This window comes from Telopea speciosissima, chromosome 7 (genome assembly GCF_018873765.1).
Source record: "Telopea speciosissima isolate NSW1024214 ecotype Mountain lineage chromosome 7, Tspe_v1, whole genome shotgun sequence".
Classification (NCBI taxonomy): domain Eukaryota; kingdom Viridiplantae; phylum Streptophyta; class Magnoliopsida; order Proteales; family Proteaceae; genus Telopea; species Telopea speciosissima.
In genome coordinates, this window is record NC_057922.1 from 49,380,242 (window position 1) to 49,486,122 (window position 105,881).

General features: G+C 40.4%; 1 protein-coding gene across 3 annotated transcripts; it reads left to right on the plus strand.

Moving 5' to 3' along the window:
* Positions 1 to 21,439: 21,439 nt before the first annotated feature.
* On the plus strand, positions 21,440 to 102,031 carry LOC122669302 (putative transferase At1g60990, chloroplastic). Of its 3 annotated transcripts, none has more exons than XM_043866045.1 (13): positions 21,440 to 21,691; positions 29,135 to 29,236; positions 34,217 to 34,250; positions 37,338 to 37,411; positions 37,526 to 37,591; positions 37,713 to 37,777; positions 54,590 to 54,677; positions 54,809 to 54,874; positions 74,727 to 74,892; positions 101,193 to 101,276; positions 101,353 to 101,480; positions 101,557 to 101,756; positions 101,791 to 102,031. In XM_043866045.1, exons 1-12 carry the CDS (start codon positions 21,461 to 21,463, stop codon positions 101,737 to 101,739), a joined length of 1,287 nt encoding a protein of 428 aa, XP_043721980.1. In that variant the 5' UTR covers positions 21,440 to 21,460; the 3' UTR covers positions 101,740 to 101,756; positions 101,791 to 102,031. The 3 variants fall into 3 exon arrangements, with proteins under 3 accessions (XP_043721980.1, XP_043721981.1, XP_043721983.1); XM_043866046.1 differs by having other exon boundaries at positions 101,557 to 101,753; positions 101,788 to 102,031; XM_043866048.1 differs by lacking the exons at positions 34,217 to 34,250; positions 37,526 to 37,591; positions 37,713 to 37,777.
* Positions 102,032 to 105,881: the final 3,850 nt, after the last annotated feature.

Consider the following 105,881-nt stretch of genomic DNA (forward strand, 5'->3'; position numbering starts at 1 on the left):
CAACATGAAAGATTGTTCATCCATGATAGGACACTTAGTGCCAACATTCATCACCCATGAAGATTCATGATTCAATTTATAAAACTCATCAACCAAACGCCCACTACCAACCATACTAGAGTTATGAGATAAAGTAAAACCATCTTTTTTTAAATTAAATAACCATCTCTAGTAAGAGTAGAAATTGAAATCAAATTCCTCCTCATGGAGGGAACATCAACTGTATTATTCAAATCAATGTAAATGTCTGAACTCAAATAAACTCTAAGTATTCCAATAACTTCAACTTCTACTTGTTCTTTATTACCAACGAACACGTACACCTCATTCTTTCTTGACACCCTCATGTTTATTAGCCCCAGAACTCTTCTTTTTCTGTAACCACCCCTTATAAATGTAGTAGTCCTTTTTGAAGTGTCCCTTCTTGTGACACCAGTAACATTCTATATTGCTTGTGTCCTTATTTGTGGTATCTTGAACATTTTAAGATGTCTTAGACTCTTGAGAGCCCCTTGTCTTGTCATAAGCCTTGAGTTTCCCTTTCTTGGAAAATTTCTTGTTCCTTCTGTTTGGTCCACCACTAGATCCCTTATAAAAAGTTACATTTGGATTTTCAATTTTGTTTTGTTTCAGTTTGACCTCTTCCTGTATGTAAATGGTAATAAGCTCATCCAAGTTCCACTTCGCCCATAGTGCATTGTAGGTAGTTTGAAGAATCTTGTATTGACTAGGGGAGAGTATTCAGTGTAATGTGCACAACAAACTCATCATCGATCTTAATGCCAAGTTCCTTCACCTGAGCAATATTAGTAGCTAAGCCTAAAATGAATTCCTTAACGTTGTCATTCCCATTATACTTTGTATTCATCAACGCACTCATCAAAGCACTTGCCTCAGCTTTTTTATGAAGTTCAAACCTAGCCTTAATAGCATCCAAGAACTCTTTAGCAGTGTCTTTAACTTCCACAACCATTATGTATTTTTCCATTTCTAAAACTAGGTCTTTTCCTCTGTGATGCTTTTGTCTGTGAGAGGACTAGGTTTAGGCTCCTTAAATGCCAAGTCTAAGTCTAGGAGGCCTAAATGCAGTTCCTTTTCTTCTACCCATTTCTAATAATTATCCTTAGTAAGAGTTGGGATGAAGACAAATAACTGGAAGGAATAATCATCCTTCAAGGGAAATAATAACAGTATAATGCATAATAATTCATAACACGAACCATAATATCAAAGCAAACAATAGTAACATTGTGTTCCAGATAAGAGTTATAACTTCAAATGTATCCATATGCTTTGGGATAGGAATTTGTTGAGGAAAAGACCTCACACTCCATCATATCATAGTTTTGATGATAACAAATAAATCAAAATTGTACTAACTCTTGTTCTAGATGCATAAGAAGCCCTCTACAAGAGCATGGCATCAAGTGAGGGGGAGCACCTAAATTCAAGAGTTTATATGATCCTTGCTTTCAAGAACTTCAATGATTCATGGAGGATATACTCAAGCAAAGCTATGGAGCTAAAGACTTGAAGTATTTTTGAAGAATTGGAAATTTATTAAGTTGTAAATTTGTATTACGGTATCAATTGATGTATTGCACACACACACATGCATGCATACGTATAGAATGACCTTAAGAGGTTAAAAATGACCCCATTCCATATGCCTAAGCCAAATGGAATCAACCCAAAACAGTCCATCCAAGGACTTGCAATGATTCAGCAAAATTGTTGATTCGGTATACCGGATCTAGAAACGGCATATCGAATCCATATAATCCCACAGATACAATTCAGATACAATTTTACTGAGAGCAAACGGCATGCTCAGAATCTGGATCCGGCATACCTGATCAAGTATCTTTCCAAATCATGATCCAGCGCGCATACCGAATCAGATCATGACCATTGGGATTTGACCATTAGATCAACGGCTATTTTTTAAGTGATTTTGGTGATTTGGTATATCGGATTAGGAAATGGCATACCGAATTATGTCTGTCTTTTGAATCCGAACTTAAAACAGTTCATAACTTAGTTTGAGCTCCCAAGTCTATAAATAGACACTTGTTTAAGCTCAAAATAAGACTAATCACTATATTAAGAGACAATACCACAAGCTCTAAGTGCCAGAGTCTCAAGTGAGCATACATTGATTATAAGCATCCATTGATCACAAGCTCACACATTCAAGCTCCTCCACCACATCAAGCTTCAAGCTTTAAAGTTGGAAAGTAGCACACACTCCTACTAAGGTTGAGGTAACACTTTACATAGTGGTTTAACTTTATGTTTGATTCAGTCCTTTTGTTCGGAATCAAGATTAGTTGAGTCTTTTTGTTCGGAATCAAGAGTTATGTTGAGTTCTTTTGCTCGGAATCAAGAGTTGTGTTAAGTCCTCTTACTTGGAATCAAGAGTTGTGTAAGAGTCCTCTTGCTCTTTCTCAAGATTATTTTTAGTGAAATTCTCTCTAAGTTGAGAGGGTGGATGTAGGCAAGTTTTGACCAAACCACTATAAAATTTTTGTGTTATTGGTGCAATTGTTTTAATTTATGTTAATAACCCATTATTCCGCAAAAGATTTTATTTTCTACTATCTTCACCTATTCACCTCCCTCCCTCTAGGTGATTTCACAAAATTCATTGGTTATCTTATTTCCTTGCATTAACTGTGAAAAGAACACCAACTTTCAAAAATTCAATTACCTTTGGGTGAAAGAACCCTTAAGTCAATGTCCTTTCTTATAAATGTGTATATACCACAAGCTTGATGACATCACCTTTGAGAAAAGATCATCCTTACTATTAGGGAAGACACAATCGAATTGAATGTACCACTTTAGTAGATTCTATTCAATCCTATCATGTTTTCCCAATTGGAGATATCTATATAGATGTACAGGAACAAACATTTCAAAGTGTTTCTCGAACATCAGAAACAAAATGGGGCATATAATTGCACATAAACAAGCCAGATAACAAAAATAGAAAATTAATAAATCATTCCAGAACATTCGAGAGTAAAACTAGAACAAAAAACGATGTAGAACTATCCCAGAGCAGTTTTGGAACACTTTCTATTTTGGAACAAAAATATGTTTCGAAATAAAAATGTAAACAATAATAAATAGAAATCAGGTTATAAATAAAACCAAATTGATTTTTAAAATTTTGTTTCAATCCTCTGTTTTTTAAGTTATTGTTCATACTGGAGGTTGACCGGTTAACGCTGGAAAATACCATCGATGGGTCATCGACTGACGGGTCAAAAAGGGTCACTAGATGTTATCAGCTCAATTGACCTGGTCCAGTTCAACCCGATTCGGTTTGGCTCGGATTGGGCACCTTGGTTGGTTCGATTCTGGTCTGGATTGAGTCAAAAACATGTAACCATTAAAAAAAAATAAAGATATAAGAATATTCGGTTAACCTTTTGGGATTGGTGTGTGGTTTGTGTGATTACACTTTCATCAAAAAAGATCTAAGGATATAAAATATTGGGTTAATTACATGTCACCCCTGATTTTTGAAAATACTTAAATCCCCCCCTGTATTAGACCCCAATATGACAAATTAGTCCTTACCATTAGTTTTATCCTGTTAAGTGATGATGTCGGTCAATTAAATAATTTTAAATCCCTAAACTAGCCTTGACTAGGGTTGATTTATGATTTTACCATTGAAACTAAAAACCACAAAATCAGTCATCTTCCAAATGACCTGCAATCCACCGCCACTGGTCCTTGCATCTCTTCCCCCTCTTCTTGCATCATCTTCCTATAGCCCACGCACCCTCCTTCTTCTTCTTCTTCTTCTTCTTCTTCCTCCTGTAACCCCATCACCGCACCCTTTCCCTTTCCCTTTCTTCTTCTTCTTCCTCCTCTTGCAAACCCACTTGCTCCCACCCCTCTGCAACCCCATTCCCTTGGCAGAGAAACAGAGAAACAGAGAAACAGAAAAATTATATGCAATTACTTTGATTCATGCATCTATACACTCGAGATTCATCATTCATGTACTAATAATTAGCACAAGACGAGCACCAAAAGATCAATAAGTGTAGCTACCTGTCAAAGAACAAATGAAGTTTTAGGTTTTCATTCTTTCCTTTTTTTCTCCCCACGATGAAGGTAAATCAGGAGAATGCACACAAAGGAAGATTGCTACCAGTTGGGCAACCACGGAAGCCACTGCAAGCAATAAGCCAGGGCGCTCCATCGACCCCGTTTTTTGTGAACTCTTGATTTCTGAAACAATTAGAAAAATATATCGAAAGAATAAGAGTTACAGATGGACATCTCCCAGAAATCCGAGATGGAACTCCAATCAAATCCCCAAGATTCTGAATTCTCCAAAAATCTGTCCACTTTTTCTTCTAAAAGAAATCCGAATCCCCATCTCTCATTCGATCTCTCTCTCTTTTTCTCTCCTTCCCCCTGTCTTATTCTCTTGCCATTTATCTCCCAAAACTCTTCAAACCAGAAAAGATCAGAAGCCCTTAAAATAGAAAATCGAGGAAGACGACCGGTACCCTCTCTTTTTTTTTTTTTTTTTTATATATATTCTTTTGGGTATCTTCCGTAGCTCACTAGCACAATTCTCTGACGGCGCAAGCCGATCCGTCTTGATGTATTCCAGTCCAAGGATCGACCTGGACCCGCGAGCTAGAGAGAGCAGGCTGGGAGCGTGGGAGGAGCAACAATTGCTGAGAAACAGAGACCTGCAAGCGATTGGGCTATATTCTTATGAGTGTCTGTGTTGGGTGTGTGGGTTGTGCTTAATAGTCTTGGGCATGCGTGTTGCACAGAGTTCTATAGCCATAGATCAGTTGCACTCACAGCACAGTAGCAGTATCTCCATCTCCAGCGGCTTCTTTGAGAGTGGGAGAGAGAGAGGTGGAAGAGATTATCATGAAAGAGGAGAGAGACGAAAGTGAAAATGGCAAGGCAAAATTTAAAAATTAAAATTTGAGGTTAAATTTGTCATTTCACTTTTAGATTTGATTTAAATCAATACAGTAACTGTAAAAGGGGAGGGATGAATATTTTAAAAAATCTGGGAGTGATTTGAGTTTCGTTTAAAAATCAGGAGGTGGTGTGTAATTTACCCTAAAATAGTCTGTATCCCTTTTCAATCAAATCATTCATTTCCTTTTTAAAAAAATTTATTTATTTTGTTTCCAAAACCAAAAGCTCAAATCAGGGAAAGTTCAAACTTAATGGACCAAAATGTCCAAAATAGAATTTGGAAATTACGCTTTTGCGCCCATCTTCTTATTTATCCCAACAAGAAGATTAGAATCCTAAAGGGGTTTGAAAATCCCGGTGAAGAGTTGTCTGGATCCGATAAACATCATATCGATAACCAGTTGCTAAAAATCGAACCAAAACCCCTTCTTCTATAAATTGATTTCAACTTTAAAAACAGATTTCAGATTAAAATATAATTCAAATTACCCACTGTAATAGCCGATTCTTATCAAATCGGACTATGCAGTGTCTCATAATTTCTTGTCTGACGATTCCGGCCACAACCATCTCCAAGATTACGGATGCCACCATCTCCTTCAATCCCATTAATTTTTTTGTTTATTAAAACACCGACCATTAAGCAATAAACAAAAACAAATATGTATTATCAAAATCACAATTGATTCTAGTCATGTATAAGCCGTTCTGACACCAATTGTAAGACTTACTTAGGGTTTCACATCAAATCCTAATTGAATCCTATATAGAGATTAAGAATACGATTCAAACAAATACGGAAGAAACGACATGTACCTTGCACTGAAGTATGTTATAGATAATTTCTATGCAGTTCTTCACGATTTTTTTCTCTTTGGTTCTAGATCTTCTATAGTACCTCAGATCTCATTTTTTGCTCTCTCTTTTTGTGGTAAAAGTGGAGAAGAATATAATGAGAGCTGTAGGGACCCAAAACATAATATGTATAATATTGTCTTGATCCTAAATCCAAAATCACAATCAGTTGGACCAACATATCCCTAAAATCAAAGAGTGAATCGAATCGATTTATGCAACTTAATTCTCACCAACTAATCAACCTAAATAATTAATTAAATTCATAATTCTTACAATTTCGTCCCCCTTTGTGTCCCCTGATCAGAGTTCTTTTCCCTATTTATGAAACATGACTACATGAAGTACTCTAAAATAATAAATTAAAACGTAAAATATCTTAAGTGTAATTTCTCAATGGTAGGTACCTATGTGTAATTTACCAAAAAAAGAAAAAACCCACAAACCCAATAACAAGAAGGGTTGGGGAACCTTTGGGTATATTGGTAAATTGAGCATTGATAATGTTGGACGATTGTTTCTAAAGAAGTTTATCTAATAAAGGCTCATTTGCAAACAAGCCCTCATCCATCTCTCCCCTTGGTAGTTGTAGATTTTGTTGGATACTAGAAATCTAGTCTGATTGTGAGAAGTTAGTGAAGTCTCTAACCAATGGAGGAAGAATGGCCATAGAACTTTTATTTACCTTTTAGTATGTTTGTATAATTCAAAAACCTTAATTGTTAATAACCTCAGCTCACCATCTTGCTATATATGCTAGATGTAAGGGTGTCAAAATTGGGATCGAACTATCCAAAAAAAAGAGAAAAGGGATCAAACTAGGTAAACCGAACTGATGTCTTATTGGTAAAGTTTCATATTGGGGTATTACGAACCCGAAACCAAAAGAAACTGATACCAAAAAATGGATCAAAACTTGGACCGAAACCGAAACCAAATTGATCTACCTGATAAAAAACCGATAACAACTCGAAAAACATTAAAAAAAAAAAAAGAAGAAGATTTTCCCATAGTTTTGTATAAATATGTACGTTAAATCAAACCCAAACCGGGTCGAAACTAAAGTCGTTTACGATAAACCGATACAACCCGAAACCCAACAAATCAAAACCGAACTTTCCTTACTAGTTTGGTTTCGGATTCACCATTCCTGCACCGTAACCGACTCAACCCGAGCCGAAATATGTAACAGGTGTAAGAAACTCTATCCACTTGCACATTCTTGCTCTTATTTTCTTGTTTTTAATAAAGTTTTTTTTAATTCATGAAAATAAAAAAGGAGAAATTTATGGATACCCCCTTGTGGTATGGACTTTTTACCGATGCATCCATCTGTACGCACTCTTTACTCGTACCTCCCCTACTTTTCATATTAATTGATAAGTTAGTCCAGACCTTTAGTTGTTCCCATTAGATGTTAAACTTTTAACTGAACTGACCAAATTGCCCTTTAAACTTTTAACTTAAACTTTGAACCATATTCCCAAATCGAAAAGGAGAAGAAGTAAGAGCGAAAGGCCTAACAACTCCACCTCCACACCTCCCAGGCGACCACCTCCAGCGGAAGCCCTAACAGCTCCACCATTGTCCATGCCGTTGCATTGAATCTGGCCACCAATGGCTTTCGACGACCTGGATATGCCCCGGCTGCTGCGTTGAATTTGCCCCTCCAACCTCTATTCCACCTTATTTCTTTGCACTCCATTATCTCTGAGGTTGAGTGAGCTGTTACCGAGGTCTTCTACTGAGGTCTGCTATAACTACGTACATCGATTCTTTGCTTTGAGTAATATGCCTTACTCATAGTGCATCGATTCTTTGCCGTAAGTAATATACTTTACTCATTATTTGAAACAATCAATGTGATATTGTATAATCACTAAGTATAATGTGAATATTATACTATAAATTAGAGTATGACAATAGACTAAAATGATATGATATGGAATTCTTTGCATAGGAGTCACCTCCCATATCAGACCATCTCACACCCAGACCCAAACTCACTAAACTGTGAGTTTCCTGTCAAACTTAGACCCAAACGCCATCCAATTGATCAGCCTAAAATGAGTTTCCCAGCTTTGATTCAAGATGGGACTCTGTATCCCAACTATGATTCCCATCTGTGATAATCATCTGTTGTGATTCAAGAAGGGAGAATGTGAATATGTGAACATTTGTTGTGATTCAAAAAGGGAAAATATGAATATGTGAATAGGTAATAAGAAGTTCATGTGAAAAATTTTTATAATTTTTTTAATGCTTCTTTGTGGTCTAGAGAGTTAATGTAAATGCAAATTTGTAGTTTTGCAGGTAAAATGTCTTCTGTTAGTGTGAATGCAAGCAATTCAAGGTACCTGAAGTTTGAGAACAAGCTATGTTTATGTAGGAAAAGAGCTGCTGTGAGGATTTTAAACTTGGTAGCAACTCAAATAGACTCTATTATAACTGTGCAGACAAAAACAATGGTGGTTGCAATTTCTTCCAATGGTGTATTGTCATGGGTAAACATAACAGAGTCCTTTAACCAATTGATGCCCTAAATACTATGGGTTAAATTATTCCTGAAGACCAACAGAGGAGGGAGGAGTTCTGTAGTTTGATGAAGGTTGTGGAGAAGTCAATTGATGCAATGAAGATTATGTGTCAACTTATTGTAGCTTTGTTTGTCTCGAACTTAATTGTAAGTTTTATGAAGATGTGATACATGTATGGGAAGGGGACCTTTGTTTCACATCTTTTTGGTGTCTTGAATACTACAATTCTATGGTTTTAATGAATTGATGTAATGGAGGCTTTCACATTTCACATTTAAAGTTCCATTGTTTTTTAAGGAATTGATGCAATGGCAATGACAATGACATATAAGCATGTTGATTTGGCAGTTATGCATCCAAGTTCATTGACCATTGGACCCCACCCCAGCCCAACAATCTTATATGAGGAGAATTTTTAAAGTAAAAATAGCAACCATCAAATTAAAACTTAATTTCAACCAAGATCCCTAAATTGAAAAGACCATGTAGGTCCACCAAAATAATACTTCTGTTCAACCAAAATACTTTTTTTTCAAACATCATCAACACAGAGTACCATGAACAACAAATTAGATCCACATCATATAGGACCATTACAAATTAAACCAAGATCCTTAAATTGTTTTCAAACAGATTATAAATTAAACCTATATAATTGTTTTCAAACAACAACTAATAAACTCATATTCAAGGACAACAACATAAGCAGCTTATTAACTCTTGTCCACCAACTTCATCAGCTCCTATCCACTAACTTCATCAGCTCTTAGTCACCAACTTTATCAGCTCTTGTCCACTAACTCAGCTCCACACAAACAACATCATATGCTTCCTTGACAACAACTCAAACCCAGTTCTACACTTGTAGTACAACTCTTAAAATCAACAACTCATCACCAGTGGCACCTGAAAATCAACAACTCAGCTCAATCAGGAATTGAACAACAGAATTGTAATAAATCTTCCCATAATTAAGTAGCCATTCTCATACCTTACTCATTAACCCGTTTGTTATTGGGTTATTTAACTAGCTCTCCTTGCCTTCTCTTTTGCAACCTTGGATGCCATTTTTTCTTGAAGCTTATCTTGTTCATTTGTTTGTGAAGTTGTACAAGATGCTTGAGAGGACCTGGTTACTCTCCGGGAGGAGGTGGTACTCATGTCTTGCCTCTTCTTCTAAAGTTGCATTAACAAAATCAAATGAAAAAAAGGGAAATAAACACACATTGTTCTAATGTTAAAAACTTTAAATTGTGAGTAGAGTATTACCTTAGTCCCAATGTTATGAGAAGAAGTTGGGTCCTTTCCTTTGACTGGACCTCCTTTGCATGTCCTTCTGTTATGATCAAATGCATTACATCTCCCACATCTAACACTGCTGGACTTCTTCTTAACATTTCCCTTAGGTGCCTCATCTCTTTCCCTCCTATTTTTATTGGTCTGCCAACTGATCTCCTCATTGGTGGAGGAAACAATTTACTGTCATCTAGTGTGCTGGGATCAGCTAATGGGTGAATTATTTCCTTATTAGCCAAAAGATATCTCTCTGTTGTGTAATATGAATGATAATAATCCAAGGTGGGATAGATAATTCACCAACCTTAGGAGGAACCTGCACTTCCCTTACCCATCCCTTGATACGCTCAATGATGGAGGCAGCACTACGTCGTTTCTCCTCATGCCTTCTGTTATTCTTCAGTGCTTTGGCCTTAAGGCCCCTCGGGCAAGGATGAAACAGCCCCTTCCGATCTATTGGTGTTCCCCTTTGCAGTCCGTGAAATTAAATGTTGATGGAGCTTGTAAAGGAAACCCGGGGATTGGTGCGGGAGGAGGGGTGATTAGGGACCATTCAGGTGTGGTGCTGGCAGCCTTTGCAAATTTCTATGGAGAGTGCACTAATGCCATAGCGGAGCTCAGAGCGTTAAGGGATGGCTTGAAATTATGCAAGGAGCTAGGACATGCAGACGTGGTGGTAAACTCTGACTCGGCTACTACTGTAAGTATGGTCAACCTCAAGAGATGTAACTTATGGAAAGGATGGTGCTGGTTCCAGGAGGTTTTGACACTGGTCATTCAGACATGGGCCACAGTGTCCTTTGCCTTTCGGGAAAGCAACAGAGCGGCAGATTGGCTGGTTAGAAAAGCTTGTGATACAAGCACTTCTCTCACCTACTTCCAGGACAGCCTGCCTGGGGGGAGCTTTGCAAGTATCATTAGGGAAGACAAGGCTAGGTTGCCGATCTTTAGGTTCTAGTAGGTTTTTTCTTTTCACGTGTATGGGTCAGTTCAATGAGGGTGTACCAGAGTGGTTAAGTGATCGAGAAAGGGGTAAGGCGGGATGTCCCCCCCTTGTATTCTTTGATTCTTTTGATTGATTAATAAAATTGTACGGGCTGCCCCGGGTCTCAGTTAAGTTCGAGTTTAAAAAAAAAAAAAAGAAGAAGGAATGGTAATAATCCAAGAGAGTTGCCCTTTTATATTGAATGCAAGATCCTACATGTCTACATGGTAGCCTAGTTGCTACCCAGATCCCACAGTCACAAGTTTGATTAGTTAGGTTCACCATATACCTAATAGTTCCATCTTCTCTTGAATATGTTGGCATACAATACCTAACATTGTTTTGCAACATATCAAGCCTCTCTTGTATCCTTGGAGTCAGAATATCTTGATAGCTACAACCCTTCTCATACTATTTTTGTAGCCTACCCATCAACTTTAGTCTAACTTGGTCTATCAAGGTAAGGATTGGCTTGCTCCTGAAGACTGCTACCCACTGGTTGAATGACTCAGTCATATTATTGGTAATGTGGTCATTCTTGGCGTTGTGATCAAATGCGTGTCTTGCCCACATCTTCACTGGATTTTTCATCAACCAATCATATGCTTCATTCTTTGTTATTTTCATTTCATTTATGGCCATATTAAACTTATGCACACTATATGCTTTGCTGGTAGCCCAGAATTGTCTCCTCAATCCATTCCCACCTTCAAACTATGATTTGAAATTGTTGTATAAATGTCTGCTACAGTGCCTGTGGTTTACTTCTGGGAAAATGATTAAAATTGCTTCAATGAGACCTTATACAATAGAATAAAAAATAAATATTAAAAGGAAAAAACCAAACATCATTTGTTAGAGCAAACTATGCTTACCAATTATATGCTTAAAACTAAACAAGGCAAAACAGGCAGATATACCTTCTGTTTATCTGTCATGAATGTGAATTGTCTACTAGTGGTTGTGTCTATTGTGATCTGGATGGACTCACGTAAGTGATGAAGGAAGAATAGCCAACTGTCCTTGCCTTCAGACTCAACCACACCATATGCAATTGAAAATATACCATTATTCCCATCAACTGACACATCAGAAACTAACACTCCACCATATACTCCTTTCAGATTGCATCCATCAAGGCCTATGAATGGTCTACATCCCTTCAAAAATCCTTGTTTACATGCATCAAAGCATACAAACATACGCTTGAACTATGGAATTACTGTCACCACTCCATTCACTTCTACTCTATATCTCTCTATATTCTGGTATTGGATCACAAATGAAGTTCCAGGGTTTCTTTGCTTTACCATTGTCCCATATGCCTCCAATTTAGCATAGGACTTTGAGTGGCTTCCTTCATTTTCTTGTTTTGCGATCTATCTTGCCCTGTACAGTTGCATTGTCTAAACCTCTATATTATACTTCTCCTTCAAAAGTGATTCCATGACATTGATGGTCATATCTGGGTCATACATCAAATTGGGACCAAGTTTTCTTGCTATCCAAGTTGCATTCACCTTCTTATTGGTACCGAATCTAGTACAATTGTGATGGGGGTTGATGAGCACATTTATGTGTGAAATATTAGGGCCATAAAGCATGCATTTTTATACTTGGAACGGAGCTACTTGAGGTTTTTATTTGTGTTTTCAGGTTTTAGGTTAATTCTTGTGAAAATGGAACAACTGATGCTAAGGAGCCGTTCTTAAGTTGTTTAGTGGTGTTTGGCAGTAGCCAAAAGCGCCTAGGAGTCGAGAAAATCAAGTTTGGATTGAGCACTAAAAAAATCACGCAATTAGTCAAATTTTAACGTGATTATAGTGGGCCCCTTAGCATAATTTTGAGGTGTTAATAGTATGGATGTGTAGCCCGTCGAGTCAGCTTTGTAACTATTCAAATGGCACTTGATCCCGAGTTGAAACGAAGAAGTTATGGCCGTTTTCGTAACGACGCGCGAAAATGGCATGCCAATGTTTTCAATTTTTATGACAAGAATTTGTTTGTAATTATCGAAAATCGGCTGGGGACAAAGTAAAGCGGAAGTTTGGATTCGAGGGGCCCTATTGTAACTATCAGAAGTTATCTTTTCTGCTAGCCGAAAGATTCTATTTGGAAGGCTCTGGAGCAATCCAACTTCAACTTGAGATATCTTGGGCTCCCGAACTCCAAATTGGACGAAATTTGGTTCTATTTTGGGTAATTTTTCGCAAGGAACGCAATAGTGAGACCTATATACGCATCCCATGCTTCACGTTTTTTGAAGGACAGAATGAGGATTTAATTAATTCTTGAAGGGAATCCCAGTCATCACACACTCTCTGTCCTTCAAATTTCCAAGGGCACTTTTGGGATTTGACTTTGGATAGATTTCTTTTGAAAAATATTCTCTCATCCATGGAAGGTTGAAAAGTCAAAGATGTCTTGATCTCTTTGCTTGGAGAAGACACCTACAAAGATAAGGAAGCACAAGATAGAAATAGAAAGTTACTTTTTGGAAAATAGAAAGTTTTTGTAGCTAAGATTTTAATCTCTCTCACTTTCTATTTTTTCCTTTTTTCTTGCAGTTCAAGCTTTATTGTAAAGGAAGGAGAAGGGAATATTTCTCCTACCTCTTCTCCCTTCTCCTCCCCTTCCCCCTATAAATACCCCTTGCCCTTTGGGTTGTAACTAGTTAGTTCTAGTTAGTTTTAGTTTAGTTTTAGTTCAATTTCTATACAATTTTAGTTCAATTTTTTTTATTAGTTTTATTCTTCTTCTCCTTCTAATTTGTGATTTCTCTAGTTCTAGTTTGATTTTATGAGCTTAGTTCATGATTGTAATAGTTTTATGCAAGTTTTAATTTCAATTAATGTCTTCAATATGGTTGTAATCTTTTAATTCTAGATTAGTTTTAAAGCTTTCTAGTCTAGGCTTCTAATTCTAGTGAAAAGAGTTAGAGACTTAGAAGGGAAGCCATGCAAGGATTATTAAAGTGTTCAAGCTTCATCAAATTACATTCATGCAAGGCCTAGTTAATTCATGCAAATTCAACTTTGGTAGAAGGGAGTATCTAGTTCTTATTTTTATTTTTATGTTCTTCTTCTTCTTAACCTCTTAATTCTTCTAGTTTCTAATTTCTTCTTCTTATTCTCTACTTCTTCTATTAGTTTTATTTTATTAGTATTCTCATCTCCATTAATCCTTCCATTCTATTAGGGATTTTCATTCTCCATTATTTTTTTTTTCATTCTCATTCTCTACCTCTCTAATTCAATCATGTTTTTAGGACTTTATTTTTTAGTTACTATTATCATTATGCATTATGGTAGGATTTTAATTTAATTATTTATGTTTTAATTTCAGATTTGGTAGTGTCATTTCAAGTGTGAGAAGCAAGCAATTTCTATCCGGTTCTAGCCCCTTTGGGTTTTACATCTCTAATCTCTTCTTTTGTTATTTTTTTTTATGTGGTTGTGGTGTGTGGCTACAATTTATTTCTTCCAGTCCTTGTTAGTATTGATAGGTTAGATTCTTATGAGTTAGGACGTCAAGTCAATTCAATTCGCTAGATGCTTGTGAGTTAGGATCTATAATTATCATTAATTTAATCCACCACTTTAATTAATTTGGTTCACTTTGCATTGCTTTTAAGTGAGTAAAATAGAGTAGAGTACATCTCCCTGAGTTCGACCTGTAGCTACGATTGATCTGTACGCTTGCGGTTATTATTTTGTGCAAACAAGTTTTTGACGCCGTTGCAGGGGAGATTATTGACTACTTTATTTTCTGATTTTTAAGTAATTCGAAGTGCTTTCTCCTCTTCTTTTTAAAAAAAAATAAAATTAGGGAGACCTCAATTTTGGATAGGTGGTTAGTTTATACATGTCTGGAATAATGGGAGGTACACCTCCACCTATGACTTTGGGGGAAAGGTTTAACCCGGCTAGGACGACCCAAAGTAGAGAGTTAGAGAACAACTTTGCACCACCCCAGTACAATTTTGTTCCCCAACCCAACTATGGGCTTTCAGGAAATTTTGATTGGTTACATCCCCAGACTATCCATGATATGGAAGGATGCCCTAATCTTTTTGGAGGTAGCTATGGTGATGAGAATGTGAGTACCCTATTTCAGTACAATTCTTTTGGCACTTACAATCAGGGGTGGAGTGATCATCCCAATTTCTTGTGGGATCAATGGCATAACCAAGCTGGACCACCCAATTTCCAATATCATGGTCAGTTTGGTCCTCCAATGCCCAACCCTCCATTGAATCTCAATGAGCCACCCCTCCTTGCATCGTGTCAACAACCCCTTGATAGACTGAGTGAGCTTGAGAAGACTGTTGACCTTTTCATAGAAAGTAGTCATAACATGGAGAAGTAACTCTCTCAACTGATCACTATGATACAGGAGGAGGAAACGGATACAATACCTAGTCAGCTTGAACCTAATCCATGTTACCAACTTCCAGTTCAGAACGAACTGCCCCATCCCTAGTTTAATGATGTTGAAATTCCACCAGGCCAATTTGAAGTTAATGAGAGTCACTCCCAATAAGATGATTTATTTGTTGAGATTGAGTTTCTTGAAGATGTTAGTGAAGCGAAGTTCGATGAGCCACCTTGGGAAGTCCAACTTTTGCCTGAATTTTTTTATCTTAGTGAGCCTAGTGTTTCTACTAATTTAGAATCAGATTCTCATGATAGCATAGTAACCCAGGAAATTCGATCTCCCTCTCTCTCTTTGGAAAACCCAAATGATTGTCATTTTGAGGATTCAGTTGTCCCGTATGTTGATTGGTCCAAACCTCCTAGGTTTGATGATTTTATTGAGGAGGACAATGTTAGTCATGATGCTCTTCAAGCATATTATCATGATCCTTATTTGGAAAACCAAGTTATGTAAATGGCGGATAGTTTTATTGCTAGGATTGATTTGAGTAAACCTCCCAATTTTTATGATTATCTTGATGAGGTTACTGATATTCATGATCCTTTTGATGCTTACTACGATCCACTCTTGGTTGGTTTTTGCGATAATGACATGCATTCTGTATTGACCATGGGAGGGAATAGAATGATCTATGGCCTGAGGTTTAACGCTTTCATTTTCCACTGTCCCATGTGGATAGATTTTCCTGTTGGGTATTTATCATTTGTACTTAACTTCCATATTATTTCTTGCTATATTAAAATTCATGGTTGACTATTTTCTGGTTCTGAAACTCTTTCTACATTTACCGGCCATGGATTGAGGTTTTTGTTGCTGTCCCTAGTACTTTTTGTAGAGCTCATGACTCTTCATGATCCTCTTTGTTGATTATATCTGGTAAGCCCCCTCATCTCCTCCCTTGTCCTTATTCTTTCTGTTCTGCATGCATTGAGGACATTGCATGGATTAAGTGTGGGGGGGGTGTGTGGACTTAATTGGTGAATTTTGATTGTGGCAATAGTTTTGGCTTTGTGCATATGTTTCTTTGATTACGAAGCGAGAGAAAGAGGGAATTAGGTGCCCTAGCATGCGAAATAATTAAAAAATCCCTTTTCAATGATGGTAATTGGTATGTATCTGGTGGTAGGGACTGAGTTAGAAAATATGAGCACTATTTTGTTTGATGGCTAGATTCCTCTATGTGTTTTATGGACCCATTGATCTTTTGGCTAGTAGTTGAAACCAATTTGTTTGTGGCAAGACAAGGCATGGAAGTGAAAGTGAATGAAAAAGAAAAGAGAAAAAAAAAAAAGGAAATTGGAATTCCTTGGAACTAGATAGGGCACTGTTTCCTCAGGAAGCAGGATGACTTGTTCGAAATTTCTTGGAAGAAAACTCAACAAAAACTCTTGCATCAATGTCTCAATGTCTTTATGGATATATGCAAAAAGCGAAGTTACCAAGTACTTGGGTGTCTAGTGTATGCTCCACCATGTCATTTAAGGAACAGTAGTGGAGTAGAAATAGAGTTTACTGTTGTGAAAGAAAAGCTATTGTCTTAATGCCTGAAAAGAAAGTATGGTAAAAAATACTCAACGCCTAAGTCTTTGGTTCCATCGATGCTATGAGTGGTTTACCTGAAGGTGAGTAGTGTTCAGAAGATATGAGGAGATCCCTTAATCTTGATGCATGCTTATTGCTTGAATTGATGTGGGGTGATAAAATTCAAGTGTGGGGGAATCTTTGGCTCCTTGATCTTTAGTTGAGCACTTTTAGAGCTTGTGTGTACTACCCTACTTATGCCATGATTAAAATTTGTAGCATTTTTTTGACTTATTGAATTTTGGGTGTACATTCACTGCAAACACTCACGAGACACAACTCGTCCACTAGGGATAACCTAGGGGTTCAAAGGCTTGTTGCACATGCTAAGTGCAACCGTGATTCCTACGAAAGTGAGTTAGGATTTCTGCATTTTAGATTAGTTTTTTTCTTTTTGTTTACTTGAGGACAAACAAAGTTCAAGTGTGGGGGAATCTGATGAGCACATTTATGTGTGAAATCTTAGGGCCATAAAACATGCATTTTTATACTTGGAATGGAGCTACTCGAGGTTTTTGTTTGTGTTTTCAGGTTTTAGGTGAATTCTTGTGAAAATGGAGCAAATGATGCTAATGAGCCATTCTTAAGCTGTTTAGTGGTGTTTGGCTGTAGCCGGAAGCGCCCAGGAGTCGAGAAAATCAAGTTTGGATTGAGCATTGAAAAAATCACCCAGTTAGTCAAATTTGAGTGTGATTACAGTGGGCCCCTTAGCATAATTTTGAGAGGTGCTAATAGCATGGATGCGTAGCCCGTTGAGTCAGCTTCGCGATGGTTCAAATGACACTTGATTCCGAGTTGAAACGAAGAACTTACGGTCGTTTCCGTAACGACGCGCGAAAATGGAATGCCAATGTTTTCAATTTTTATGACAGGAGTTTGTTTATAATTATCAAAAATTGGATGGGGGACAAAATAAATTGGAAGTTTGGATTCGAGGGGCCATATTGCAATTATCAAAAGTTATCTTTTCTTTTAACTGAAAGATTCCATTTGGAAGGCTCTGGAGCAGTCCAACTTCAACTTGAGATATCTTAGGCTCCCGAACTCCAAATTGGACGAAATTTGGGTCTATTTTGGGTAATTTTTTGCAAGAAACGTAATAGTGAGGAATATATAAGCATCCTATGCTCCACGTTTTTTGAAGGACAGAATGAGGATTTAATTAATTCTTGAAGGGAATCCCAGTCATCACACACACTCTCTCCTCCAAATTTCCAAGGGCACTTTTGGGATTTGACTTTGGCTAGATTTATTTTGAAAAATATTCTCTCATCCATTGAAGGTTGAAAAGTCAAAGATGCCTTGATCTCTTTGCTTGGAGAAAACACCTACAAAGATAATGAAGCACAAGATAGAAATAGAAAGTTACTTTTTGGAAAATAGAAGGTTTTTATAGCTAAGATTTTAATCTCTCTCACTTTCTATTTTTTCCTTTTTTCTTGGGGTTCAAGCTTTATTGTAAAGGAAGGAGAAGGGAATATTTCTCCTACCTCTTCTCTCTTCTCCCTTCTCTCTTCTCCTCCCCTTCCCCCTATAAATACCCCTTGCCCTTTGGGTTGTAACTAGTTAGTTCTTGTTAGTTTTAGTTTAGTTTTAGTTCAATTTCTATGCAATTTTAGTTTAGTTTTTTTTATGAATTTTATTCTTCTTCTCCTTCTAATTTGTGATTTCTCTAGTTCTAGTTTGATTTTATGAGCTTAGTTCATGGTTATAATAGTTTTATGCAAGCTTTAATTTCAATTAATGTCTTCAATATGGTTGTAATCTTTTAATTCTAGATTAGTTTTAAAGCTTTCTAGTCTAGGCTTCTAATTCTAGTGAAAAGAGTTAGAGACTTAGAAGGGAAGCCATGCAAGGATTATTAAAGTGTTCAAGCTTCATCAAATTACATTCATACAAATTCAACTTTGATAGAAGGGAGTATCTAGTTCTTATTTTTATTTTTATGTTCTTATTCTTCTTATCCTCTTAATTCTTCTAGTTTCTAATTTCTTCTTCTTATTCTCTACTTCTTCTATTAGTTTTATTTTATTAGTATTCTCATCTCCATTAATCCTTTCATTCTATTAGGAATTTTCATTCTCCATTATTTTTGTTTTCATTCTCATTCTCTATCTCGCTAATTCAATCATGTTTTTAGGACTTTATTTTTTAGTTACTATTATCATTATGCATTATTGTAAGATTTTAATTTAATTATTTATATTTTAATTTCAGATTTGGAAGTGCCATTTCAAGTGTGAGAAGCAAGCAATTTCAATCCGGTTCAAGCCCCTTCGGGTTTACATCTCTAATCTCTTCTTTTGTTTTTTTTTTTTATGTGGTTGTCGTGTGTGGCTGCAATTTATTTCTTCCAATCCGCGTTAGTATTGATAGGTTAGATGCTTATGAGTTAGGACGCCAATTCAATTCACTAGATGCTTGTGAGTTAGGATACGTTAATTATCATTAATTTAATCCACCACTTTAATTAATTTAGTTTACTTTGCATTATTTTTATGTGAGTCAAATAGAGTGGCGTACATCTCCCATGAGTTCGACCCGTAGCTACGATTGATCCGTACACTTGTTGCTATTATTTTGTGCAAATATGGGTTAAGTGACTTTATCATAAATGTGATCCCATCCTCAATGGGTGAGGCATGGATCCTCCATGAGCACCCCTTCTCCTCACAAATTGCAGTCACTCGAGATTTCTCATTCCTTTTCTTCAAGGTATGAAAACCCTCTTGAACTTCATAATCTTGTAAGACCTCTCTAAAATGTTTCACATTCTTAAACACTTTACCAACTCTCACTGTGATATGTTGGTCTACACCTCCTTCTACATCAGAAAACATTATCTCCTTCACTAGATTCCACCAACCCTGAATTGTCATCATTACTGTTCCCATCCCTCCCTTCCTCCTTTTCCATTTCGTCATCACTTGCCTCATCTTCACTGCTGCTTGAACTATCAGATATTTCATCCGATTCACGAGCCTGCCAATCTTCATCTGATGACTCACTATACTATTGATCTTCATTCAGTTCCTGGTCTGCTGCCAACATGCTAGTTGAGGCAACATTCTTAGCAATACTTCTAGTATTTGTGGTAGATGCCCTAACAAACCCACCATCCATCCCTACACGTCTCGTAGGCATCCTAACTTCTTTAAATGACCTACCAGTATCACTCAGCACCGCACTACTCTTGTTGTAAAATGAGATACCATCTTTTATTCCAGGTCTTCCACCAAGGACAACAGTTTGACTACATTCAGTTCTTACTGTAGTTCCATGTCTTTCACCACCCCTTCTCACAGTTGCTTTTGGTGGTCTAGTAATAGTGGTAGGTCTTTCCTCTTCACCAACACATGCTTCAACTGGATGAACTAATGGCTCTTCACTTCTTGGTCTATTAATGGATATATCACAACCAATCACTATGGCTGTGTGTCTATTGATAGTATTGTATTCCATTGGATCACTTACTTGCACATTGTAAACATAAAGCTGTGCCTCATCCAAATCCTTCAAGATGTTAAACATCTTCAGTACATCTCCATCAATCTCCACAAATATATCTGCTTGCTCCTTAGGTGGTTATGTATTTCACACAGAAGCTCACTGATCTTCCTTTGGGTATATAACTCAACACTGAGTTATATATGTCACTAACTAAGTCAAGATATCCATTTCTGTCCACATCTACCATTTTTCTACATTTAGCGTTCACATAATGGTACACTACCCTGCATCTCCTTCTTTCCATTGATGATTTGTTGGGCTGTTAATGTAAACATTATTCAAATGTTAAGAAGTAACACACATTAAAAGAAATAGGAAGGTCATTTAGCTCACACATAGAAATTTTCCACCTATTGCACTTACACAACGCATCAGACCAAACAGATTTAGCTCGCACATTGTCAAATTTACCAGCAATTTCATAAACCCAAAACCCAATCAAGGTAAAATTCGTAATTTCACTTTCTAATAACAATCACAGCAAAATCGTATCATACATTTCATCACAAATTGTTTACAGAAATCAAATAAAACCTTAATTTCACAATCAGTTACCACACACAGTCAAAATCAGATCAATTAGTTCATAAAACCTACTTTACTGAACTCAGATCAATCCTAAATTAACAAACACATCATACATTTCATTTTTTCATCAAAATATGTTAGGGGTTTTCACTTACAGACTGTATCAAGTCCTCTAGTAGTTTGCCGTTATTCCAATAGGGAAGACAAGGCTTTGAGTGAAGAGTTGAGGTTGGGATCAAATCACTTTACTTGCTCCAAGTTGCAATCGAGGGTAGTAAACCACTACACAGCCTTACCGTGACGACCCGCGACAAACTAGGTTAGCAAGTTGGATGATGTAGTCACCGTCGGAGGCGGTGAAGAAGAGTTACCGGAGAAAAAGAGTTGCAGGTGCAACGGATATGTTCGTGCCTAGAGTATTTTGGGTTGTGGCTCAACGTTAAATTGGCTCATACCCTATCAATGGTATTTTGGTCCTAAAGTTTCTATAAAACACATCCTGTTTGTGACTAACGGGAACAACTAACGGTTTGGACTAACTTATCAATTAATATGAAACCTAAGGGAGGTACGAGTAAAGAGTGCGTACAAAATTACAGATGGATGCATCGATAAAAAGTCCATACCACAGGGGGTATTCGTAAATTTCCCCAAAAAAAAAATGCTGAACGGTCAAACTCCCACTGGGAGAGCCAATGGATATAATATAATGAGGGAGACGAAAGAGTTAAGCATAGAAGCAGAGTAGCAGTGATTCCCAATGCCTTGCGTTGGCTCTGTAGTTTCCTGCTGCTCGTCAGCCTTTTCTCTCCACAATAAGCATCGCAGTTTTTTCTTCTCTCAATTTCAAAAGAGTGGTTCAATTCGGACCCAAAAGAGACTATCCTTCTCTAATGCCATCATACTCAACATATTCTCCTCTGCAACTACTACAGCTGTTGCTGCGTCTCCTTTCGACTTCGCTCCTCCACCCATCGATAATGACTTCCTTGTACGCTCTCTCTCTCATTGGAACTTTGAACATTTTTTCCTTTAAAATTCTGGGCATAGAGTGATAGATTTGGAACATTTGTAGCATTTTGTCTCTCATTGGAACTTTAAACGTTTTTTCCCCTTAAAATTCTCGGTACAGAGTGATGGGTTTGGACCATTTTAGCATTGTGTTTAGTTCTAACTGTCTGGAATTATGGTCTTGGGTAATATGAATTAAAATTTCAGTTTTTGACGTTCTGATCTAATTATCAGTTCAATATTTTTATGGGCTTTCAAATCATCAAGTTTTATGATTGAACTCTTCCACTCCCCCAACACCACCCCCGGTAATAGAACTACAAATTCGTGAGTTCTGAGATTGGAGAAAGTAATGATCGCTTTGGTGTAGAATGGAACTAACTGAATCCCACAGAACGGATAAACCCCCTTAGGATCCTATGATATTGTCAGCAGAAACATAATTATACTTACCCTTCTAAAACATAATTGATTATGAATAAATTTGTAGGTTTGTGTAATTTAAATTTTAGTGCTCACTGTGTGAAATCCTCTACTTGGAGGAATCAAAATAGATGTTATTTGTTCCAAGTTGGGATTGCCCTTTCCAGACACATTGCAGAATAGCAACCTTGGTAATTATAACTGCTTGATTTTGGTGCATGGTGCCAGCACCACCTTCCACGGATGGGTCTAAATGTTGACAAATTTCAGTTTGAAGCACTTTAAAATTTTCAGTTTTACCATGAACCAGATCAACATATTTTTGTTCCCTTGATCAGAATCTGCCGAAGTTGTAGAACTTACTGGAACATTGGTGATAAGATTGAAAATTCAACCAAATCATGGAAATATTTTGATATCAACCCTGGTTGGAATCAGTTATGAAATTTGAAATTTAACTCCTTGCCGTCATGATTCATGACTTCTATCACAGGCTTGTGTCCCTTCAGCAAAAAATTTTCTTGAGTAAGCTTTGTGATACAATACCAGAAATAAGAGAACCAGATTAGAGAAGGTAGGAGAGAAGAGAGAAGAGGGAGAAAGAGGAGAAGAGAAAGAGAGCAAGCCGTAAGAGAGAAGACCTGCGAGAGAACATTAAGTTCTCTCGCAGGTTAATATGATTTATTTATATAAAACTTAACTGGACAGAATTGCCCTTACATAGTCAAAATATAAAAGACAGAAATATAAAGGACAGAAACAAAGGAATAAAGCAACTACACAAAGACCTATTTGCCCCATATAACTCACGACTTCAACACTCCCCCTCAAGCTGGAACATATATGTCACCCATGCTCAGCTTGTTACAACAAGACTGGAAAGTAGGAGCAAATAAAGACTTTGTGAACACATCAGCAACTTGATCAGACGAGGAGACAAAAGGTGTCTCAACCAGCTTCTTCAACACGACACTGCGAACAAAGTGACAATCCACTTCTATATGCTTAGTCCTCTCATGAAAGACGGGATTACTAGCAATATTGATGGCCGCTTGGTTGTCACAAAACATCTTCATTGGGGTTGGAATAGAAAAACCCATCTCAAGAAGGAGAGACCTAACCCACATCAGCTCTGCGGTGGTATGGGCCATGGCTCTATACTCAGCTTCAGCATTGGACCTGGCAATCGTGGTCTGTTTCTTGCTCCGCCACGTAACCAAGTTTCCCCCGACAAAAGTGCAATATCCTGTAGTAGATCGACGGTCACTAGCAGAACCTGCCCAATCAGCATCAGAATAAGCAACCAGCTCCATATGTTTATTTTGGACGATAAATTAGTCCTTTCCCAGGGGCTCCCTTCAAATACCGAAGAACACGGATAGCGGCATCCCAATGATACTTGCAAGGGGACTGCATGAACTGACTGAGAACCCCAACAACATAGGAAATATCTGGCCTAGTGACTGTCAAATATAACAACTTCCTAATTAAGCTTCTGTAGGAATGAATATCTTTAAGACTCTCACCATCATCAGAACCAAGCTTGTGATTAGGGTCCATAGGAGTATCCACTGGTTTTGCAGCAAGCATACCAGTTTCAGTCAACAGATCTAGTACATATTTCCTTTGAGACAGGCTTATTCCTTTCTTGCTTTGGATAACCTCAATCCCAAGGAAGTAGTGAAGCTGGCCCAAATCTTTGGTCTGAAAGTGCTGCTGTAAGTAACTTTTCACCTCCTGGATCCCATTTTCATCATTTCCTGACACAATGATGTCATCAACATAAACCACTAGAACCACCAATTTCTCTCCTTGGCGGCGAACAAACACAGAATGGTTAGAGAAGCATTGAGTAAAACCAAATTGTGTGACAACAGAACTAAACTTCTTAAATCATGCACGTGGAGACTGTTTCAGCCCATAAATGACTTTGTACAGCCTACACACACGACCACTATTCTCCCCCAGAGCAACATAGCCCAGAGGTTGCTCCATATAGACCTCTTCAAGCAGGTCACCATAAAGAAAAGCATTCTTGATGTCTAACTGATACAACGGCCAAGCATAATTCACAGCCAAAGAGATAATGATGCGAACAGAATTTAGTCTAGCCACAGGAGAAAAAGTCTCAAAGTAGTCAACACCGTAAGTCTGGGTATACCCTTTAGCCACCAAGCGGGCTTCAAGCCGCTCAACAGACCCATCAGAATGGTACTTAATAGTGTACACCCAACGACACCTAACTAGGTCTTTACCAGGAGGTAAATCCACCAACTCCCATGTATGTCGAGTCAGTAAAGCATCCATTTCCACATCCATGGCCTGTTTCCAGGCAGGACTATGAAGAGCCTCAGTGTGAGTGCGGGGAATAGTATATGAAGACAAAGAGGTAGCAAGACCATGGGGACAAGGAGGAAGATGAGATAAAGAAACAAATTGTTCAATAGGATAGGCAACGAGAGACTTTTGAGTACATGAACGTTTACCTTTCCGAGTAGCAATAGGCAAGGCATCGGGATCCGGATCGGCAGTGCGACAGGAGGGACAGGTAGAGTAGGATCTCCACCGGAGGTTGAGACAGTGCAGGAAGCGTGCGGATGGGCTAGGTTGATTCGGATGGAGTTGCCCAAAGTGCCTCTTGCTTGCGGTACACCTGTAGTGGAGGAGTCATAGGGACAATGGCGGGAATAGAAGGAGCCTCGAACAGCTAATGGATCACTAGATATAGTAGGGTTGTCGGAAAAATAGGATGTACCCTCAAAGAAGGTGACAGCCGCACTCACAAATTGTCTGCGAGTGAGAGGGTCATAGCATCTATACCCCTTTTGGGTCCTAGAATAACCCAAGAAGATACACTTGGTGGACCGAGGGTCCAACTTATCACCATGAAGATGGAGATTGTGAACAAAGCAAACACACCCAGAAACTCTAGGAGGCAAGCTAAAAGTCGAAACACCGGGAAATAAAATAGAGAAAGGGAATTTGTCACCAAGGACAGAAGAGGGCATGCGATTAATAAAAAAACACGAAGTAAGTACAGCATCACACCAAAAATGTTTGGGCACCTGCATATGCAACATGAGGGCCCTGGCAACTTCAAGTAAGTGCCTATTTTTCCGTTCCGCAACTCCATTTTGTTGAGGAGTGTAGGTACAACTAGTCTGATGAATCATCCCAGTAGAAGCACAGTAAGAAGAGATCTCATTTTGAACAAACTCTAGAGCATTATTAGGCCGAAAATTTTTAATAACAACATTAAATTGAGTCTTTATTTCATTGCAAAAATTCTAAAAAACATTTAAAAAATCTGATCTATCCTTTAAAAGATACAGCCAAGTGGTCCGGGAATAATCATCCACAAAAGTGACAAAATAACGAAAACCATGTCTATTGCTAGCACGACAAGGACCCCACACATCTGAATGTACCAAGGAAAATAAAGATTCACTACGGGGCATAGAACGAGATGGACAGGTAGCACGATGATGCTTACCCAACTCGCAGCCCTCACACTCTAATTTATTCAAACTCTTAAACTGGGAAAAACAACTGTAATCTAGATAAAGATAAATGTCCTAGCCTACAATGCCATCGAAACAGAGACACTCCACCAATGTAAGTAGCTGCGGCCGGCGGCACGGGGCAGCTCCATACAAATAATATAGACCATCTTTCTCACACCCTCCACCAATCGTCTTCCTTTGTGAAGATCCTGAACACAGTAAGAGGGAAAGAAGGTTACCGAACAGTTTAGATTTTTAGTAAGTTGGCTAACAGACAAAAGACTTAAAGGAAATTGAGGAACATGTAGAACTGAAGAAAGAGAAATATTCGAATTGAGAGATACAGTACCATGCCCGGTAAGAGGAGTGGAGGAACCATTGGCCACAATAACAGGAGGTGTGTGAGAGTTAGAAAAGATAGAACTAAAAACCGATGACTTACCAGTCATATGAGCGGAAGCCCCCGAATCAATGATCCAGGGTGTGGAAGTAGTAGAAGGGAGAGCGGCAGGAGTACTTGCATGAGCTAGGGTAGCAGTGATGGTGGAGGCCCCAGAAGTGGAAGTGGATGATTCCAGACTCTTGATGCGACGCATGAGTTGTTGCATCTCATCACGAAGGTTGGTAGAAGAATCTCCCACGGTCGAACCAGCTTTAGAATCGCTAGGTGCAGCAAAATCAGAACCATCTTCAGAGACTGCATGATTGGCCAAGTTTTGAGCCCATTCGGGTTTCCCATGCTTGGACCAGCAAGTGTCAACAGTATGATTTGTCTTCCCACAATAAGAACATAAACGGGCTGCTTTGTCAATATGCTGTCCGCCAGAATTACGACCACCAAATCCGCGTCCTCCCCCTGAGCCACGGCCTCTACCGCGGCCTCTAGTAGTAGTGAAAGCAGAATTTTCCTTTGGATTGGTGTCGGGCTTGGAGCTAGAAGAAGCAATACGCTGCAATCGAGAAAAAGTGTCATTCAATGTAGGGACAGATTCCCCAGCAAGTATATGTCCTTTAACAGCCTTGAGACTAGGGTTCAAACCAGCCAAAAATTTAGATACAAAGAATTTGTTTCTTTGAGACTTCAACTTCTCAATATCAGTGGTGAGGGGCTGGAACATATTTAGTTCTTTGACCATTCCCTTAAAAGTACTGTAACAATCTTGGAGAGACTTGTCCGATTGCTGAAATTGAAATAGCTTCTCATAAAGGTCGAAGATACGTGTCATACTCTTCTCTTGAGAGTATGTCTCCTTGAGATCATCCCAAACTCCCTTTGCCGTGGTGTGAAACATAACATTCGCAGCAATGTCTGGCTCCATGGAGTTCCACAACCAAATCAAAATAATAGCATTCTCCCTTTTCCAAGTACTATAATCCTTAGAGTCAGCCGCTGGAGGAGGAGAACTAAGATAGTCAGCCTTGTCCTTGGCCATAGTGTAGACTCGAACAGCCTGTGCCCACAATAAGTAGTTGGAACCTCCCTTCAACTTTATGGATGTAATCTGAACATTCACATTGTTGTTGGAGGTCTTCGAATCAGCCATAGTGTATATACGTCAAAAACTGAGGCAGAAATAATGTAAATATGCAGCAGCCAATGTCACTCAATGAAGGCAGCCAAGAACAGCAGTAATAAGTAGCAGCAGAGGATAATTAAAGGATGAATAATCTCCAGCAACCCAGAGGTAATAGACAGCAGCAGCCCCACACTGATAGAAGCAGCCAGGCAGAATCGATCTCAGAATTTCTGAGAAGAAGAAGGGATCTTCACAGCAGCAGCAGCATCACCCCAAAACAGGGTAAGATAATTTCTAGAATCACTAAATACCATGTAGGAGAAGGCCAGAACAACCAGACATCAAGGAAGAGCTTCGAAAGAAACAAAACAATAATTGTCAGGGTTTTCTCCTGTACTCGATCTCAGCAGCCTTCAAGAAAAAGAATCGAGGGAGGATTCTAATCGATCATCAAATCATGTAGGTACCAATATGTATCACTCCATTCATTCTTCAAGGAGTGAACTTACATCGTAGAAGAGACAGCTATAGGTGGCTGTACACCACAAACCAGAAATCGATAAAGGGAAATCAAAAGAGAATCGTGGGGGTTTCTCCAATCTGATTATTCAGGCTCTGATACCATGATACGATACCAGAAATAAGAGAACCAGATTAGAGAAGGTGGGAGAGAAGAGAGAAGAGGGAGAAAGAAGAGAAGAGAAAGAGAGCAAGCCGTAAGAGAGAAGACCTGCGTGAGAACTTAATGTTCTCTCGCAGGTTAATATGATTTATTTATATAAAACTTAACTGGACAGAATTGCCCTTACATAGTCGAAATATAAAGGACAGAAACAAAGGAATAAAGTAACTACACAAAGACCTATTTGCCCCATATAACTCACGACTTCAACACTTTGTAACTTACACATCCCTAAAGGGCAGATGCTGTATCTCATCCCTCCTGATCCCATGGCTGAGTTGTTCAATTTCTTCTTAAGTTCCTTGTGTCGAAGTCAAGTGATGTCCTTCATGCAAGATACTAAAACTCGGAACTCGACCCCAACTCTACCCTGGGAAAAACCGAGATCTCGGTCGAGTTGGTGCATTTTTTTTTTCCCCAACTTGAAACCTCAACTCGGTGTATTTTAAACACAATGACATTATCAGATTTTGCAAAAAACAAAGTTCAAATGGGAGTTTTACTTCGGACCTTAAGTTGGTAGGCGATGACGTATTAAAATACCGTATTCTACACAGAATTTAGTAATAGAAAGCAAGCAAAACATTCAATTAATAGCTAAACAACTTAAATAAGCATTAGAAATGTTAAAGTGATACATCAAACTGTTTAACAATATTACAAATTACAACTGTCATCACATAAATTGAGTTTGAATCAAGTATTCAGTCTCCAGTAGTGCCACATAGTCTTCCCATGACATAGTGTTGCTGCACTGTTGCATATAGTGCTTCACAACAAGCATATAAAATTTGAGATAATCTTGAAGATGTGTAGCTGAATCAACTCTCCCGCAGGTTACAACTTGAAATCCAGAGGTAAAATGAGTCACAACCTTCAAATGGGGAAGAAAATAGCTTTTGGACAGAACTTGATCGAGAAATATCAAGTTTTGTCGAGTTAGATGACTTTTAAAGAAGTAGATGGGTCGAGATCTGGGTCGACTCGAGTTAACCGAGATCTCGACCCAAAAAATGTAATTTGAGAACTTGTATACCAACTCGACTCAACCTCCAAAAAAAACGAGATCTTGAACTATGCCTTCATGTAGCTTCCTGTGTGGAGAAGAATAGCACTGTTAGGAGTAAGATGCTCTTTCTGACGTTCTTCCTTTGGATATTCACTTGAAGTGATTATCCACACTTTAGTTGCTTGCTTTTGTGTGTGTATGTGCTCTGTAGATCTTTTAGTTTTCTTGTGTGTATGTGCTCTGTAGATCTTTTATGCCCATTTGACCTTAATTTTGTGTTTCTTTGCAGGAGATGATGGCAGAGTTGGGGGCAAATATTTCAGAAGATGGGACCATTGAAACATTTGGCAATGATGATATTGCTCTCAGGACGGTTGATGATGGAGTTGTGGTACATCTCTATTTTTTCCCTAAATAAATGTTATAGCATTGTGTTTTGTCATTTTGTTCCATGTACATCTGCTGTATTAAAAAATGGTTGGCCTTTGAAGTTTGAAGTGACATCTGTGTGATGCTTCTGAATATCTACAAGAGCTGTTGTTATTACAAAATATGTGCTTCTCTTGTTAGAGTTCAATCTGAATTAGTCAGGTGAAACTTGGTAAACCAACCTTACTTCATGTGAAAGTGTAAACATAAACACTGATGTGGATGAATTCTATTACATTTGGTGTTGACCTTCTGAACAAGGTTCAAAAACTCATCTTGAGGAGGTGTCTCAACCAGTTTGAGATTCTTGAGATCTCCTTGGTGAGACAGTGCATTTTTTTTTTGGGTTTTGGTTTGATCTTTCGGTGGGCAACTCCGAAACTTTAAGAGAAGCTTGTTTTAGGCTTAATAAACATATTTAATTCTTCAGATGGTAAAAAAAAGCAGCAAATTTTGTGCTTTGGATTTGCACCCTTGGTTGGCAGTAAACGTCGAATCCTTATGTTATATTTGCTTATACACATTGTTTGAGTGCTATGAGACATAATGTGCAAATAAAACAAGTAAATTATGCAATAATGGATGAAGACACATAATATTGAATAATTATTAAAGAAATAGTTAAGGACTTATAGTAAAAAGTACAAAGTACAGTGAACAATGCATATTAAATAGACACCCAAGTATAGTGAACAACACATATGTCATAGACACCATAGTCTTCCATGTCCCAACAATTCAATATTGTGAGTCTGTTGCTGTTTATTGATATGAACTATGACGTGCTGGATCAAATCCACTCATGGTCTGATGGGACCGATGTGCATTGTCTTCCGTCTGCATGACATATGAATGCCACATCATAGTGTTCGAGAAGAAACAAGAGTAGTTTCTTCTCAAGCAGGTCGAGATATCCGAGATTTTCGAGATTTTGCCTGAAATTTTCGAAACACTGCAGGTTTTAAGTTTCGTATGTAATCTCGTCTCGAGGAGCTCCAGATTCTCGAGATGGCGACATTTAGAACTATGCTTTTGAAGTCAAAATAAATTGACATCTCTTAGTTGCATTTATCTTTTATGAGAGAAAATCCTCTGATTCCACCTGTGTGGGCCACAGGTGATCAGAACCCTTAAGGCAGCACATATCTGGTGCAGCTTTTGCTGGCTTCTCTACAGGATGGGCAATTCTGGAAAGCTAGATCTGTTCTTCTTGTTATTTTGATTTGTGTTAATACAAGTACGAAATATATGTTTATACCTGTAAATGGTTAAGAGTAGGGGAAAGCGAAAGCTGCAATCCGGAACGGAATATAAGCACAAACAGAACTTGAAAAGTATGAAATGAATTGCTAGGTGGTGTTAGTTTGTACCTGGAGCATTTAATCAAGTGTAGATTTGTGTGTAATTAAAGGAAGGTTTAGACCCAAAAACCCCTTTATGCTATAAAATGGGACTTACTATTTTTGAATGTGTGCATACGTGTAAAATGTTTTCAATCATGGTGGTCTTGGTGGATTACACCAGGGCTAGTATTGATCACATACCTCTTTGTATTGGTCATGGATGAATTCGATAGCATAAAATAGATGAAGTCCCATGGTGTATGCTGTTTGTTTATGATGTATTTTTGGGTTGACAGGACTAAATACAGGTGAATAACAAATTAAAATAATGGAGAATTGCTTTATAATTAAAAGCAAGGTTTAACGTATCAGTATCGGGTACCGTATCAGAAGGGTGATTTTAAGAGATGTATCGTATCGGAGAGATGCAAGATACGCTGGATAGTTATGGAAATGGTCAAAGAAACATATGGAAATGCTAAGATATATTCAAAATACAGTTTTGAAACATAAAACAATATAAGTAAGTAATGAGAAAAAAAGAATGTCGGGGAGTGTAGCCTTTGCGCCTAGACACAAAATGGGGGCGAAATGACTGCTCCGCCCCCATGAAAGGCGGAAATCCTGTCCATGTTGATGCTTTTGCACGCGCTTCCATTGACCCCCGCGCTGGCGCAGGAGCCACGCTCTTGGACGGAGAACGCGCTCCCATAAGTAATATGTAAAATATATCATGTATAAAAAGGAGAACAAAGTATGACAGGACAAGTGCATTGAATTGATTATATATAAAGGATGAGATGTCTTACACATACTAATACCAACTTTTTTTTAGGTATCATATTGATACCTTAAAGATATGAAAAGTATCGGTTAGTATCGACGGATACAGAAGGATACTTAAAACCTTAATTAAAGGGAATAAATAAACTGTGTACAACAGAATATTTATAATGCAACTCAAATCATCAATGTGGAGGAGAGATAGAAGAGGATGTAATAGTAGGACTCGAGCTGGGTTAATGAACTTGAGAGGAGCTGTTGTCTATTTGATGCATTCCATCCCATTATGATTATGTTGAATGACCTTAATATTCCTCAAATGGCCTACCAAGCCAGGTTTCTTAGCTCCATACTGACCATATTAAAGTTTAAGATCTCAACAGAAGGTGTGTGGCATTCACTCCTCTCTCTCTCTCTCTCTCTCTATTACAAAGTAGGTCATCCTTTGGCATTGTTGAGTTTAACACATGCTTGTGAATCCTAAGACATTTACGAGGATTTACCTTAGGATGCTACCCACATGTTGTTGCTTGTATCTGTATTTGATTTATTTCATACTAGTTTTATGTATGGTTCTAAATCCCGGTCGACTGAGATATCTCGGTTTCACGAGTAACCGAGGGTAAACCTTGACTCGATATGACTCGTACCAAGTTTCTATCAATTTTGAACAGCCTGTTGTCGACCAGTTTCGGTAGTTTCAACAAGTTTCGAATAGTTTCGACCAGGTTTCGGCTAGGGTCAAAATCGGCCTCAAAACCGAAATTTAGAACCTTGGTTTTCTGTTATCTTCCTTAATTAGTAATTTGTTAAATCTATTGGATATGCGTTCATCAAACCCTATTTAAGCGTATTAATTTACATTATCATTTTATGTGCGATGTGTTGTCCTAAATTTATACCTTAAATTGTCCACAAGAAGGAAAAATATTGGTCATACTATTGATAGGTTGTCACATTGTATATTTCTCGGAATGTGATTCAAGAATATTGAAGTGAGCATTCATATTGTGTTGTGTATCCCCGATTGATGCAGCCTCAGATGCTTCAATTGTTGATTCTAGTATTGAGCGAAAGGTTATACCTATAGGTTCTGTATTACAGGTCAATCCTATTTCAATAGTACCAATAGGCGGCGTATTTTTGTTGGACATGATCTTAGTGAGAGTCTTGTATGGATAACTGTCAGTTGTTTATGCAACAAGGCTCTTTGATAGTTATTTTTGTTCCTATGCCTGAGAGGTCCCTACTGCTTTAGGGTATACTTTGTGCGTCTTGGTGTGCCAATAGTTAATCCCACATAGGCTATATTTCGGTAGGCCAGATTCATCATGTGTATTTGTGGGTGGAGGAGATGCTCAACAGGAAATCCACTTTTCAATTTGGGAGAATATCCTGAGAAAATTTACTAACAATAATTGGACGGAATTCCGAGCTCGGTGGCAATTTTGTAATTTTTTTTTTGCAAATGTATTTAAATATTATTATTAATTAAATTTTGGAATAGTTTTATGTCCAATCAATGGTCGAGATTCTTTGTACTGGTTGTTTCTGTTGCAATACCAGATAAAAACCGACGAAGAAGGAGAGAAGGGAGGCTGCTGAGAGAACTCACAGCCGATACCCATTCCACTCAGCCAGATCTTATTTATAATTTATAAGGAGAGAAGAATACAAGACTTTCCTAATTAGAATAGGAAAAACATAGAAAGACAATTATCTCCTAGGAAAATAGAAACTGAACTGCAGGAACTAAAAAGGAAACATATCCACGATAGAGGGACCCCCTCTATCGGGATTTACATAATAAAGGCCACGATAACTTTTAACAGTTTCGATGGATTAGAGTTTTCGACAGTTGTATTTTCCATACCCAAAAATCTGTTATGTGATGTTGGAATGGAGGGACTTAAATGTAATGTTTTCTATCACTCAGGAGTTTACATGTTATTTCCAACTGTTGCTGCACTTGTTGTTAATTAGTGTTATTTACTGGTTAAATAACACTAAATATTGGAGACGAGTTAGACTCTCCTTGTGCAACCTCAGTGGGAACACACTATAGGGTTACACCACTTGGCTAGCACACTCAGCATGGGAGACTGCTAGATGACATCCTACATATACGTAGCAGAGGAGGAGAGAGATACATGACATCACTAACAGCCAACGATTTTAGGGTTTCAGAATCCCCAAAAAAATTGTGGCAGCCTCTCCTCTCTCTTCAGATTTGAGAGCTAGGGTTTGTGAAACTCTTAAGTCGGGAAGAACATCTCCGCTGTGTTGATCTCCATTGCCTGTGCAGAGTTGCGAATTCAAGTATTGCAATCCTTCGGAGAACCTGCACTTGTGGATTTTTAGGTAACCCTAAACCCCTTTTGTTTGTATTTGTTCAAATCTGTATTGCACGTTCCACGGTGTAGGGATGCAAACATTCCCCACCGCCAACAATATCTTCACTGTATTCTATAATCTATATGAGGAGTTTTCATGAGAATAAAGAGGCTGTAAACTATCATTTTAATTCCCCTACTATCCTTGTAAGGTCGTTAACAGCTGGTGGGCTTGCTTTTACTTCTACATGTTTGAATAAATTTTAATAATTTTAGCATTTATATGACACAATCTATATTCTTCATTAAGTGAGTTTGACAGCTCGGATGTAGTTGCTTTTCTTCACCCCTTTTTGAAGTGGAATCTATGTGTGAAATTGTACACATCGAATCATTACTGCTACACCTTTTGAAACTCTTTATTTGGTGAATGCATAGCAATTTTATTCATCTTTTCTGATTCTATTTCTTTCACAATCTTAGGTTGTGGACCTTACACATTTTGGTCGTATAAGAGGTATCCTCTTTTCCCCATTATACATTCTGTTCTTTCCTGATGTTATACATTAGGCATGCAGCAAGAGACGGATCCCTATATTTTTTCCATTGTAAGTTGTAACAAGAGAAGGGAGAGATTTTCTATAATTTAAGGGCTTGCATGATATATAATTGGAGGCATGTACTCATGAAAAGGAATTTCAATCGTGCCAATTACTTTAACAATTTACTGATGGATGCACTTCAAACAAAAATAACATGAGCCAAAATTGGTAGTGTTATTTACTTTGGTTTATAATAATAGGATGTTATTTGCAGGATTCCTTTTAGTTTCTCAGTAGTTGCTGTCTTTGAAAGAAAGTTTCTTGCTGATTGCTCGTTGGATAATCTTATCATATATTAGTGGATCTATCATATTGTGGGTGAGGGTGGGGAGATTGATTACTTCATAAGCTAAAGTCATAGAAAAAAAAAAGGGTGTACCCAGTGCTGAAGTCCTAGAAACTAGAATGTAAAGTTCCAATGAAACTTTTTGACCATGTCCTCTCAATACTATATTCAGGTGGAATTCTGGGTCTGCTCAGCATTGTTTACCCAAATTTCCATATTATGTACTACAAGTTATATCTGGAAATTCTTTTTAAAACCTGAATATTACCTGGGACCCGGGGCAGCCCCTAGACTTTTATTAATGTCAAAACTTTGAAAACAAAGGGGGGACGTACTGCCTTACCCCAACCCAAAGGAGCGAATCTCTCATTTAAATCTGATCCCAAAACCATACAACCACAATCAGAGAAAAAAACTATACTTTCTAAAGACAGGCATACCAGATCTGTCTTCCCAAAGGATACGCTGCAGATCCCCCGGCGGCTGGCTGCCAAACTGAAAATTTATGGAAGAACCTGTATCACAAGCTAGAGCCGCCCTGTTGCTTTCCCTGTAGGCAAAGGAGATAAAAGGCCGCATAGCACTAATAAGAGCCATGGTCTCCTGGAACCAGTACCATCCCTTCCACACGCTGCACCTCTTGAGGTTAATCATTCTTATGGTAGATTCTGAGTCCGAGTTAACCATAAAATCAGAATACCCTAAATCTTGACACAGCTTCAAACCATCTCTCAAAACTCTTAGCTCCGCAATCGAGTTAGTGCATTCTCCATAGAAACTTGAGAAGGCCGCCAAAACAACACCCTCATTATCTCTAATAACCCCTCCACCCCCTCCTACACCTGGATTGGCTCTATAGCATAGTTATCAAGGCGTCGTCAAGGCATCACCATGGCAACGCCATGGCGTCCATGCTCCTTGTTCGCCTTGGACGCCTTGCCACCATGGCGGTGTTGCCTTGAATTTTGCCCCTCTAAAACGCCATGGTCGCTTTCCCGCCTTGATAACTATGCTCTATAGGCACCATCCACATTAAGCTTCACCGAGGCAAAAGGCGGACACCAATAAACAGGGAGAGGGCGTTTCTGCCTGGCAGGAGGAGCAGATAAGCCGAAACACTGCAGAATTAAGAGCTCTCTAGGGGACACCAGTCGTTTTAACTTAGGGGGACATGGAATGCCTTTCACCCAGGAATTAATACGCTCAATAATAGAACCCGCTGAACGCATGCTCTCCCCGTGCCTTCTATTGTTCCTTTCTTCCAAAGCTCCCAAACAACCAGAGTGACAATATCCTTGTAATACAGGCAGTAAGACTGTTTCAGCTCACTGACCCATGCCAAAGAAAAAAACGACTTCTAACGTCCTGTGAGGGTACCTCCTCAACATCAAAGAGCCTGGAAAAGTAGCTCCGAACCTTTTTTGTAGAACCTCTGCTATTAGACAGTGATTTGTTGTGTCCCTCCTAGGCCTCCCACAGCAATTGCATTTGGAAGCCAACGGAATACCAACAGACATCAGAGACTCATCTGTGGGGATTTTTCCATTGAGTAGCTGCCAAGTAAAAAAGGATATCTTCATGGGCAGCGATTGGTTCCATAACCCATCTAGCATAGGAAACCTCTAACGATCCTCTCCGCACTTCATTCCAAGCTGATTTAGTAGAGAAACGGCCATCCCTAGGGGGAGTCCAAACCAGAACATCTTCCTTCTCAGATAAAACAAAATTACTAGTAATAATGCTTTGCCATACCCCTGCTGAGTCTATCTGAGCCAGAACGTCCTGCTTCCACATGCCATCCCCTTCTCATCCCTGATTCGCAAATCCATGTCAACAAGAAGGGCGTTGTCCACATAGTCAATCAACGGACCAACCCCTAACCAGTTATCTAACCAGAAGCAAATGTTGCCAGTGCCTAATAACCATCTTGACCTAGCAAGCAAGAATTCCTTGTGCGCCAAGGCATTTCTTCAAGATTTCGAACCAGTCCTGCTTGACTCTGCTAAAGCGAAGTGAATATTTTTAAGAATTTTGCCCTGAAAAAATCACTCCACAGCGAACGATCATATAGAATCCTCCACAACCCTTTAAGCCTTAGAGAGAGGCCATAATCCTCTAGAAGCCTAACTCCCAACCCCCTTCTTTTAGTGGTCTGCATACCTTCTGCCAATTCACCCAATGCCGGCGCTTTCCCCACTCCGAACTTCCCCAAAGAAAGTCAGCGAAAATTCCATAGATCCTACCTAGGACAGTCTTAGGTGGATCCAAAGTGGCGAGTATATGGGTGGTGATAGAGGCGAGGACATGCTTAAGAAGTGTAACATGTTCCCCACCAGACAAAAGCTTTCCTTTCCAGCCCGCCACTTTGTTTCTTATTTTTCCAACTAGATCATCAAAGAAACATATTTTAAGCCTTCCAGCGTGGAGAGGCGCTCCCAAATAAGTAATCGGGAGTCTTTGTTATATCTGGAATTAGTAACTAATATAATTGCAGAAGTAATTTGCTTCAGTGTTCTACAAAACTAGGCTAGGTAGTGTTTTGCATAATGTTTTAGTGCTTTTATTCTTCTCTTTAAATCTGTAGGGTTATTCCTCAGGTGAAGTGTTTGTTACATCATAATACATAAACAGATCTTTTGTATGTTAATAAGCACTGTTTTTCATTTCAACACTTACCCTTGTGAAAAAATGTGGTTTTTTTTTTGTTGATACGCAGTCACAGGAGAAGACCGGATTCAGTTTCTTCACAACCAAAGCACAGCAAATTTTGAAAGCCTCTGTGAAGGACAGGTTAGTTCCTGAAACGTTACTATTCCCATCTACTTCTGATTTAATTTTGTTCTCATGTCAATGTTACTTTAACTAAGAGTACTCTTTTCTTTTTGTTTCATTTGACACATGCAGGGATGTGACACCGTTTTTATTACGCCAACAGCTCGTACAATAGACATTGCTCATGCATGGGTTATGGTAATTATTGTGTCAAATTAGTTTGACAATATTTGGTTATTCATAGTGAGCATCATCTGTTGAAGTAGTAACTGCTAAAATACTTTATTGATAAACTCAATTGGTTGATGCAAATTCACAGAAAAATGCGGTAACATTGGTGGTTTCGCCTCTAACAGGCAAAAGCATAACTGACATGCTTACAAAGTACGCTCATCAAATTCTATCCTTTAATGCATGGATTGGAGCTATTTTTGTTGTGGCATGCTTTTATTTGTATTAGATGGGGGGTTCTTTTACATAAGTGACATGCTTCCGCATCATTTTGTTCTAGTTTTCTCTTTTCCTTCTTCTGTTGGGTTAGTATATTAAATGCTATAAGGAAAAAAAGAAAAACCATACACATTGTTGTTATGGGCCTGGCTAAAGCGGTCCTATCAATGAGGTTTTGTTAATTTACTGTTATGTACTAGATGTGGATGTACATGTAGTGGAATGTCGAGACAGTATTCATGGAGCTAACGCCTCATCGTTGGGAACTTGGGCTAGGGCTATTGATGCAGGAGCCTGAGGGGCATCAAATATACAGTAGTCATATTTGTCTTCATTACTTTATTGCTACCATAAGCATCAATAGTATAGTTCTGGCCTTGTGGGCCTGTTGTAATTAAATAATTAATAAGCGAATAGTAATTAGAGGTTGAGGGTACAATTATGATTCTAAATGATATAATCCTTCCAGGTCTAAAGTACTATAAAATGGCTTTGGGAACTTGTAAACAAGGAAATTTTTGGATCACCGTTGGATTATTGCTGGTTTCTCTATTACTTGATGTGTTCTTGTGGATCTGTTTTGTGCTCCATGTTAGCTTTCAAGAGTTTTTTGAGTTGCTTTGTACTTATTATATTCCTCTTATGGTTTTATTTTTCACCTTTGGGCTTCGGTCTTACCTTGAAAGATAGGAATTTCAGGGTTGGAGGTTAGGATCACCAAGATTGTCACAAGAGTCAGGATATGTTCCATCCTCCCAATTTTCAGCCAGTCAGAATGGTGGATGGAAAAGCACTAATACACCTTTCTTCACTTCTTTTCTAGATTCAATTCTACAACAAACATTGTCTAGTTAAGTGCAAAGCACGCATTCGAGACACACCCTTGCTAGTAATTGGTCAACAATGGTCAAGTTGGAGGACGTTTATCTTAAATGGTCAAAAGTCATAGTATTCTTTTTGAAGAGACCGATATAGTTAGAGAAGAATGTTACGACCTTCAGTCATACAGGGCAGGACTGACTTGAAGCAGATGTAACATGGAGAAACTTCTTTTCTTAAAGACTTAAAAGAGTTGTCTGGACTATGTGACCACTAGTAACGGAGTACTGGTTTCTTTTAGAGTTGGATACGTAAGGTGGGAAAGCAGAGATACACGACTCGTTGGACTTTAAGCGGTTGTTCTGATGGATAGAAAGAGCAATTGAGATTGAAATTTATTCTGTTAAGCCTAAAGGTGTTCTGTTAGCCATCATTACAACAGCAACAACAACAACATAGCCTTATCCCAACTAAATGGGGTTGGCCACATGGATCCTTTCTCTCCAATGAGCTCTGTTTGAAGTCATACAAGATACAAGGCTTAAGCTAAGCATGTCTTTCCTCACTAATTCCCCTATGGTTATTTTAGGCCTGCCCCTTGATCTTTTGGTTCGCTCAATCTGAATCAAGTCACTCTTCCGTACTGGGGCATCTGAAGGCCTCCATTGAACATGGCCATACCACCTCAAACGACTCTCTCTAAGCGTATCCTGGATTGGGCCTACTCCCAGGTCCCAACCCAGTTCTAATACAGTCATTCCGTACTTTATCCTCCCTAATTTTCCCCACACATCCATCTCAACATCCTCATCTCCGCTACACTTAGTTTATTAATATGACACTTTGTAACAGCCCAGCATTCCAAACCATACATCATAGCTGGTCGAATGATAGTAATATAAACATTTCGATCACACAGTACTCCGGATGCACCTCTCCACTTCCGCCATCCTATTTTAACCTTCTGGGCAACGCCATCTTCTATGTCACCCTCCTTGTTTACGATTGATCCTAGATATCTAAATTAATCACTTTGCAGTACCTCCCTTTCACCAATATGGCAATATTCACCACCTCATTATCCTTCCCAATGCTGCTAAATTTGCATACCATATATTTAGTCTTAGATCTACATATCTTCAGACCTTTTGATTCCAAGTTTGATCTCCATAGTTCCACCTTGGTGTTGATCCCTGCTTTTGTTTCATCCACCAAGACAATATCATCCACTAAAATCACACCTCAGAACCTCATCTTGTATGCCTTTGGTTAAGGCATCCATGATAAGCGCAAACAAATAAGGGCTTAAGGATGATCCTTGATGTAGCCCAATTGAAATTGGGAATTCATTGCCTTGGCCCCCTGCAGTTTTGATGCTAGTCACCATACCGTCATACATATCTTTAATTATATCCACATATTTACATGCCACTCTTCTCTTCTCCAAAATATTCTAGATTAACTCTCTAGGCGCTATGTCATAGGCTTTTTCTAGGTCTATAAAGACCATATGAAGATCTTTCTTGCCCTCTCTATATCTTTCCATGAGTCTCCCAAGTAAGAAAATAGCCTCCATTGTGGATCATCCTGGCGTAAAACCAAATTGGTAGTCCAAAATAGTAGTTTTCTTTCTCAGGTGGCTTTCAATAATCCTCTCCCACAACTTAATTGTATGACTCATTAATTTTATGCCTCTATAATTATTGCAGCTCTGTATATCACCTTTGTTTTTGTAAATTGGAATTACAATGCTTCTCCATTCATCTGACATTTTCTTTGTGGTCATAATCTTGTTAAACAGCTTGGTGAGCCACAATAAACCACAGATTCCTACGTTCTTCCACACCTAAATAGGGACCTCGTTTGGGCCTGATGTCTTGCCTACTTTCATATTTTTAATAGCTTCTTTTACTTCAAACATCCTAATTTTGTGATATATCTTCTCCAAGTGGTGTCCAATTGAGTAATGTCACCTTTCACAGCTCTATTACTTAAGTGGTTTTCATTAAAAAGGCCGTAGAAGTACTCTTTCCATTTCTCCTCAATGTCCTCATCTTTTATTAATACTCTAGCATCCTCACTTTTAATGCATCTAACATGGTCGAAATCTCTGGTCATTCTTTCTCTCACTTTAGCTATCTTATATATAGCTTTTCCCCCATTGTTTGTGTTCAGATCATTATATAGATCTTCATATTTCTTCTCCCTTGCTTTCCCCACAACCTTCTTAGCTTTGTTTTTGGCGAATTTATATCTTTTTAATCCTCCACCTCTTTAGTCATTTGCCATGTCTTAGAACTAGTTTTCTTAGACTATGGCTGCTTGGACCTCATCATCCCACCACCAAGTCTCCCTAGGGACATGTTGAGATCCTCTCGATTCGCCTAGAACCTCTTTAGCAACCATCTTAATACAGGTCGTCATCTCGTCCCTCGTCGTATTTGTTTCTCCCTCCAAGTCCCACTTTCCTTATTTGACCACTTTATCAGTAAATGAACTTCGAGGACTCCTTTTAATCTCCACCACCTTATTTTAGGGCAAATAGGCTCTCTTATCTTACGTCTCTGCGGAATGAGGCACTTGTCTAGTACCATTAGTGATGTAGATCGAAGCATGAAGAAGACCAAAGAAAAAAAAGTTACTGTTCATGTGAACAATACCTCATGGCACTGTTCACGTGAATAGTGATTTAGGGGTTGATATGGACTGCTGGCTTAGAGAGTTGATTTTTGGTGCTATTTTTATTATTAGATAATCAGTTTTCATTTGAGTTGTAATCCTATTTGGGAATCCTAGCTCTACTTTGAGTCCTGTTTTGAGTCTATTTCCTTTGTTATTTCAGTTTCCTAGTCAGGTAGGTTGCCTTATTTGTTAAGGATTGGGTTAGGCCTTTCCTTTTTAGTGAAAGAGTATATTTTTGAGTCTTTTATATAAGGTTATAAGGGGGCAAAGTATGGTACACGAATTTTGATATTATTGGAAAGTTTTTTAGCTGCTCTTCTTCTCCATTAAAGATTTTTGTCTTGTGTTTGATCAAGGCTGGTGGGATTGGTGTTTGATCCGATCGACACCTTGCGGTATGAAGCCCGGATGGTTCGTTGGAAGGAATCGATGTTCGATTCGATTGACACCTTGCGGTGGGAAGCCCGGGTGGTTCGTTCAAGCTCTCTTTGTTCTTCAACATTGTTCAAGTTCTGATCAAAGATCCTTCATTTAAACAAGCTGCTGTGCAAGTATTACTTCAACAACAGTAAGTTTGAATCATCCCAAACCCTAGCCATTCTTTTTCTAATCCTCTAAACATCCAAACTCTACTAACCCCACTCTTTCCTCTTTCACAAGCCAACCCTAGACTCCAAACCTACTGCCGATTCTTTCCAGTGACCTTAGACTTGTTAAAACTTAACGAGACCCTCCCCTGCATCAACTTACCCTAACCCTACCATCAAACCCTAGGTACCCTCAAATCCTAACCCTAATTTGACCAAAAACACTATTTTTGGCCTACCCGATTGGTGTTCATAACAGATCCTGGTTTATTGGCTTCTAGTTGGTCTCCTACCAATCTAAAATTACGTTAATCAATCTATGTTGAGTGGTTAGGGTCTCCCCCGGAATAACTTTGCAGTCGTTACAAAACAATCTGTCCGACCTTCTTGACTTCTTATTTGGAAGAAATCTATTTGGCTGATATGATACCCACTTTTGTAGGTAATTAGGTGCTCTTCTCTCTTTTCGAAAAAGTTCGCAATGGATAAATCATAAGCTACTGCAAAGTCTAAAACTAATATTTCCGCCTCATTCCTTTCTCCTAATCCATAGCCTCCATGTACACCTTCAGAGCCTTTACAATCTCTTCCAACAGGACCATTCAGATCACCCCCTGACTAAAGCCTTGCACTAATCCGTCCATACAACAACAACAACAAACTCAGCCTTATCCCAACTGAATGGGGTTGGCTACATGGATCCTTGCAAAACAAAGTAATGTAGTCCTAGATAGGTAGGAGACCTACTAGGAGCCAGATAACCAGGACCTGTAGAACTGCTGGTTTGATGGGGTAGAATTGAGGTTTTTAGGTCAAATTTAGGGTTAGGGTTAGAGTAATGGGGATGGGCCTAATATGTTAAAGCCAGGCAGGTTTAGGGGAGTCTAATGAACTAGGTTTTATCGGTTTTGGATGAGTAGAAGTAGTTTAGATGTAATTGGGCAGCAACTAAGGTTAGGGTTTTGGGAAATAGGGAAGTGATGGAATCTAGGGTTTAGAGGTGGAGTTAGGGCAAGGGTTTTAGGTCAAGTGTGGGTAGGGTGGAGGGGAATATATGCTGAAAGTTACAGCTAAATCAGATGGTTAAATCTGGAATTATGGAGGCTTCCTAGTAGAACTAGGAGAGAGGGGTAAAACTGTAATTTTAGACAATCGGCTGGGTGGATGGTGCTGAAATTTGAATAGAGTCTCTTTTAGGGTTTGAGGAATATTCGATCAAATTTTTAGCAGGTTCTAACAGTTAGATTTGGCTGGGCAGAATTCCCGCGAAAATCACCTTGCATGTGACCTTCTAGAAGGAAAGAAGATTAGTTGCAGGTTTTAGGGTTCTAATGGATCTGTGGTCTTAACGGTGGATGAGGAAGGTAGTAATGATTGAGTATTGGCAATGGGGATCGATGGGGGGTGGGTTTAGAGGATTAGGAGAAGAAGGGGGATGATGGATAACAAAGCAATGTGGACAACAACTTGATTATCACACCACAACTGTATAGGCGAATTGTCTTAAAATGCAAGCTCAGCTAATAATTGTTTTACCCACATCAGCTCACAAGTAGTATGTGCCATAGCTTGATATTCTAACTTTGCATCGGATCGAGCCACAATTGCCTATTTCTTGCTTTTCCACGACAAAAAGTTCCCTTCAACAAATGTGCAATAGCCAGTAGTTGACCTTCTGTTAACTGGAGATCCAGCCCAAGCAGCATATGAAAAACCCTCAATCCATCCATGACCATGCTCAAAGTAAAGTAGACCATGTCCAGGAGCCTTCTTGAGATACCACAGAACTTGCATAACAGCCCCCCTATGAGATGTCCGAGGAGCAGACAAAAATTGACTTACAACACTGACAGGAAAGGCAATGTCAGGTCGAGTCACAGTCAAATAATTTAGTTTCCCAACAAGCCTCCGATACTTCTAAAGATCCTCTGAAACATTACCTCCATCTTCTGTAAGCTTTAAATTGGGATCCATGGGAGTATGTAGAAACTTTCACTGTGAAAGATAAATTTCTTTCCTTCACTGAGCCACTTCTACACCCAAGAAGTACTTCAACCTTCCCAAATCTTTAGTCTGAAATTTCGGCTGCAAATGCATGTTCAAGTTCTCAATACCTGAAGAATCATCTCCTATAATAACAATATCATGTACATATACAATAAGAAATATTATGCCTGCATCAAAATGTCAGAAAAATACTGAATGGTCAAACTCTAATACGACCTCAGTGAACCGACCAAACCACGCCCGAGGAGACTGTTTCAGCCTATACAAAGACTTCTTGAGCTTACACCATCCCAGACTCTCCCTGAGCAACAAACCAAGAAGGTTGCTCCATATAAACTTCCTCATGGAGATCCCCGTGTAGGAAAGCATTCTTAACATCTAACTGAAATAAGGGCCAATGGTGGGTAGCAACAAGAGAAATCAAAATGCGAACAAAAGTGAGCTTAGCCATAGGGGAAAAAGTACCCAAGTAATCAACACCATATACCTGGGCATAGCCTTTTGCCACAAGTCTGGCCTTCAAATGTGCTAAAGAACCACTAGGATTAACTTTCACCACATAAACCCAACGACAACCAATAATAGATTTATCTGATGGTAATGATACAAGATCCCAATCATAGCAGCCCTCCAATTGGGAATAAACAATGCCTCTGCAACAAACTTAGGAATAGGATGATTCTCAACAGTAGTCAAACAAGAATGGAAACTAGAGGACAAACTAGAATAAGACACAAAGTTACAAATAGGATGTTGGGTACAACTCCGAACACCTTTACGAAGACTAATAGGGACATCAAGATCAGAAGAGGCATTAAGGGAAGGAGGATTACCTATTGCAGGATCAACAGGTGAAGATGGGATAAAGGTAGATGAAACGGGTGGGGCCCAAACTTTTCGAAGGTGATGTTGGTACACAATAGGAGGCCATGGCGACGGAACAGGCCTATTCCTTGATCCAACTTGAGGATATTCGCCGTACTGCCATGCTACCTCCTTCTTAGGACCGATCAACACTTATATCTGTCCCGCCTGGGCAATCCAAAGGTGTTTCCTCTCGCCCTAGTAATCGTTTTGACTATGAACCTCTTAAATGTGAATATTATGGGAAAGAGAGACACACCAAGGAATTTTGTTGGAAGCTTCATGGGCACCCGTCTGCTTCTTCCACCAAGGGTCGTGGTTGTGGGAAACCTTCTGCAAATCATACTGAGACCACCATAGTTGATCCTCCACCTGGTGTTGCACCTTCCACTTCTCAGGATGAGCTTACCAAGCTTCTCAGTCATTTGGAAACCAAGCTGGACTGTACCAGCCCTGCCAGTTCTGCTTCTGCTCCCGCTTCCACCTTGGTTCCTTTGGATTCTGCCAATTCAGGTATTTCTTTTGCTGGTATTTGTGCATCCACTATTTCCCAATCATGGATTCCCAACTCTGGTGCTTCAGACCCTATGACCGGTAAGGCCAATTTTTTCTCCAAATATTCCCCTTGTTCTGGTAAGGATAAGGTGCGCATTGCTGATGGTTCTCTTTCATCAATTTATGGAAAGGGATCAATCACATGCTTTCGTACTTTGACCCTAAACTCGGTTATGCATGTTCCAAATTTTACTACTAATCTCCTTTCCATTAGTCGTCTCACTTCCGACCTTAATTGTAAAGTGACTTTTTCCCCCTTCTCATTGTCTCTTTCAAGATGTGGTAATGGGGGAATCGATTGGCTCTGGTAAAGCTTACAGTGGTCTCTATTTGCTTGATGCTGTTGCTGCCCCTTCTCTCCGCCATGGTCATCCTACTATTACTGATCCTGCTGTTCCTCCTGACTTACTACGTTGGCTTTGACGTTTAGGACATCCTCCTATAGGCACTTTAGTTAAAGTTTTTCTTAATTTATTTTCTAAATGTACTCCCAAGGTTGTTTTTTGTGATGCTTGCATTTTAGCCAAGCAAATGTGTTCTGTTTATTCTAGTTCAAATTCTCGGAGTACTTCTCCTTTTATGTTAATTCATTCTGATGTCTGGGACCCTGCCCGATGTTCTTCAATTTTCGGTTGTAAGTGATTTGTATCTTTTAGCGATTGTCATACTCGGTGCACTTGGCTTTATTTATTACACCATAAAAGCATAAGAGAGTTTCAAGAATTTCGACCCCCTCAAAACGAAATGGCCCCTCGAATAAAAAAAATGAAAACATTTCGATCGAAATTCTCGAGATTTCGAGATATTTCGAGATTTTTTCAAAATCTCGCGAGATTTCGAAAATCTTGAGAAATTGCTTTATATAAAATACCATGTTTCGACAGTCTCGGTCAAAATTTCGACCGAGACTGAGAAACAGAGAGCATTTTTCCTCCTTTGGCACTTTTGCTTGGTTTTTAAAGGTATTTGCTAATTTCTTCTTCAATCTTCCACTTCCCACTTAAATCCTTACCGCATCTACGCCGGAATCACTTGGAGAACAAACTTCTTAGCACATCTGTGAAGCCTTTCCACTATTCCAGGTAAAACCATATTCTCAAAATTTATTTTTTTTAGGGAAATGCATGATCAACATGTTTGTTTGTGATGAAATAAATATATGTTAGACACCGGAAGCCGATCTACGACTTCACGGTGTCGAAATTTTTTTTGGTATATATATTATTTATTTATTTTTCTACTTAAAAAATTGGATTTATTTACAATAAAAATCAAAAAATAATAGGGGTTATGTATATTGTATGGTGATGAATTAAATATATGTTAGACACCATTGGCCGATCTATGGCCTCATGGTGTCAAAATATTTTTCTGCCAATAATTAATTAATTTAATTTTTGGAAATTATAAAAAATATTTAAAAAATTCAAAAAAATAGCAAAAAATAAGAAAAAATATGAGGTTTTTGTTTTAAAATTACTGAAAAATATAAAAGTAAATTGTACATACTTCTTATTTGCTGCCCATTTACATATCTTTTCGATTTTGTTGTGCTAGGCCAATATTTATTTGAAAAATATTTTTAAAAATTGTTTTTAAATATGAGAAAAATATGAGGGTTAAGGGAAAAATACTAAATAGTTATATACTTATATACTTGTATTAGTGCTCTTAAATCTTAATCCTTAAACATTTAAACTAAAATAATTGATGTGCTTCAGTGATTAATGAATTGTCTTTTATTCATGCAACAGTAAACTAGTCCGATTATGGCGAACCGTGGTAAACGACAGAGCCAGAGGCAAGAGGGGCAGAGGCAGCCGGCCCAGACCCAGGGGGAGGGGAGCACACCCAGGCGCACTAGGGGTGACATTGCATGGGTGCATGGCACTCTAATTGATGGGGATAAAAGAAAATCCCAATGCAACTATTGTCACATGCAGTTTTTGGGAGGTGGTGCCACTAGACTCAAACAACATCTAGTTGGGAATTCTCCTGAAGTGGTCGCATGTCATATGGTCCTTGTGGAGGTATCTAGGGCTGTCATTGATTACATGAAGGGAGGGAGTAAGAGGAAGGCTCAGAGGGAGAAGGCAAAAGTAGATCTTGAGGAAGCAGTGAGGTGTACAGCGGGAGGCCAATCAAGCCATCGTGATGATGATGATGATGATGACCCTGATGATATAGAGACTGAGCGAGAGGCTAGGGATTGGAGACGAGCACAGATGATGAGCAGAGCCAGTTATCATGAGGATCAGGAGAGAGTCGAGAGACAGAGAGTAGGTGGTAGTGGAGGAGTTGGTGCTAGTGGTAGTGGAGGAGCAGGTACAAGTGGAGGAGGTGGGTTGCCTAATCCCTTTAGGAGATCACAGAGTACGAGGGCAGCTCCCCCTCCGCCTCCACCACTACAAGATGACCCAACACTTCACCAAGCACCTGGTGTTTATAGAAAGAAAGGCAGCAAACAACCAAAAATCAAGGGAGCATGGAAAAATCTGAAGGGGATGGTGAAGGAATTTATAGCTAAGTGGATGTTATACCATACCATCCCAGCAAACACAGCACAAGGCCCCTTTTATCAGACTATGATAGATTCCATTGCTGAGGCTGGCCCAGGGTATAAGGGGCCCACCCCATATGAGATTATGAATGTGTATTTGCCCCAGTAGAAGAGAGAGCTTGAAGACTACATCAATGAAATGAGGGGGCTGTGGGAGACCTATGGGGTGACCATAATGTGTGATGGTTGGACTAGTCCTACAAGAAAGTCCATCATCAACTTTATGGTGTATTGTGATGGGAGGACAGTCTTTCTAAAGTCTGTTGATGCATCCAAGGAGAAAAAGGATGCAAAGTATATCTACAAATTGCTGAAGGAAGTGGTAGAAGATGTAGGAGTGGGGAACGTTGTCCAAATTGTAACGGACAATGGAAGCAACTACAAGAGTGCCGGTGAGAGGTTGATGCAAAACAATAAGTACCGGTTGTTTTGGACTCCATGTGCTGCCCATTGTATAGACCTTATGTTGAAGGACATGGGAAAGATCAAATTGGTACAACATGTTGTGGAAAAGGCAAGGCAAATGACCAACTTTGTCTACAACCATGGGTTTGCACTAAACCTCTTGAGGGAGAAGTGTGGGGGTGACTTAGTGAGGCCAGGCATAACTAGATTCGCCACCAACTACATTGCACTCAAGAGTATAGAGACCAAGAAGTCTGGACTGAGATCAATGTTTGCTTCTGAAGACTGGTTCAACTGGAATGGGTCCAATACCCATGGTGGTAGGGAAGCACAAGCTACAATTTCATTAGATGACTTTTGGTCTAAGTTGCATAAAGTGGTACAACTTCTGGACCCAGTGGTCAAGGTTTTGCATATAGTTGATTCTGCTCTTAAGGGACGACCATGCCACATCTATATGCTACCATAGACTTGATGAATAAAGGTGTTTACAATGCAAATCTACGAGGTAGCAAACACTTTCTCAAAATTATCAAGGAGCGCTGGGAAAATCAACTTATGCATCCACTGCATAAGGCTGGTGAGTGTACACTCTTTGTTTTTTATGCAATTACATCTTTTAAAGTTAATTTGAAGGATATATTACTAACTAGTCAATATGTAATGTCAATTTCAGCATATTATTTGAACCCCAAGTACCAATACATCATAGGCTTGGGTTGAATAATAGTCTTATCGACTGCAGTCAAAGAAGTAGTTGCCAAGTTGGAGCCGAATAGTAAATTACAGGCGATATGCAACAATGAGGTGAGTCTTATAAGTTATAATTCATTTGGAATTACTCAATTCAATACTAAATAGTAATGAGTCATTACTAATTTTAAATATTTTCCAAATGATTATAGTTGAAGACTTTTAGGGATGCATTGGGAAGTTTTGGAACCGATCTTGCAGAGCAAGGCCGGACACGCGTGATCGGTACTCATTAGTCATTACTTCATTAGTCATTACTCAATTCAATATCTTATTCTTTTGAAATGAAGGTGACATGTTTCTTTTGTTGTAATGCATTGAATGGTGGGTGTTGTATGGGGTTCCGCAAACAATTTAAGAAAAATAGCAATAAGGTTCTCTCCCGCACATGTTCAAGATCCGGTCGTGTGAACGGAATTGGAGTACATTTTCTCTCATCCACTCCAAGAGGAGAAATAGATTGGGTTCTGAACGTCTCTCTGACTTAGTGTATGTGCATTATAATTTGAGGTTGAAGATGCAACACATACGCATGGGACAAGAGGGTATCAGGGAAAATATCGATCTCGCCGACATTTTCCAGGTGGAGTAAGATGATGAAGATCCTATTGTTGATTGGGTGAGGGATAGAGGTGAGCCAGTGTTAGATCAGCCTGGAGGTAGACCTGAACCCATAATAGCTGAACACATAGAAGCTAATGTGGATGACTTCATGGCTGCAGAGGGTGAGGTACACGCACGGGACGCATCACCCATACCGTTCCAGCCTACTGGTGGTGTTGATGAGGAGGATGAAGATTGGTCTATGTCATCTGGTGGAGATGGTGGTGGTGGAGATGGTGGTGGTGGTCCTGGTGGAGATGGTGATGATGGATGATGATGAAGGTGATGATGAAGGTAATGATGGACGTGATGATGATGGTGATGGTGGTCAAGCATATGAGGGAACTCGAGTCCCGTTTGTGGTACAAGAGCAGCAAGAGGCAATCCGTGCCCCCACTGGCCCCACACCAGCCACACGGCCCACATCGTCCACCTCGACCTACTCGAGAAAGCAGCGTGGCCAGCCCCGTCCTTGTGGTCGTGGTAGTGGTACTAGTAGGCAGGCTGAGCTTATGGACATTGATGCCCTATCCGGCTCTGTTGGTGGGTGAGTATTGGCGATAGAGACAGAGATCGAGTGGGCATTTCCGTGCCCCATCTTTTCATGTAGACAACAGTCCATCTCCAAGACAATCGAGCATGGTTCATCTCATTCACATCCATATGGCGAAGGGCATTCTGGGCAGTACCCTTGGGGGCAGCAGCTTATATCTTCTCCATCCATTCCCAGTTTTGAGTATGACTCCTACTCACAGGGATATAGTGGATCGTCTTTTGTGGATGACTTCTTTTCCTACACTGGCTACCCAACCCACCAGCCGCAACCGTATAACCTGTACATGCTCCCAGAGCCGTCATATGACTCATATCATAGTGGATCAGTGGGTAGTACTTCTTCACAGTTTGGTGACCTATATCCTAGGATAGGTTACCTTCAGCATGTTGATGATGCAGTTTACATAGTCACTGTGAATGACTACACTTGCTTCTTCTCCCAGACTATGACGTGGCATGCATTTGTCCTACAGTCGGAGAGCAATACACGTCGGCTCCAGCGGACCATGAGTGGGGTTGATCCTGGACGGCGGAGTAGTTATTATTAGCAAATTTGTAAACATTTGAGATGAATGATGACTAGTTGACTACTTGACTTGTAGCCTTGTAGGGGACAATTGGGGATATTGACATATTGTGATTTTGAATGTTTGATATCATCTTCTTAAATCTTAACTATTAAGTTGTTATTTGTTAACTTGTTATTGAATATTGACTTGATGTCTTATGTACTTAATATTATGATTTATGACTTAACTTATGAGTCATTATGTTTCCAACTTAGTTCCAAGTCAATTTACTTGTTTAATGTACAATGTGTATGTGTAAATGTGTAATTAACTAAGTTATACATTAGGGTTTGACCGTACGTTGCCAATCAATGGTGCACATCCAAAACACCATTTTGGGTGACTATTTTTGCAATTTGAACATTTAAATGTGTTTATATAGCTTAAAATAGGGTTTTTATGAAGTTTCAGGCCTTAACTTGGCCTAAAACCCACCGAAATGACCTATTGAAACATACCAGAAAAAATACAATATTTCGGCTCGAAATACCGAAACGAAACGAGTTCTCGAACTATGCATAAAAGTGATGTTTTCCATTGTTTTCAATCATGTCATAATTTTGTGCGTACTCAGTTTAATGCCCAAATTAAAATTCTCCATAGTGACAATGGTAAAGAGTACACCAATGGGGCATTTCAGGCTTATCTTGCATCTCATGGCATCCTCTATTAGACCAGTTGTGTTGATAAAGCGGCGCAGAATGGAGTGGCTGAATGTAAGAATAGGCATTTACTTGAGGTGGCTCATGCATTGATGTTTGAAATGAATGTTCCTCCTCATTTTTGGAGTGAGGCTGTTTTAACTGTTGCATACTTAATCAACTGCATGCCTACCCGTTGCTTAACTTTAGCTCCCCCGTGAAGGTTCTCCAAGGAAGCAATTTCTTCACGGTTCCACTGAAGGTGTTTGGTTGTGTGTGTTATGCTCGAAATCACCCACATCCTGGTAAATTGGAACCTTGAGGATTGAAGTGCATTTTTGTTGGTTATTCCCCTACCCACAAGGGGTATCGTGGCTATCATCCTCCCACTCATCGGATGCTGGTTACTATGGATGTGTTGTTTAATGAAGTTGTCCCATATTTTCCTCTGGCCTCTCATTATGGGGTTGATTTGGTTGGTGCCGAGATGCCTGATATGCTTGATATGCCTATTCCCATTCCACCACCTAGTGATGACCTTGGTCCTTCTGACCAGGGGGAGACAACACCACCAGCTGTTATTCTTCCACCATCCAAACCTCCTATTGTTCGCACATTTCATTGTCAAGGTCAAAGAGATGCCACTGTAGCTGCTCAAGACAAAGGTGTTTTATTTTCTCCTCATGATCAAATGCAAGTTGAAGCCTTTACTGATTCTAACTGGGCCAGTTCCCCTGATGATCGACGATCCATGGTCAACTTCTGGTTCCTATACCTTTGTTGGGGGTATTCTGGTCACTTGGCAAAGCAAGAAGCAATTAGTTGTTGCCCGATTGAGTGCTGAAGCTGAGTTTCGTGCCATGTCCCATGGCATCTATGAATTAATGTGGCTCCAAGGGTTGTTGAAGGACTTGGGTAGTTGGGTCTACCTAAATCTTTACCTATGATGCTTTACTGTGACAACAAGTCTGCGATCAATTTTGCCCACAATCCAGTGCAGCACGACAGAACCAAGCATGTGGAAATTGATCGCCATTTCATTAAAGAAAAGCTCGAATAAAGTCTAATTTGTACTCCTTTTGTCAAGTTTGGAGATCAGTTCGGTGATGTTTTCACCAAGAGTCTTAGTAGTAAATATTTTGGTCCTCTTGTATGCAAGTTGGGCATGTGTGATATTCATGTGCCAACCTGAGGGGGAGTGTTGTAATATGGGGTTCAAGGGTATAATTGTCCATAGGATTTTATCTTGTGTTACCTTAGGGGCTTTAATGTCATTGTACTTCATATCTCATTATTATAAATAAAGAGTGGTCTACGTCTCTCTGACACAAGTCATAATTTTCCAGCCATCATATATATATATATAATATAATAATATAATAATATAATATATAATATGATAATTTAATAGAATTATGCTTGTATGCAACATAGAAGCCATATCAATGCAATATTTGAAATTTTGGTTGAAATGACCAAAATTTCATGAAATATTTTGGTTTCGACAAAGGTCAAAATGAAACCAGGTGCAATACCTGGGCCTTACCATGTTTCGGTTGAAATTTCACAGTTTCGGCAAAATTTCGACCATGTTTTAGATTTTGGTATCGTTTCGGTCGAACCCTTCATATAAAATGCATGGTTTAAGTTTCAATGAAATTTCAACCATGTTTTGAGTTTCGGTATTGTTTGGCTAGTTTCGACTCCAAAGAGGGGAAACTTCCTAGAAAACCTCAGTGTTTATAATTTTTGTCCAAATCGGATAGGAATCTTTTGTCAAAGACAGCAATGACAACAGGAGTGTCTATGCCTTGGCGAAAGAGCGCCGTGAGTTCAATCTGAATGAGACCAATGTGAATGTATCTCAATCGGGGTGTTTGGCTACTAATCGTTGGATTTGAGCCGGATTGAGCAGAGATTTCAAGAGAAGCGTCATCTCGTAGATCGAGTGGTATTGCCACAAGCTTGGTCAAAGAAACGCCTAGACCAGGTTAAGCTTGGAGAGCTTATAGACCTCAGCGTGCTTAATTGATTTAAGTCTAGTGAAGAGGTTAGGGTCAAAAGAGACATCTTCATGGAGGAGATTATTCAGAGAAACCGAGTCACATTCAGGTGAGGGAGTCGAATCGGTTGTAGACTCGTGTTCCATAAAGATGAAATCTCCCATATCTTTGTAATGAACCATGTATAACAATAAAATTATGAAATGGTTTCTGATTTTTTTAATTCATTCCTGAAGCATATTTTAGTTGTTTTAATTGAATTATGTGTGTTCTATTACTAAGTTTTGTGTATACAAGATTATTCAACGAACAACTTACAACTACATTACCAACCCAGAGTCCAAAGCCAAACTACCATTTTGGGTGTGTTTTATTTACAATCTAAGGGTTACATTATGTTTCCAGGACGTATGCGGTTTCTTAGAAGTTTCGGGAACCAATATGGCCATTTGGGTTTTGAAACCATTAATCGAAATCAGCAACTGAGACCTTCCAGGTTTCGATCGAAATTTCATGATTTCGCCAAAATATTTCGGTTTTGAGCCTGGTCGAAATCAGGCTTCAAACCGAAACTTTGAACTTTGATTATGCTAGTAATGATTTAATATGAGAAAACCAACATATAATAAACAAAATATAGGATATAATATAAGCATATTCATCAAAAGATAAAGCAATAAACATAAATTAACACAAACTCGTGAATTGTCAAAAAACTGATATAATATAAGACTTGTTCTCACAAGGTCACAAGGCGACGCCTGCGTCCAAGGCGTCCAAAGCCCTAGTGTTGCATCAAACAAGGCATACTGTCACCTTAGACCCAAGAAGGCGCCTAGATGCCTAGGTGACACCTTGACAACTATGGGCCAGCATATAAATTATTATGGGCTTTAATTGGTCTACACCAGTCCAGGCTGGCTTGGGCATATTTACTTGGAGGGTGTTTGGTTTTTTTGGATGTGTTGCAGAGGTTTTTCCTATATATTTTTAATATTTGAAGATGTCAATGATCTGGATCCTGCATGTGAATGGTGTGATGCTTTTTGTGATAAAAGTTTATAGATGACCTATTATTTTTGGACAGTATGGAGTCTGTATTTTATGTGTAACGGTCATTTATATCTTTGTTGATGATTTTAGGTACATATTTTTTGCTGATAAGGTAGAAGTTCAGGATATCACAAAGCAAACGTGCTTTTTCGTAGTCATTGGACCTAAGAGTAACCAAGTACTGTATTTGTATACTGATCTAAATTTGATTCAGCCTAAGTTTGGTTTGAGCTTTTTTTTTTTGTCTCCTCTCCCGTTTGGATTTGGGATTTGACTTGGTTCAGATGCTTTTTGTTATGCTGACTTAAGGTAATGGAGGAGTTAGGCCTTGGTGATCTTGTTGGGAAACCGTATGGCACACATGTACATTATAGTGTAAGTTTCAATATTTTCCATTGAACTTTTTTTGCCTTATCCTCAGGTTACTGTTCTCGAGATTGCATTCTTCTCTTTTCTTTAAATAATCTTAGAGTTTTTATTCTTGTGGTTGCATCTTCTATGTAATTAATTTATTATGTTTCATTTGGAGTTTTATTCTACTTTCTGATAGTGTGTACTCTTTTCTCTTTTATAAATTCATTGGAACTGTTGATTGGGGAAATCTGATTCATTTCAGTGAGACACAGCCAGCCTTTATTTATAATATAATGAAAGAAGGTACAAGTACTGAAATATCCCTATGACAATTCTATCCTTATACCCATATTACTACATTCCAACTCAAGTTGGTGAATAAATGTCACACATGCCCAACTTACACACAATAGGATGAAAAACAGAACTATTAAGGCCTTTGGTAAACACATCAGCCAATTGGTTGCCAGACTTAACAAAAGGAACACTATCCAGCTTTGCTTTAATGAAGTGACGATCAATCTCCAAATGCTTTGTACAGTCATGCTAAACTGGATTATGAGCAATATTAATGGCTAATTTTCTATGACAATATAGAATCATACGAAGAACAACGGGAACAGCCAAATCCGTTAATAGAATTTTGAGCCACAAAAGTTCACAAATACCATGGGCTAGGGCTGCAACAGGGTCGGGTTGGGCCGGTTTTTTTAAAACCCTGACCCTGACGGGACAAGCCCAGCCCAAGCCCGCCTTGATTGGCCCTGGCCTTGCAATAATTAAATTAACATAGACTATGTAAGATGTGAGAGAGGAGGCTTGAACCCAAAACCTTTTGGTAATAATTGGTTTGTACACAACACAAACTACCAAGTGTGCTAAGCACTTGTTTACATGAACATTAGCTTCTATTTTTTAATAGATAAAGAAATTTCTTCAGGGCCAAAATCAGCGTCGGGCTGACCCGCGGGCCGATAGGGCCAAACTTGCAGCCCTACCATGGGCCATAGCCCGAAATTTTCCATCAACACTAGATCAAGCCACAACAGCCTGCTTCTTGCTTCTCCAGGTAACCAAGTTTGCCCCTACAAACGTACCATAACCAGATGTAGACCTACGGTCATCAGGAGAACCGGCCCAAATGGTAGGTGATAATGAGGAGAGTAAAGAACCCCTCATCCTGGAGCAGATTTCAGATAGCGGAGAATACGGAACCCTACTTCCATTTGAGAGGAGTATGGATCATGCATGTACTGACTGACAAGACTAACAACATGAGCAATGTCTGGCCTAGTATGGGAGAGGTAGATAAACCTCCCCACCAGTCTCTGATATCGCCCCTTATCCATATCTTAACCATTCTAGCTCTCAAGATGAGCATTAGCCATTAGCATCAAAACGAGTATCTATGGGCGTGCACCCCAACATACCAGTCTCCGATAGGAGATCAAGGGTATATTTGCGTTGAGATAGGAAAATTCCTCAGGTAGACTGAGCAACTTCAATGCCAAGAAAATAACGAAGCTTTCTCAGATCTTAATCTCAAATTCCTTGCCCAGATATTCCTTGAGGCAAGAAATTTCTTTTGAATCATTTCCTGTGACGATAAAATCATCAACATATATAATAAGGAGTGCAATCTCCCAAACCAAGCACAGGGAGACCGTTTCAGCCCATACAATGCACGTTTCAGTTTACACACCTTCCCCTGAGTTTTTGACATGCAAAACCTGGGGGAATCTCCATATACACTTCTTCAAGTTCGCCATGAAGAAATGCATTCTTGACGTCAAGTTGTTGTCGTTCCCATCCCAGATTTACTGCACAAGAAAGGATGATACTAATAATGTTCATTTTTGCGACTAGGGCAAAGGTCTCTTGATAGTCGATCCCATAGGTCTGGGTAAATCCCTTGGCAACAAGCCTATATATATATATATATATATATCAATCCACCAATATCAAGGGGTCGCCAAGGCGACGTGATGGCATCCAGGCTCCTTGGTCGCCTTGGATGCCTTGGGCGCCATGACGGGTGCCTTGCTGCCATGGCGGTGTCGCCTTACTTTTTTACCCTTTAAAACGCCATGGTCCCCTTCCCGCCTTGATAACTATGTGATCCACTGTGCCATCTATTTCTGCTTCACTATGAAAACCCACTTGCAACTGACAATCTTCTTTTGTAGAGGAAGACTTAGATCCCATGTGTCATTTTTTTCCAAGTGCTTGCATCTCTTCAACCATGACTGCCTTCCACCGTTGGTCTGCAAGAGCTTCCTGATAGTTTTGAGAATGGAAACAAAAGACAAAGAAGACACAAAAGTATGATAGGAAGGAGAAAGTGAGGTATAAGAAACAACTTGAGATATAGGATTTTGGGTACAAGACCTTTTACCTTTGTAGACAACAATAGGTAAGTCAAGAGATGGATCCAGTGAAGGATCAATAGCACTAGAGGGAAGAGAATTACCAGATGGAGCCAATGGGGATGAAGGTAAACCTGGATCAAGAGATGGTGATTGGCTAGGTAGAATAAGTGCCATGGTGCGTCTGTTTTTTACGAGATTGGACATAAACGTGCAAAACTGGTCCTGGTGGTCTAGTAGCAGTCTCCCCCTGAACAGTGTCCTGTACAACACCTGGCAATGATGGAGGCATGTCCATAGAGGATGTAGGAAGCGGCACTTCTTCCCAATTAGTAGCAATCTCCCCTTGAAGAGGTGCTTTAGGGTAGTAGACCGCGGATTCATGAAAGACAACATCCATAGTGACAAATAGGCGCCAGTAAGGTGGATGGCAGAACTTGTAGCCTTTTTGAGTAGCAGAGTAGCCAAGAAAAATGCACAAGAGGCCACAAGGATCACGCTTATCGTGAGGATGGTGATTGCGTGCAAAGCAAACACAACCAAATACCTTTAGAGGTACGGTAAAGGATGATGACCGCTGAAAAATGTATAGTGGAGAACAGAAGTCAAGGACCCGAGAGGGCATCCGGTTGATAAGATAGGCAGCAGTCAAGAGGGCATCACTCCAGTACTGAGGTGGAACGTGCATCTCAAATAAGAGGGAATGAGCAACCTCTAAAAGGTGACTGTTCTTGCGTTCAGCCACACCGTTTGGATAGAGGTGTCAACACAGCTAGTCTGATTAATAATACCTTGAGTGGCAAGGTATGATTGAAATGAACCATCCATGTTTTCTCGGCCATTGGCGCTATGAAGGACCTGAATATTAGCATTGATCTGTGTCTTGACCATGCGATGGAAGAGTTGAAAGCATAATCTGTCTTGACCATGCGATGGAAGAGCTGAAAGCAGTGAAAAACCTCACTTTTATTTCACATCAAGTAAATCCAGGTAGTTCGGGTATGATAATCAATGAAGGTAAGCAAAGATAGAAACACAACAGGCAGCAGGTCCCCATACATCAGAGTGAATCAAAGTAAATGGAGTGGAACTTTTATAATTTAAATTGGAATAAACCGAGTTTACTTGGCTAAAACACAAGTCTCACAAAAAAATCATTTGAATTACATTGCTGAAATAAAGAAGGAAAAACCCTAGCTAAAGTCCCAATGGGAGGATGACCTAAACGCTTGTGCAAATGTAGTAACTCAGATAAGGCAAGTGAAGAAGAATCCGTTTGATGAACCGACCAGAGATAGGAGAAACTGAAGAGAGACCATCCTCAAGCAGATACAGACCACCTTGTACTCTACCACAACTACTTGTTTTCCCTATCACTAGATCTTGAAAAACAAAATGAGAAGGATAAAAGGTGACTTTATAATTTAAATTGGCAGTGAGACTACTAATGGATAACAGATTAGTAAAAAAAATTGACCGAGTCCAACTTTTGAAGGGAAAAACCCGGAGGGGAGCCATTAGCAATGATTGAGAAGGAGAGGGAAGCGATGCAGGAATGGTTCCAGCGGACAAAGATTGGAGGAAAGGCCATCTGGGGCATGACATCACAAATGAAGTCCCATCTTAAGGAGTCGAAGGCTTTATGGATGTCAATTTTCAAGAGGGCAGCAGGGGAATGAGATTTACGTTCCAAGCCCTGAACAATCTCTGCACAGAGCAGAATATTGTCGGCAATGCTTCTACCCGAGATGAAGGCCGATTGGATCGGGCTAACTAAATAAGGAACCACCAATTGAAGCCAATTAGCCAGAATTTTGGCAATGAATTTATAGAATATTGCAAAGGGAAATAGGCTGAAAATCAGATAGGGAAGAGGCTCCCTCTTTTTTGGGGATGAGGCAAAGGAAAGTTTGGTTAATGCGGGGGAGCTGGCTGGGATTATAGAAGAAGCTGCGGATGGCTTTAATGAGGTCATCTTTGATGATGTCCCAACTAGCTGAGAAGAAACAACCTGTCAGGACCTGGAGCCCGATTGGCTTTATGCGAGAGAACCACTTTGAGGATTTCATCATCCGAGGGAATGGATTGGAGGAGATCCAACCAGGAGGAGGGAACGAATTTACTGATGAGGTTAGGGGGGATGGGGGAGGGAGGAGAGAGGGAAGGGCAAAAGAGAGAGGAGAAGAAGGAGATGGATTGATTTTTAATGCCGAGGGCATTAGTGATGGGGGTACCGTCTGAAGCCAAGAGCATGGTGATGGAATTAGAGTTGGGGCAGGCTTTCGGAGAATGATGGAAGTAAGCCGTATTGGAGTCTCCAAGCTCAAGCCACTTAATGCGGGATTTTGGCAGAGAAAACTCTCTTCTTGGGAGTAAACATAAGGTTGAGCATGTTCAATTGGAGCTGGGATTAGACAAGGGAGCCGCAAACAGAAGGTTGAGCATGTTCAATTGGTGCTGGGATTGGACAAGGGAGAGATTGGAACGGCAAGAGGAAAGCCGGGAGGAAATATTACCAAAGATGGAGCTATTCCAGACTTTGAGAGCAGCTTTGGTATTACGAAGCTTTTTTGCAAAGGCAAGGAGAGGGAGAGAGAAGTAGTGAACATGCTTGGGCCAAGCCTCACGGAGGGTGGGAAGGAAGAGGAAATGGGAAGTCCACATGTGAAAGAATTTGAAAGGCTTAGTGCCAAAAGAGGAGTAGGGTTGGATGAGAAGATGACAAGGGCTATGATCAGACATACCAGGATGGAGGAAGGAGGCATGAGAGTTGGGGAAAAGGGTAAGCCAGGCATTATTAACGAGGAAACGATCAATTTTACAAGCAATCCTATCTGGCCTTACTCTCTTATTGTGCCAGGTAAAGGGAGAACCCAACCATCTCAGATCATTGATCGCAAGATCGTCAATGCAATCATTAAAGGCAATGACCGAGGAAAGATTAAGGGGGCGACCACCAATTTTTTGAGATCCGAAATGAATAACATTGAAGTCACCTCCTACACCCCAGGGAAGAGGACCAACTGAGGATTGAAGGAGGGAGAGGTCATTCCGTAGAAACTCGGAGTTTACTCTCATGTTTCTTGAAGTTGGTAGCATCAGTAGAACAAGTATCTTGAAACTCTTCATTAAAGTCTAACTCCTGCCACAAACTACGTAACTCAGAATAGTACTGTAACAGAGTGAGTTCCTTCTGCTTCGTTTCGTGAATCTTCTTGCATAATTCATATATCTAAGCATCATTCCCTACTTGTGAATAGGTATCCTGCACAGCCTTCCAAATTTTAGCAACAGTATTTAGAAGGTAACCCCTAGCCATATGGGCTTGCATAGGGTTGATGAGAAACGACATCACCAATGAATTATCTGTCATACCCTGGCACGGTTAATAAGGGCATGGTGTGACTGGATGCCAACTGGCACCCAACCAACTTCCAGGATCACAAGTACAATACTCCCATTCACAGTTTATCATCACACAGAAATCAAAACGCAGCGGAAGAGAATAAATAATAATGATATCAGCAACAAATAAGAAGATCTGAGTGATAAACTTGATATTTATATAGATTGAAATTTGCATTACAACTATACAGTTCTTACAAAAGTAACACAAGTCAAAAGTATAATCAGCTACTATAAGCTTTACTATACAAAAACAATATATAAACACAAAAGAACATAGCCTGCTCCGTCAGGCTAGATCATAGGAAGACGCACGCATCGCATACGCAGGACACATTGTGCACTTCAAACTCCTGCACCACACGACCCTCGTCGGTATGGAAGTCTGAAGCAGCATCAGATCCAACTCCTGGTTTCTTAGAACCAGCCATACCATCTGAAAAAGAGGGATATCCACAGGGGTGAGCTCCACTGAGCCCAGCAAGGGAAAACATGCAAGCAGATGCAAAGAATCCATGATGCATGTTTAAAACTAAGCATGAAACTAGCAACAGATCTAGGTCTTATGAGGTTTAAGTGCTACTGTAGTAGTTATGATATTCTCAGTCTCGGAAACGCAAACCAAACATCGGCCACCCGAGAATACCACTTTACTACGGTGAAGACCCGCCAGTTCCGGAATGTACACATCAGACCCTAGTGGACCCCAATGTTAACCCTACTGTTTGTTCCCGTTCTGGTAGTACTCTTCAGACCTGGGACAGTGAATGGCATTCCGGAATTACCCAGACCTACCACAGGTTATCCAACACCTCACCCCTGTTGGCAAGGGTCGTAGCACTGGGTTTATGACAGCCTAACCATATGCATTTCTAACATGGATAACATATGAGGTAGTAGATAGTATAGTGAGCAGTTCTAGCATCATTTGTTAAACACATCAATATAGATCATAGTAAAAATATGCAAATGCAATATGAAATGATAACCTATAATCATACATTCATCTAATGCAAAAGAAAGCTACAAAACTACATGACTAATACTTCTATATTGATGCATGTCAATGGCAGCCAACATAAACAGCAAATTAAGTAAAGAAACACTCTCAAAATAAGTCAAAAATCCCTTACCTGGAGTTGGATGACTGTACAAGACTACAAGTCCGTAGATGATACAATTCTCAAATAAACCTCACCCAACAGGAAATTACAGTCCTAACATGTAGTAAACAGCATGAATTAGACACTACATAAGTCTAGGATAAAGCCTAAACTATCTAGGATCCAAGCTGAGACAGCAGGGGTCAATAGGATTTAGACCAGCCTTGAATCCGGTCGGCCGTAGGGGTCTAAGGCCTGAATCAGGTGGGTGATACAGTCTCTGATTTTTGAGGTCTAACTCATGGATCTTGCCATGCGTGGTACCTAATCACCCAAATTAACTTAAGGGAACCTAAGGGTACTGCCATGGGGTCATTTTGACCCATTTGCATGTCTGAACAAGTCAAGAATTCCAATCATAGAGAATAACAAAAGAATTCTTGAAACCTTAAGAACATGGCAGACCACCAGAGAAAGAGGGCAAATGGGACAGCACAAGAGGTTGGAGGAGATCCCCAATTGAGTTGGATTAACCCAACTGAGTTAGGTTTTAGGGCCTTTATAGGACAATGTATCTAATTTCAAGAAATTTGGGTTGATTGAGTCATAAACTCAGTTGGAAATCAAGGAAGAAAGAAGGAATTTGGGAATTTCAGAATTAGATGGACCAGTTACCTTGAGTTTGATGTGGAGAAGGTGGTAGTACACCACCAATGGTCCTCTCCCAAGTTCCCCAACTTCAATTGTCCAAAAATCTTAAGCCCTAGGTCCTTCTTCCCTTTCTTCTCTTTCTCTTCTTCTTTTCCTTAGAGCAGAAACGATTTTGCTTTGAGTTGAAATGAGATTCTAAACTAAGGACAACTTATATAAGAAAGGTTACTAAAGGCTGTTTGGTTAGGCCCAAGTAGAATCAGTTTTTAGAATAGCTTTGGAAACTAATTAAACTGGAATTAACTATCTAAAGTCCTATGTTTAAGTCACGGGTTAGATATACCATGACATAATTGAGGCCCAGGGCATGTTGGCACACGGGCAGCCCGGACCACAGGGGATGTGGGCCCCACAAGAGGAAAAATTACGTTGCAGCCCCCACACATTATTAAAACATCAGTCCTATATATAGTAATAAGTTCTTACCTAAAACCTGGCCTATGAGATTGTGAGGTTCTGCATATGCTCAATCGAGCATGTTTGACATATGAAGCTTATGTGCTGGGACCCGGCAGATTCTTCGGATTCAATGATGGCTAACTGTGTTGGCTCCCCGGAATCCTCCATAGGTGAGTCAACGGATTGGTCCGAATCTACAACCGGTGCAGCCCACAACATTGAGGCAAGCATGGACACTGAACCAGAACCTGAAATCATACAAGTTCAAAAAGGCTCAAATTAGAGGTGGGTCTCACATTATCTAAACTCCAAGTCTTTTGGGTAGAACCAGCAATGGTAGGCTTCTCCGTTTCTTGTGAGATATCCAGTATAACCATGGGAATCACTGGACAAGTAGAATGAACAAGACCACATCAAATAGTTACTCCCATCCAGTTTGATGGAGCTCACAGGGAATGAAGGAAAAGCACCATGACTCATTCCTTCAGTTCCAGTTGATGCAGTAGTAAGATCAGACATCGTTACTAGTCCAAGAAGTACACCAGGTAAGGAAGATAATCACCAAAAACTGTCACAATCAGAAGAAGCCGTAGCCAGGGAGTGGTCTTTGAAGCATGAAGAAATCGATGTCACAGGGTTTTGAGATCGATAGTCAGGGTTTTGACCCTGTAGATTGACAATCAGGGTATGATCAGCAAGCATTTAGAGATTGACCTTGTAAAGTTGACATACATGGTTGGCACTATGAAAGTCGATAACAAAAAAGCAGGGATTGATCCCTGTGAAGATCTCGAGATGTCTCTTAGATCATGAGATCATTAACTCAGGTTGTATAGGATCTGAGAGACATTAATGAAGCGAGGGTCAAGGACTCTCGGTGCTCTAGAGAATCCCCACCGAGGGCTGCAGTGAAGATGGGGTAATAGGTGATGGAACTGAGAAGAAGAAGAAGAGAGAGGTGGTATGTTATAAAATCAAGAGGAAGAGGAGAGAAGGTGAGCCGCAAGAGAGAAGAGAGACTTGCGCCACTTAGGGTTGGGATCCCCACTCTGTTACCATGTTGATTGGGGAAATCTGACTTTTGTTAGTGAGACACAGCCAGCTTTATTTATAATAGAATGAAATAGGGTACAAGTACTGAAATATCCCTATGACAAATCTACCTTATACCTAAATTACAACAGGAACACATCTAAAATATATTTATCTCTAGTATAAGAAGACATCTAAAATAGATTTAACAAAGGAAGGGGAAAAAGCTTTCTATAAGTTAACTAAAATGAGAGAAAGGAAGAGCAAAGATTTAGACCATGTTAGATGTATTAAAGGTGATAATGGTAAGAGTACTAATAAGGAATGAGGACATTAAGGAGAGATGGAAAAAGTATTTCTACAACCTACTTGATGAAGATTCTTCGAGTAATACGGTCCCATAAGGCTGCCTTGCTCAACTTGACACCACATGGCGTAGATATATACGCAAAATTAGGGTTTCTGAAGTAAAAGAAGCTTTAAGAAAGATGAAAGTAGTCAAGGTCCCAGGCCCAGATGGGATCCCGATAGAAGGGGTTTTTGACAAATGCCCCCCTGAAAATGCCATTTGTCCGAATGCTATCCTACAACTTTTCTAATTGCAAAATCCCCACTACTTTCAAAACATTATAGTACTTTGGTCCCTGCCATTAATTTGGGACGTTAGATGTTAGTTTTAAGGAATCTAATGACCAAAATGCCTTTCTGATAATAACCCACTAAAATTAAAAAATAAAATGACCAAAATTCCCTCATCTTCCCCAAATCAATCAGGGTTGAAACTGATATTTTTTTTCCCAAATTGGTTAGGGTTTGAACTCATCTGGAAAGCAAGAGATCGGAATTGCAACTACCCTCCTCACATGAAACCCTAAAACTTGGGAATTCAGTCTAAGTTGAAATGAAAGAAAGTATTTAATTAGTACCTTGGAACGAATAGTGTGAAATGATCTCTTATCCTTTGTAGTAGAAACACAGCTAATTACACTAAACCCATGGTAGACCAATTCTCTCTGCACCCTCGACAATGGATGAAACGACTCTCCATTTCTCAAGCCATTGCTGCTGATAATAACTTCCACACCATCCAAACAAGGCTGGACAGTGACAAAGTACTCTGCCGGCGGCGGCGGTAGAGCCTGAATTGGGTATCTTTCTTAGGAGTCCATTGCGCATGTCATTTATATAATTTGCAGCCTCGTTCATGTGATCGGAGAAAGCTCGCTTTCCTTGCAAGATTGGATTACCCCAGCAGTTCCACACCGTACCCCTAATAAAACGGCTAAATAATAAGGAACCCAGATCAAATTTCCTAAGTAAAGAAAGAATGAAAAGAAGGTTGTAGCTAGGGTTTTGTGTACGTATCTCAATATTCTTAATTCTCAATCTCACCTTGAGATATTCTAGAGGGAGAAGTGATCGAAGAGATGCATAAAGGGTAGTCATTTCTTGCCTTCTTTGCCGCTCCAAATCTCTGTGCGTAATTCTTTTCTTAATTTTCTTGTTACAGGTTTCTGGAGAACTGGAGGAATCTATTTACCCATAAGCCATGATTTATCATTACTAATGATCTCTTGCTTTCCAGATGGGTTCAAACCCTAACCAATTTGGGGAAATTTTTTTCAGTTTCAATCCTAATCAATTTGGGGAAGTTGAGGGCATTTTGGTCATTTTATTCTTTAATTTTGGTGGGTTATTATCAGAAGGGCATTTTGGTCATTAGATTCCTTAAAACTAACATCTAACTTCCCAAATTAACGGCAGGGACCAAAGTGCTACAATATTTTGAAAGTAGGGTGGAGTTTGCAATTAGAAAAGTTGTAGGGAGGCATTTGGACAAATGAGTATTTTAAGGGGGGCATTTGTCAAAAACCCCAATAGAAGTGTGGAAGAGTATAGGAATCTGTTGTGTATCTTGGCTAACCAAGCTGTTTAACAAGATTATGAGCACAAAGAAAATGCCGGATGAATGGAGCAGAAGCATCGTGGTACCGATTTACAAAAATACGGGTGATATTCAAAGCTGCAATAACTATAGACGCATAAAACTAACAGGTCATACGAAGAAGCTATGGGAGAGAGTTATTGATACCCACCTGAGAAAGGAAACTACTGTTTTGGAGAACCAATTTAGTTTTATGCTTGGAAGATCCACGATGGAAGTGGACTCGTATGCTGTGATCCATGAGTCAGGAATCAGATGAACAAGATTTGACCGACTCATTTGTCGGGGGACATGTGTCACTGTCGGTGTCCGCTCGGAATCAATTTGCAAGAACAGAGCAGAATCATTGCTGGAATGACCAGTATGTAAATCGAATGCATGGTTCTGCAGGCGGTAGCATATCTGGTAGTGCAAAGTGGCAACAATGGAAGAGGCAACCTGTGGTGCTCCATTGATGTGGATCAGAAACTTAAGGGCTGTTGGAAGATTGGGATCTTTCAGGGAGATGTTGTAGTTTGGGTACAGTGTGTAGAAGACCGTGCCATCGTTCAGAGTGGTCTGGACATTTGTGACTGTGGCATGTTGGTACAGCTTGAATCTGGTATCTAGAAGATCCAGTTTCATAATCATTGGCAGGCCTTTGCGTCCATGTAAGGTAAGGGTCATCTTGACAGCACCTAGATGGAGGTGAGTGTAACCCAAATTCAACCATTGACGGATAAGATCCGGAGGGAATTCAATCGGAAAATACTGTTCTTTGCCTGAAGCATCTACTTGGTTTTGGGAAAACGGAGATGCCTGAACATATTCTTTTAAGCCAGGGGATTTCTTTGGAGAAAGCAGAGTTCGTACCTTCTTTGTGAAGGACAAGGAGTCTTTAGGGAAAACATCATATGGGTTGAGAATAGGGAAATTGGTCGGATGGATTTGCTGGTCAGCAGGAGTGTAGCTGAGTTCATACAGGTAATCCACCTTAGAGGCATGAGATTGAGGAAAAGTTACAGAGGAAGGGTTGGAAGCAGTCATTCGTGAAGACGAAGAACGAGGTGGGTCTAAAGCCATAATTGAATAGAGAAGGTTCACTTACTGAGAAAAGATGCTCCCCCTGAGTGGTCTAGTCTGAGGTATGGAAAGTAATAGCATCGTCTGGCAAAGGGCTGAATGAGTATACCTAGAAGGTATTCCGAGCGTTAACAGGGATATATACGGCCACCTTGCCTGGATCCCTCACTGTGCTTAAGGACTCTTATTTGGATACACCTAGTCAGAACTCTGATAGACTGGGGCTCATCCTGTTCTGAAGGAGAAGATCCGTAGAACGGCGACTCCAAGGCATACTTAGGCGATGCGAATAAAACCTCATGAATACCACTCCATTGAAGAACTCCCTAATGGAACCCGCAAGGTTTGTGGATACAAGAGCTCCCAGTTTAAGCATGCTGAACAACATTACCACTCCACCTTTAAGGAAATTTTGGCAGTTTGACGAGGCATTGAAAAGTTCCAATTTTATCTCATCGGCCATACCTTCCAGGTAGAAATGGACATGTCCTCTTTCCCTCGTATGCTCCAGTTCAAGCAAAAAGTTCTCCCTGAACCTCAGCTCCTTCGATGGGCGGATTGGTTCTCTCAATGGTCTTTCAAGGTCAAGCACATCAAAGGCAAAGAAAATGTTCTTGTAGACTTTCTGTCTCGTACCAAGGTTCCAACTCAGTCCTCCATCCCTGTTTTGTGTATGCCTCTTTGGCCATCATCAAGACCCTCATCCTCAAGGTCTAACCCTCATGACCCTGGCCCATCCCAACCACCATCTTCCATGCCAGACCTCACTACTCTCTTGCCAACCCTTCCCCCTGAAATTTACTCTGATATTTCAGGCAGAACCATGGTTAACTACAGTACCCATACTTACCAGACACTTCTTGCTGTTCTTGTCCATAAATATGGTCTTACTTATAATTGGCTAGTTTGTCATCTCGACTACCCTTTCCTTACCCCGTTCACAATCACCCACTATTTCAGTTTTGAAAAAGAATTTGTGGTTTTCTTCTAGCATCTTTTGGTTGTTCACAAGATAGCCATGAACTTCTCTGTTCATGCCCTTCTCCACTACCTCCGACAAACTTCTACAGTTTACCGTGCCCCAGCCAGGACAAATATTCTATTCCGTCTGGCTGTTCCATCTCATTTTTCCTGATTCCTTCAACTATTTGCACCCATCCCACACTGGATTAATCTCCTATCCAGTCTGCCCCATGACCAGTTCTTTGTCTCTATCCTCTTTCATCGCCTGGTGGATCACATTCATCCTGCCCTTGTCTCACCTCCGGTCCTAGACCACCACATGATTGCCTACAGTCCTTCCTTCTCCCTCCTTTGCACATCTGATGATGATCTCTTTTCCCATCGTGATGACACAGATTCCACCAGAGAACGATGGCGACAGTTCATGATCACTATGTGCATCGAGAACCAGGTGGACCCCGCCACCATACCTCCCATCCTTATCAACACCACTCATACTGCATGGGACATCAATACCACCCATCTCCATCACCCTGTCATCCATCGTATCATGATGCAACATGCAGAGCACGAGGTCGATGCTTATCTCCAGGACCGCCTCATATCTTCAGACTCAGACTAGTCACATATCATGTGTACTATTTACTTTAAGACTTTTAGTTCCTGTGTACTATTTGCTTTATGACTTTTAGGTCTTGTGTACTATTTACTTTAAGACTTTTAGGTCCTGTGTACTATTTGCTTTATGCTGCGTTGTCTTTGGATTTCAAAGCTTCTTAAGTCCGCTTAGATCTATAAATAGGCAGGCATTTGCTTGTAAAAAGAAAAAAGGTTGTAAGGAGCAAGTCTCCAATGTTTGGTGTATGTATTGGGCTTGTATTTGGCTATCTTCTTATCTCTTTGGTATTCTCTCTTTGTCTCTCCTTCTTCCTCACCCCCCCTCTAATAACTTGTATTTGGTTATCTTCTTATCTCTTTGGTGTATGTATTTTGCTTGTATGTGGTTATCTTCTTATCTCTTTGGTATTCTCTCTTTGTCTCTCCTTCTTCCTCATCCCCCCCTCTAATAACTTGTATTTGGCTATCTTCTTATCTCTTTGGTATCAGAGCCATGTTCTAAGTTTTTGCTTCACTTGCTAAGAGGAGCTCTGCTCTTCTTCTGGGTGGTATTCATGAGGTTTTATTCGCTTCGCCTAAGTATGCCCTGGAGTCGCCGTTCTACGGATCTTCTCCATCAGAACAGGATGAGCCCCAGTCTATCAGAGTTCTGACTAGGTGTATCCAGATAAGAGTCCTTGAGCACAGTGAGGGATCCAGGCAAGGTGGCCGTATATATCCCTGTTAACGCTCGGAATACCTTCTGGGTATACTCATTCAGCCCTCTGCCAGACGATGCTATTACTTTCCATACCTCAGACTAGACCACTTAGGGGGAGCATCTTTTCTTAGTAAGTGAACCTTCTCTATTCAATTATGGCTTTAGACCCACCTCGTTCTTCGTCTTCACGAATGACTGCTTCCTACCCTTCTTCTGTAACTTTTCCTCAATCTCATGCCTCTAAGGTGGATTACCTGTATGAACTCAGCTACACTCCTGTTGACCAGAAAATCCATCCGACCAATTTCCCTATTCTCAACCCATATAATGTTTTCCCTAAAGACTCCTTGTCCTTCACAAAGAAGGTACGGACTCTACTTTCTCCAAAGAAATCCCCTGGCTTAAAAGAATATGTTCAGGCATCTCCGTTTTCCCAAAACCAAGTAGATGCTTCAGGCAAAGAACAGTATTTTCCGATTGAATTCCCTTTGGCTCTTATCCGTCAATGGTTGAATTTGGGTTACACTCACCTCCATCTAGGTGCTGTCAAGATGACCCTCACCTTACATGGACGCAAAGGCCTGCCAATGATTATGAAACTGGATCTTCTAGATACCAGATTCAAGCTGTACCAACATGCCACAATCACAAATGTCCAGACCACTCTGAACGTCTGAACGATGGCACGGTCTTCTACACTCTATACCCAAACTACAACATCTCCCTGAAAGATCCCAATCTTCTAACAACCCTTAAGTTTCTGATCCACATCAATGGAGCACCACAGGTTGCCTCTTCCATTGTTGCCACTTTGCACTACCATATATGCTACCGCCTGCTTGATGCAAGATATTTGGGGGCTGCTCCTACTAGCCCTAGCCCAGCCCAATTAGATACTCCAAGGGATACCATCTCAGGCCCAAGCCCAAGCCCTGCATTTAGTTTATTTATGGTTTATGTTTTATTTTTTGAGTTATTTGGCAATTATTGCTGTAGAATAGGGATGTAAATGGATAACCAAAATCCGAATCCGCATTCGTACCCGTTTAGGGACATCCGTATTCATTTAGAGATATCCGGAAAAAAAAAAAAATCTGAATACTCCGATAAAAATTCGTCCAAAAAAAAATTGGAATACTTAATAATAAAAAATTAAGTAAATATTGATTTTGAGGGTTTTTGAAGATTCAACATGTTCTAGAATATGATGAAAAGAGAATCATGATCTAAGAGATATGGATTGAGAGTGAATTATATCCGCTGGGGGAGGAAGGTCCGGGTTACACATGGCAGAGATGTAAACGGATGGTCGAAACTCCGAATCCTTTTAGAGGTATCCATATTCGGCCAGGGAATATCCGAATCCGATCACATCCGATCCGTATCTGATCCGAATCCGATCCGTTTACATCCCTACTGTAGAAGTAGTTATTAGGGGACAATTATTTCTGTAGAAGTAGTTGTTAGGGAGTTATTTTCTTCATTTTTTTTTTTGGCCACAAACTCAATTCATTCTTCCTTCATTCAAATTCTGTTAAGCAAGCCTTCTCAAAATACAGTCTTTTAGAAAAACTCAAAATAAAAAAAAAAAATGTAGAAAAAACTCCCTAACAAGTAACAACTACTTCTACAAAAATAACCGCCCCCTAATAACTACTTCTACAACAATAACTGCCAAATTACTCAAAAAATAAAAGGTCAACATAAATAAACTAAATGCAGGGCTAGGGCTTGGGCTTGGGCCTGAGATGGTATCCCTTGGAGTATCTAATTGGGCTGGGCTAGGGCTAGGGCTAGGGCTAGTTGGAGCAGCCCCCCAATGTCCTGCATCATTTCATACTTAGGAGACTCATGGAAAGATAAAAAGAGGGCAAGAAGGATCTCCATATGGTCTTTATTAACTTAGAAAAAGCCTATGACAGAGTCCCTAGAGAGTTAATCTAACAAATGCTAGTAAATACTACAGAAGAGAAGGGCGTCAAGTAAATATGTGGACATAATAAAAGATATGTACGATGGTGTTGTGATTGGCATGAAAACTATGGGGGTCAAGGGAGTGAATCCCAATTACAATGGGGTTACATCAAGGATCAGCCTTACGACCTTGTTTATGTGTGTATGATTTAACCAGAGGCATACAAGATGAGATTCCGTGGTGTATGCTTTTTGTTGATGATATTGTTTTAGTTGTCACGGCATCTAGGCAAACTAAGGCATTAGAGGGGGCCTAGATGCAAGTCACGCAACGCGACCAAGGCGACACTAATTGCCAAGGCGGCCACCTATGCTATACGCCTTAACAACTATGGGTGGATGAGACAAAAGCAAGATTAACGGCAAGTTAGAGGTATGGAGATCAGCCTTGGAATCAAAAGGTCTTAAAATAAATAGAACAAAGAGAGAATATATGGTATGTAATTTTAGCCACACTAGGACGGTTAATGAGGTGGTGAATATTGGTGATAGGGAGATTCCTCAAAGTGATTATGTTAGATATTTGGCCTCAATACTAAATAAAGAAGGTGATATAGAGGATGATGTTGCTCAGAGGATTAAAATAGGATGGATGAAGTGGAGAGGTGCGTCTAGAGTGCTATGTGATCGGCGTATTCTTTTAAAGCTTCAAGGAAAATTTGTAGGACTGTCATATGACCGGCTATGATGTATAGTGCAGAATGTTGGGCAATTAAGAGGCATCATGTAGATAAACTAAGTGTTGTGGAGATGAGGATGTTGATATGGATGTGTGGCAAGACTAGGAAGCATAAGGTATAGAATGACCATATTAGAGCTAAATTGGGTGTAGCTTCGATTCATGATAAGCTACATGAGAGTCGTTAGAGATGGTACGGCCACGTACAACGAAGACCTAGGGATGCTTCAATACGGAGGAGTGATTTGATTTAGATTGAAGGTACTAAAAATGCCAAGGACAGGCCTAAATTAACCATTGAAGAAATGAGGAAAAACATGCATAGCTTAGGCCTCCTATCATGTATGACTTCGAATAGAACTGATTCGAAAGCATGGATCCATGTGGCCGACACAAGCCCAACTGACAAGGTGGTATAGTTGTCAAGGCAGCAAGGCGACCCAAGGCAGTGAGAGGTGTCTAAGTGTTTAGGCGACAAGGCGCCCGCCAAGGCGTTGCCTAGGCGACTAAGGCACCCTCAAGTGTTATTTTTTATTTCCCCCCTTTCTAAAATTATTTAGTGTGCTACAATATTTTAGTATGCTACAATTTATACCTTATATAATAAAAAATCAACATTAAGCCTCCTTAAGTCATCAAAAATCAACATTAAGTAACCTTAAGTCATCAAAAATCAACATTAAGCCTTAAGCCTCATCAAGTCATCAAAAATATGATCTTATCTATAAGTTATTAAATTGCTCTCGATTCAGCGAGATGTTCTTGTTCTCTAAGAAGTTTGACTAGTCAAATGATTTTAGTTTTACATGAGACTTTTTGTATTAGTTAGAGCACAAAACCAGCTTTCCAACAAATCCAAAAGTGCTTAAATCTGATTTATATTGAAGAAGTTATGTTCCGGTCAAACCTTTTTTGGTTTGCGTGAATGCTGTCAAAATCGCTTTGAGTAAAAATATTTTTTTATATATAAAAAAAAATGAATATTTTACCGCACTTCTGGTTTTTAGCAATGTTTTACCATATTAAGATTTATAGAATTTTAGATTTGAGAAAAACCCCAACATTTGAAAGTTCAAAATTTCACCTACTGTCGAAAATCCAGTTTTTGTTGTGGAACTGAGGGGTTGATTTTTTATCCTTTTGGAATTTGATTTTTTAAATATTTTTATCGGATTCAAATAGGGGGGTATTTTCTTATTTATTTAAATATCTTAAGTAAATGTTTTTAAAATCATTTACTTAAATGATGTTTGGCATAAATAAGGGTCAATACCGGAACCCTGTACCACTAAAAACCAGTGCAAGGTGCCCTGCAATAAGGCGGCTGTCGCCTAGGCCCCAACAAAACCTCCTGGATGCCAAGGCGGCACCTAGGCAACGCCTTGACAACTATGCAAGGTGGAGGTACATAACTGAATCACAGCCTTTTCAAATAAAGGCACACGAGGGACTCTAGACTCGAAATAGTAGACTGAGGAAGCCCAAAAATGCTGGACCAGTAGATGTGAGAAGACTAAGGGACAGAGCTTATCAACTCAAGGTGACCGGTCTAAGATAAGAGTTTATCTTTCCAAAGCTGAAGCCTTTTGCTAAGGACGCCTAAGATGGGGGAACAATGGTGGGCAGACAGTCTCGAAGGATCAAAGGAAGGCCCAAGTATCTGACTGGGAGTCGGCCCAAAGGGAACCCAATCATCTCTGAGAAGTAAGCAGAGGATTTGTCACTAACCCCAGCTAGGAACAAGATCGACTTGGAACAATTGATTTTGAGACTTGACAGGCTTTGGAAAAGGTGCAGGCAGGTAAAGACAAGATGGACTGGATTGAGGAGTCAGCGTTGGAGAAGATCATGAGATCGTTAGCAAAGGTCAGGTGGGACATTTTATGGGATTTACATTTGGACATGTATCAAGTTATGGTCCAGGTCTACTTTGAGTTGCACACAACATCTTTATTAATAGGGCCAATTCCAACAGTTAGAGATATAGCCGTTTTATGATTCTTGAACTCTTCTGGTCAACTGCCTAAAGTGCCTGGTCGATCGTTTAGCCTAAACTAGCCTAAGATCGTTTTAGGACAACATTCAAATTGGCCAGTTGACTGCCGTGCAAGCTTTCTGCACTGACTTGGCTCTTGGCCAGATGGCTGGTTGACCGCCTGGCAGAACTCTGCATAAGGCTGGTCACGGCCAGTCTGCCAGTCAACTGCCCTGTCATCTGGTTGACCGCCCAACCTTTGGTAAGTCACCAAAGTCTTCTTCAACTTTCTCCTTTGATATTAGTCGACTTCCTTAGGTAATTGGGTGACTAAACCATTTTAAGGGCTTATGGGCTTGATGAGACATTACATAGAATTACATAGGATTTTTAGAAGTAAGAAACTAATTCTATATGTCTATGTCTTGAGGCTTGTCTTGACCTTCATGCATGCTTCCCAGTCTTGTATCTTCAACATCTTGACTTGCTCATAACTTGGTGAAGCTCCAAGGTGTTGATCAAGGCTTCATCTTATTCTTGGATGTAGTTTACTTGAGTTGATCTCCCAAACTTGTTCGATGCTTGAAGGAGGGAATCCACACTTGAGCTATGGGAATGCGACTTGACAACATTTAATAAATAAGATCAGTATCACCAAAAAATCACGACCATGTTTAGATCATCACCAAAACACATGAAAAAATATCATATGCCAACAAAGCAATGATGCCTTCTTGAATCTAATGTTTTAATATTTTTTTTCCATTAATATTCTTAAGAAATCATTAGCCCCTTGATGTAGAAATGGAAATCAATAAAGATATATACTGACATTAATGTCAAAATCAAGGGAATACCAAGGATCGTTATTGCTATTTCTGTATATATTTTACTGTTATATGCTTACATGGAAGCATTATTGGAATCTTTATAATTCACAGGTGCATGGAATGCCAATAACGGTAGGCGTTGGCAGTGTGATTTTTGAAGAAGGGTTTTCTTTGTTGTTGTCGCCAGCTGCTGCTGGTTCTGTTTGGAACGCTCTTGTAAATCTTGGTGTCTTCCCAATGGGTGCTAATGCATTTGAAAGATTGAGAATACTTCAAGGTATGAAGCTCTTGATGACAGTTCTCAAATGGGATGCTTAAGTGCTTTGAATTGCATATTTCTTAGATTGTTTAATAAATTTCTCTACCAATTTGAACACATTTACAATTTTCTACCCTGCCATTAAATTTGCAACATTTTTCTGGGCACATTATAGGCCTTGTAAAGTATTGCTCATGTAGCCTACTTTAGTAATTACTTGAATTCATCAATCTCATTTGAAGTTTGACTGTCTATAAATATAGCGTCTTTGTGCTGGGTACAGATCCAGATGTTCGGTAGAAAAAATCTAACGTATGATGATATTAGTACAAGGAAAATTGATGGGTGGTGCGAATTAAGGAAAACTGATGGGGAGTGCTAACAATTATGGCAAATTTTTTAAGTATCTTGATGGTGTCCTGAAAATTCTAGGGAGCAAGAAACATTATGAGTTTGTCTCAGAAGAATAGTATCCATATTCCATTGTTGCAACTAATGGGAGGCATTTTAGTCCTTAGGAAGTAGCTCCAGATTTTGATCATTTGACAGCATCAGCATTCAAGTCCTTGCATATTTTCCCAGCAAGAATAAGAGCAGACATATTGAAGATTAAGATGTCAAATATGGCATGGTGAATATTATGGTGCCATTTTTCGAGCATGCTCTTCCAAGTTGTCTGGGCATAACCTGGGCGCTTCCTAGGCGTCCAAACTCTTTCTTGGGTCCAAGACGACAACACGCCTTGTTGACACTTCATGAGCTTGTGCTGATATATGTTTATTGTTTTTGTTTTTTTGATGAAAATATCCCATGCTTTGTTTTGTGAAGAAGAAGAAGAAGAAGAAGAGAAATCGAGAGGAAGAAGATAAGAGGAGATGTGCAACTTGGGAGTTACGTGATATGTGTAATCTCCCTCAATACTTCATTATATATTTAGTGAAGGGTAAAACAGGAAAACATAAGACAAAAATAATAAGAACCTAGATAAAAATACCACTCACATATCTCGGTATTAGTGAAGGCACTAATACCAAGCCATACACACTTCACGCTAACTCTCCCCCTCAAGCTGGAGCATAGATGTTAATCATGCCCAACTTTTTACAAATATAATCTACTCTTGCACTCCCCAAAGATTTTGTGAACGCATCTGCAAGTTGTTCTCCTGTACAAACATGACCAAGAGAAATCAGTCCTTGTTGTAGCTTCTCTCGAACAAAATGACAGTCAACTTCAATGTGTTTCGTCCTTTCATAAAACATCGGATTTGACGCAATATGGACATCAGCTTGATTGGTACTCCCCAGTTTCATTGAAGAACCATTAACAAAGCCAAGTTCAGCCATTAATTGTTTCACCCACATTAGCTCACAGGTAACATGTGCCAACCACCTCGATCTGACAAGCCACATCCTGTTTCTTGTCTTGACAAAATTCCAACCCCCCAATATCCTGTCATAGTATTAAATCTCGTGAAATCTCGGTCGAGATTTCGAATATTTCGAAAATCTCGACCAGGGCGAGATGAAATGATACCTCGAATAAAAAAAAAAACCAAATCTCGGTCGAGATTTCGATTATCTCGTGATATATCGAGATATTGGTACATCTCGTGAGATATCGCGATTCTCTTTTCAAAACACCTAATACAAAAGGCAGAAAGCGTTAGTCTCGGTCGAAATTGCTGCTCTTTTATGGTTTGTTTCTTCTGTTTTCTTCATTCTTCAAACTCTCTTTCCTGATTTGTTACCGACCTTCGAATCTACAACGGAACCACTTGGAGAACACAAGATTCAAACTTCTTAAGTTGTTAACTTGTTATTGACTTAATGTACTTAATATTATGACTTAAGTTATCACTTATGAGTCATTCACTTTATGTTTCCAACTTCCAAGTCAATTTACTTGTTTAAATTGCTTATTAATCATTAATTTATTATGTCCTCTAGAACTTAAAGTCTTAAACAATGTGTATGTGTAATTAACTAAGTTATACATTAGGGTTCGATCGTACATTGCCAATCAATGGTCCAAAACACCACTTTGGGTGACTATTTTTGCAATTTGAACATTTAAATGTGTTTATATAGCCTAAAATAGGGTTTCCATGAAGTTTAAGGCCTTAACTTGGCCGAAAACCCACCGAAATGACCTACTGAAACATACCAGAAAAAATGCAAAATTTCGACCAAAGGTCAGCCCGAAACGCCGAAACGAAATGAGTTTTCGAACTATGTATCCTGTAGTAGTTCTCCTATCAACCGGAGACCTTGCCTAATTAGCATTTGAAAAACCCTCTATCCGCCCATGGCCATAATCACTGTAGAGAAGACCACATCCAGGAGCCTTTTTAAGATAGCATAAAATATGCATAACAGCCTCCCAATGAGAAGTCCGAGGAGCAGACAAGAACTGACTCACCATACTAACAGGAAAGGCTATATTAGGCCTAGTCACTGATAGGTAATTCAACTTTCCAGCAAGCCTCCGATACTTCTCTGGATTAGGCAAGACATCTCCATCGTCTGCAGTAAGCTTCAAATTGGGATCCATAGGAGTATCGAGAGGTTTAGAACCCAACATTCTTGTCTTTGACAGAAGATCAAGAACATATTTCACTGTGAGAGAAATTCCTTTCTTTGATTAAGCAACTTCCACACCTAAAAAATATTTCAACCTTCCCAGGTCCCTGGTCTGAAATTTCTACTGCAAATGCGTCTTCAAACCTTCAATACCAAAAGCATCATCTCCTGTGATGACTATATCATCAACATAAACCAAAAGAAATAATTATCCTGCATCAGAAAGACGGAAAAATACAGAATGATTACTATCACACCATGTCAGCCCAAATTCTAACACAACCTCAGTGAATCTGCCGAACCAAGCTCTAGGGGACTGTTTCATCCCATACAGAGACTTTTTCAACTTACACACCAAACCAGACTCCCCCTGAACAACAAACCCAGGAGGTTGCTCCATATAAACCTCTTCATCCAAATCGCCATGCAAAAACGCATTCTTGACATCGATCTGATATAAAGGCCAATTGTAAGTAGCAGCGAGAGATATCAAAATCCGAACAGAAGTAAGCTTTGCCACAGGAGAAAATGTATCCAAGTAATCAACACCATATACCTGGGCTATATTGCCACAAGGCGGGCCTTCAAGCGAGCCAAGGACCCATCAAGGTTCACTTTCACCACATACACCCATCGACAACCAATAGCCGATTTACCTGAAGGTAAGGGAAGAAGATCCCAAGTCTGATTTTCTTCCAATGCCAACAATTCCTCATTCATAGCAGCCTTCCAACCTGGACTAGACAATGCCTCTGCGACAGACTTAGGAACAGGATGATTTTCAATAGTGTGTAAACAAGAATGAAAGGTTGAAAACAAACCAGCATAGGAAACAAAGTTAAAAATGGGGTATTGGGTACAATCTCGAACCCCCTTACGATGAGCAATAAGAACATCAAGATCAGAAGGAGGTTCCAAAGGAGGAGGATCATTACCTATTGCAGAATCTGCAGGTAAATAAGGAGATGGGGCTGAAGTCGCAGTCGCGGGGGTCTAAGTACGTACTTTCCATTGGTGACGTTTAAACACAATAGGTTGAGAGTGCGTAGGTTTAGCTCCGGTGGCGTAGGTTAGGGGTTCCTTCGTTTTCTGCAATGGCGGTCCCTCCCCTCTTGGGAGGCTCGCCCCCCTGACCCCTCTCCACCTCTAGGGTTTCCTGTAGGTGGGACAGCGTCGTTTGCTGCTGTCGTTTCTTGGTCAACCACGCTGCCACCTGTCCAGGTAGAAGTTAAAAAACCATCTTCGCATTTTGGAGACCCCGCGGTCTTCTTCTCCAAGGAGGAGCTTGCAATCTCGGAGAAGACTTTTGCGACTTCGCTGGTGGCCAAGTGTAGTTATGGGAAACCGCCGCTGTTCAAGATTAAGGAGCATTTGCAGAAGACGCTTTACCTGAAGGGCGATGTGTTCGTCTCGTCCCTGGACCCTCGCCATATCCTGCTGCGGTTCGCGAACCAGGAAGATTTCTTGAAGGTTTGGCTTAAAGCCCAGCTGCATATCCAGGGATACTTGTTTCGATTCATGCGATGGTCTTCGGACTTTGTGTCTGGATGGGAGTCTCCAATGGCGCCGCTGTGGGTCTCTCTGCCGGGGCTGCCAGTCAACCTTTACCAGGGGAATTTTCTCGTCTCAATTGCATGTGCTATTGGCAAAGTTTTGCGTGTTGACGGAGCTACGGCGAACTGCACGAGAACTGTGGCTGCAAGGGTGTGTGTGGAGGTCGACCTGCGTGCCTCTCTCCCTTCGAGAATCTAGATTGGTTGTGGGATGTCGGGGTTTTATCCGAAGGTTTTCTATGAGAGCAGGTAGCTTATTGTGATATTTGCTCCAAGCTGGGGCACAAGAATGAAGAGTGCAGGAAATCTGTGAGCAGGAAAGAGGATGGTAGAGCAGGGGAAAGTGATGCCATCGCTATTGGAGGACAAGCTGACAGGGACGACGCTGGGGTTTTTATTCCTTGGGGAGAAGGAACTTCCCGGAGAGGTGCTACGGCTGCAGGGGAGGCTTCATCTGGTTTGGCGAGGCCTCGCCGTCACGGGGAAGGACGGTGGCGAGTTATAGTTTTGCGCGAAGGGGTAGCCAGTGACGTTCAGCTTGCTACTGGTGCTACAGTAGCCAGAGAACTGGAACCTACGATGGTGCGCAGCGATGGTGCTGCTGGTGAGCCGGAGTGCCCAGCGATGGTGGATATTCAGCCTGCGGTGGATAATATGCAGGCCAGCCTTGTCTCCGGAAGTACCAGGGTGGAGGAGGAGGCCCAGCTGGTGCAACCAGTTTTGGAGGAGAGCGTGCTGGCCGTGGAGGAAGGTGAGTTTTGTGTTGGCGAGGGTCAAGGCAGGTTAGGGGCTGACACTCTGACAGTTTGGGTAATCAATGCTTAACGATGGTGGACCCAACAGCCTTTGGCCATTCAGTGGGCAGTGACAGTGGTACGATCAGCTTTATTTCTCAACCTGAAGGGGTCAGTTCGCAAGGCTATTTTGCACAGGGAGCTTTGCCATTAGGTTCCAAGGATGATGGTTTTGTCTCGGCCATGCCTGAACCTGAGTTGGAGCGACAACATATGGTGGAGAGTTTGAGGGCCTTCAGCTCCACTCTGGAGGAGAGGGTTCGCGTGACTCTTGGGAGGTTAGAACAAGGGAACAGTGCCTCCGCACCAGTAGGTTGCCGGCTCCGCAGTCGTGTGCATCCCAAAACTGCTTTTCTTGGAGCAGCTTTTATGTATGACAGGAAGAAAATTAAGAAGGCCAGGCAAGGAGGACATAACAGGGATACGGCCCATAGACGTGTTACGAGATCGATGCGATCGACGGCAGCCCCTCGCAATGTTTCCTTATGAGTTGCATCTTTTGGAATGCTCGAGGTGTTGGAAAGAAGCCGACTATTCGGTGTCTGAAATCTTTGGTGAGTTTACACAAGGTGGACATTGTAGCTATTGCTGAACCCCAGGCACAGGCTGCGAAGGTGAGATTGGTGATGAGGAGGATTGGGCTGGAGTCTTATCATTGCTGGACAGGCTCTGGATATTTTGGAAGACCTCTCTGACTGTCCGTGTGGTGGAGGAGCATGATCAGTTTGTTACCCTTGAATGTAAGGAGGCCAATAGGGGGACTTTTCTTTTTTCCTTTGTCCATGGTCGTTGTTCAAATGTGGAAAGAAGGGTCTTGTGGGAGAGACTTGAGGTGTTTTCGGGGGAGGTGTCGCACCCTTGGGCTATGGGAGGTGATTTTAATGTGGTTGTGTCCCCCCTTGAGAAGCTGGGTGGTCGTCCAGTTTGCTCTCTCTCTGTGGAGGAGTTTGGGTCATTTGTGAGTAGGGCTGCCCTTGTTGATGCGGCCTATGTTGGTAACATGTTCACTTGGACAAATAATCAAGTGGGGGCGGGTAGGGTGATGGCTAGGCTGGACAGATTTCTTGTTAACACTGCTTGGCTGACAACCTTCCCAATCAGCTATGTCACCCACGCCCATCGGGCTTTCTTTTATGATGGCTGGACAGCAGGCTTTCTCTTCCTTTAAGTTTCAACAGATGTGGCTCTGGCATCCAGGCTTTCATGATTTCATCAAGGACCAGTGGGCTCGGCCGGTCTCTGGCTCCCCTCTTTATGTGCTGTTTCTGAAGTTAAAATTCCTTCGTAGTGCGCTGCGAAAATGGAATAAGGAGGTCTTTGGCAATATACACCAGAAGGTGAGGGACGTTGAGGACTCGGTGTGCAGAGCGGAGGTGGTTTATGACCAACAAACCTCCGATGAGACCAGAGAGGCTTTGGTGGCAGCTAAGGAAAATTTGAAGGAAATTCTCCTACAAGAGGAAATATTATGGAGGCAGAAATTCAGGGTGACCTGGTTAAAGGAGGGGGATTGAAACACGAAATTCTTTCACGCTAGGGTGAATGTTCGAAGGAGGCAGGCTTGTATCCAGAAAATCAAGGGGGGGAATGGAGAGTGGATAATGGACCCTGAGGGGATCCAGGCTGAGGTGGTGCGGCATTTCTCTGACATCTTTTCTTCTCAAGGTTGTGTGTTGGATGTTGATCTGCTATCTGTGGTTCCAAAGGTTGTCTCTGAGGTTGATAATGCAAGACTCCTTGTGTGGCCCACGAGGGAAGAGGTCAAGGGGGCTGTTTTCTCTTTGTCATGCGAGAGCGCACCGGGTCCGGATGGCTTTACTGGCTATTTCTTTACCTCGTGCTGGGATAGCGTGGGTGAGGAGGTTTGGGCTACGGTCCAAGATTTTTTTGCTGGAGGGGAGCTTCCCGGGAGCTTCCCAGGAGCTTCACCTCTGCAAACCTGGTCCTCATCCCTAAGAAGGACAACCCCGAGGTAATGTCTGATCTCCGTCCTATTAGCCTCTGTAATTTTGCTTACAAGATTATTGCCAAGATCTTTGCTTCCAGGTTGGCAGGTATCCTCCCTTCATTAATTGCAGAGGAGCAAGGAGCGTTTGTGTAAGGCAGAAGTATTCATGACTCCATATCCATTGTGCAAGAAATGGCCCAGGACATTAATCGGAAAACCAGGGGGGGCAATGTAATTTTTAAGCTAGACATGGCGAAGGCCTATGATCGCCTGGAGTGGGTCTTTCTCTGGCAGGTCCTCGCCAAGTTTGGTTTTAGTGACGCCTGGATCAGTTTGATTAAGAAGTTGGTTGTTAACTGTTTGTTCTCTACAGTGCTAGGGGGCAAACAATCGGGCTTTTTCAAATCCTCTAGAGGGGTGCGGCAAGGTGACCCCCTCTCACCAGCTCTTTTATCATCGCTGAGGAGGTGCTGAGCAGGGGAATTAAAAACTTGTTTGTGGAAGGGCATGCTTCCTTTTACAAGCTCTCAAGAGGGTGTCCGGGGATTTCTCATTGCCTGTTTGCAGATGACACTATTATCTTCTCTAGGGCGCTCAAGGTTTCACTTAAACAGATCATGGGTTTCCTCGGCAGGTACGAAGGCTTCTCGGGTCAGCTGGTTAATAGATAGAGGAGCTGCTTTGTGTTGAGTGGTTTGGCCACACCGGCTAGAGCCCACTTAGTTGGAGATAACTGGTTTTCCTAGAAAATCTCTCCCTATTACTTACCTTGGAGCACCCCTCCATTTAGGGAGGATGAAGATTTGTTTGTTTGATGGGTTGATTGAGAAGATTAGATGCAAGGTGGCAGGTTGGCAAGGGAGGCTGCTTACAGCAGGAGGCAGGATTACTTTTATAAAGCATGTCCTGTCCTCAATTCCAATTCATGTTCTTGCGACTCTGGCTCCACCCAAGGCGGTGTCTAGGCGTGTCTACGGAATTTTTGCTGATTTCCTATGGGGCTGCTCAGAGTGGGGGAAGAGAAAACACTGGGTTGGATGGCATAAAGTTTGTAGGCCAGTTGGGGAGGGAGGGCTAGGGATCAGACTGCTGGAGGATGTTGGACTCTCGCTAAGGCTCAAAGGCCTGTGGAGGGTGCTAGGGGAGCGCTCCTTTTGGAGTGATTTTTTCAAAGCTAAGTTCTTTAAAAATCAACATGTTGTTCTATCAGAGGCTAATAGAACAGGCTCAAAGTCTTGGAGGCACCCTTTGGATCACAAGGAGGTCCTGTTATCGAATTCCAGGTGGCTGCTGGGGCCAGGTAATATTCTCTTCTGGCTGGACAACTGGACGGGTTTTGGTCCGCTAATTGACACTGTAGACAATGGTCTTGGGGTTGATGTGGGTCTGTGGGTGAAGGATACCTTTTGCGAGGATGGTACTTGGAAGCAAGAAGTGTTGGACAACATTGATTCAGAGGCCATAAGAGAGTATATTTCGTTAGGCTCTTTTTTCTTGTCGGGTGGTGAAGATGTGCTGGTTTGGACTCTCTCTAGTAATGGCTTGTTCTCTACCAAGGCGGTGTGGGATGTTGTGCGGGGTCAGTCGCCAACAGTCTCCTATGCGAAGTGGATATGGAATAGCACGCTCCCGGTGAAGATGGGCTTCTTTTCTTGGCAGCTGCTGAATGGAAGGATACCTACAGATGACTCTTTGATGGCGATAGGTTTTCCACTTGCCTCGAAATGTTGTTGTTGTGGTAGGCCTCAGAGAGAGACAACGGACCACTGTCTTATTTCCGGAGGCACGGCGATTAGAGTGTGGGACCACTTCTCCAGTTTGTTTGACATCACCCTTCTTCCCACTCAGGGTGCGAGGAGCAGGGTCTTATTCTGGCAGAGTTTAGCAGGTGGACATGGGCTTAGTGCTTTTATTACTGGGATTCTGCCATCCCTGATCATTTGGGAGCTATGGAGGGAGAGAAACTTCAGAAGACATGATGACAGGAGGCGGACAGCCAACTCCATTATTGCTTGCATCAAAGCCTGGGTGAGGGAGTTGCCCTACCCGACCAAGGTAGGCACCCACGGATCTGCTAGGGAAACCTTGATCTTACAGTGTCTAGGTCTTGCAGCTCCCATCGTAAAGTGCAAACGGCCCATCCCAGTATACTGGTGCCCCCCCTTCTCCTCGGTAAAGTTAAACGTTGATGGAGCTTGTTCTGGTAACCCTGGCCTGGGTGGAGGAGGGGGGATCATTAGAGACCGGAATGGGAAAGCGCTGGCAGCCTTCTCTAATTTTTATGGGCCGAGTACCAACTCACTGGCGGAACTCAGGGTGCTGAGGGATGGCCTAAGGTTGTGTAAGGATTTGGGGTTCACGGATGTTGTGATTAACTGTGACTCATAGGCAACGGTTAGAGCAGTTAATCAGAGGAGGGGTAACTTATGGGAAGGATGGTATCACTACAAGGAGATTCAACAGTTATTTGCTTGTACTCGGGCCAACATCACTTTTACCTACCGGGAGAGCAACAGAGCGGCTGATTGGTTGGCCAAGCACTCTTGGCTTGCGATAACTTCTACTGTTTATCAGCCGGAGAGCATGCCGAGTGGTCCCTTTCAGGCCATTCTCCGTGAGGACAAGGCTGGTCTTCCTGTCCTACGAAGCTAATGGCTTGATTGTTTTATACTCTTGTATGGGGTGGTTGTTTCTTGAGAGGTGTGATCTTGTCTTGGGTAGGGTAAGGCGGAATGTCCCCCCCTGTATTCTTTATTATTTGCTCATTGATTTTAATAAAGGCTTAGGGGCCAGCCCGGGTCCCAGGTAATATTCGGGGTAAAAAAAAAAAAGGTTGAGGTGCCGGTGATGAGGCAGCCTACGGAACATGGTGAACAATGGATTGAACAATAGAAACGGGAAGATCATCATCCAAGTCAGATACAGTAAAAGACGAACTATCATACGGTATAGACTCAAAGAAAGAGACATCAACTGTAACAAAGTATTTTCGCAACTCAAAAGAATAACAACGATAACCCTTTTGGGTACGAGAATAACCAACAAACATACACTTGAGAGCCTTGGGATCCAACTTGGAAACACTAGGACGATGATCATGGATAAAGCAAACACTACCAAACACACGTGGTGGTAAAACAAACAAGGCACAGAAGGAAACAATAAAGAAAAGGGAATACCACCACGTAAAACAAAGGAAGGCATGCAATTGATGAGGTAACATGAAGTTAAAACAGCATCTTCCCAAAAGGATTTAGCAACTTTCATTTCAAATAAAAGAGAATGAGTAATCTCCATTAAATGTCTATTCTTCCTCTTAGCTACACCATTTTGTTGTGGGGTGTAAGCACAAGAGGACTGATGAATAATACCATGTTAAGTCATAAATTCAGCAAAAGGGGAAGAAAAGTATTCCTTAGCATTATCACTACGAAGAACACGCAAATGATTTGGAAATTGATTAGTTACCTCATTCACAAAAGCACAAAAGATAGAAAATAACTTAGAACGATTTTTCATTAAGTAAATCCAGGTAACCCTGGAATAATCATCAACAAAAGTTACAAAGTAACGAAAACCCAAAGTAGAAATGATAGGACACGGACCCCAAACATATGAACAAACTAACACAAAAGGTTGGTTAGACTGTTTATTGACTCTAGGATGATATCTCACACGATGGAGCTTCCTAAATTGACACGACTCACAATTTAAACTAGAAAGTGACCGAAAATGACTATCAAGAAGCTTCAAACTCTCCAACGAAGGATGACCCAAACGACAATGAATCTAGTGGGGTGACACCACATTGGTACACACCATAGATGAAGTGTCCTCAAGTATATAAAGTCCCCCCCAACTCATAACCTCTACCAATCATCCTCTTCGACGAAAGATCCTGAAATACACAAAAATCCGAAGAAAAGGTTACAGAACAATTATGGGTTTTGATAAAACGACTAACAGATAAAAGATTAAAAGGAATATCAGGCACATAAAGAACGGAAGATAAAGACAGAGAAGGTGTAACATGAGCAGTACCAGTACCAGTCACTTTAGCTAAGGTGGCACTAGAGGAAGATTTCTGAAAAGAAGAAAGTATACTTGAAACACTAGTCATATGTTCGGAGGCCCTTGAATCAATGATCCAGGGACGAGAAGTGGTAGTCGAAAGGCATGCAATGGCATTACCTGTCTGATCAAAGGTGGCAGTTGGAGGCTGGGCTGACTGAGAAATCTAGAACTATGTAAAACGGGCATATTCATCATCAGACATCTTCACGGTCTTACCTTCAGGCTGTGTAGATGTAGAAACAGGAGACTCAGTAATAGTAGCAGAGTTGCAAATTGTTGCTGATTTGATTTGCCATGAAGTTTCCAACAGAAACGTTGGATATGTCCTGGATGACCACAATGATGACAAGTCCTCACCAAACCACCTGAACCATCAGAATTACTTTGAGTTCTCGAAGTAGGTGCTTTACTAGAACCAGCCCCACCACCACAACCACGGCTACCACCAGTATTACTATTACCACCACTACCAGCCCCACTGTTATGCCCACGGTTTGATGGAAAAGAAGCCAAAGCCGAAGTGTCAACATCAGTAGTGCTCTCACGAGAAACACGAAGAACTCTGGAAAATGTTTCAGACAAAGTGGCTATCTTGTCACCACCAAGAATTTGGGAATGAACCGAGTCAAACTCCTTCCCAAGTCCTCCTAAAAACCCCATAACGACAAGTTGCTCTCACTGACTTTGCATTTGTTCTGCATTAGAAGTGATAGGAAGTAAGGAATTAAGCTCCTCATACATCCTCTTAAAATCAACAAAGTATTGGGTCAAAGTACGACCCTTTCTATCAACCCTGTTGAACTTTTGGGACAAGTCATAAATACGGGTAAGGTTGTTTTGTCCAGAATACAAAACATTCAGATACTCCCACAACTCCTTTACTATATCAATGTGTGTTACCAAATCAACGATTTGGTGCTCCATAGAATTCAGCATCTGTCCCAAGATTCGAGCATCAACTGTTTCCCACAAGGGATTATCTTCGGGCTTAGGTTTGAATAGGTGATGCTACTGATCATGTCCCGTCAACACCAACTTAACAATTTTCTTCCATTGTAAAAAGTTGGTGATCCCCTCCAACTTCTTCTCAGTGATATGATTGGAGGAGGAAGAAAAAATTTCTGTAGTCATTACAGACTTCGAACCATCACCAGATTTCGATACATCACCCATTATGCACTATTGGATTGATGAAATGAAGAGAAACCCAAAAAAGTGCAGAAAAGGAAGCAAAAGTCGATTCTCCATAAACCCTGACAAAAGTCGATTCCACAGAGAAGACAACAAAAAAATCGATCCACAAAGAAGACAGCAGGAATTTGTTTTCCTAAAAATTCTGCCGCAAAGAGAAGGCAACACACTCCAAAGAATCCAGCCAATCCACACGATCTCAAAATCCTGCTGACAAATCGATTTTTCTCCCCCTAGAAAAATCGATCTAAAATCCCTGCAAGTGTTGCCGATTTGATATTTGAGTCTCAAAGCAATCTTCACTTCATCCAACACCTTCAAACACATTCACAAACAGAGAAAGAGACCTAGTTCTTAATTTATGCCATGAACTAGTCTCTAAACAGTCCCAAAATACAGCATAGGGTGTTGCACCCCTTCAAACAAAGAATAGGAAAAAAAACCTGCAAGCCCTTCAAGTCCTCAAACACTCTTCAACCTTCAGTTGTAGGCTGTAGAAAGGAGAAGGAAGAACTCACGAAAGTTGTAGCAGTACCTGATGCTCTGATACCATGTCAATAATAAAGTAAAAAAGAAGAAGAAGAAGAAGAGAAATAGAGAGGAAGAACAGAAGAGGAGATGTGCAACTTGGGAGTTACACGATATGTGTAACCTCCCTCAATACTTCATTATGTATTTAGTGAAGGGTAAAACAGGAAAACATAAGGCATAATAATAATAAGAACCTAGACAAAAATACCCCTCACATATCTCTGTATTGGTGAAGGCACTAATACCAAGCCATACACACTTAACGATAACATGTTTATATGCTGGTTTCTCATATTAGGTCATTACTAGCATAATATATCATATTGCATTGTTATAGCTTCTATGCTACATATAAGCATAATAATATAAGATTGTCATTGGTAATATTACATATAGTCACATACTGCACGCCTAGGTGGGGGCCTTGTTGCCTAGATGCCTCTCCAATGCCTTGGGTCGTCTAGTCTTTGTGAGAACTATGATGCTCTTGTTTCTTTTTTTGAGTAGTGTGTTATTAGAGGATTAGAAGAAAAAGGGTGGAGGTATGATTCAACCCCATGTGCTTGCCCCCAACAGTCCAAGGTCCGTACCAGTTACCGCTGGGTCAAGCAACACCCTTAGCTCCTCCTCTAGCTCCTTTAGTTGTGATTGAGGACTATAAGGGAGTCTCATATTAAAATGGATGGGATCCTATTTATGGTGGAGGGATGAAAATCTAGTTTTAGGTTTTAACAGTTGGTAAGGGAGCCTTTGTATCTCACATCTTTACATGGGTTGTATGTTTGCTTTCCCAAAGTTTCCATGTAAAGTGCATTCCATTCTGTACATATGCAGACATGCAGTGCATGTAAAACCTAACACGATGCAGAGAAGAAACGACAAAAAAAAAAAAAAAAAAAAACGCAAAACAACAATCACACAATGCGCACAAGGATTTATGTGGTACGGCAAGGTTGCTGTTAAAAGAGAGATGTAGAGAATGCTTGAATGATTAATTCGATCATTCAGGCCCTGTTTATATAGAGAACAGAATTACAACTGAAAATAGAAACTTAACTCAGTCCTAGTCCTACTAGGAATTCCTAATACAACTAGGAATCCCAAACTAGGACTCGGCTAGGGAAAAACAGTAAAAGGAAATAAAAAATAAAGAAAAAGAAACATAAATAAAGTGGGACTAACCACCCTAACTCGACTAGGACTAATCCTAGTAAGCTAGGACATGTAGGACCAATCCTAGTGGAACTAGGACTGCTTACCCCAATCGGGTAAGCAAGAAGCAGCCTATTTCAACACTCCCCTCAAGTTGGAGCAAAGATGTCATCATGCCCAACTTGACTAAATTGGGATGAAACAATTTTCTAGACAATCCCTTGATGAAGATATCAGCAAGTTGATCCGCAGGTGTCACAAAAGGAATACAAATCAGCCCATCTTCTAACTTCTCTTTGATGAAATGCCTATCCACCTCAACATGCTTGATACGATCATGCTGTACAGATTGTGTGCTATGCTGATTGCAGCCTTGTTGTCACAAAGACAACATCATAGGAAGACGAATAGGAACACCAAGATCTTGTAACAACCCTTTAAGCCGAGTAACTCACAAATACCCCGTGCCATAGCTCAAAACTCAGCCGGCACTAGAACGGGCAACAACATTTTGCTTCTTGCTACACCACGTGACAAGATTTCCACCTACAAAGGAGCAATACCTGAAATAGACTTGCGATTGACCGCAGAACCAGCCCAATCAGAATCAGTGTATGCTTTTATCTAGATGACCATGCGTAGACAAAAGAATTCCTTTTCCAGAACCGACTTCAAATAGTGTAAGATACGAAGAACAACCTCCATATGAGAAGAATAGGGATCATACATAAACGGCTTACATACTCACGGCGACAAGAATGTCGGGACGAGTGTGTGAGAGATAAATCAACTTCCCTACAAGTCTTTGGTACCGCCTTTATCAACGTGCTCCCTTCTTTCTCCTTGAGTCGAACAAAGAGGGTCCATAGGAGTATCCGAAGGATGGCAGCCTAGCAACCCGGTTTCAGCTAATAAGTCTAGGACATACTTCCTCCGGGAGAGAAAATGCCTTTAGAAGATCGGCCACTTCAATCCCAAGAAAGTATCGTAATTTCCCTAGATCTTTAATCTCAAATTCTTGTCCAAGGAAGGTCTTGATCTGTTTGATCTCATCACCATCATTACCAAGAATTACTATATCATCGACGGAGACTATAAGAACAATGAAGTTTTTCACGTACCCTCTTTATAAAGAGTGTGTGATCAACATTACTCGCTTATAGCCCACGTAAATCATAGCTTTGTGGAACCGGCCAAACCATGCTCGAAAGGCATCGCTTCAGCCCATAAAGCGCACGCTCGCTTTACACACTTTTCCTTAGTTTCTGCACAAGAGAACCCTGGTGGGACGTCCATATACACCTCCTCATCCAATGCTCCATTTAGGAAGGCATTTTTTACATCTAGTCGCGCAAATCCCATCTAAGGTCATCGCACAAGACAATAACACACGAACAAGTATTCAACTTTGCAACAGTGCAAAAGTTTCCTGGTAATCAATGCCGTATGTCCGAGTAAACCCTCGCCACGAGCCGTGCCTTATACCTATCCACAGTGCCATCAACCTTCTGTTTCACCACAAACACCCATTTGCATCCAACGGTTTTCTTCCCAAGTGGAAGAACCACAAGCTCCCATGTGTTATTTTTCTTCAAGGCCTCCATTTCTTCCATCATAGCTGCCTTCCACTTTCCGTCCCGACAGAGCTTCTGCCAATGGTTAGGAATACGAATGAAGAAAGAGAGGAAACAAAAGCATGAAAGGATGGGGAAAGTGAGTTATAAGAAACAACATGAGATATGGGATGTGCTGCAAGTCCCGACACCTTTGCAAGAGCAATAGGTAATTCAGAGAAGGAATATTACCACCGGAGAGGCGGTTCTAGATCCGGTTCGGCAATTGGATGGGTATGGAGCAACAATTGATTGAACCTCGCTTATGTTTCCTTCCATAGGTCTTCACAATACGGTCATCAATCCTCCTCTCAAATTCACTAATAGTCCTTTCGATAGGAGTCCGGACCGGGTAGGTTGCTCCTCTTGAATAGAGATAGTCTCCCCCGTATAGGAACCTCTCCCCCGAGTCGGGGAAGTACTAGGGACAGCCGAATCGGTTCGACTCGTGGTAAACAGATGAAGTGGAGGTGGAGAGTCAATAGTCGCACATCTTCACTAACACTCTCCCCCGAAGAGGTGGGACACATAATATGAAACATGTTCATGAAAACAACATCCATGCTAACAAAAGTCCGGCGGAAGGAGGGTAATAACACGTGCACCTCTCGGTAGCGAGTAACCCAAGAAAATGCACGGAGACTACGTGGGTCAAGTTTACCAGGGGACCTTGTATCCTGGCATAACAAACGCAGCCAAACACCTTAGGTGGGACTATGAAGGAAGAAGAGCCAAGTAATAGCTCAATAGGGACCTTGGAAAGAAGAACCCGACGGGCAGCCTATTAATTAAATAGGCTGCAGAAGAACCGCATCTCCCCAATAAAGGGAAGGGACATTGCGAGCAAACAGAAGAGCTCTAGCCACCTCCAAGAGGTGGCGATTTTTCCTCTCAGCCACACCATTTTGGGTGGAGTGTCAACACACTGGTCCGATGGAGGATTCCATGGGCGAAGGTATTTTTGGAACCGACCTTCCGTATACTCTTTCCCATTGTCACTCCTCAAAATTTTAAGAGTGGCAGTAAATTGGGTCTTAATTAATTGATGAAAGTGCTGAAAGCAAGAAAAACTTCATTTTTGTGTGCATAAGGTATACCCAAGTGAACCTAGAATAGCATCAATGAAAGTGACATACCACCGATGGCCGATCAGGGAAGCTTTCCTACTAGGCCCCCATACATCAAGTATGAACAAGATGAAATAAGGAAGAGGATCTCTTATTAGAAATAGGATAAGTTGAACGTGTCTGTTTAGCCAAGACACAAGGTTCACAAAAAAATCTTCCTTATTACAATCCTTAACTAATGCTGGAAATAAATTTGATAAAGTTCCTAAGGGGGATGGCCTAGTCTAGAGTGCCATTTATGTATTTCGAAGAGAAAGATGCCGAAGGTAAAGCGAGTAGGTGTAGGATCTCCATCAAGGTGTACAATCCGCTATGCATCTGTACTCCGATCCAATCGTCTTCCCGAGTCCAACTCTGAAAAACACAAAGTGAGTTGGAAAAAAGTCACTTTACAATTTAGGGATTTAGTGATCGCTAATGAAAAGAAGGTTAGTTGTAAATTTGGGAATATGCAACACAGATGGCAGGGTAAGGGAAGGAGAATAACCAATGGATCCTTTCCCGAGATGGAGGAGAGGGACCCATCAAGCAATTTTGACTTTATCCTTACGTAAGCAAGAGAATATGTATCAAAAAGGCTAGAAGAACTGTCATGTGATCAATAGCACCGGAGTCTATGATCCATGGAGTGGATACTACCGATGCACAATGACCAAGCAAAAGAAATACCGCGACGGCAACGAAGGAACCTGAATTGGCAGCAGACGTAGTAGAGGCAGCGGATGTGTTCAACATACGACGGAGAGCCTCGGAGTTCTTCCCGAGAGAAACCGATGTCGTAGTAGGAGTTGGGGCTACACTTTCAGTGTGATTGGCTTTGCTTTTAGACTTAGCACGCCCTCGTCGGCCTCAAAATCAGCAGGCTTGCCATGTAATTTCCAACACTGAGCCTTCGTGTGATATGGTTTGTGACAATGCTCACATTTCACAGGCTCTTTAGTAGTGGTAGCACCAACACTGTCAAAAGAAGTAACGGGAGTGGAGGCAGCAGTCAGTAATGCTGATCGCTCAACTTTGGGAGTAATCATCATGGCAACCCTTCTTGTCTCTTCACTGTGAACATAAGAAAAAGTTTCCTCTAAAGTGGGGAAAGGAATCCGACTAAGGACTTGTACCCGGATAGGATCATAATCATCATTGAGGCCAGCCAGGAAATCATAGACCCGAAACTTATCAACATAGGAATGATAGGCAGTGATGTCAGTAGTAGTAGTAGGTGAAAACCTAGCATAGTGATCCAATTGCTACCATAAACACTTGAGGGCAGCATAGTATTTAGTGACAGATAGCTCCCGCTGAGTGGTATGTTGGAGTGTCTTCCTAATGTCATACACCGAGCATCATTACCGAATGGCCATAAGTTCCCTTGACAGCAGTCCAAATCTGAGTAGCGAGTGTCAAGGAGTAGATATTGATTGGAGAGGTCAGTAGTCATAGAATTCGTAATAAAGGACATCACCATAGCATCATTGGCAGCCCATTTAGTACGGGCAGCACCTTCTTCATGAGATCGTGTGTGGTGGTGCGAAGATGGCCGATGAGTCCCCTACCAGCCACATCAAGGAGATAGATCTGGCCCGATGAGGTAATTTGACCCCTCAAGTTTAATAGCTGCAGCATAAGGGAGAAATTCTGTCCGCGGCTGAGAATCAACTCCAGAGTTGGCCGTGGTTACATCTGAGTCCCCCATATTGCAGACAAAACAGTATAAAAACTAAAAGATGAGTCCCTTTCAGTAGCAACAAGAACCAGCCCTAAATAAAAATCGATAGTTAGGGTTTTGAGGAAACCCTAGAAGAGAAGTCGATTGAGATTCAGAGGTCTTCAAGTCGTAAAAAAAAAAAATTGCAGAATCTGTCTTCAAAGTTGATGCAGATCTGTGCAACACACTGCCCACGCAGAGAGGAGAAATAAACCAGATTGAGAAGCAGCAGGTCTTGAAAAAAAAACCTGGAGAGTGATATGGATATATGCCTCAATGGTAGGAAGAGAAACAGAGACAGCAGCTGTCCAGAAAAACCTGCAGTGTTGGATCCCAAGACAACCAGCCTGTAATTGTAAGAGAATCTGATCTTCAATAAGGGAGAACTCCAAAAAAAAATTTGCAGAAGTGTGGGCAGCAGCTATCGATCAAAGAACTTCTTAAATCATCAATTGTTGAGGTGAAAAATTAGGGCAGCATCTACAAATCACCTCATTAGATCTGCCCTAAGTGGAGAAAAACCAGAAAAAGTGAAGAGAGTTGAGTGGGGGGGAAGATGGAGATCGAGTGATAATGGAAGGAGGGTGGTGGGCTAGGAACCAGGCTAGATCTGAGAGACTAGCTTTGATACCATGTTAAAAGAGAGATGTAGAGAATGCTTGAATGATTAATTCGATCATTCAGGCCCTGTTTATATAGAGAACAGAATTACAACTGAAAATAGAAACTTAACTCAGTCCTAGTCCTACTAGGAATTCCTAATACAACTAGGAATCCCAAACTAGGACTCGGCTGGGGAAAAACAATAAAAGGAAATAAAAAATAAAGAAAAAGAAACATAAATAAAGTGGGACTAACCACCCTAACTCGACTAGGACTAATCCTAGTAAGCTAGGACAGGTAGGACCAATCCTAGTGGAACTAGGACTGCTTGCCCCAATCGGGTAAGCAGTAAGCAGCCTATTTCAACAGTTGCCTACGTCCACGGTGAGATGAGATCTTTTTCACTATCAATGGAGAATAAGGTCACAGTCGCTCGTTCCTCACGCCTCTCTCAGATTTTTGTTACAGAGAAAGAACTCTCAGATTTTTGTCTAGTCATCAGAAGTCTAGACACCAATCCTCAATAGTGCAGACAGGTAATTTTTGAGCAGCTGTACTTATTGTACCTACCTGAAATTTTCTCAGATAAAGTTGTTATATATCAAAAAGGGGGGAAAAGTGTAGGAGTAGCACCAGTGAGTGACTAGACGAGAGAAAGTCATTTTTTATAGTTTGACCTTCTGCAACGAAGTCCAAATTTGTACCAGTAAGGAGTGATAGGGTACACATTACACGTCTTATAGAGTTATAGTGACATGGTCTAGGTTGCAGCTGACTTGGGTTATAGTGGCGTAAAAAGGTGATAGTGCATCTGGGTTAACCGCAGCTAGACTTTATATAGGGTGTATGTGTTAGAAGTTATGTAATAAGAGTGGTATAGGAACTAGATTTATTTCTAGTTGCCTTATTATGTATTTTCTCTTCTTTATCCTTTTTTACCTATTACCTCCCTAGGGAGGTGATTTCCTTATTGTCATTGAAATAATATAGATGTGGGGAGAGCTCTCTCCATAACACACCCATTACAACCGAAAGTCCTTCTTCCCTTTCTCTCTTCTTCTTCCTCCTCCAACTTCTCCTTCATCTCTTACTTGTTTATCTAATCTAAAATCCAACTTGGTATCAGAGCACTAGGGTTTGAGAGTCGTATTTAGCCTCTTTCTCTTATTCTTTTCTTCTCTTTGAAACCCTAGGACACAAAGGGGTTCAAGGAGAAGATTTCTATGTAAAGAGTTGTTGAAGGAGCATGGATTAGGTTCAGTATAATCTATTTATGTAGTTGAAGGTGCTGTTTGAGATCTGTTGAAGCTCCCTTGAGGTTTTGAAGCCCTTCCAGCCACTGCAGGAATTTCCGCCAGGCTCACCTTGCAGTCCTTGTTTCTCTTTCCCTTGGCATGGGTTTCAGCCTTAGAATGGGTCTTTAGAATCGCCCAAGGATGTTTATCAAGCCCCATAAATCCCTTCTTGCTGCTTGAAGGATCTATTGGAGCTTTTTCAGTTTTTTATGGCACCTCTGTTTCTGCCCAGGTAAAACCGAGACTACATATTTTCTGTGCTTCTTGTATTTGGACAGTAATATGCTGCTATCTTGGTGAGAAATGAATGGAACACCTTTTGTGAAGTCTTTAAGCTTGTTTCAGCTTGTGTTCCTCTTTAGAGAATGTTAGGGTGAAGTCTTGTAGAGATTATATGGTCCTTCTTCCTTGCTGAAATTTGATTCTTGTGTTGGATTCCACATTTGGGTTGAGTGTGTACTCCCCACTTGTTGTTGGTACACTTGTTTATGGTCAAGTGCTTTTTTCCTTACACTATAGGTGATTCCAAAGCATCTGGACTTGGTTCGGCTGACTCACAGCCCGCTCCCACAGTTCCTCCGTTTGTTTATGAGACTTCACACGCATTATGAAGCTTGATAGTACTAATTACTTGGACTGATCACACTCAGTGAAGCTTTCTCTTAGGAGCAAAGGGAAACTTGGATACATTACAGGTGCTATTAAAGCCCTAGAGCAAGGTTCTCCTGGCTATGATAAATGGGAGACTGAAAATTCCACAGTCATGACATGGCTAATCTTCTCCATGAAGCCCGAGATTGGGAGAAGGTTTATGCGAAAGGAAACTGCCAAGGCAATATGGGTCTCTCAGACCTATGATAGGGTAGGTGACTCTGTCAAGGTCTATCAGCTTCACCGACAGATTAATTTAATGAGGCAGGGTGACAGGACCATTTCTGAGTACTACAGTGCTTATATTAGTCTCTTGGAGCAATATGATCACTACAGGGACCTCCAGTTAACCAATCCAGAGGATGAAGCAAAGGTGTACCGCACTCTTGAAAAGGAGCATGTCTTTACCTTGCTTGGTGGCCTGAACCTTGATTATGAGCCAATCGGGCTCCATATTTTAGGCCGGTCCCCTCTTCCATCTCTTAATGAGGTTCGTAGCTATTTACAGAGTGAGGAGACTCGACGTGTTGCTATGGCACCAGCTCCAGCATCATCTCTTGAGAGATCAGTTCTCAATTCTTCCTCTTTCCAAGACACCCGTGGTGGTGGTAGAGGCCAGGGGCCTAACCATGGGGAAAACAAAGTAGTAGAGACAGGTGGTGCTAGTGGAGGTGGTAGAGACAGGTTTAAATGTGATCATTGTGGGAGATCTGGGCACACCAAGGATAGATGTTGGACTCTTCATGGCCGTCCTCCTTGTACATGAGGTGGTGGTCGTGGTGGCCGTAGAGGGGGGCTCGAGGTGCACACTCTGTTATGACTGAGACAGATGCTACACAGGATGACTCTACTTTGGCCGATGCAGTGTTTCGCAGGGTCATGTCACAGCTGAGCACATCTCCTACACCCACAGTGGCTAGCTCCTCTTCATCCTCAGCTTTGTAGGTTTCCACCTCAGCTTCTACTGCAGCCCAGTCTTGGGTCATTGACTCTGGTGCCATTGACCACATAACTGGTATGTCCCATTATTATGATTCCTATACCATTTGCTCTAGTAAAGATAAGGTTCGGGTAGCCGATGGCTCCCTTTCCTCCATCTCTGGTAAGGGCAGTATCCCTGTTACATCATCTATCTCTCTTACATCTGTTCTTCGTGTCCCTAACCTTACCCTTAATCTTCTCTTTGTGAGTCATTTGAAAAAATCTTTAAACTGTTGTGTCACTTTTTTTCCTTCTCATTGTCTTTTTCAGGATTTGGTGACGAAGAGGATTATTGGTAGTGGACGTGAGGAGTAAGGCCTTTACCTTTTTTAGCCTTTTTTGCCCACAACTTAGTCCTATGTGTGTGGACGTAATGATAATAGTTCTGTGGACTCTGTTATGTTATGGCATCGTCGTCTTGGCCATCCATCTTTTGTTGTAATGAGGAAACAATTACCTCACTTATTTTCTTCTATTGCTTCTTCTCATGTTTTTCAATATGAGCCATGTATGTTTGCCAAACAATGGCGTTCTTCTTATCCATATCATGGTAATAGAACTTATGCTCCTTTCTATATTGTGCATACTAATGTTTGGGGACCTTCCCCTACTACTTCTTTATTTGGCTATCATTACTTTGTGTCCTTTGTTGATGACTTTTCTCGAGCTACTTGGACTGTTCTTATGAAACATAAAAGTGATGTTTGTAATGCATTTAAGAATTTTTATCAGATGATTCTTACTCAGTTTGATACTCGAATCAAAGTTGTTCGGTCTGGTAAAGGGGGATAATACATGTTTGGTGGCCTCCAAACCTTCTTTACTAATAATGGCATTATCCATCAGCTAGTGTGTGTTGATACACCCCAACAAATTGGGGTTGCCGAGAGGAAAAATCGCCATTTATTGGAGGTCATCTGTAGTCTCTTGTTTGGCGTGCATGTTCCTAAGACCTTCTGATCTGCATCTCTTCTCACAGCTTCCTTTCTAATCCATCGCATGCCTACCAAACTTCTTGATTTCAGATCTCCTTTAGACATCTTATCTCCACAAGCTTTTTCTTTCTCTCTTCCTCCTAAAGTCTTTAGCTGTGTTTGTTATGTACATGTTAACAAATCCACTCGCACTAAACTTGATCCCAAAGCTCTCAAGTGTCTCTTCTACTGCCAAGGGTTACAAGTGCTATCATCCCTCTTCTCGAAGGTGCATTATCTCTAAAGATGTCACCTTTCTTGAATCTATCCCATTCTTTGCCCCTTCTCAGCATCCTCTTCAGGGGGAGCATTGTGGTGGAAGTGAACAGGCTGCTGAAGATTTCCTTCATTCTCCTCTACCTATCTCTCTTTTTATGCTTGATATTGGCAAACACAGGTCTGTGGATGTGGTTGAACCTGGTGATCAATCAGGTGGTGAAACAGAATTGGTTGTTGAAAGTGGTTCTGGTAATGAGAAGGGTAAGGAGAAGGATTACCACATTGGGTATAAAAGAGGTGAAAGCTTGAAGAGTAGTAAGAAGACCTACTAAGAATCCTCTTTGGATCCACATCCTGAGATTCATTCTCCTCCATCGGGTGACATCCCTTCTACTCCATCTGATTTAGACCTTCCTATTGTTGTTAGAAAAGGGAAAAGAGCTTGTACTAATCCTATAGCCCAGTTTGTCTCCTATGATGATCTTTCTCCTACAGGTCTTGCCTTTATTGTTACTCCCTCTACTGCTTCTATTCTCAAGAATGTTACAGATGCTATGTCTGACCCAAAGTGGAGACAAGCTATGACTGAGGAGATGATGGTACTTGAGAAGAATGGTACTTGGCAATTGGTGGATCTTCCCAGGGGACGTGTCCCAGTTGGATGCAGATGGGTCTACACAATCAAGTATAAATTTGATGGTACTGTTGAGAGATATAAAGCAAGGTTGGTGGCCAAGGGGTACAGTGAAGTCTATGGAATTGACTATCAGGAGACATTTGCCCCTGTGGCTAAGCACAACTCTATAAGAGTTCTTTTATCATTGGCTGCTAATAAAGATTGACCATTATATCAGTTAGACGTGAAGAATGCCTTTCTTCATGGCAATTTGGAAGAGGAAGTGTACATGCAAACCCCACTAGGCTTCAAAATACCTTTAGCTGAAGGGAAAGTGTGCCTCCTTAAAAAAGCATTATATGGCCTCAAACAGTCACCAAGGGCATGGTTTGAACGCTTCCGGCAGGCCATTTTGAAGAATGGATATTCGCAGAGCCAAGTTGATCACACTCTCTTTACCAAGCGGGGCAATGGTACCATCACATCCCTCATTGTCTATGTTGATGATATTGTGGTCACTGGGGATGATACTACTGAGATAGATAAACTGAAAATCTACATGGCTCAATTGTTTGAAATCAAAGACCTGGGTCCCTTGAAGTACTTCTTAAGAATTGAAGTATCAAGGACCAAGAGAGGAATCAACATGTCAATGGAAGTTTGTTCTTGATCTGCTAACAGAAACAAGGATGTTAGGCTGCAAACCAGCAAATTCTCCTACTGAGCAGAATCACAAATTAAGAGAAGATTGTGGTCCTGCTCTTGTTGATGCAGGAAAGTACCAAAGGCTAGTGGGGAAGCTTATCTACCTCTCTATGACTCGCCCAGATATCTCTTATGCCGTGGGAGTGGTGAGTCAATTCATGCATGCCCCCAAGAGTGGCCACTTGGATGCTATGTATCGCATTCTCAGATATTTGAAGTCTTCTCCAGGGAAAGGATTGTTGTATGCAAGGCACAATCTCTTGAGAGTGGAAGGTTTCACTCATGCCAATTGTACCTTTGTGGGAGTTAATTTAGTTACATGGAGAAGTAAAAAACAACATGTTGTAGCTAGATCCAGTGCAGAGGCAGAATTTAGAGCTATGGCTCATGGAGTGTGTGAACTCATTTGGCTAAAGAGACTAGTTCAAGAATTGGGGTTTGACACTGAAAGGCCTATGAGACTCTACTGTGATAACAAGGCAGCCATTAGTATTGCTCACAATCCAATGCAACATGACAAAACAAAGCATATTGAAGTGAATCGACACTTTATCAAGGAGAAGATTGAATCCGGCTGCATTTGTACTCCTTTTGTGCAGATTGGTGATCAACTGGTAGACATCTTCACCAAAGGGCTTACCTCCCTTTAGTTTAGTACTCTCTTCTGCAAGCTGGGAATGCACGACATTTATTCTCCAGCTTGAGGGGGAGTGTTAGAAGTTATGTAATAAGGGTAGTATAGGAACTAGACTTTATTTCTAGTTGCCTTATTATGTATTCTCTCTTCTTTATCCTTTTTTACCTATTACCTCCATAGGGAGGTGGATGTAATACTTTTCCTTATTATCATTGAAGTAATATAGATGTGGGGAGAGCTCTCTCCATAACACCCATTACAACCGAAATATCCTTCTTCTCTTTCTCTCTTCTTCTTCCTCCAACTTCTCCTTCTTCTCTTGTTTATCTAATCTAAAATCCAACTGGATGGAGGAACAGAATTAGTGTGTTGGACCCCAAGTAGTTGGCTTAAGACTTCTTTAAATAGAGTTGAACTTTTTTGCACCCTCTTTTTCCCTCCTTTCCTCTGGGATGCTTGAAAGTTGGACGTGGTTAGTGTTTCCATGTTACCTCAATGGAATCGTAGCTACTGGATTGAAGACAAAGAATTTGGAACATCTTGGGGATAAATTTGACCTGTTCCCTGTATAGATTACTTGCTATTTGTTATATACTATGTCATTTTCCCGGGAGCTGTTGTCCCTGTTTTAGAGGTTCAAAGTTAGATTGGCTTTGTGAAAAGAAGCAACATCCTGCTGGAGAAGAATTCCTCAATCACAGACATGTAAGTCCTGACTACAATATATTACATCCCTTCTGACTTCCTAGTTTCCATATGATCACCAGTCGGAGATGCTCTGTAGAGAATTCCTTCACAAACATGAAGTGAAAAGTCGTTAACTTTTTGAGTGGGAAGTTGCAAACGCTTAATTGTAAAGAGTAACTTTTTCTTAGTTCCTCTGGTAAATCATTCCTCGTAGTATGGGATAAAACTGGATGGTCTCTGCAGGACAATAATTGCATCTAGAAATCCCCCCCCCCCCCCCCCCAAAAAAAAATGCTGTTAAATCCTGTGTTTGAGGATATTCCTGTTAAGATAGTAATATTATTTTCTCTTCTATTGTCATTCGTTTTTTTTTTTTTTTTTTTTTTTTTTTTTTTTAAATTATTATCTGTTAAATCGTTTATTTTTGGGGGAGGGGGGGGGGGGTGGGGTTGTATTGTTTGGTGAATAGTCTAGTGGATCATCTCGCTTTGTTGCAGATCTTATGTAAAAGGTAAAGAATACGTGGCTTGAACTCATTTCCTAACATTATCAAATAAAATATACTCTTGATAGATTCCAAAAAAATTTATTTTCTGATTGCATCTTCCGTATTTATTTTAAACACTAAATATGCTTTGAAGAATTCGTACATTTCTTTGTTTGACACCAACTAACATGTACAGGAAGGCCATTTCCTGGCAAGGAGCTCACTAATGAATTCAATGTCCTGGAGGCTGGTCTTTGGAATTCAGTTTCTCTAAACAAAGGTATCTCTTTATTTCCATGAGATAATAGCATGATGAGAACTGATGGGCACCTGTCTTACTCAAAATTTTTCTTCAGGATGTTATAAAGGGCAAGAGACAATTTCTAGGCTCATCACATATGATGGGGTCAAACAGAAATTGTGGGGCATTCATCTCCCCACCCCTGCAGAACCAGGCAGCCTCATTACAGTAAATGGCAAGAAGGTACATCATTTACCATTCATGAAAATCTTTTAGGTTTCCTGTTATCTTAGTAAACAATTTGCAAGATTCTAAACAGATAGGAAAGCTCACAAGCTGTGCTGCTGGGAGAAAAGATTCTGAGTATGTTGGTCTAGGTTATATCAAGAAGAACACAGTTTCAGCTGGAGATGAGGTAAATATTGGAGAAACATTAGGTATAGTAGTGGATGTTCCCTTTCTAGCAAGGCAGACTCCTCTGACAAGGTCCATTAGTCCTTGACTTTAAAGGATCATTTCCTCTACCAAAAAAAAAAAAAAAAAAGGATCATTTCCTTGAGTTGGAAGGGATTTGACTGTTGTATGCTTTATGTGAGATTTTGGCTTCTTGTCCTTGTATATATAGATCAAATTTAACTATAAAGAGAACTTTAACTTGTTGGGTGGGGGTCGTTGTGTTTCATTTGTCCATCAAAGGCTTAAATAGACACCATCATTTTGCAATGGAAGTACTTGGTGGTTTGGCTCTTGAATAACATTTTGATTGAATAACTTAAGTTTCATAAACGGTTGGCTTGGAATCTTTAATTGGTTTCATGGTTTTAGGTATCGGGATCTAATCAGTCATATCGGCTGTGATATGGACCGGCCATGGTCGATATTGATTCCTGACTAATACTGTATTGGTGGTCCAAAAAACCCCGTTTCAGAACAGAGGGCAGAATGGTCCAAAAAACAATCTATTAATATTTTGAGGGGCGAAATGGCCCAATACAGCTGATCTATATCCGTATTGATATCAGCAGACGACCGATAAACCTTGGGTGGCCGGAATTTTCGTCCATCACAAGTAACTATTTTGGTTGACGGAAATGAAACCACATACTCTGTATGGAAAAGGTCTCCCCTCTTCTCATAAGTCATCATAAAGCATCTCCAATTCCAAGCATCTCTTAGGGCTGCCAATTTTTGGAGCTTCTCATTTGGAGAAATTGGCTTTTCCAAAAAAACTCCCCAACCTTGCACTTTAACTGACTTTTAGATTTTCTTGATAATTAACCAATTCTTTGTAAGGTTGACAAAAAAAAAAACATTACAACACCACATGTACAATCCTAATGGCCTGTTATAACCACTAATCGTGAACCAGTCTTTAGTCAACTAGTTTAGTGAAGGAGAATGAAACACACCACCCAATTCCATTTTGACGGCTTGGATCAAAATATAAAAAAGGGCCCAAGCAAAACCTTTTTAATAAACACAATTTATACAAAAAAAAAAGTGATTAAAGACATGAGGTGGGATATAAGAAGAGTTCATCACTAATAGAGTTCAGGCAACGGTGCTCCACAATCAATTCGACCATCGGGAGAGAGCTCGTAGATGTCTTCCTTCGTGCTTTAACTGTCACCACTGAGGAACCCTTTGCTCTTTGAGACATTTGCTAGTGAAATGAATGCTAAAGAATCCATATCCATTTCAACTGTACACAAGAAAAGAAAAAATTAAATGGACTCAACTACAGATGAAATTAGTAATCAAAATAGGAGAGAGAGAGAGAGAGAGAGAGAGAGAGAGAGAGAGAAGCATCTAATTGAAGTTATGGAGTAAGGGGATGTGGGTGGAGTAGGTTAGATCTAATTGAAGGTGTTTGTGTCTTGAAGCGAAAGAATATAGTGTGAATGGGGAGGGAGATTTGGTGAGATTTGTCATATTACCATCTAATAGCATCTAATGGATTTGTTTTCCATTAAAAAAAATTGCGTATGTTGCAAGGTCGAGGAGAGGAGAGAATGAGGGAAAGGAGGAAACGTTTCTTTTAAATGGGGGATAATTTATAAAACAATGAGGTTTTATCTAAATGGAAAATTTTAAGTATAATAAAAGGTTGAAATACATGTAACTAGAAAATTTAGAAGACAAGTTTTAACATTAAAAATTAAATGGGCAAGATGATTTAGTCCATGAAATGTAAAGTTTTTGGATACTATGGGAGTCAAAATAAAATGAATAATAAAACACCATGAATTCGATCCAAAATATTGCTAATCATATTGCCTAGATCTCAACAAATATTGTAAGTTGTTCTTTTTAGTGCTACTGTATAAAAATATGAACTGTTTTTAATTATTTGGTTTAATTTTTCACTTAAAAAAATCACCTTTTATGATCAAATTTATTTACATAAAAATTTAGCTCTTAAGAAAGGTTTATTCACTTGTTTTTCTTTTCGTGTTTCTCCTTTTTCTGCCTCTCTTTTTTTTTTCTCTTTCCTTATTTTGGTTAGTTTGAGTCTGGAGTTTCTATTATGGTCCGACACAGCTCGGGTAGTTTGCTCTGGTTGGAAGGTTGACATTGCACCATTAGGAGGCTTTGCATTGAAAATCTTTGGAAGGAAGAAAAACTTCCAAGTTCCAGCTGACAAAATAGTTTTACTACCTAGTTTTCAGGCCGAACCCATTCTCCGTGGATCCATTCCAAGTGGTCACGTAACTCCGATTTTTCACACTCGATCACTTCGTTGGTGTTTTGGAAGAAGAACGAAAATCTAGAGTCTTCAATAACCTTGATAATGACTCCTCTCCACCATCCATCGTTGTGGTAAGCATCAACCACATCATTGAGTTTGAAATAGTGATCAGTGCGCACAGGAGGCCTAACGTTGGACACATCAACGTACTCCTTAAGTGGTTTGGAACCTCTTTCGTCCTCCAACAGGCTCAGGTACTCCACAGGTAGCCACCTCTTCCTCTTTGACGACGATTTCAATGGCGAGGAGATGATAATGGCCTCGAACCACGAGTCCTTGAAACCCTCTTCGTCGCTGCTAACTTCAACCTCCGCCCCCTCTCTGAAATGGGCCTGCACCATTTGTGTTTCTCTACTCTCCAAAGTCCGAGCCTTCCCTTCATCACTGATATCATTATTACAGTCTCTTAATACTCCTCACAGCCAACTTTAACACAGAGAGAGAGAGAGAGAGAGAGAGAGAGAGAGGAGCTGCAGGAAAGATGGTGAAAGGGCTTCTCATGTGTTATACTGTGTTATTTTTCACCCGTCCCTCCAGGCCACCAGATTCAGCTCATGATGGAAACCCACCTGTTTTTAACAGAGCCCAAATGTGAAATTACTCATCTTATCCTTGATTCCAATTTGCACAAAAGGGAGACATTACAAATTTGGTAATCGGCTTGGTTACAAACAGATTAACCTATAAAAAAATAAGAGAAATATAAGAAAGAGTGAAACTCATGTAACACACCTGGTAAATCATTGATCCGATTGTATAGCTTTTCGTATTTTTGTTTGTGCTTCTTAATCCTTTGGAAACAGTAATCCTCCATCTCTTCTCTAGTAATGTATTTCCCATGTTTTGGAACATTCATACTCTTAATTAAAATAAATCCCTGAAAAAAATATATTGAATGAGAATAAAAAAAGATCCTTTATCAAGGTAATAGACAAAATGAAAGACCATCATGTACTAATTGTACGCTACACTAGGATGATAATTAAATGCTGCAAATAAGATGAATAGCATGAATAGTTCATTTCATATTAATAACACATATTTTACATCATGAGGTTCATGAGCAATACCAAGTCCATCATTAGGCCTGTTTTGTCGTAATATGGCCATTCTTGGTCTGAACCTGAAAAACTGAGGGCGATGATGGGTTTTGGTGGTTAGTGTCATGCTTAGCCTGACATTAGAAAAGTGCTTTACTCCTCTTATTGATAAGGTGAGAAAGAGTTTAAGTCTTCGAATTTTGAAGATATAAGATTATAATGGATCCCATCCCATCCATTCAATTTTTTTTGGGAGAAAGTAACTTCCTTAAAAGCACAATGTTCTTGAAAGATAAAGAGTTTTGGTGACCATTCTTCCAAATGCCATCCTAGGCATTTTAGGGATGTAATCGAGAGAATAAGTTTAAAACAGAAATATATATAAAAAGGGAAATAATTAAGGGAGAGACCGGATCGGACAGATTTGCCCCTAATTTTCCTTAAAAATTGAAATTTATTACCTATATACCTTTGGTCCGAAAACTGATCCACCGATCTGGATCAGACCGGAATCGATATCGGTCTCTACCAATACTACGATGAATTGTCCGATCCAGGCAATCCGATACCGATTCCTCAAACCATGATGGTAATATTTTCGTCACCAAAACAGTCCCACCGGTTCTATTATTATCGCTTTGATACTTATTTTATAATAGTAGTAATATTTACCACCACAAAAAATATATATATATATATATATATATTTAAATCTCTTTACCGCCACTATAAGCAGATGCTTATATTTTAATTTACGTAGATCTTTTGTCAACTAGACACCTTCCTTCTCGGTTATTGGACACATTATAATAACTTAGTTGGTTTCAACGATTTATCATTAAATTAATATCTTTC

Coding starts and splice junctions, on each gene's coding strand:
- LOC122669302 (XM_043866045.1), top strand. CDS start 21,461: ATGCCTTGCGTTGGCTCTGTAGTTTCCTGCTGCTCGTCAGCCTTTTCT. Junction 54,875..74,726: donor GCACACATGTACATTATAGT/GTAAGTTTCAAT, acceptor TATAATTCACAG/GTGCATGGAATGCCAATAAC. Junction 74,893..101,192: donor AAGATTGAGAATACTTCAAG/GTATGAAGCTCT, acceptor TAACATGTACAG/GAAGGCCATTTCCTGGCAAG.